The sequence below is a fragment of the Myiozetetes cayanensis genome, unplaced genomic scaffold (assembly GCF_022539395.1).
Source record: "Myiozetetes cayanensis isolate MyiCay16 unplaced genomic scaffold, myiCay2020 scf5-8, whole genome shotgun sequence".
NCBI lineage: Eukaryota > Metazoa > Chordata > Aves > Passeriformes > Tyrannidae > Myiozetetes > Myiozetetes cayanensis.
In genome coordinates this window covers 28,979,349-29,115,247 of record NW_026087742.1, presented here as the reverse complement: position 1 = coordinate 29,115,247, position 135,899 = coordinate 28,979,349, and the positions used below count along the sequence as shown (strand labels likewise).

Here is a 135,899-nt window from a genome sequence, read left to right as displayed (position 1 = left end):
CATTTTACACATGAAATACCTCACTTACTTCTAAAGCATTACCTGAGATATGAAGGAGATCTTGGATTCATACAAGCTTAAATACAACTGGTTGAGCACATGTAAAGCACTAACAGTCAGTCTTAAAAGGATCCAGTATAAATCATTGCACCATTGCAACTGGAAAATGCATTCAGTCTCAGAGTTTCCAGAACATATAGACATTGTTCTGACACCAAGAGAGACAAACATATTACATATTACAAACATATGTTTGGGCTTCAGCAGAAAATGGGAAAGTATTAGAAAATAGTTATTGGGAAAAATATTTTCGTTATCAAAATCATACTTTCCATTACAGCAGAGTGTTGCCTGTTTCATGTTGTGTTGAGCTGGGGAAAACATCAAAAAGGAAAAAACTTCATAGATCATTAATTAGTACAATACCAGCAAAAGTGATGATGCCTTGACACTGGTAATTAGAAACATCACCAAGCACAATAAAAATGGACTATCAGCAAAAGAATCTTAAATTAGAAAAATATGCAGATTACAAAGGAAGACTGTTAATGATATATAAAAATTGCATAATAATGTAATGCTTAACAATTGGTCATCTGAAATCTTATTTTAGACACTTAAGTAATTTTCTTATTTACATAATGGTTGTCTTCTTATTCCTTTCCACAATATTCACTTTCTGATGCACTTTGCCTAGCAAGCGATATAACCAAAATTCAAAAAGGCTTTTCGTATTCATCTTACCCAAGTAGTGCCTTTAAGTGCCCATTAAAGTTGTGATATGAAAGGAGCAGCACTTATAATCCTGGGAGTCAAGAAAATATCCTTGTGTCCACTGCAAATGACAGAAAAACTCTTCCTATTGTCAACAGAGTGGAGTGCTGAATTTTGAACATACATTTTATCCATCAGACCCTGAATGAAAAATAATAATAGCAGGTAAGAGAGAAGACTAATGATAGTCTAGTCATTTAGCTCTTCCCATTTGGTTTCAGCCTTGCAGGAGCTTTTATGTCACTTTTGAATCTAATCATTATGGAGCTCTAATCGCAGATTGTCACTGGCAGGTGTTTTTCTTATATAGAGCTAATCTCTTCCACCTCAGATGTATGGGCTCACATTTTTCAGAAACGTGTTTTAAGTCTACATTTTGGTAGAGGATACTTAAAAAAAAAAAAACACCAAAAAACAACAAAACAAAAAACCCAACCAAAACCACAAAACAAACAAACAGAAAAGCAAAACAAACAACAACAACAAAAACACACACACACACACACACACACACACACACACACACACACACACAAACACAACAAAAAAACCACACCAACCTTGCACCAGTTAGGTCTGTAATCTGAAGACCTTCAGGGGCATCTTATTAAAATCTTTTTTCAGGTCTGGGCTCTGAGTCCTGGTCTGATGATGGTCAGATTAATCCCATCTCCCTCCACCATGCTTAAAGCTGGGCAGCTAATTCAAGTTGTTGATCTATAACCAAGAGAGAGACAGAGGCACCTCCAGCAGAGTCACATCATTAAGAAATGATTTTCCATATTTTCAGGCAGAAAGGGTATTCTTCATATTCTTTTCTCTCTCCATGGCCAATAGTAGAAGAGCAGTTTAAATTAGGTACGTAACTTTTCAGAAGGTGAAATAAACTGTCAGATCCAACCAATCATCAGTTAGTGTGGGATTAAGCCATCACTGTGTGTCCTTTCTACTGAAGTCAATACAGCACCTGTCTTTCCCTTTTATTAGTAGCAGCTCAGACAGAATCTTCCAGAGGAAGTTCCAGGAGTGCTTGATCCACCCTGGGGACCGAATGGGGACTCAGATGACTTCTTCCAGACCCTGGGAGGAGCTGGATTCTGCACCTGGAAGGGGTCAACCCTGGATGTCCGTACAGACTGCGGAATGAGGAGCTGGAAAGCAGTGCCATGAGAAGAGACCTGGGGGTCCTGGTCGACAGCAAGTTGAGTCAGCAGTGCCCTGGCAGCCAGGAGGGCCAATGTCCTGGGGGGGCATCAAGCAAAGCATCACCAGCCACTCAAGGGAGGGGATTGTCCCGCTCTGCTCGGCCCTGGTGCAGCCTCACCTTGAATATTGTGTGCAGTTTTAGGTGCCACAATATAGGAAATATATTAAACTATTGGACAGTATCCAAAGGAGGGCAACAGAGATGGTGAAGGGCATTGAGGGGAAGCCGTATGAGGAGCAACTGAGGTCACTTGGGCTGTTCAGTCTGGAGAAGAGGAGACTGAGGGGACACCTCATCGCAATTACAACTTCATTGTGAGGGGAAGAAGAGGGGTAGGCACTGATCTCTTCTCTGTGGTGACCAGTGACACGACCCAAAGGAAGGGCCTGAAGTTGTCAGGGGGGGTTTGGTTGGATATTAGAAAAAGGTTCTTCACCCAGAGGGTGGTTGGGTGCGGAAACAGACTCCCCAGGGAAGTGGTCACAGCACAAAGCCTGCCAGAGTTCAAGAAGCATTTGGATGATACTCTTGAACACACAGCATGTGGGATGATCCAATGCAGGGCTAAGGGTTGAACTCGATGATGCTTGCGGGTCCAATTCATATTTTGTGATTCTTTGTGATTCTCAGCCTGAATCTCTATAATATTGTATGGAATAAAGACTTATTGCTGGATCACAGTCCTCTACAATCAGTCTCTAAAAGTGCCTCTTCCTGTCCAATGGCAAAAAAGTGAGCTCAGACACAAACATTAACATCACATATGTCTCTATTTAATCTGGCAAATTCCATCAATATGGTTCAAATAGAAAGCAATCTAGTGTGCAATTTAATCTCAAATATTTGCAGAGTTGATAGTATAATTGGGTATCTCTTACTTTCTATCCAAGGAGATATGTCTCCGAAGCCATTGCAATTCATACAATGTTTATTAGAAGTAAAACTTCTCTGATATCTGCTATTGAGTGATAATGTGAGAAGTTGAAAAGCAATCTCACAGTTTATATTTCAGTACACTTTCTGGTTGTCTAGACACCAGATGTTTAAGCAAGAAGATGATTAGCACTGAGTAGGCAGAAGATTCGAGGATGATAATAAAGAATTGAAAATTGCACATTGTCCAGAATCTTATGTGGCTATAAATCAGAGTAGGCTTCTTCAAACCGTACTAGAAGATAAATTCCATGTATATCCTCCACCAAAATGAAAATGTGTAGCAGGAAGAATAGTTATGGTCTGGCTTTGACAAGCAGTAGTTAATAAATTAGTGGGATGAAAGCAAATATATTTGAATTTCAAGGTAGCGTGAACTTAAAAATCAAATCAAGATTACCTTCTACTACATTTTTACAATGAATTTGAAAGGATAAATGAGTGCACTACCTAATAGTCAAAGCAATTCATCGAATCAGTCTTTGAAGAAGTCAAAGATTTCTTCCTGTGTGTACAAAAAAGGAGTTAAAACTCTGACAACCCATTCATCAAAATGCCAAATTAGGGGTTAATACAGTATACTTCTTCTGCCTCTGTCTTCACAGTATTATGTTAAATGGGCCTTTCCAACAGGAGCAGGGATGGGACAGATCAGTCTCATCTGAAAATGAGTGATCAGTTGCACAGTTTCAGGTGCCTGGTGCCTCTCTAATTACAAATGCCAGCCATTTCTAGGAACAACACTCTATATTTTAACATAGTTTCAAAGAAATATAACTCCTATTCCACCTCATTGCTAAGTTTGGTGACACATTCACTTTATCCTACAAGTTGGCAACTTGATATATATTTTTCTAACAAGCTCAAAGCCAAATGCCAGTGGTAAAATTCTGGAATCTGTAGGGGCAAGAGTTTTGATTCAAACGTCACAAAAGTTTTCCCAGTGTTGGAACTCTGGACACTTCCTCCTCAGTCTGGATGGATATTTTTGACCCACCTTTAAAGGTTGTAGAATGAATTCCACCTAGGAGTGGCTGGCTCAAGCCCTCAGTGTCCTCCAGCAGTCCTCCTGCACCACAGCAGCAGCAGCAATGTTACTGGGCAATAGCAAAATGATGTGACAAGAAGAGATTTTCATAGAGACTGGATTCATAGACAACAGATTATTTTCCCTTAAAGATATGAAAGATATAAACAGGATGAGTACTTCCTTCCTGCAGACATTTACATATGTTCTATGCTTCATTTATCAGACCGGGCTAATTGACATCAGACATTTGTGTACATAAATATGTGTGTAAATGTTATCAGCATGGGGGTCGAAAAGTAAGAGAAAGCCCTTAGGCAAACAGTTATATAAAATCAGGTGAGTGGTTAAGAAGTTACAGGTAGTCAGCTTAGCTCTGGTACTTGGCTTGTGCACATTTTTACTTTGCAAGAGCACAAGTCCACTTTGACACAGCCAGTAGAGGAGTGATTTAAGCATGAGCATTTCATGGTGCAGTCGAAGGTAGACTGAGGGCAGGAACAGGCACAGTGGTGGCAGTTCAACAGCAAGCAGTATTTTGGTAAAGGTCAGAAGATATGCGCTGCCAAATCTCTGAACCATCTTTCTTCAAACCCACTTTTCAAAGGTCATTGTTGCAAGCAATAGGAGGGCTTGTGCAGGAGATGAGGAGTGTATTTCCATTTTAGCTTCACTAATCTTGCTGTAGGTTTGAGGAAAGCTCTTGTAAACCCTTAAAAGATAAATCTTTATTCTATCTCAACGCTGTCTCTTTCAAGAAGAAGCAACACTGGAGAACTGAAATGGGGTAACTAATATTATCAATAATTTTAAACACCAGACAAATTATGTTGTTCATCTCTGAACTTATCCCGAATTTTGGCATAATTTGCCATATAGCTTCAGTGGGAAGGTTTAGGGTAGGTGGTGAAGGTAATCTGATCTCAACGTACCCTCCTTCAGCTTAAGATCATTCCCCCTTTTCCTATCACTATTTGCCATTGAGAAAAGTCCCTCTTCAGGCTTCTTTTTACGTACTGCAAGGTGCTATAAGGTCTCCCTGGTGCCTTCTCTTCTCCAGGATGAACAGCCCCAACTCCCTCAGTCTGTCTTTGTAGGGGAGGAGTTCAAGTCCTATGATCATTTTAGTTGTCTCCTCTGGACTTTCCAGCAGGTCTTTCTTATATTGGGGGCCCCAGAGCTGGACATAACACTCCAGGTGGGGTCTCACAAGAGTAGAGTAGAGGGGAAGAATCACTTCCATAAATCTGCTGGCCATGCTGATTTTGATGCAGCCCAGAACATGGTTGGCTTGAAGAAACCAAACTTTGCTCTCCTGAAGTCCAGGGAAGGGAGCTTGCTTTTCGCCCTCATCATTACCCCAAGGATCCTTACACAGCTGTCATCTCTGCTGCTGTCCTATACCAGTGCCAGGCTCCAGCACTCCCTGCAGCCTGAGGACTGGATGGCTGCATATTTTTGCATGACCTGCGTCTGTGTCATCACATCTTTTCTGGTGAGTGCTGAGGACACGTCTTCCTGTAAAGCCCCATACCTGGGCTCCTCCTGAGAGGGCAACAAACACCAATTGTGCTCTGGATCAGTAGGGTGACTGTGCCCTCCCTACACACCCTTCCTCGCAAACTGTCACGCAAACTGTCACACCGTGCCCTGCTGACGCACCAAGTCCTGTTTACCCAACCCGTTTGCCATGCTCCTGGTCAGTCCCACTCCCTGGAGCCATTTAAATTTCCTGCAGTAGCCTTTGGCAATGCTTTCCCCACGTCAGCCTCGTTCGCAAGAGCTGCTGGTTCCTAGCAGGTCTTTGGGCTCTTACTCAGGTTTCTCTGACTCTGAAAACCCCCTGCTCGGCTCAGTCTAGAGCTCAGATGCCAAAAATTACTGTAGGCTGATGTCACTGCTGACGCTGCTTGCCTCGCCATCTGACTGGTGACTGATGATTTGGTAATGTCATAGGTGGCTGAAGACAGGGGTAGAACCTGACTGCTGGCTTGTACAGCTGCTAGTGATCACAGAATCACAGAACTACAGAACATGCTGGGTTGGAAGGGACCCAGAAAATCGAGTTCAACCCCTAGACCTGCACATGACCGTCCCCAATAGTGATGGAGGTGTACCAATTGGGCATGAACAAAAATCCCAGCTTTGACAGGTGTTAGTGGTCTAAGTGGTGGCTCTGTTGCTATTATGCAGGAGCAGGAAACAGGGATCTGCCATTTTGGTGATGTAATAATTGATTTGGCAGATGGCAGGGCAGAAGCAGGCCATAGTCTTGTACAGCTGCCACTGATGTCTTAGTTGGCATAGTAGCTGCTTGGGTATGAATGGAAATCCCAGCTCTGGCTGATGTTTCTGATTTAACTGGCATCTCTGTTGCTATTATGTGGGAGCAGGAAGCAGAGATCTGCAGTTTTGGTGATGTCATAGGAACTGAATAAACGACAGGGCAGAATAAAGCATCATGCTTGTTACAGCTGCCTGTGATGTCCTAGCTAGCAGGGTAGCTGCTTGAATAGGAATGGCTTTGGCAGGTGATGTTGGTGTCACTGGTGTCTCTGTTGGTATTGTGAAGGAGCAGAAATCAGTGATCTGCAGGCTTGGTGATATCATAGGACAGTCAGTAGATGACAGGGCAGAAGCAGGCATCTTTCTTGTACTGCTGACTGTGATACCCTAGCTGGCATAGTAGCTGCTGGTGTACAAATGGAAACCCTGGCTTTGGCAGGTGTCCTTGGTGTCACTAGTGCCTCTGTTGCTATTCTGTTCAGAAAATGCGACTACACAAAATGTGCCAGCCTGAAAGCTGTCACTGGTGTTCATCTTCCCCTTGAAGCCTTTGCAACACAAATACTGACGATATGCGGTTTCCTTCCCACCTAAATGTGCCATCACATTATTTACTTGAGGCAGATTCCAAAATGTACAGCGGCTGCTCCCACGAGACTTCCATGACCGAAAGCTGTTGCTGGCTTTTACCTTTCCCTTGTCGCCATTCAACATAACCAGTAGATGGAGCAAGGCACTTGCCTAACAAACTACATGTACCGCGATGTTCTCAGACCACAGGGGAAGCTTCAAAACTGAAAACATCTGACATTGCTCCCACAAAAAATATCGAGATAGAAAGCAGTTCTGACCTTCACTTTTCCATTGCAGCCTATAAACTGCTCTACCAACACTGGGGCTACGTGCTTTCCTTCCCACCTAAATGTGCTAGCACATTATTTACTGTTAGCATATTCCAGCTCAAAAACATCTAGGGACTGCTCCAAAAAGATTCCTGTACAGAAAGCTGTTACTCACATTCTCGTTCCCTGTACCACCTATAAACTGAACTACCGACACTGGGGCTGGACTCCTTCCTTCCCCCTTAGATGTATTACCATATTCTTTGACTCAAATCAGAGCCCAGTTTATAAAGTGAAAGTGTCAGGCATTGCTCCTGCACAAAAGGTGCCAAGACACAAAGTTGTTGCTGCCCTTCACTTTCTCATTGCAGCATATAAACTGCACTACCAACACCCGAGCTATGCATTTTCCTTCCTATCTAATATTATCATCACTTTCTTTCTACAGAGCCCAGCTGAAAACTGAAAATGTCCGTCAACTGCTGCCACCCAAAGGATACCAGGACTGAAAGCTGTTGCTGGCATTCACATTCCCCTTGCAGCCTATCAATTGCAAGATAGGGGTATGTGCTTTCCTTTCCACATAAATGTACCATCATATTATTTACTCGTGCCAGATTCCAGGTCCAAAATTGAAAATGTCCAGTGCCTATTCCCACACAAAAAGTGCCAGGCCAGAAAGCTGTTGCGTGCTCTTTATTTGCTCATGCAGGCTATAAACTACACCAGCAACACCGGGGCTATGAGTTTTCCTTCTCGCTTAAAGATAAACCCCTATTTTTTTAATAACCAGCAACCAAACTTTGAAACTGAAAAACATCATTGATTGCTCCTACACAAAAGGTTCCAAGGTAAGAAAGCTGTTGCTGGATTTCATTTTCTTATTGCAGCCTGTAAACTGCGCTACCAGCACTGAGGCTACGCATCTTGGTAAACTGCATTACCAACACAGACTAGAAACCCAGGTGAACTCAGCCTGCAGTTGTGTGAAACAGTGAAAAAATGTGATTGTACACTTCAGCTGGGAAAGGCAAGCACATCGCCCCAGTATTGGTGCTGCAGTTTTTAGGCTGCACGAGGAAAAAACAGAAGGCTACAGCAGGAAGGTAAAAGCCAGCAACACCTTTCTGATCTGTCACATATTGTTTTGCAGCAGTCACTGATTATTTTCCACTCAGAGAATATCTGATGTAGGTAGAGTGTGTGATGGTACATTTAGTTCATTAGGCAAATGCATAGGCACAGAGTTGCTGGTGCTGTTGAAAGGCAACAGGGGGAACACAAAGTCAGGCAACAGCTCTCTGTCGCCTTTTGTGTGAAAACTGTTGCTGCACCTTCTCAATTTCAGAGCTGTGCTTTGTATTAGGGTTTGTCATGGTATATTCACTAGGCTGGACATCTGCATAGTCCTATTGCTGGTGGACTTATTGAAAGGTTACAGGGAAAGTGAGCACCAGCAACAGTTTTTTTGTCCCTTTTCCTTTTGCATCAGAATAGATGCTGGACATTTTCAATTTTGGAACTGGGATCTTGCTACAGTGAGAGAATATTATGGTAACTTTCATGACAAGGCAAGCATATAGCCCCAATATTGGCGGTGCTGTTGAAAACCTACAGCACAGAGTTGAAGGTCTGCAAAAGTTTTCCATACTCTCACCTTTTGTGTGGGAGCACTTGCTGGGTGTTTTCATTATTGGAGGTCTATTTCTGGTAGAGTATGATGGTACATTTAGCTGGCTGTGCAAGTTCATATACCTTTCTGGATACACTGTTGAAAGGCTATATGGGGAAGGATAAGGCTAGCAACAGCTTTTTGTCCTGTCGCACTTTGTGTCAGAGCATTCACCAGGCATTTTCAGTTTTAGATCTGCACTTGGGATAGGTTAGAGTGTCATATTGCATTTAGGTATTTCACCTTCCCTTTGTAGCCTTTCAACAGGCTCAGGTGATCATGATGATTAGCTGTTAAAGACAGAGCTCTGGTTGGGGTGGGATTGGAAAACAGGCTGCCAATATAAGCTCTTGGTCAGCAGCACCACCTTTCAGTGCAGGTCACTTCTCTGCGGGGTGCACATCTGGTGGGTTTATATTTTGTTACTGTGCACTAGTGTCAGTCAGAGTTAGCCAGTGGTGCACGATCAGAGTCTCAGTGTTAATGGGGCTTTGATACAGCCTACTAAGTGAAGGTGAGTGGCAGCAATAGTTTTTGGCCCTTGCCTATAGCATGTATGATGAATCTAGCTGTGTGCTCTCCATTTTTGTGCTGGGCTCTGGCAATAGTGATGGTTTTAGAGAAAAGTCAGTCTTGGTTTGGTGTGGGCTGTGAAGGGGCTGCAAATAGAGGTGAGGACCAGCAACAACTCTCAGCTGTAGACACTTCTGTGTTGGAACCCTAACTAGAGGTTGTCTGTTTTCTTGTTGGTGATGACTAGCTGACAGAGCCCTAGTTTTTGTGGCACAGTGAAATGGCCTGCCAAGGGAAGCTAAGCTTGTCTCTGCATCTTGCACCACACCCATGGCCGCCACTCCCGATTCCTGACAGTCCCAGCATGGCTGGGGACATCATTTAGAGACCTGTGCGTGATTGCTGATTAATTACTGGGTAATCATTGCCAGATCATAATGATACTGCTCCTGCACACCTTGTAAGTGTGGTTCATCCTGGTCTGAGAGAGACAGGTGAAGATTTCATGGCTGCAGCATAATCTCCAAACCAGCTCTGCTTTGGACTGTGGTTGGAGGGCCACATGTGCAGGAGATTCCTGAGCTATGTGACTGGACTTGTTCTTGTGTTCCCTCAGGAATTGCCATTTTTATTACATCCTGTAGAGCCTGAACAAGGGTCAGAAGGCTGCAACACAGCAGTGTAATCCAGGATTATAATGAATATATATCTGGCATTGACTGGAGTATGTAGAAACACAGTCCTTATACTGCAGCACTAGTGCCAAAGATGGCTGGTTGGAGACTGGAAGGTGACATAGCCCAGTTCTCAGGATATTCAAATTTGCTAACATTTTTGCCAGAAAGCGTTTGCTTTTAGCATTGATCAAACTGTATTCACTGCTTTGAGAGAGAGATAATTTATTCCTGTCTGATTAAGGTACACAGAAAATTAGAGCAATTACTAACCTAGGTGAAGGGTTTGGGTCTTGTTTATAAGATTAAATGTGCTAAAAGTAAAGATGCATACAATAAAATGTAGGTTTGGGCCACACCTAGACTTATTCTCTTCTTCTAGCTGTTGCTGCAAGAGGTCTGAAGTGTTTCTCAGCTACAAAAAGGTAAAGCCCCTACTTTGCAATATGATGCCTCCAGAGACATGGTTTTCAGTGTAAGGACTCCCTATGTTCAGTCATGTGTTATGTGTGAAGATCTCTAGGGACACAGAACACAAATTATATTTCAAAGCATTTATTTGCTAATTTATTGACCTTTTTTTTGCATCACGGCCTTATTTTTAGGAACTCAGTGGGTAGGAGTGCTAACAAATTTCAAAGATTTTCACCAGTGAATAGAGGGAGACTGGGACACTGGTGCATCTGCTCATTTTTTTTTCCGCTTCGGAAAAGACCTGAATAATGAGTTTACCAAGAAGTAGCTCTCAAATAATGTAATATGCTTTTAAGCTCTGTTGACATCTTCAACATGCTTTCTAGTGAAATAGCTTTCCTAATTAGATAGTAGACAGAGCCCTCTGCTTGTGCTTGAGTCCTTAAATGTGTCTTATAATGGACACAGTGCAAAAGATTCTTAGGGAGGGCTGAATTTGTCAACTCAACAAAGGTGAAATTGCTGTAGCTCCTTGTCTCTACATGCAACCAGCAGCAAGACTGAGCATGTTATTCCCAGTAGGCACGTGCACAGTCACCCCACAGCTACACATACATGCATGGCCACCACACAGATCTACAGAGACACACAGAGCACTCCCATGATCCCAAATGGCATCAACAACTGTCAGGGCTTTGTAGCATCTAAAGTGGTTCTCCTAGAAAATGCAACTTCCTTAAGGGAATGACCTGCAGTGTGATCTTACTGATTGGAAACAGTGAGATGAGCACACAAGGTGATTTAATCTGCAGAGACTTTGATCCCTGGACACTGTAAGGATCACTGGCTCTTCAGACAAAATGGGGAGGAATACAAAAGGCTTGTTTGTGCTGCCTGAGGAGTCACTTTTAAAGGCTTCTCCAGCATCCTATTGCTTACAGATTAGTTCACTGAATGTTGCCCCTTGCAAAATTACAGTGGGTAGCACAGCAGATGCATGTGGCCTGAAGCTGCATGTGGCAGGTGTTTCCTATCACCAGGAAGAAAGCCTATAAGCTTTTGTTAGATGAAATAACACACCTGAAAAATGTTTTGCACTAAATAGAAGTCTTGGAGTTGCGAGGCCTGTCTTGGAGCTATTACTCCTGTATTGTTCAAAAGACTGAGAAAATTAAGTCTTAACATACAAAGAGGGATCACATCACCCTATACAAGATCTCTGCTGTCTTTAAACTATTGATTCCCCTGAGCAACTGATGGAAAATAAGACCATGTTAATTAGTTCTCAGATTATCCTTGAAATCATCTGGGTTTGTAGTGTTTACAGTTTGAAGTTTCTTGGTCAAGATACCTGGCTACGTGCACGTGGGAGTCCCCTTGTCGTTCTGTTTCATAGGACCATGCAGCTGGGGAACCATGGGACCATGCAGCTCATAGGTGCTTGTTCCAACTCAATTCTAGCTGATGCTATAGAGTGAGCAGTAGGACTTTTTCCCGGCTCGTGGACCACCTACAGCTTCAGCCTGAGCTGATCTTGTGAAATGTCTGTTGGAAGGATGATACAATCATTAAGGTTAGAAAAGACCTCTGAGATTATTGAGTCCAACTTTTGACTGATCATCACCTTGTCAACTCTAGACCATGGCACTAAGTGCCCTGTTAAGTCAGTTCTTGAACACCTTCAGGGATGGTGACTCTACCACCTCCCTGGGCAGTTCATTCCAATGTTTAACAACCCTTTCCATGAAGAAATTCCTCCTGATGTCCAACCTGAATCTCCCCTGGCACAACTTGAGGCCATTTCCTCTTGTTATGTCACTTGCTGCCTGCGAGAAAAGGCCAACTCCCACCTTCCTATAACCTCCTTTCAGGCAACTGTAGGAAATGAAAAGGTTTCCCCTGAGCCTCCTTTTCTCCAGGCTAAACAACTCAGCTCTTTCAGCCCTTCCTTATAGAAGTTACACTCTAGATCCTTCACCAGCTTTGCTGTCCTTCTCTGGACATTCTCCAGCACCTCAATGGCTTTCTAGAAGTGAGGGGCCCAAAACTGGATTGTCTTAGAGAAGGAAAAGCAGCAATGTTTGGGGGTATCAATCTCACTCTCCTATGACTGCAAACTAATGCTTTGACTACTAGAGTGTGTGTGTTTACAAAAGGGTAAAATGGGAGGTTTTTAAATTAGCTCGTGTGGGGGCTTGTGTATTGCTGTCAGCAAAAAGCAAAAAGATATGAAACCCAAATGAACTCTTTTAACCACAGGGAGTGGGGGGTTACTCAGAATCTGAATCTGAAGTGAACTGATTCTGATTCATTTTCTTTGTAATAGAATCCAAAATTTGAGATGATAACATTTCAAAAAAGAAGGTCTCAAATATGTTTCTTTGTTTTGTCTCAGTTACTTTCTGACTGTTTTAAGCCTAGGGAGTCAGTCAGCCTATGTCTCCCTAAAGTAGCAGAACAATAAGAATAAAAGAAAAAGAAAAATGTGACAAGAAAATTTTTCCACTGAAGGAGAATTTATTTTTACCCTTTAAAAGGCTAACTGATGCATATTTTTGTCCTTTGTGATCAGGTGAAATAAATGTTCGTGGTTCCTTATGGTGAAGGCCTGTAACAACCAAATCTTAGAATTGAATCAATATATCATTTTTTTCAGGATTTTGAGCTAATTAAAAATGTCAACAACATAATTACTACATAAAAATTGCCTCGTCCATAGATTGATTGCTGGGCATTTCATTTTATGATAAATGAAATTTTTTATCAAGTGGTTAATTTAAATACAGTAATATTTAATACTGTGTAGATTAACTAAAGCAATAAGTAATAATACTGATTGTTTGCACTGCTCCTGCACTGTTCTTGACCTCATCTTCTATTCTTCTTGTTACGTGGCTCTGTGGATTCTCTGGCAGGCTTCCTATTGCTGTTGTTTCTGAAGAAAGACTGATGATAGTTCTGATTGTCTTTGTTAATCTTTTTTAAACTGGTTTTTTTCCTTATCCTGCCTTGCTATGTTTACACCCTCATATTTTCATCACTGAGACACTGCAGGTCTTTCTCAAGGATTTCTTTGTATATTACACTTTATAGAAAAAGAAAAATGGTTGGTATTTCAAGTGTTTCATGACATATGAGGTTGTAATTCTTAATTTATCATGGGCAGGGCTAAAATATGTTCAATAAAGATGATGTTGACAGCATACTAGTTAATTTACTATCAGCCTATCTGTAACAAAGACCTTTCAGGAACTGAATAATGTGTGGCTTGTTCTTCTCAATATAACAGTGTTACCATGTTTAATATTACCTGATCTTTGTTATTAGAGAAAATGAGTAATATCAGAAAAATATTCTGTCCATTCAACATAAAATGATACTTTCACTTGCAAACCTAAAAGCTTGCAGGTAAGGATATGCCTTGGAAGAGTAGAAGTCTATGTCGGCAAATTAATCCAAAATATGTAAACTCCAAGACATACTCAACACTAGTCAGAGATATGTTGGCGTTTTAAAACAAAATGTTTTCTCACAGTGCATTTGACAAATGTGTTTCAGGGAAGAATATCTCAGATTATCAATTCCGGAGAAAATCATAGGATAGTAATTAGCCTGGGACTGTTGTTGAGGGTGTTTGCCTAAGTGAAATGGGAACTGGGGCTCTGCTCCAACATCTACCTGTGTTAGATAATGAAATCAGGCAAGAGAACAGGTATTGTATTGCGTTGGGTGTGGTGGATTGTTTGCACATCATCTCAGGTGAAGTCATGTCTTAGAAAGTACTCACAGTCCTTGCAATGCAGTGTTATGCAAACATAAAATGGAGCCATAGAACAGAAACAAGTAATTGTATATTACTCACTCTTCTGGAAAGTCCAAGGTTTCTGTGCTAAAAACTGCTCGTATTTCTACTGAACTTCCTTCTGACAAAAAAGAAAGCAGGCATGACTTAGATCTGTATTGACCAAGAATTTGAACGTCTTAACTCCACATTCAGACTATGCAGAACTCTGCACTGCAAATGGGTATTCTTTGATGGTTTTATTTTCTAATTTGTGACTAAAATAAGCATCTAGATTGTGCACATACAGCTATACCAGACATTTTGGGATTGTGTAGGGATATTTGAGATGGTCTACACAACCTAATTGGGGTATTGGATGTGGATTAGTCACAACCTCGTGGAAAGCTCTGTTGTTAGAGCAGTGTATGTGATAAACGACTGAAATGCTCACAGAAAGTAAGTTGAATAAATTTTGATGGAAAAACTTCACACTGCCTTGCTGAGTATGTGTGCCCAAAGGATAGAGAAGAAGAGGGCAGGTGCATCTAATATGATAAAATGGATCGGCAAATTCAACTTTATTTGAAAGAAAATTAACTTGTGGAAAAACATGTTTCAGTGCAACTAGAACAATTATCAGTTTGACTCATCCAGAGAAAGAATGGTGGGAAGGAGGGGGGAGTATATAAAATTTATAAATATATAAAATATGTATATAAATTCTTAATAACAGAGAGCTAATGTAGTAACTTTCTGAAGTCTGGACTAAATGGGTTGAGGACATCTTGATTTTCATAGAATCATAGAATCATAGAATAGATAGGGTTGGAAAAGACCTCCAAGATCATCAAGTCCAACCCCTGCTGTCCAAAAAGCATGTGACATGATTCTACTTTGAAAACCAAGTATACATCTGTATTTTTGTTGCTTTGGTCTTGAAGTTGACACTGTTCCTCATTTCATCAAATTTTTAGCCAAACTATGATATCCAATTACATCTCTCCGAATGCCAATACAAAGCAGGAACACCTTAAGGTCCACAGATGAGCTTATGACTTCAAGTATCAAGGTACCTTTGGTGTGTCTTTCTTGTAACCACTGCTCAGTGTGAAGTTTGTTGTCTCTCCATGTTAAATGCTAATCTTTGTGCTTCTAGATGATTAATCCTCTCCAGCTCCTAGCTTCTTAATCATACAACTGAAAGGTTCTTCTTTTTCCCTCCTACCAAAGACAACTGGAATAATTTCCCCTTTGCACTGGGATTTTAAGAGCTATCCCTGACATGGTAGTGATGTGGTTTTGTCACAAAATTGCTACAATACCAAGAGGTCCTCTGGAATCAGTATTTTCACTAAAGTAATGAGTTCAATAGCTTTTTTTTTCCAGAGAAATGTGTACTTTTCAACTGATCTGAACATAATGTCTTCTAAGATTTCAGTTTTTCAAAAGCTTTACCTCTTTCTTCTCTGTGTCTGTTTATCTTTTTCTGTTCCGTTATCAAACAACAAAGCCCTCTTATGTTCATGCTAAAATCACACTGCACTTAAATAAAGGGTGAGCTTCCAGAGCAATTTGCACCAGGACCCTGGAATTGCTTGCTGTTTCCTTCTCCCTCTTTAATTTCTTTTTGGCTATAACTTAGAACCTGTTTAAAGTAAGAGATGGAGTCTGAGGCACTTCAAAGCTGCAAATATAAACAGGTCCATGACGTATTCTTAACTGTCTTCTGACATCATTACAACTAATGCAAGCAGCTTCCTTTGATATGTGACTGCCCTGTTTGCACAACAACCACCAGCCAGCTGAGCATTAGCACTGTAAACTCAGGTTGTTCCGGGAAGCTTTATGCAATATTGCTCATTAGTAACTCAGTGGGAAAAGACTGTAGCTCCAACAGCATCCAGGGCAGGCTTTTTTGTGTCCCAAATTGGTCATCAGAAAGCTTTTGGGAAAGTTGGGTAGGGAAGCTGGTTAGGCATGAGTAGTTTAGCGCTTCACATATGCTGATGGAAAAAATTTTCATATGACTGAATCATTAGCTACACAGTTGCAGGAATGTATTATATCATGAAAAGTGAAATGGATAGAATCTGGCTTTCAACAGGCACACAGTTATTTGTACACCACGTTACTATAGTAGTTCTCATTTCCTTCCCATACCCTTTGCCACTGAAATAACATTGGGACCACTCTGCATTGCCTAATATCTTTTTCAGTGCCCCTAGCACTCTTTCATGTTCCTAATTACTCCTACAGTATACTCAGCTTCCTCTTCCCGTTTATCACCTGTTTGGCTGAGGAAGACAAATGGGAAGTGAAATTGCCTGTTACATCCCTGAGGTTGCAGTTACACACTGCTGTTGATTGGCTGCCTTATTTTGTTTCAGGTTGGCTTTTTTTTTCCATTTCCTTATTAAGAGTGTGAATGCAGTGCCAAATTACCATAGATATTTAGTTGCCTTGGTAGTATTACCAAGATTTTAGCCAGCACATCATGGAAATTGATTCTTCCCCTCTATTTAGCAGATGAAGTTCTGCATCCAGGTTTAGCTCCTCAGTACAAGAAAGGCATTAATAGACCGGAGGGAGTCCAATGGGAGGTCACTGGGATGTTCAGGGACTGGAACAAACCTACAGAAAAAGACAGTCTCATTTAGTTCAGCCTGGAGAAACAAAGGCTTGTGGGGACATGATTTTAGTCTTCCACAGTGTAAAGTGGGATTATAGAGAAGAAGGAAACATTATTGCCAGGATTGCACAGTGAAAGGGCAAGAGAAAATGGACACAGGTTATAATATGCGAAATTCTGAGTTAAGGGAAAAAATCTTCACAGCATGGATGGTTAAGCAGGGGAGCAGATGTCCAGGGATGATGTGGACTCTCCATTCCTGAAGATATTCAAAACATGACTGCTTAGAAGGAGAGATTGGACCACATAATGTCAGAAGGTCCTATTCTGTCTAAATTATTTTGTGATTCTATATCTTGATTATTCTGAAACTTGTTCTCAGTCATATTTACAAAAAATTCACCAACAGACTCACAAGTTGTTTAATGGGGGGAGCAGGAATGAGGGGGAAAAGCAGACTGACAGATGAATAAACAAATGAAGTAATGTTATCAGATTCCTTTCCTTAGAGATATGATTGTCCTGACCACTGGCAAAAATGACAGACAACTAGCCAACACCACTCCTTGCTTAATGTTAGTGTCTGCAGTAAGAAATTGAGATTACATTTAGGAGCTTCCTTTAGTGCCATTCTGAATGCAGGTACAGCTGTGTTCTAATTGATGCTGTATTTTTAATGAGGACCCCATGCAGACACAGAATAGCACTGTGTTATGGTTATTTCTGTTGTATTTGGTTATATGGTTATTGCTGTGATATCTATCTGCTGGAGATTTCTGCAGAATAACGAAACACTTAGGCAATGGCAAATACTGACAAGTTGAAACATTAAGGAACATTCAGCCAGTGGCATGACAATCAAAGAGGTAAGCTTCAATGAAACAATCATATGGGCAGGAACCGGTTTGGCTGGCAATACCTCACAAAGCTATGTGAAATACGAGAGCTTTCCAAAGCTATTGTTTGAGAGTCCAAGGAGTGTGAGAACAGACAGTAGGGAGGAAAATGAACGTATGCAAATTTTATGTAGATGTCTTTTGTGAGAGTGTGATTGAAGCCATGGAGGAGGAGCACTGTTTCAGGCCAATTTAAAAGCCAGAGACAAGCTGTCAACTTGAGATCAGTCTCTCTCCTTTCTTCACAGGTAGAGATGTGGTCAAGGATTTTTCTGGGTATTCTGTCTTTGAACTGGTTTACCATAGTGTCTTCTGAAACGTAAGTGATCATACATTCTGTGTTTTTATGATAACATATTTTATTATATTTCCCACAAGTTTATTTCTTCTGGGACACTGCTATAATAAACAGGGTGTTGAGAACTAGTTGCTTAAATTTGTCTGAAATGGAAGCAGATGACAGTGAAGGACGGTTTGGAATGATGCTCTCCATCATTCTATGAGGGAGACTGCTATGAAATTTAATTTGAATGACAAAAACCTGAAACTGAAGTAGACAAAGTCTGATGTGCATGGGTAAAGTGGGAAGGAGATTCAAGACTAGACTAGCAAGTAATACTAATGATCAGGATTGATATAATCAGCAGCACAGAGGGAGCATGGTGTATGAGGAGGTGCCAGAGGCCAGGTAATGCCTAGTGGTAGAGACTACGTTGAATGGCAATCCTAGTATTATTAGTATCAGTATTTATATTAGCACTGTCAATGTCCTTGTCTTTATACAAACAGAAGATTTCAGCCGCAATTTTCAAAAATGCACCAACATTAGAGCTTAAATCCCCTTCTCAAAAGTTCTAAATGAAAACACTGTGAAAGAGAGCTTAGCTTTCTCAGACACACTGTTAATTTTATTAATTTTACTCTTGGTCTTTGTATTTCATGCAGCTTGAACTAGGCAAGTGAAAATAACAATAAAGGCAATATGAGCTAGCAAAGCTGTGGGAGAGAAAAAAGGAAAGGATCAGATTAGAATGAAAAGATTGTGTGATTCATGTTGTGCTAGAGAAGTTAATTCTGTCATACATTGTTAGGAAAGACCAGTTTGGTGGACAGCAGCAGAACTTTAGACAAGTATAGCAAATATGAAGGAATGCTTTTCAGAGGAAGAAGTCTGGGAAAGAAGGCTCTCTTAATTATAGAGAGCAGTATAAATTAAAAAGTTCAATAGAAGAAAGAAACAAAGGAAAGAACACAGGGAGAAACGTGGAAACAGAGGCATGGAACACAATAGAGCTTACAGGTTAGATTGAGCATTCTCTGGAATATTCTGTGAAATGGAAAAGCTGGATCATTTCTTGTGCATTATGTGGACTGACTTATGTCAGTTCTCATCTGAGAGATATCCAGAGAAAAAGGAATTTAAAAATTGTTGCAGCAGGTAACTAGTATTTTTGTCATTGATTGCAAGAAGAAACTGAATATCACTCCTCCTTATGGGATGTTATAGAGGTTTAAGTACACATGGGAGGATAAATGCAGATATGCTTGTCAGGTGTTTAGTAATCAGAGCTATGTAATTATATGGAATGGAAAGACGCAGTATCATGCTAGATAAGACACTCCATAGAATGATACCAGTCTCTCAGCTCAGAAAGAAATGTGAGGGGTTAAAAAGTTGACATTTGTACTACTTTAGCATATTATTTAAAATTCATCAAAAGAAATGGAGATCCTTCCACCAATTTGAGCAAACTTCGGACCATGTCTTCTTTCACACCTTTCAGTGGTATTTTCCTCACCTGTTTGCTCTGACTTTCCTCCATGACTGCACTCTCTGATTTGGTCTTGTCATCTTACAGACAGTATGTGCTGCTGGTCCCATCAGTTGTGCGGAGCGACTCTCCACAGACTGCTTGTGTGCAGTTCCACAACCTCACTGAGCCTCTCTCCATGAATGTTGTCCTGGAATATGGCGGTATCCAAAAGACTCTCTTTGAGGAATCCGTGACAAAGAATGATTTCTTCAAGTGTGGTGAATTCAAGGTATTTTCTCTTTTGAAACTACTAAAGAAGGTGTAGAAGCTGGAAATACTTCTGATTGTGACTATCCTTGTCAATGAAAGAAAGAATATGAAGTATATAAAAAAATAAACTGCTGTAAAGACTCAGCAAAATAAGCAAAAAAAAAAAAAAAAAAAAAGACATATGGATTGTAGGAGCAAGGTAGGAAAAAACTTTCCATTTTCATTCACAGAGTGAACAGAAAAAAGCTTTAGATTGTATCACAGCTGCATGCTCCATTTGGGACTGTCTAAGTGTCAAGTTGGAGAACCCAGATTGGGTGATGCTCATTCCCTTTCTTGTGACCCTGCAACATCTATGCAGACAAGACAAAAAAGTCCCAAGGTTAGGTCTTTCTGAACACAGCAGGAGAAAACACTTCAAAATTGAAGTATATGGCTGTGAAACACACAGGACAGAGAATAGCTACAAATCTTAGTACCTGGTGACAGATTATGGGACTTCCACAGCAGAAATTATCTCACTGTCCATGATGGGGCTTCTCATGACTCTGTATAAAGTATTTTTGACTCAACTGACTGTCAGTATCTTACTCAATAAGCCTGGGAATTAGGGAACATCAACATATCTTGTTTATCACCTTTTCTCTGGGATTTTGTTCCTCTCCAGGTCCCACCTGCTACTTCTGATCCTCTGGCATTCATTTCCTTCTCTGCCAAAGGCACCACAGTCGACTTAGATGAGAGAAGATCAGTGGCAATTCAGAATGTGGATAATGCTGTCTTCATCCAGACGGACAAACCCATCTACAAACCAGGGCAAACAGGTGGATGATTAGTTTGAGTCAGCTAGAGAAGTGAGAACTTGAGTGCAAGGGCGGGTCTAGGACAACAAAAACTTCCTCTTGAGGAATAAAAGACCTCAACTGATGTTGGCATCACCAGAAGTTAGTGAAAAATAAAACCAGTTTACAAAATTGCCACAAATTAGTAGAGATCATGTATTTTTACTGAGTTAATTTCATTTACAGGATCTTGAGTTCTGTCAGGTTTACTTGAGGCCAGTCACATAAAAAATATCCTTAAAATATAGAAAATAATAGGCTAAGTTTGAAACTAATAAAATTAATATAAAAATTAAGTAAGCACCTAATTTCCTGTCAACAGCTCTTTCTGCTTAACTGCTGATCTATTACAAAGTGCTGATTCTGTCACAGTATTTAAGTGACAGTACTAGCTGTAGTTTAGTTAGCTATCTCTCTAGCATAATTATACTTCAATGCTGCACAGAGTTTACTGGGTAAACTTTGTTTCAGTTGTATATTCAAAGTCATTTATCACTACTGATAAAGCAAATTATGGAAACATCTGGATGTGGCAGCTGGGGATATGGTTTAGGGGTGATTATGGTGGTGCTGGGTTCATGGTGAGACTAGACAACCTTTGAAGTCTCTTCTGACCTTGACAATTCTGTGATCCTTTTTTGTTCTATGTCTTTTTCAGTGTTGTTCCGTGTAGTCACTTTAGATACCCAGTTCAGACCTGTTCAGGAGACAGTAAGTATGACTGATAATCAAGACTTTTCAATCACCCTTTTGAGGTACCTGTTCACTGAGACTCTATCCCTTAGAAACTGAATAAGAAGAGCATGGGATAGGCCTCCTGGTATTTTTTGAGAACAGTTTTAACTTCTTAGCTTCACACTCCATCCTTTCCCTGCCTTCAGAGAGGGCAAAGGGTCTGAAAGCACTTCTGGAAATCTCTCACAGTACACAGGTTTTGTAGTCACTTTACCTGCCCCATGTATGTAGAAAAAAAAATGGATGTTTTTATAGAAAAGATAAATTCCAAACCGGTTATCCTCTTGAAACTACAGACGTGGGTTCCCAGTTATTTCCTGGGCTCAGTCTTCTCTAACCAGAGAAAGCCATTCAGACCCTTCTTTATGTTCTAGTATTTCTCTGTCTCCTCAGTGAATTTCTTGATGTTTTGATAATTTTTTTTTCTCTTCCTTTTTTTCCTCCTCCAGTATCCCAGAATCATCATCGAGGTAAGAAATGCCACTCGTTGCCTTGGAAAGAATGCTTCGTCATTCCCCATGCAGTCAATAACTGAGGGAAGCTCATCCACAGCACTCTGTTGAAAGCCAATGGACTTGGAGTTGAACAGTGGCAGTATCCATTATCAAGCACTACAGGAGAAGAAGTTAGCACAACTGGAGCTGTTAGTCAGAAGCAGCGTGGGACTGTTGTTGTGTCTTTCATTAGAATTCAAACTAGAGCGTTCAGTCCAGTCTTACTTTGGTAGGACTACAGTAAATGGAGTGGTGAAATAGCCTCATTTTCATACAGGCATAAGAATAATGACTTTCTGCCACATTCTGCTAGGAACAGGCTTACAAGGAATCAGTCTTCTGCCACTTTTCACATCACTAGATCTCAAAGTGCTTTCTGAAGGTGACTGGTGTAATATTCCTGTTTCACGGAAGGAGTTGAGTCAGAAAGATTTGTGCCAGAAGAGTCACAAATAAGCAACCTGTGTCCCAATCAGGAAGTATTTCTGGATGATCTGAGATCATCTGTCAGTGTAGCTGATTCCCAGTTAAACCTAGGGTTGTTTAATCCAGAAGTGGAGATGGAAAATTAATGGGAAGTCAGAGCACATGTCATCAGCCCCTAATCACATTCAACCTGTGATGCACTTAGCCAATATATCAGGAGACAACACTTGAACGAAGGCAAGAAGACAAGAAACAGGGTAACAAAGGTTTGGCTACATCTCTTTCTTCTACTCTCCAGGATCCAGAGCAAAACAAGATCTTCCAGTGGTTGGAGGTAGCATCTAAGCAAGGAATTGTCCAGCTCTCCTTTCCACTAATCGCAGAGCCTATTCTGGGGTCTTATGACATCACTGTGGAGACAAAGTCAGGTGAAAAAGAGTATCACTCCTTCAGAGTGGAGGAATATGGTAAGTAAAGGCTTACAAACTACCCTGTGCTAGCAATAAGGCTGACTCTGCCTAAGTCAGACAAGACCTACTAGTGCAAAGTTTAGGCCCTTTGAATTCTCCACTTCGTGTCTGGAAAAGAAAGACATGGAGAGAACTGGGTGGTCAAAGTGAAGGCAGATCGGCATTTCATTTTTAAAAGAAATCTGAGAAAGGCAGTATTTCTCAGTGATTAAATTAAGAAGTCTAATTCTTTTTTGGTCTTGGCACAAAGTTGCTGTGTGACTCCAGGATCCACATCCTATCACTCAGGCCTTACACTCCTCATCTGTTCAGAGGCAAAATGAAAGTCAGGTCTGTCCTCTTTTGTGGAGGCCATCTCTACATGAAGAGCACTATGCAGCAGAAATCTGAAGATATCTAAACATTTTACAGGACAGGTACCAGTTTGTTACTGGGGGAGGCTGGGTAGCCAGTGGAAGTGCAAGATAAAAAGCAGTGGGTAGTGTGGGTGCCAAAGCCCTTATAGTGATCCTGTAATAGACCATATCAGGGAGTTGCCAAATTCACTTTGATCTTACAAGTTTTCTCATCTTACAGTGGCTGGTTTTCCTTAGTAGTCCCCAAAGAAAGCTTGGACAACTCCCAGTTGTGTGGTTTTTTTGTAAGGGCATTAAAGCAGCTATCCTGTTTACCCTCCAGAGTGCTTTCACACCTTCCAGTCTCCTGTGTACAGGTGCAAAAGAAAAGGGCCTTTTCCAGATATATTGTCTAGTATTGCTGGTGCATGGGATAAAAGATAAGCTGAAGAGAGGCAATGTCAGTGATGTGTTTAATGTTCCACTTAATCTGTTGCATTTCTCCTTCACTGGGGCTGGATTGCATAATAACTTTTGTTCTCCAGGGCTTAAGTAGTTTGAGACATCAGCATTACTCCCACCCTTTTCTTTAAGAAAAGAGATTAAAGTGATTTATCACAGTTTTTACTGTGTCTATTATAATTATTAGTATGGTTATTATTTAATTTTAAAGAAGTTACTCCTCTTACCACTGAAGGTTATTTTTTCTACTGTATTTTCAACTGTAATATCCTACAGTTCCTAGTTAGACTCTTCTTTGAACTATTTCCTCTCCCTTTTTGGTGAAAATGTCTTTGGCAACAGTTTTTTTGCTGTCTTACACACACACACACACCTGCCTATGGCATGCAATTGCTGATTAGTCATATTCATATTGCGTTCTCAGTACTGCCAAAATTTAAAGTGACAACAGCTGGGCCAAAGAGGATTTCTTTCTTCGATGAAGAAGTCAGTGTGAACGTTTGTGCTTCGTAAGTATCTGAAGACAATACATTGGTGCACAACAACCTTGAGATAGAGGATAGTGTGCTCTGCTGGGAAACAGATCCTGCTGCCAACTGAGAGCATGGATTAGAGCAATTCCTTTAGCTATGACTGCTGTGATGTAAAATATGATAACTCTTCTCCTGCTACATAGCAGAATTAGAACTGAGTTTGTGTGCATCCAAATCAAACATTACGTACTTGCCAACTGTTGTTTATATTAATACAGAAAAGGAGAGTCTATCATTAAAACTGCTGGCTGAAACTGCCAAAATGCAGGGTGCTATGAGCTAATAGGGTGAATAGGGGTCTTTCTGCAATATGACCTGCTTTGTGTAAGGCATTAGTGAGAAACAGCAAAGCAGCAGGGAATGATATCCCAACCCTGAGTGCAGCACCACATTCCAGCTTCAGACCTTGAAGAATGACTACGCAAAGACAACAGCAAAGCAGGCTTTTTTTAACAAGATGTCAAAAACAGCCTAAAAATAGTGGAAGGGAATTCTGCTAGGGCTAGCAGGTCCTAATTCCCAACTACTCTTCTGTCTGTGGTCCAGGCAATACTGAGGGGTTTAGAATCTGCAGTGCTGTGCAATTTTTGCAGGTTTCATGCTAAATCCACGATTGAATTCTTGTGTCTCATCTTCTCCTAGGTACACTTACGGCCAACCTGTACAAGGGAATGCCCAAATCAATGTGTGCCAGCAGCACTTTTATGGTCCACGGTGTGATCAAAACCAGAAGAAAACCTGTGAAGCTGTTACTGGACTGGTATGATACATGACAAGTCTGTTCTTTCCAGTCAACTTTCCTCCCTAATATGTAGCACAGTATTTCATTTCATTTACAGGGGAACACCAGAGAGACAATCTCAGAAGTGTGTTTTTCCTCATCGCTTCACAGGCAATGCTGAAAGACTATGACTTTGATTTTCCCCTCAGAAAGAGTCAGTAGGAGGGAGGGAAACATGAAACTGTAAATTTGTGATCATTCCTAAAATATTGGAACTGTGTTCTTACCAAATCTAATCAGCAGACCTCTACTAGGAGTCTTTGAGGGCACTTAATGTTAAACAAATTATTAATTTTTCCACTAGCTCAGACTCAAAGTGCTGTGGTCATACAACACAGACATCACACAAGATGGGTTTAACAAGGAACATGAGCATAGAGAAGACATGGGGGATAAGGAGAGAAGTTTCCATGTGCTGGAGTAAATGGTATTGAAACAGTGATCTGGAAAGGGAGATGGGGAGTGAGAAATGTAGGGTAGGAGGGGAGTTCTTTGGAGTCCCACTAACACAGATTCAGGAGCAATTTTCCAAATCTTGAGAAAAATGGTATTTCCCCTTTTGCTACTTTTTCAGCTGGGGAAGGATGGCTGCCTCAACACTGTCATCTCCATCAAAAAATTCCAGCTTTACCGCAGCTATGCCAGGATGTATGCCAGCCTCAACATAGAAAGCATCGTCACTGAAAATGGGACAGGTAACACCAAGTGCAGGTTGGGAGTAGCCGATTAAAGCTAATACATGGAAATTCCTGAAAGGAATCCCCTGGATCACAATCTGTGTGGCAAATAATGAACAATCATAATTTTCTTTATGTAGCTCTCCCTCCTGAGCATCACCACTCCTACAGCTTATCAAAAGGAGCAGCTTTCTTCCCATGACTGATTTCTGTTTCCTCTTCTCTACACTGGGTGTGCCTCACAGGTATCCAGATGAAGGGCTATGACCATGTTACAGTCAATAATGAAAATGACGTAGTGCTCTTCAAGAATATGGATTCCTATTACAAGAGGGGAATTCCATACTATGGTGAGGTGAGTGCCTAAGAGGATACATTTAGACCAAAACCCCCGGAGGTCCAGCATGATGATCTGCATGTGCTCCATGTTGTCCCCTAACTTTGTGCTGTCAGCTTCCCATAATAATGCTGGTAACAAGGACTGCATAGTTCCTTTGTTACATTAAATACTCCTAGAGAAAAAAAATAAAATTATATCATACCTGGAGTGTTAGGGTCCCACTTCTGCCATAGTCAAAGGATGCCTAAAAGGCAATTAAGTGAAAGGTCATATGAATGGGGAAGAGGAGTCTTTAAGAAAATGCTTCTACAATAGCTCTGCTTAAACTGAAGGTAGAATTTACCCTGTGTTGCACCACACAATCCCAGGGATGTTTACTTAAAGCAGTAGAGATATTGGAGCGCATTCTGACTTCTTTGTGACCTACACATGAAGGATAAACCCAGGTACAAAAAGGAAGATGACCTGTACAGCATCATCTGGACATGCATCTCTGGAGACAATGGGTATGCAGAGATGCATAGGAGCTTAAAGATGCTGCTGTGATCCACAGGTTACCTTGGCCATGAAGTCATCTGGTTGCTTTATGTTTGTTAATCAATGTTCTCCAAAGAATATTCCTCCTCCTTCTGTGACATTATTTTGTTCTGCACTGATGGGAATTACCTGCCTTTGCCTGTCAAAGAACTGCTCCCTCAAAATACTGAGGAGTGTTTGCCTCTTCAATACATTTCACTCTTGATTTCTACGACCTGCAATTGTCCTCAGTGCTTAAGTGAGCATCCTCTAGTAAGCAGAGTATTTCTTCGCTGTTGTTGTTAGGTTTGAATTTTTTTCTGAATCCTTTGGGTATTTTTTTTTTGTTCAGGTCACTGTGACAAATATGAAGGGTGAGCCTATTGCCAACAAGACTGTCCTACTGGAGCTCAATGAAGAATATCTGGCCAACTATACCACTAACAAAAATGGCACTGCTGCTTTTTCCATTGACACATCCAACTTCTTTGATCGCAGTTTTAAGCTGGCAGTAAGTAAATACAGGCTACAGTCTAATTCATAAAGAAAATACTTTGTTGAAGAGAGGGATTAGAAGCAATCTGTGTGAAATGAATGTGAGAAAACACCAGAAATACTAGTGTCTGAGAAGAGACTGTCTGTACCCCAGCCATGGTTTTGGGTTGTAGTGATCTTCAGCACCTCCCTGCTTTTCCCTCCCACCAGAAACTCTTTCTGTGTTCATCTCCCTTCTCTTCATTCTCTGAGATAGAGAACCTTCCTCCGAGACTTCACTGCCTTCCCCATCCAGCCTGAATGCACACCATCTTTTTACTGCTGCTGCCTGCTCCCCTGCATTTCTGCTGGCAGAAACTCATGCCTGTTGCCATCACATGGTCTTCTCGTGTTGTCGTGCCTTTGCTCCGGTATGATGGAAAGAGCTGAGAAAAAGCAGATTGTTTGAGAACAGTGCCATTCTAATTCACAGTAAATCCTAGCAGTTCATGCAACTGGTCCCAAGCCTGAAAGAATCTGAAATAGCCTCCCTACTGCAATAGGCTGCTCTGCACTGGTGAAGCACAAATTTTTCACGCCAGCTCTTGCTCTTGGCTTAAAAAGTCCAAAAGAATCAGCTTCCCAACAGAGTATTTTAGAGGAAAGGTGCCTTTGCCTTTCAACCGCCTTGCATTTTTTTTTTTTCCACACTGTCAATTTTCCATGTATGATTCTTCTATTTCACAGGTCAGACAGGCACCAGATGACTGTGCAGACTTTATCTGGGGGAGTTATAGGGAGCCCCAAGCCTCATTCTTGGTCCGGCGTTTCTACTCACGGACCAACAGCTTTTTGAGAATTGAGCCAGTGCCGGAGAAGCTCAGCTGTGGCCAGCAGAGAACAATCAACATTCACTACGTCCTGAACAGAGAGGGCTACGGCAATGCCACGCACACAAACTTCTACTATGTAGTGAGTGCTAATGTGACTTCCAAAACATCTCTTTTCTTTCACCTTCTCTTGATCACCATATGAGGCAGAAATCTCCCAACTAGGCAGTGGTTAGAGATCATGGCTTGATCTCAAGGCCTCTGAGGCTTCTCACAACACTACTCAAAATCAGTGATTTCATTGTGGCAAGGAGAAGGTGCTTTTGATCCAGTTTCATGTGTTGTTTTTTTTTTTTTCCCAGGTGATGACAAAAGGAAAAATTACTCTCAGTGGCCAGAAGCAAGTCAGCATTTCTGGTGGTAAGTCCGAGACTGTATTACTACTCGTACTTCAGAGCATCATTCTGAGCACCAGAACATAATAAGTTTTGTAAGAAGTGATGAAAGCAGAGAACTGTAGATAAATCAGCTACTAGTTCCTAAATCCCATAACCTCTTACCATATGCAGTACCATTTGCATTTGCTGCAGCATCTATCTAAACCCCCATATCATAATCAAATTTATCTTGTTCATTGAAAGATGAAAATTTTATTGTGATCAAACACATGGAATGTAACTTCAATCTGTTTTATTTCTTGCCAAGGAGTATTTATGGTTTCAGAGTTATTCTGTGACATCCTAGCCTTCATCAATTAGAATAATAAAACTTTTTAAAGTTTGAAATAATGGATGTCCCATTTGACAGGGATATTTAGCAGTTAACTCTTGAAATTTATTGCATTTTCAGAAGTCTCCAAATACCCACAAATGACAGTAATCCCGACCTTCATTCTTTCATTGTTTAAAATAACTTTTCTTGCAGAACCTGTCTTATTTCCAGTCTTCAGTAGGTGGCTTAAGTAAGCCTCACTCGTCATATAGGACTTGTTTCATATTTACCATCTTTGGTCTTAAGCTTAATTTCCTTCCATGCATTAGTAGTTTTCACCCATGTAGATAAGAACTTCATATTTCTTAGTGTTAAGAGAACTGCCCTTTAACTCAGGAGACTGGTCTATTTTCTCTGGTGTTGGAAGTTCCAGGTTTGAGACTGAAAGACAATATTGTGCTCTTGTCATAACAATCATGCACAGGTTTCCATGTTCAACCTCTTCTCAGTTCAGACCTCTCTCTGCAAAGCACCTTGCTCTCAGAATCCTCTATATCTGTTGTTTTGCTGATAGGAGCTGTTCCTCAGCCACTGAGAGATGAATCTTCCAATATCCAATTTCCCTGGGTTTTATAGGTGCTAGTAGGTTATGAAGAAATATGTGGTCCTTCCACCAAAGGTGAGGTTTGCATAATCTCTTTTGCTGGCTTGTCTTCCTCTGGTCTGTGTTCCTTCCACAGTTTCCAGAGGTACATTCTCCATCCCGCTGACTGTCACTGAGAAGCTTGCCCCCAGTGCCAGACTGCTGGTCTATACGGTGCATCCCCATGGAGAGGTAGTGGCTGACAGCTCTTGGATACACAGTGATGTATGCTTCAAAAACAAGGTGAAAACCTTCACTTTCCTATTAAGTGGTATATATATATATATATATACACACACATATAAGCTGCCTCTTTGCTGAGAGAACAGTTAGGAAATTACTCCACGAAGAGCCCTGCACAAGGGATGGCCTTTAGGAATGGAAAAGGTGCAGATGGGGCTGGAATCATGAAAAGCTGTCCCTGGAATTGACACATATGGTCAGACTCAGACAAAACAGTGGGGAGAGGGAGGTGGCTAGGGGATTATAGAGGTGGTGAATTTTTACAAACAGGGATTCAGAAGAGCATTCCAGCAGTAGGAGCTTTGCCCCACAGGAAATAGAATGTGTGCTGCTGAAAGGTGAGATTTAGATCTATATGCCAGTCTGATTCTCCTACTTACCATGTGGTTGTCTTGGATTTATTAATTTCCAGGTCCAGCTCAAGTTCTCTGAGAAGCAGGGTCTCCCAGGCTCTAAAGTTGGACTTCACCTTGAAGCTGCTGCCAACTCCTATTGTGCCCTGCAAGCAATTCAAAGCATCCTTCATCAGTCTGGGCAAGAGCTATCTGCTGAAAGTGTAAGCCACATACACAGTCCTGTGTTCTTTTGAACTAGGAACACCCGGAATAACATCCAGAGTTCCCACATGTGATCTCTCTGCTGCTGGCCGTTATTTTTTTTTTCCTTTGGAAACGAAACATCTGCAATGAAAGAAAAGTCTAATGCAGTTGTACATGTCAAAGACAGAAATTGATAGCAGAACATTGATTTTGGAAAGCATGGCAGTGTAACACATATCCCAAGAATATGGCTCATGTAAATCCTTGACAGCATATTTCCTTGCTGTGGAGTGACTATGTCAAAATTGAATTTTTACGGCTCAAATAGGCCTTGGGCTGAGAACAAAAGCCATAGATGCCACCCAGTATCCTGTAAAACTCCAGTCTCCTCTTGGCTTAACTCAAGAGTGTATCTCCATGCTTTTTGCTCAAGATCACTCCACAAAGCCATTTCAGTTCAGAAGGAGGAGGGTACAGTCCAGTCCTTCTTGTGTATCACCAGCCAAATTGCTTATTCCTCTCTAGGTAGGCATCAGTAGGCAAGCACACCAAAATCAACAGGATTGGTCAGGGACCACCACAGGCTTAGAATATATGTGATTTTGCACCTGCCTGAGACCTTCCTTGTGTTTACACTCCTCATTCTCACCTCCTAGGTGTACTACCAACTTAGTGTGCATGATTTATATGGCTATTACTACAATGGGCTCAACCTTGAAGATGTCAAACCAGAGGAGTGTACCCCAACCAAAACCATCTTTTTTGATGGCTTGTACTTTGAACCTGTGAATGTCAGTCGTGATGGCGATGTCTACAGCATTTTCAAGGTGTGTGGTCTCTGTGTCTCTTTAAGTGGGAGGTGTTCCAGAAGAATTTGTGTACATAAGCATTCAACTAATTAGCATTCAGCTTTCTCAGGTTGTAACTGCTAAGAGAAGGCAGCTGATATCTGAAACTGCCTAAGGTCTCGAATCACACAGTTTCTGCTTTCTTATCCCTATTGTTTACTAGAGAGGACTGAAAATCACTACTAGATACATTCACTGGGATCCTGCCTATGCTTCTTAGTAAACATGTTTTAGTAGACATTTCCTAAGCAGGATCATGGCCTTGGCTCACGACCTCAGACACTCCTTGTAAAGATTTGTGTCCGTGATTTAGGCCACTTGGTTCTGATATGCTTGATTCCATTTCCCACTGGTCCCATGGCCTAGGACATAAGGCTGACATCAGACCAATCACTGCTGCCCTTTATAGAACACAAGGTGTCACCGCTCCATAAAAAATACACAGAAGGTTGGAGAGGTAGAGTTATGACACTCAGGGCTGAAAGAATGAGATGGAATGGGATGGGATGTGGGAGGAGAGAGATGAGGTGAGGAAACCAGTGACAAGCACTGGTGGCTAGTGCATGCCCTGACTGACTTGACAAATTCTTTCACATTTAGGATATGGGTCTGAAAGTCTTCACCAACTCTGTGCTACAGAAGCCAGTTCTGTGCAATGAAGAAGTAGATGTAGAAGATTACCCTCACCTTTATGGTGGCCACGTCAATGTCAAGGCCTCAGGTAAAAGAAGGGGTTAATTCTGTGTCTTCATTCTCAGCCTACCTGCTCTTCAGAACTGTTGCCTGTATAAAATAACAGCCAGTATGCTGGGGTTTTTTGGGGGGAATAGGTCTACGTATCCCAGTTTGCATCCGGTAATCTCTTTCTGACAGTCCTTGCAGTAGAGTCAATTCTCTCTCACTTAGGTACACAGTGCATGTAGAAAAGACAGGGAGTACTGGGATGCTGCTTCTTTCATAAACTGATATTAGTTTTCCAGGGTTTTTCAGCTCAGAACCTTTCAGCAAATCATAATTCAATTATGTATTTAAAACAAAATGTCGATTCAGAAACATAATGGCAATTCCCAATGTCAAGACTTCACACAGCACTTAGCCAACTTAGCACATAGTCTCCAAAGCCTTTATAGGTCAGCAAGAATTATGATTATCTTTCTTCAAGTCAGATTGCTCAGAAAAAGAGCAAAAGTAGCAAAGTAGGTTGCCACAAGGGAAAGTTTTATTCAACACTAGGAAAAATTTCTTCCTCATGAGTGTTGTGGTACACTAGAAGGGGTTCTGTACACTAGAAGGGGTTCTACAGGAGGTTCTAGAGTCTCCATCACTGCTAGTCTTAAAAACCGAGCTGGACAAAGCCCTTAAACAACCTGATCTGACTTTGAAGCTAGTTCTACTTCAAGAAGATTGGACTAGAGAACTACAGGGATTGTTCCCAGCCTAGATTTCCTTCAGTGATTCTGTGGTTCTGTGATTGTAGGTCCACCAGAATGAGAAAGTATTGTTATTTCCATGATACAGCTATGAAATCTGAGGTACCTCCATGCTAAATTAGTTTTCAGGCATCACAAGCGAGCCTATGGAAAACTGGAGAGAGGATCTTTGTTCCTAAAATCAGACCTGTAGTATGATTATAAGAACAAAAGTACTTTTCTAATGTACTTGATAGTCAGTTGCAGTTTTAACTACTGAATGGGGTAAAAATTATTAAGTTTTCAGGAAGGTTTGTAAAGCATTATAAGCTTTGATGACAATATTGGCTACTGTTGCCCATTTGCAAATCAGAGAGCTACTGGTAGAGGATGGGGAGCACGCCTTTTTAACTGGATGATGAGACCTTTCAGTATGAAATGAAGTGAAATGTCTTATGAAATAGCTAATTTTTCTAGTTTTTTCCCATAGGAAAAGAGAATAGATAAGAAATTGTTTTTTCCCATACCCTTGATCTGTTAGAATTTTCCTTTTTTGTGGGGAAAAGAATGGAAAAAAGCTCAAACGGAATACTTAGTTTTCATTTTTATGGTGTCAAGTATGTCTGACCGAAGTTTAGATTCTTCTGTCCTGACCTCTCTAATATTGTACTTCTACCACAACCCCGCTTCTAGATGAGTCAAGGATTATTGGTGGGAGTGGTGTTAGCATTGTTCGGAAATTCTTCCCTGAGACCTGGATTTGGGATCTGGTTCACACTGAGTGAGTATGTTCATCTTCACTGCTTTTCTCCTGTGTGAATTTTTCAGTTAATTCATGCAGGTAAAATGGGTTCTGGGAAGAAACCATGGAACATGTGTTTGCTTTGTAGATGTGAGTCTACTTTTCTCATGTTGATCAGTGACCACTGCACTCCCAACCTTGTACAAAGTGACAAACCTGCTTGAACTATGAATGACAAATATTCTGTGCTCCATGCCCCATCTTTCTCTTGGGGAAAAATAAGGGCTAAGAGTAACAGAAAAATATTTGTTAAGGAGAGAGCAGGAGCGAAACTTGTTATTTTTCAACCAATTACTAATTCAGCAGCAGAAAACTCAGGTTATTTTGTTTTTCTTTCAGTCAATCACAGCATCTGAAATGAGAATATCTCTATCTTAACTATACCTACAGGCACTGTTCTAGACCATTAATCTAAATTTATTGGCTTTAATCTATGTGTTTGGGCACTCTGGTTTTTCAACAAATTGTATTTCTAAATTTAAAAAGTTGAGTATTTGAGTGCTTTTTAACATGTAGTTCACCAGCATCTTGATCTATACTTCAAGAATTAGAATTTTTTTAAAAAATATGGAGAAGTATCTTGCAGAAAGTGAGATGAAAACAGAAACATTAACTCCAGCAGAAAGCCCATTATATAATTTGTCTTGAAAAATTCCAAAGATCATTTGCCATCCTGTTCTTTTTTTCTCTCTTCAGTTCCAGAGGAGAGGTCAATACCATTTACACCATTCCTGACACCATCACAGAATGGGAAGCCAGCGCTTTCTGTGTGCATGATGACGCTGGGTTTGGCATCACCTCACCTGTTTCACTGACAGCATTCCAACCATTCTTTGTGGATCTCACCTTGCCATACTCTGTCATTCGAGGGGAAAAATTCAATTTAATAGCCAATGTCTTCAACTACCTCAACAAGTGTGTCCAGGTATATCAAGTTCCTTTTTACTTTCCATATGTTTGCCTGTTTCCCAGAGATCCCAGAATTCCCCTGCATAATACACCAGAAATGCAGATGTGTTTAACTTCCACTATATCCTCTCCCTAGTCCATTCCCTCTGTGGCTGGTTCATGAATAATGAGAACTTGCTCTTTATCTCTACATAACTTAGCTATTCTTTTTGCTCTTGAAGGAGGAACTTGAGCAGAGGGTATGGACATGTGCTTGCAAAACACAATAAATACTGAGTTATGCAACAGTCACTCAATAAGACAACTCAGCTGATGACCACAGACGTCTTATTGTAATTCTGTCAAAACCAGACACTGGCAGTGGGCAGAAAAGAGATGGGTCTGCCACTTCCTCTGAGAAATGTCTCATCCCTCTGTTCTGGTACAATCCCACAGATGTAGATGACAAATAGCTTCTTCAACAAGTCTCCCTTGCTCTGCAGCCTAACTTTAAGGGCAGTCCATTTAATTTGTAGTCTTGCTCCTTCTTTCTTTTCTCTCAGATCAGTGCCATACTGGCGAAGTCAAGTGATTACAAGGCAGAAATCCTTTCACCAGAGGGTAACACAGCAAGGGTGTGTGCCAATGAAAGAAAAACCTATATTTGGGCTGTTAGCCCCCACAAACTTGGTAAGATTGTCTTTTCGTCTTCTTGACATGTCCCTGTTTGATCTTTCTACTTCCACCTTTTAATGCAGCATCAATAATCCACAAGCAGGCTTTACTGGACAACTCCATTAGTTCCTCTACAAATTTAGAACTGGACTTCTGCTAAAGCTCCCTTAGATGCACTGAATGAGCAGTGAATTGTTGCATTATTTTCTCTCTTCTGATTTTTAGTTAGTCCATTCCCTGCCCATTTTAGGACAAACTCTTCACTTGCCAGATGTGTGAAACACTGTCAGTTTTTAATGTGCATATGATTTTTCACCTTACAGTTTTGTATCTAACCAAACATATTTAGTAAGAATAAAATTTGCTTATAATTTTGGACTGGATTCTCAATGGACAAAGAGGATTTTTTGCTCCTATCCAATTCTGCAGCTGTGTTAATTTACACTGCCTTAAAGTCAACATTACCTTTTTTTAAAAAGCAGTTATAATTACTTGCATGTGTAAGTGCTCCAAAAGCTGAAATACAAATGAACTTTTAATTAGCAAAGATTTTCTTAAAATGAACCATGGATGGATCTTTTCTTGAAAAAATTATTTCTAAAACCCTATATGACTGAATTATTTCAAACTCACTGAGAAAGCTGCAAAGTTACAGTGAAATGAAAACTGGATATGCATAATAATAGTGCAGAGCTGAAAAAAAGAAGGCTGCTGTCTCATCGTGGTAACTCTGATAATGACACCTTTTGCTCCAAGTAAAAAGCTCCTTTGGATTTCCAGTATGCCATGATAGCAGGGGTGAGAGAGCAACTCTGCAACTTCAGGGTTGGTCCTCAGTGCTGTTGCAGCACTGAGGCTGCTCCTCAGTGTTGTCCCTCTGTTAATAAATTCCATCTGAGGGAAAGAGGCATAACTAAAGCATAACAGAGCTGTAGCCAAATTATTGCAACACTGCTCTTGGCCAGAAAAAGCTCAGCAAAAGCCTAAGAAGAGGTAGAAACTGCTAGTGAGTACTGTCCATTTTTTGGCCAGGATCACCCCTATTTTGTTCCTCATGTTATGGCCCAGGCGACCTCTCCTTGCCATTAGTGGACAGATGTACATTTCTCAGCAGTTCATCAGCCTAGAAAAGGCAGTGAAGGCTAGGGGTAACTGTAGACATTGAAGATAACTATAACTTCCTTTTCTTGGGCTGGTGGGTGGCTTTCCAGGTGAGGTGAAATTCGTGATTACGGCTGAGGCCAAACTGAATACCAGACGTACTGAAAACAGCACATCTTCAGAAGAGGAAACAATTTACAGGGACACCTTGATTCAAACCCTACTTGTTGAGGTATGGTAGGAAATCTGCATGTGCTTTCTGCCTCTCGGAAACTGCAATTCCTATCTATGGCTGTGGGCTAGAAGCAGTCAGCTAGTGTGAGGAGGCAAGGCATCTGATGCAGATGGGGCTGTGTCCAGTAGGCTTCTCCCTATGAAAATGAGAGTGAAAAATCACAGTGGTGTCATCCACTGTCCTCCTTCCACTGTCTCCTTCTCTGGAACACAAGCACACATACCCCGACAACCCATGGATGTCAGTAGAGATGTTGCCAGAAGGGAGGAAATTCCATACATTACTTTTAAGTGCCTTTGGCCTCTGACTTGCAAACTAGGAAGGGGATTAGAGGGAAGACAAAAAAGACTGCTTTTTAAGAAGGAAGGTGCTCTGGACAGGATGTTGAATAAGAGAGAGAACATGGACCAAGAGATAGTGTAGAGGAGATGGGGTAGGACTGGGTACAAGCAGTGCACTGTTTGCATAGTCACAGTCACATACTGATTCACACCACTGAATTGTCATGATTTCATGGTAATTTTTTATACTTTCCTTCCTCTTCCTGACCACTTCCCTGCAATCAAACAGCCTGAAGGTGTTAAAAAGGAGTTAACTCAGAGCTCCCTCGTCTGTGCAAAAGGTAAGGCAAGTTCATTCATTCATTCAGTTATTTAATTAATTCATTCATTCATTCCAGGGAGTCAGTGGAACTACTTCACTGTCTTTTAGATCTTGTCTCACAAAACCAGAGACCCTTGCAATGGACAAAAGAGGTACTCAGGGTCATGGTGCTAGGCTAAACTTCGGGGTTTTCAGAAATGCCTTTTACTCTTTGGGCAGGTCTCTGCGGCATTTTTGTTACCAAGACTGCAGATTCTAACAGTCACTGTAGTTATGCTTAGAAAGTAAAGACTTCTGGAAAAAACATGGTTTTAACAATTCTTTTTGTTACTCTTTCTCATCAGGCATAAAGATTTCTGAACCAGTGTCTCTGAGCTTGCCAAGAAACCTAGTGCAGGGATCAGCCAGAGCTTATTTCTCTGTCATTGGTAAGTTCAGCACTAAGAATAAAAGTAAATGACACTCTTCCTGTGCTGCACCAAGTGCTATCATGTATACACAGGCAAACTTAATGTAAAGTTGAGGAAGTAATTAATCTTGATTTCAGAGTATAAGTTTTCTTCTTTGCAAAATGGTAGTGAGAGGCAAAAGTTGCTCAAAATTCTCTCATGTCAAGAGAAGACAAAATAGTCAATTATTTCAACTTATATTGCATTTCAGATTATACTGCATTAGCATATCCTGTTTTGTGTAGTAAAACAGCTAATTCAGCTGAAAAGTAACATAAGGCAGACTCCTTTGAAAAAATTATCTTGATTTCTTGGAAAGAAGGCTTCAGAACTTTGCTGACTGCATAACTTCAAATTTATGATTTTGCATAATGAAAAACATTTGTAAGTCAATAAGCTCCCATAAAATAAAAGTTTCAGGTCCCAATCAACTCTACTTATCTGAAAGTCATTATTAAGACTTAGGAGTTCTCTTACATGAATTTTTTCTGAGGCTCTGAACTCAGATTGTTTTCTAAATACAATTGTTTTTCATACCTATGTCTGTGTGAGATGTGCTGATACTGTGCAATACAACCTCTGTAGCCCATCAGCATCTTACCCACACAGCATTCTCACACGTACATGAAAAATAGGAAGCAGGTTGTAAAGGGCAGGGAAATCTAACCCTTTTAAGGATTCATAGCTGTTTTTCAGAAGCCATGCCAGCCAGTATTCATGCTTATTCTTTTTCTCTCAAATTCTCAGTTTCTTCCAGGCGTCCAGCATTCAGATAAGAAATAAAAAAAAGGGCCATTATAATGCTTTTTTTCTATGCTGTGTATTTGTTTACTGTGTTTACTCTATATTGGTCATTACTCTTGGATTCATAGTAATATAAACCAATGTATAATGATATGTAATAAAAGCAAGTTTGAACTGAGCTGACTTCTTATATCTTTCATTCTTCAGGAGACATTTTGGGTACAGCCTTGAGGAACTTAGATAACCTTCTCCATATGCCTTATGGGTGTGGAGAACAGAACATGGCCTTGTTCACACCCAATATCTATGCCCTGGATTATCTGAATAAGACTGAGCAGCTGACCGAAGAGATTAGAGTCAGGGGTACTGGGTATTTATCCACAGGTGAGAGGTTCTCAGATTCTTCCATCTTCTTCCCCACGGAAGTGGACATAGCATCAAGCCTGACAGAGTTTAAGAAGCGTTTGGACAAGAGACTCAGGCATATCAGGTGTGATTCTTGGGGCAGTCCTGTGCAGGGCCAGGAGCTGGACTCAGTGACCCTTGTGGGTCCCTTCTAATTCAGAATATTCTGAGTGATCTAATATTGTGATTGTGTGCACTGAGCTTTTAAGCTCTACAGAGTGAGCACTGATCTCTGAATTCTTGCACTAGTTTATTGTATAGGAGCAGGCAATGAAAGCACCCCAAAGCAACGTGTCCTCCTTCCAGGAGTAAAAGCAGCTAGAATTCACAGTGATTGGCTATGTTCACCAGACATACATTACTTGATATTAAATCCAAAAGTCTTACTGCTTCAGTTGAGCAAACAGCAGAGCTAGTCTTTTTCTGTGATTAGAAAATGTGTCTTCTTTATTATGTTTTCAGGTTACCAAAAACAGCTGTCATACAAACACGGGGATGGATCCTACAGCTCCTTTGGGAGACGAGATAGGGAAGGGAATGTATGGTAAGTGATGATACCTTCTATTTCCCTAACAGTGGATCGTTAGGCTTTGAAAAACAATCAATGTATTCAATGATTCTTATTTTTAATAGTCTAAATGGATATAGCTCAATTAATTTGAATTCCCTAGTAAAGGAGAGATTAATAGACTGGAAAGAGTACAACAAAAGGATGGTATGATGACTGGGAGCTGGAGTACATAATGTTCAAGGGGAAACTGAAGGATCTGGGTTTGTTCAGCATGTAGAAGAGAAAGCTAACGGGAAACCTAGGAAAAGCTTTCTGCTATCTAGATAGGGACTGTGGAAAACACAGAGTCAGACTCTTGCCAGGGGTACACAGAGTAAAGTCAAGAGTATGTCCTTACTCAAATGGCAACAAAAACAACTCTAACTGGGTAGAAGGGAAAAAAATCTTGCCCAGGAGAAGGCTGCAGCATTGAGTCAAATGTCCAGAGAAGATGTGGGTATCTCTATTCCTATAGACTTTCACATGATTGGACAAGACTGAGTAACCTGACAGAACTTTGAACTTCTGACCTAGTTTGTTTCATAATTCTATTAATTAAGCTTAGAAATTAGTAACATCAATCATTGAGCTGTGTCTATACTTTACCCCTGCTCTGAAAAATTCTTTCAGCACTTGTTTTTTTCAGGAGAAATATCAGGTCTGTTTTTAATATCAGGATTTTATCTATGTTATTTATTTAAAACTTAGAAAACACTTGCTTCTTTAACCTCAAACATTATGAAGTTCACTTTATGTCATTTTCTATGCACATCCTATGCACTGGTAAGTCTTCTTGGTCTTGTTCACACCATACCTACTTTCTGTTTCTGGACCACCTGCAGGCTCACTGCCTTTGTGTATAAGTCATTTGCACAGGCCAAACGCTACATCTACATTGATGACAATGTCCAGTCTCAAACTTTGATCTGGCTGGCAAGCAAGCAGAAGTCAGATGGCTGCTTTGAAAATGCTGGTTCGCATTTCAACAATGCTTTGAAGGTAACTGAGTATAGTCCCAAACTTCCAGTCCTGCTGCTAGGATTGATTTGGACAATTTCTGAGATGCAAGCTTGTCACCACACCCTTACTCTTCCTAGTACTGTTCTCTTGTGTCTCTCATATACAAGCAGAGCATGATTCTTATGTCTGCAATTGATGATGAGGTAAAAACAATTAGAACTTTCTGAGTTATAAGTCTCAGGTTTTATTTTCCATTACTGTGTTATGTGCTCAGCTACAGGTTATCATGTGCTTTATCACATGATATGTGATATGCAAAAGTCAAGAAAATGCATTAAATAATTTTAGCTTTATATTAAGTGAGCTTGATCTTCACACAGGGAGACAGAAATTACTTCTGATCTCAAATCTAACTGATATATGAGCTGTGAATTAATTATGTTGTTTCTTTCTAGGATATTTGTACTAACCAATTCTTTGCTTCTTTTTCATCAGGGTGGAGAAGAGGTTGAATACTCACTCACAGCCTACGTGGTGGCAGCATTGCTGGAGGCTGGACACTCTACTGCAGTAGGTATTTGGTGCTGTGTTGGTACAGTCAGGCATTTGTCAAAGAGTGCACAAGTCACAGTCCTCGCATCTGTATTATTTAACAATGTGGAACGCGAATAATGATTGCAGGACAGTAGCAGCCTGTAGACAGTAGTTTCCAGAACTGAAGTAGCCATAAGTATTTGATGAGTGTTACAAATCAGTTATGTATCCAATGCCTTTGGATTAATTTAAAAAACCTCTGCGGAATCCAGTTGTTTTATGTAATAGTAGTCTAAGTAATTGCAAAATCCAGACTGAATTTTCCCACCCCATCCAGAGTCCACTTTAGATTTTTCTCTGAATTTGCCCAGTCCAAAACCTTCAGTCCTACAAAATCACTCTGCACATTTAGCTCCAGGCTGTGTTTCCATTTCCCTATGGAATTGTTAGAGGAAGAAAATGACGAGTTGCTGGTTGGAATACTAGACACAGGGGAATGGCATCCAAGTTCTGTTCTGCATAGTATACTGCCTGCATTTTCTGTTTTTATGTTGACTTTGTTCTTTTATAATGGGGAAGAGGAGAACTGTTCCCAAGCTGACAAATATATTCTAGATGTGCTGATTTATTGCACATTTTTCAGTTACTACAGTATGGGATATCAGTTAAGTACCTGAGACCAGGATGAAAACATTGTGCAGAATCAAATAGTTCTTCAGCAACATTAATTTAGTTTCCAGTATCTTTAGAAAAACCTGGTGCCATATGTTTAAGGAAAGCTGCGTAGACAAGACATGGCAAGTAGTGTGCTGGTAATGTCTGAGATGAAGTAGCTCTTGCAGAGACAGTCTGTAAGGCTGAAAGGTCTGATACACACTGTAGGCCCTTAAATGTGCCATGGATCGTGTATTTCTAGCATGAAAGGTCAGTGATTGCATCTTAAGCGTGATGGAAGTATTTAAAGAGAAGCAGAGACACAAATCCAAGTACCTGACAAGCCTACTGTGTTTTGCATTATCAGCATCCTGTCGTTCGGAGCGGCATGAACTGTTTGGAGACTGCATTTAGCAATGGGGTCCACAACCTGTATAACCAGGCCCTCTTTGCCTATGCTTACGGCTTAGCTGGCATAGAGAAAAGACACCAGTTCTTCCTGGAGAAGCTGGACACGAGAGCTGTCAGAGATGGTAAGGGCAGTATGGCCATGGTACAAGCAATACAGCTGATGGAATAGCCTGTTGTGTGGTGTAAGCTATTCTGATGCACAGTTTTCTCATGTTTGCTTCTCCCTTCCCATTTCATGCCTGCTATGCTACTGAATTTACCTCTGAGTTTTTCTGTCTGTGTGTTTTGGCTTCACAAAAGTTTGAGCTGTGGCCTGATCTTCCTAGAATTATAAAATAATTTAGGTGGAGAGAGAGTCCCCTGCAAGTCTCAGTCCAAGGTACTGGAAGACTGTACCTAATTTCCTGATTAGGTTCCTCTTCTACACGCTGAACAAGCCCAGTTCCCTTGACTATGTTATGTGCTTCTGTCTGTGGCTGCCTTAGCATCCTTTTGCTGCCCTGCCTTCATTTCAGTCTGTCTCTGACTTATACAGCCTCCTTTTATTTATTCCCTTTCCATCCTTTTCTGTTTTCTTTTCCATCCTGGAAGTAAAACTTACCCCATTTGGAACACCAATAGCTTAAAAAATTTCCTGAAGAGAGAGAGAGAGACAGAATTGTATATCTATTTCCTGCAATGATACTGCAATGAGTAAAACAGCAAGTAATTTTTCCATTCTTTTCACACCCCACTTTTCTGTTTTCAGGTGGTTCAGTTTATTGGCAGAGAGAAAATAAGCCACCAGCAGAACATTTCCCTGACTTCCTTTCCCGTGCCCCTTCTGCTGAGGTTGAAATTACCAGCTATGTGCTCCTGGCTTTGCTCAACAGAACCAAATTTGCTCCAGAAGACTTGTCCTACATTTCCCGCATTGTGTACTGGCTTGTCAAACAACAGAACCCATATGGTGGTTTTTCCTCCAGCCAGGTAACAACTGGGTGTGGTAAAAAGAAAGCTTCTGGGAGCAGTCCAGTCTGCAAGCTGAATCTCAGTAGTAAAACAATTCTTCTTGACTGCATATTGATTTGAATAATACTTGATAACTGGTGCTCGCATAGGTTATCTTGCCAGGACACATCATGCTCTTTGTAGGCAGTTTCATACATAATTTAGTTTTAGGCAATGACAATTTACCTGGGTTCCAAGTTAGCAGTAGACAGCAGTCACTGTTGACACAGCATTATTCTGGGTGTTCTGGGGTAATCGAAATTTGTTGCCACAGAATCACAGAATCGGTCCGATTGGAAGGGACCACAGCGGGTCATCTGGTGCAACCTCACTACTCAAGCAGGACTATCCTAGAGCACATTGCACATGATTGCATCCAGATGGTTCTTCAATATCTCCAGTAAGGGAGGCTTAACAACCTCTCTGGGCAATCTGTTCCAGCGCACACTCACCTGCACAGTAAAGAAGTTCTTCCTTGTGTTCAGGTGGAACTTCCTGTGCATCACTTTCTGCCCATTGCCTCTTGTCCTATTGCTTGACACCACTGAGAAGAGCCTGGTTGTATCTTCTTGACAAAATCTTCCCTTCAGATATTTATAAACATTGATGAGGTCCCCTCTCATTCATCTCTTTTTGAGGCTGAACAAGCCCAGCTCCTTCAGCCTTTCCTTAGAAGAGATGCTTTATTCCTTTAATCATCTTTGTCATCCTTCTTTGGATCTGCTCCAGGAGCTCCATGTCTCTCTTTACTGAGGAGCTGAGAACTGGACACAGCACTCCAGATGTGTCTCACTAAAGCTGAGTAGACAGGCAGGATTGGCTCCCTTGACCTGCTGGCAAAGCTCTTCCTAATGTGCCTTGGTTACCAGGACACACTGCTGGCTTAGGCTTAGCTTTTTGTCCACCAGTACAAGTTCTACAAGAAACTTGTATCTTGTCTCCTGAGCTCTTTGCCAAGCCCCTCTCCACTTATGAGCACTGACAAAGTATCAAGGAAATAGGAGCTGCGCTAATCTCATCTTACATTTAGTTATCTAATTAGGGATTGTTCTCTTTTCAGGACACTGTTGTTGCTCTCCAAGCTTTAGCCCAGTACGGATACCTCACCTTCTCAAAAACAAATCTTAACACAGTCAAAGTCCACTCCATGGAGTCCTCCAGTAGGATTTTCCAGGTGAATGACAAGAACCGCTTCTTACTGCAGCAGGCTTCCTTGACCACTATTCCAGGGAATTACAGTGTGGAAGTGAATGGCACTGGCTGTGTTTATCTGCAGGTAAGCAAGCTGGAAACTCAGCACCACCTCTCTGAGATATAAGCAGGGGGTTCTCCATAATTGTTTCCTCTGCATATGTCATGCCAAAGACACAAAACCCTTTTAAGTCTGTGACCATCTCACACTTTCCATCTCTTTTAGACAACCCTGAGATACAACATCCATTTGCCAAATAAAGTTGCAGGATTTTCTCTCTCCATAAGGACAGCAAATGTATCTTGCACAAGCAACTATCCACCCAAGTTTGACCTTGTCCTCTTTGCCAGGTAACTTCCTTTCATTCATCTATCCTCTTGGCATTCACAGTTTTGTAAATCATGCAAGAAAGGATTTAAATATGGGCAGTTAACTGCTACTGTGCAGCTATAGGAAGAAAATCGGGATTATTGGAAACTGAAAATGTCATTCATTGATTTCCTTTCTGTTTGCAGACCAGACTAACAGAACTTTTCTCATTTTAGTTACACAGGAAAGCGTAAAGTCTCCAATATGGCTATTATTGATGTGAAGATGCTCTCAGGTTTTGTTCCTGTAGAATCTTCCCTGAAAAAGGTAAAAAATAAGACCAATGTAAATTATAAACCCGGAAAACCTAGGAAGTTGATAAAAATAGTCTCTGATTAGCAAATTGGAGCCCCATGGGAATACTGTAATGTCCCTGGACATAACCTTCTGTCACATTGTACACTCTATGTCTAAGACTTGTAGCTGTTCATCTGTTGGAGACAAATCTGTTAGGAGTTGCCAAATCCAGTAGCCCAAGAGAGGTGAGACTGCTGCAGCTTCATATCCTCATCCATATCCAACCAACAGCAATGTTCAGTGTGTATTCCCAATAGGTAGGCATGCACACACATACAAGAAGCCTGAACTCTGGGGTCTCTGGCACCCCAAACACACAGTTTCTGTTATCTGTCATTGGTCCCTTCTTCAGTGACAGGCACTGCCTACACATACATCCACATAGAATAGAGAACCCTTCACCCAGGAAAATAGTCAGGAACAGAGACTAATAAGAAGGCAGCAGAGACTGTGGTGCCCAGGTGCAACTGGCCTCTTATCTCATTTTCCACTCTTTTTCATTCCAAATGGACTTTATCCCTCCCTTTGATACTTCTGGTTCTTCCCCTAAACATCCTGTGATATTTTTTATTGAGTCAGCTTGGGCTGCAGAAATTAATTGTAAATTTTTGTTGAAATGAAAGCATTCTTAAGTTAATGATAAAAGTCATAGGCATCAAGTTGACTAGTAAAACTGTGACTGGCTTGCACACATCAGGTTATGAACACAACTTGCATTTCTTTTTTTGGCAACTAGATGGCGGGGTGGCATAAAAGGAGCGCGGCAGCCACTTTAAATGCATTTTTTATGGTATCTGTAAATCTCCTTGGCAAACCTCTGCATTAACATTGCTATCTTTTGCCTTATTTAAAGCTTCAGGATGAGAATTCTGTTGTGGATCGTGTAGACATCAAGAACAATCACATACTCTTCTATCTTCAGAAGGTAAGTTTGGGAGGTTTCCTTTCAGTTTTATTAAACTGGAAGTTTAAAACAGACTCACAGAAGAAAAAATCTTATTAATAGTAGATTAACAATACACTTGCCTTAAAGATGTAAAGGTACTTCACTCAGTCCAATATCATATACATATATATATAGAGAGAGAGTAGTGTCTCCATATATATATATACACACACATATATATATACATATATACATACTCAGTATTGTAGTCTACAGTGAAGAGATATGCGTTTATTACCTTTCTGTGAGCATGTTGTATGATGGAATAGCATTTCACAAATGTAGCAAAGTTGCATTCCATATTGCATACATATTGTCTACCTAATGTTCCTCATATTGCCTACATAATATTCCCATATTGTCTACATAATATTCCTCAGCTTCTTATGTGATGCTTCTCATCAGCTCATCTGGGAGTGTTTCACAGGGAGTTAGTATCATCTCCCTCCCTTTTAGGGAGGTTTCTATATGAAAAGAATCATAGAATCATAGAAAGGCTTGGGTTGGAAGGGGCCTTAAAGATCTAGATCAGGTTGCTCATGGCACCAGCCAGCCTGGCCTTGAACACTTCCAGGGATGGGACATCCACAACTTCTCTGGGCAGCCTGTTCCAGTATCTCACCATCCTTACAGTTAAGAATTTCTTCCTAACATCTAAATCTACCATCTTTTAGTTTGAAACCACTCCCCCAAATAACTAATTGCCCATGCAAAAAGTCACTCTGTCTCTTTTTTATAGGCTCCCTTTAAGTACTGAAAGGCCGCAATGAGGTCTTCCTGGAGCTTTCTCATCTGAACAATCCCAACTCTCTCAGCCTAAAGGGTGCTCCAGGCCTCTTATAGTCTTCATGGCCCTCCTCTCTACATGCTTTAAAAGGTCCATGTCCTTCCTGTACTGATGACCTCAGAGCTGCATACGGTACTCCAGGTGGGGTCTCACAAGAGCAGATTAGAGAGGGAGAATCACCTCCCTTGACCTGCTGGCCAATCCTCTTGTGATGCAGCCCAGGATACATTTGGCTTTCTGGGCTGTGAGCACACAGTATTGGCTCATTTCCAGCTTTTTGTCCACCAAATCCCCTACGTTTTTCTCCACAGAGCTCCTGTCAATGAGTTCTTCTCCTGGTCTGTGCTCATGTCTGGGACTGCCCCAACCCAGGTGCAGCACCTTGCACTTGGAACTGTTGAACTTCATGAGATTCTCATGGGTCCACTTTTCAGGTTCATCCTGGTCCCTCTGTATGTCTTGCCCTTCTGTTGTGTCATCTGTGAACTTCCTGAGGGTGCACTCAGTCTCACTGTCTGTGCCACTGATTGAAGATATTCAAAAGCAGCGGTCCCAAGACAGAGCCCTGAGGGACACCACTCATCACCAACCTCCATCAGGACACAGAGCCATTGACCACAACCCTCTCTCTGTGTCCATCCAGCCAATTCCTTATCCACCAAACAGTCTACCCTTCAAATCCACGTCTCTCCAATTTGAAGACAAGGATACTTCCACTGTCTGTGCATTTCCTTCTTACTCCTTGGTGTCAAGAGCACATCCTTGCTCAGCCATGCCAAAGTCCAGCTCTGCCTTGTCTGATTTCTTACATGTGGACTCTATAAAAAGTGGCCTTAAAGAGTTGCCAGTACCGGTCTAAAACTCTATCCCAAAGAACAGTTTCCAGGGGACCTCATTCACTGACCTCTTAATGAGCTGGAAATTTGCTTTCTCAAAGCTCAGGATCTGGGCTTTGCTCCTCACCAGGCCCATGTTCCTTGAGATAATAAACTCACCCTGAGATCTGTCACAGCCCAGGCTTTCTCCCTGCTTAACCTCCCTAATGAGCTCATCTGCACAGGGGAGCACCAGACCCAGTAATGCCTCTCCTCTTGTTGTTTTGTCCAATACTTGGCTCAGAATTTTTCCTCAATGTACTCCAGGAGTCTCCTGGATTGCCTACAGCCAGCTGTGTTGCTTTCCCAGCAGATGTCCCTGCAGCAGAAATCCCCCACTGGCATGAGAGCTTGTGAGCATGATGCTTCCTGGCCTGTCAACAGGCTCCTCCTGGTCACGTTGCCTGTGGTAGACCCCAACAGCCAAGTGTCCTTTGTTGGTCTCATCCTTGATTTTTATCCACAAGCTCTCAACCTGTTTGTGGCTGTTTCCTCAGAGGCAGCTCTTCACAGAACATCCATTCCTTAATATTGAGGGCAATGTGCCTGCCTGTCCTTCACAGCCTATCTCTTCTGAAAAGCTTGTAGCCCTCCTTGTAAAGAAATGCTTGTAGAGAAAATAATAGTCCTGCTGCATCAATGACACTAATAAAGGGAATGAGAGAAAAATAAACTTCAAATCAGAAGGGATCTTAAAATACAAGAAGGGAAAGAGAGGTGAAGCAAAAAGAAATAATAATCATATAGACCTCTCAAATGGCAATTTTTATTGGTTGGTCTCCAAGGACCTAATAAGGAAGACTGCAGTTAGTGTTCTGTATTCACAGAGAAGCTGAGATGTTGAGATATGAAAAATTTACCCAGAAGGGCACCAGTGATGGAGAAAATTATCCAGAATCCCTGTCCATTGCTCCATTCCTTTGAAAAGGTCAGCAAGATAAAATCACAGACAAATAGAGAAGAGAAGTGTCACCATCCCAGGCAGTGCAAGAGAAAGCTTGAGAAGCAGAGAAAGAGGAACAAGGAGGAAAGTTTGGGACATTTGGCTGTAAGAGTGTGGAATGAGGAACAGAACTACCGGGAGAATGGAGCTATTGAGTTCAAAGTTATTAAAGAGAGAAAAAAGGTACAGAGAAGACTCTTAGGGGTACTGAATGTGATTTTAGCTGGGAAAGGCAAGGAATAAACAAACAGGAACTTTCAATTACAGGATGAATGCTGATGTGATGAAAGACACAGGTACAGGGAATGGTTGAGATACTTTTCAATGGAAATATGAAAAGAAAGAAAGAAAAGAGCACACAATTTTAGCAGCAACAAAACATATTTAGTAACAGCTTTTAAACAATTACCTGATTTGACATCATGTTTACAAACTGGAGAGAACTACAGAATGACGCATTTTGTCACACAGTCTGATAGAGAAATGCATCTATCCAACCTCAGCCTCAGGGATAGTTGTGAAAAGACAAGTTTTGATGCATTTTCTTGTCTTGCCATTTCCAGGTTTCCCAGAAGGAAATCAACTTCTCCTTCAGTGTGGAGCAAAGCCTGCCTGTCTCAGCTATCAAACCAGTGCCTGTACATATGTATGATTACTATGAAACAGGTAGGTGACCTGAGTAGGTGTCAGTAAAAGGCCTTTGAAACCAAAGGAGAGACAAATGGAGACCCACGTAGCAATTCTGCTGCTTTTTGATTGCTAAACTGCAAAGGGTTTGCAGAGCATAGACAATTTCCCCCTCCTGTGTTTTCATTTCTTGCTTCCTTTCAACATAAAGCAGATTAGAAAGTGATACATCAGGAGTTGCTTTCTTACAAACCATAAACAAAAAGAAGTGTGGTTGCACAGTTTGAATCCGATGCTTAAAATCAATAACTAAAAATCAGCAGTGTTGCTGCCTTCTCTGATCTGGATTATCTAATTTTTTTTTGCTTAACATTGCCATAGCAGGCTGCAATCAAAAAGATCTTCCTTAGTGGAATTTAAATGCTTAAGTAGGAATGACAGTGCCCCTGAACTAAAAAAGGAGTTTTAGTAACTAAAAATAGAAAATTAAGTACCTGATCACCTTTCTTGAACTGATCTCAAGGAAGTATGGTTGCGTTAGACATTACCCAGTTGCAGAATTTACGTTATCAAAGCTGTGGCTCGGGTTCCCCCAGGCTTTTCTCAAGCTTTGAACAACCTTTGAGTACTGCATCTTAGCAGATTAGCAGGAGCAGCAGCCAGAGAATTGACCCTGGAGTGCATTTTCTGCCACCTGATCCACATCTGGCATGGTCACAGCAATGATGTGCCCTGACAAACATGGTCAGAGGAGGGCACTGGTCTCTCTATGCACTCCTGCAACTGGGTGCCTTGGCAACTGGAAGACTCTACCACAAAATTTATCATGTTTTCTGGTTCATAATGTGTTAATCACAGGTGCACATAGAGTAGGGTTAGAATGATTTCTCACTCTCATGCAAATGTCTTCTTCCTTTCTTCTTTCCAGATGAATATGCCCTTTCAGAATACAACACACCCTGCTCCCTGCCTTCCAACTGAAATCGGATATGTGCCAGAAGACATAATGATTCAGAAAGTATCAGGCAAGCATTTATAGAGGAAGAACTGGATATTTCGTTGCTTCTGGGAGTGCAATGAAAAGCAGTAGAATAATAAGGAATAAGCAAATCCTATATTGCAGTAGATCAGAATGACCCATTCTGGCCCACACTTGAAAAAGAACTTGGGGTCAGTGTGGATTAGAAACTGCAGATAAAATGTTTTTCCTAACAAAGGAGATACTGTGCAATTGTTAACCCTGACCATCCATATTCTTTGAAACTCATGATATATTGCAGTGGGAGCTTTATGTAAAGGTAAACACCTGAAATGTGTGGTCTTAGCCATAGGTTCCTCTTAAGAAATCCCAATCTCAGAGAATAATCAGCTGTTGCTGCTTCTGTAGATTTTGTTTTGGTCTTTACATTATCCAAAAGAAAAAATCCTCAAGAAATTACTTTGATCTTCACCTTTTCCAGCAATTGAATTGAATAATTTACAGATGTCAGAATTCTAGTCAAAGGACAACAACCTTTATGCAGTTTTTGTCTCTATTTAGAAAGAAATGTTTTCTTCAGATTACCATCTCATATTTTACTGCTCTCTGTAATAAAATATTCTGTTTGGCAATGCTGTTTGTTCCAGTCTCCACTCCTTGTCCCATCTAGAAATAAGTGATGCAAGGTATTTCAGAAGCTAAAACATTCATACCTTGGACAGGTCAATCAGTGACATCCTGATATCAGTGACATCTTGTGGCATAGGCACGATGGGGGGCCCTGGCCAATGTGATGGAAGCTTTCTACCCAAAACCTAATGGTGGGAGAAATGAGAGAGCTGTAATGCAAAAACTCTTTAAAAAGAGGCTAGAGAGGAATGGTGGATCCAATGGAGTCCTTGCAGGGAGAAAAAGGAAATGGTGTGGAGGGGCTGAAAAACAGAGCCACAAGAAGCTTGCGATGGAGGGACAAAGTACAAGAAATTTCCTATTATGCTTTCTTCGTTTAATGAACAGGTACAGCAGACAGCCACACACTGAGGCTACTGTCCCTCACAGCCTGCAGTCACCTGACATGACCTTCATGCCCACCAGATCACAAAAGTGGAAGGAGACAGAAACCGGCTACATATCCATAATAATCTGAGCAGACATTTACCAACTGAATCACATCACTGAGCTGTTTCTTCTTCAGTCGGGGTGTTAAGACAAAGTTACAGTCTTGGAAGAGACTTATTTACCATGAAACTGGTCTGCTCAAAGCAAATTTTGTATCCTACAAACACTTTACTCAACAGCAATGTGCCTGATGTGAGACTGACCACACAACAGCACAGGACACAGCAGGAGAGGAGCAGTCCATTGTGCACCCTGAGAGCACTGTTTAGGAGGGTTGTCAGGCTTGTCCAGAGACGTCTCAGGTGAAACGAATCCTACCTCACTGGGCAGTGCAGGAACTTTTGTGATAAGGGGCAGTCATGACAGAAATCCACAGGCTCAATGTAAACCCAGAAAGATGCAAAAGAGGTTTGGAAGCTGTAGAAGCACATAAATGTTGGTTTGGAAGGGACATCAACTGAAACCTCCAGAACCACCCAGCAGAAACTTAGAATTTCTTCCTAAGATGGCCAGAGGGAATTGGGGTTGTTCAGCATGGAGAATAATCCAGCGACAGTTTAGTGCAGCCCTCCACTACATAAAGGGGGCTTATAAAAAAGGGGGAGTGACTTTTTGCATGGGCAGCTAGTGATAGAACAAAGGGGAATGATTTTAAACTAAGGGAGGGTATCTTTAAATTACATGGTAGGAGCGAATTTTTTGTCCCTGAAAATTCTAGTGGAATTTCTATCCTGTGAAAAGGATATTTTGAGAAAAGGATGTTGTGAGGGGAGCAGCTTTCAATTCTTTCAATTCTGCTCAAAACCTAGAGTTTCTATCCCCAGCATTTCACTTTCCATCAGCAGCAACCCCTGAACACAATCCTTGACCCAAGAAGTCACACTGAAAGCAACGTTTTCATGTTTGCATGAGACCTGTGGTGACTTTTGCTACAGACAGGCACATGCTGAGAAATAAGTTATGACTCTGAAGAAGTTAAAGGGCCACATTGTTTTTCACTGACCCCAAACTCCCCTTTGCTCTCCCATCCCTGTCAGCAAAAAAGATTGTGTGAGCTTCGAGAGAGGTCAATCAGGCTACTTCACCTTCTTCAGCTGTGTAAACTCAGCCTACTGTTAAACAAAAGCCTTTGTTTAATGCCATTCCAATGAATGGCCAACTGCAAGCCTGGTCAGATGGAAACTGATACCAAATGCAGATTCTTTCAAGAGCACAGCATTTAAATTTCGCTACAAATTTCCAAAACACTAGGCTGAGAGGGAGTGGTTGGAACAATGCCAGAAGTACCTAGCAAAATCTGTATTTTGTAGCCTTCTTTTGCCTCTATAATTCTAACAGCACAACTAGTGATTTTTTTTTTTTATTTATGAAGGTTGCATCATGTGAACCTTAGTGCAAGTCAGATAAAAAGATATAACAACTGACAGGAATTGCAGATACTGAGTTTTTAGGATCATGTGCATCAATCATAAAATTGTAAGGGCTGCCTCCCATCTCCAAAAATGCCAAATACAGTACATTTACGCTCAGTTCTTTAGTTAACACAGATACTAGTCTGCTGTGTACTTATATTTTCCTATTAAAACAAGTCCTTGAAATTGCCTAAAAAGAATGATAGTCTGATCCTTTTAGCAGAAACATCTGATTGCCAGGTAAGACAAGAAATGCCTCCAACTCAGTGGCAAGCAGTATGAAACTTTCAGCACCTTGTGGAACCTCTTGATCAGTGCTGCCAGTGGAGGACTCACAAAATAGCTTAAAGAAATATCAGTCTTTTGGTATGTATCATATGAAAAAAAACCTACTGAAAGCCAGAGCGAAAGGGAGCCAGAGAATCAAGAAAACAGCAAAATGCCCAAGAAGCCAGTGAAGTGTTATGCTGAGACATAGCCCTTGCATGCTGGAGGCTTTAAAGGGAGCACATATATGCAATCCTACAGTGCCTAGATGCTACTGCACTTTATTTTTGTTAGATAAAACAAGAAGATTCACCATGACTTTACCTTTTAATCTGCACTGTACCTTTAACAAAGTTAGAGCATTCTGAACTCGGAGCCATTCCTGGGGTATAGCCACAGATGTAGCAGGAGTGTAAATCACACAAACTGTCTATTTGGCACAGCTCCAAGGAGCTGCCTCTCATGGGTTTCAGTGTTGCTTTACCACACATTTCCAAAGTCTGAATCCTACCAAAGCCAGCGTGAATCTTCCTTTCCATTTCCCTGGGTTTTGTCAGGATTCAAAATCTGCTGAGCCCCTGTGCAGAACAGGTAGGACTTATGGCTTTGCTGTCATAGCCAAATGCGCCATCAAGTTTTGTCCCCAGGTGACATGCTCCATCTTAAAAGGTCACCTGCATCAAGTTTTCTTACTCTGCTATAGTTAGAGAGGTACTCGAGAACCCTAAAACTACTGTGAATCAATCTTCCCTTTAATTTTCCGTGTGCAAAAAGGTCATCCATCTGCTCCAGTTCTTTCATCAGTTCCTATGGGACCCATCTGCTGCAGTCCATGGGAGTGTGGCAGAGTAGACTGTGAAGGCTTTGCTGGGGTGTGAGCAACCAGGTGTGAACAGCCAGGACTCTGCCACTGTGTAATAGCAGAGCACTTGTGCTACCCTTGAACTAGCAACTGTGTGTGACATTAGACATGGATGTGACACTCCAGTCATTCCCTCATTTCCACACAGTGCTATCCAGCAGACAGTTTTGCCTAGGATTGCTTGTATGTGAGTTGGTAGTCTTAAAAAAAAAAAAGTTCTTCAAAAGGGAAAACTATGCAATGAGGACTTTCTCTGGCTCCCTGTTTGTCTGAGGCCATCTTGCTTAACCTGCAACAACTTGGAAAACTTTACTGTTTAGAAAGGTAATAAAAGATAATAAAGAATGACAGGTCTTCATCACAGACACATCCTCCAGTCTGTTCTGTACAGTGCTCAGTAGTCCAATATATAGCTGCAGAATATATATTTTACTGGAGACAAAGCAGAAATAGCCTTTATGTGAGGGGAATAAATAAAAAAAAAAAAAAAAAAAAAGAAAGTTTCAGGCTTAAGGTCAGGGGTTGAAGGCACAAACAGGCTCTCCCTGGGGGGCATCCTTAAAGTAGCACAATTAATATATTGGGTAACACAAGAGTATTGTTGTGCTGCCAAGTAGATAATAATAACAGATAAAGGGAGAGAAAGCTGCAGGCTCTGAATAGCATTTGTATGCCTTCCATAATGTGTCTGGAACAAGTTCAATTTCTGGTATGTCATAGTGGAAAGAAAAAGCCTTTGCAACCTCAAAAAATGGATTTAGAAGCTAGATGTTGGTCAATGGCAAAAAGATCAAAGTATTCATAAAGAGACTAAGCATCGAACATTTGGTATTATCAAACAGTTGCAAGAACCTCTTTAGTCCATACTCTTTTTTCACAATAGAGCCCTAGCAATAGCATGTCTACATTGAAGACAGACTTGAAAGAAACAAGAAAAGTTAGCACCTGCTCATTTCTCGGATTCATCTCCTATGAACTCTTGGTTCTGTAAACATCATTTTACAAGCTTGAAGTGAGATCCACACTTCCTCTCTCAGGGCAGTTGGATTAGGCATACAGCATTTCCCCAAAAACTATATGCAAGAAATTTTGTTTGGCCCCCAAAGCTGCACTCATGTAACCTCATCAGAAGAAGTGTATAAAGACATTGCTGCTCAATAGTTGCCTTATCACAGACTGACCAGCACTGCAGACAATTGCTTCGGATCTGCTGTGTTATCAGAGGCTTCAACTCCATGAAAGGACCTTACAGGTCCTTACAGTTACATCAGTAAAGCTCTTGTGGGATCTGTAGTCTGGTGGCTGAAATTCCAAGGGGAAGTGGAACTCCTGTATGACCCCTCTCAAATCACTCCAGAGAAGAAGGGCAACCAGCTACTGCACTGGAAACTACTGGAGGGAAGGAGAGGAAAATAAGAGTGACTTATGGTGCTTTAAACACCTATAAATCTGTAGTTACAATGCATTTATGCGGCATTTCTGCAGAATGAAATTAAAAAACAGGCTTTCCATATAGCAGAGAAAAACCATTGCAATATGAAATCCTCAGAGAGCTACTTCTTTTTACATGTGACTGTCACAAGTTGTTACCAAAATTGAAGCAAATGCTTCTTCCTACAGAAAGCAGACACTACAGGTCTGAAGAGGAAATAGTTGTGTGCAGCTGTGAAATAGAAACAAAGGTTTGGGGGTTTGCTTAGAGGCTAAAGGTCAGAGAATGAGTTGGGCATCCTTCAACATGCTAGAGATGGCCAGTCTCAAGTACCTTCCTGGTAGCCAGGAGAGTAAATACATGGCAACATCATAGAATCAGACAGGTTGGAAAGGACCTCTGAGATCATCAAGTCCAACCCTTGATCCAATACTGCCATGGTTACTAGACCATGGCACTCAGTGCCACATCCAGCCTCACCTTAAAAACCTCCAGGGATGGAGAATCCACCACCTCCCTGGGCAGCCCATTCCAATGTCTGATTACTCTCTGTGTAAAGGATTTCTTCCTAATATCCAACCTAAACCTCCCCTGGCAGAGCTTAAGACCATGTCCTCTTGTCCTACTGCTGGTTACCTGGGAGAAGAGACCAACCCCCACCTGGCTACAACCTCCTTTCAGGTTGTAGAGAGTGATGAGGTCTCCCCTGAGCCTCTTCTTCTCCAGCCTAAAAAACTCCAGCTCCCTCAGCCTCTCCTCACAGGACTTGTGCTCGAGTCCCTTCACCAGCCTTGCTGCTCTTCTCTGGACCTGCTCCAGCACCTCAATGTCCTTCCTGAACTGAGGGGCCCAGAACTGGACAGAGCACTCCAGGGGTGGCCTCACCAAGGCTGAGTACAGGGGCAGAATCACTTCCCTGGTCCCGCTGACCACACTGTTCCTGATCCAGGCTAGGATGCCACTGGCCTTCTTGACCACCTGGGCACACTGCTGGCTCATGTACAGCTTGTGTCAGCTTTTGGTACACAAAATGCTTTCTCAGCACCAGACGTGAGTTGATTGCTAGCATGGGAGAAAAAACCACAGTCAGAGTAGTTGTCCCACTAGAAGAGAGGGCTTAAATAGTTATTATATTTTTTAAATTACATGTCAAATGTTCCCCAGTGTTAACTCATTGTTAAGTATTTTCTTTTCCCCTTTAATAAAAACCTGATTTATATTTACAAGTATGAAGAATGAACTTACTAAATACCAGAAATTTTTGGAGACCTTATTCAGATATTTTATTAGTGACCTCTTCACATTTGAATGGAACTCTTGCTGCTGCCTATCAAGACCACAAAGAAAGGAGGGCTGAATAACCCTTGTTCCTGTCCATGCAAGGACAGTAAAACTGCCAAGCTCTCCCAAAAGAAGTGCAGACTGTTTTAATAGCCTAACTAGAGCACTGCATTTGTACCTTAGCCTGAAAACTGCCAGGTAACCTGCGTATAACTAGGAAAGATAATTTCATTAGCATAACAGTATCCATTCTTAGGCTTATGCAAGTGCAGCAACAGTAGTCAAATTCCAGCTTCACTCGCCTTTGCCTGGCACATATGTCACCAAAACTGCACAGCAAAGACAGTCTTAATAGTTTAGTTCACACAGTTATTCTTGCTCAGACCTCAGCTTCTACACATATGTGGATAAAGGTCTCAGTTTAGAAAACAGGTAATGGATGACCCATCCACACTCACCAGAGTCACTGGCATAACAGAATCCTTGCAACTGGTTGACCTTTTATATGATTGCCTTCTCCAGGACTGAAAACACCACGGACCACTGAAATAAACTACAGTTCTCCCCAACACCACATTTCATTGAAAAAAAAATTCATCACTCATCAAAATCATTATAAACTGTGACTACTCTGTTAGGGATATACTTTTTTTCTTTAATGACCTCACCATCCTTTTAGCTTGCAGAGCTGCTAGAGGACTTTGCCAAGGTTCACATATCTTAGAACAATGAAAGAAATCTTGCATGCTTGACTGGAGACCCTATTGACTAAGCTGGACTTTATCTGTAGTTACCATGTTTCAGCATTGTTCCCCAACCACCTGGGCCAAACCAACCATTTCGACCTTTACTATGCCTAAACATATTGTTACAATCTAATCTACTTAAAGAAGGTTTTATAGGAAGCAGTCATAGTCACATTCACAGATTGCCTCAGTGCTTTTCAACTACTTTTTGTAGCTTTAATGACCGCGTTTCTTTGTGTTGATCCTCTTCTGAATGCAGCAATTAACCCATTCACAAGAAAGGTGACAGTGTCTACACCACAAATATACGGCCACAGTCTTGCAGACACATCCAAATTGGCTTTAGACTGCCAGCTGGGGTGCTGGCAGGAGGGCAATCACGAAACTTCTCATATGGGCTTTGCCAGAGGTCATGCCACTACCCACTGCAATGCTCAGCTGGCCGGTTCAAAGCTGCTCTGCCAGGCTGTGCAAACTCACAAAATTACCACCCCTCCACTGCTGCCATCAAGCACAGATGATGCTTTGGTGACAGTGAAATGCAGGAGTGAGAAGGAGTACCAGAATGAAAAGAAATATGAGCACAAATACTGAAAAAATAGGAAAAAACATGGAGTTTCTAGACAGTACTGGAATTTTCCCAATGCCATTTTATGATTCCCACAGGAAAGAAGTAGAGCTTTTTTCAGTGATTGTGAGCAAAATTTGAGGTCAGGTAATTCCTAGAGACAGAAATCACTGTGACCAGTTCTCTATGAAAAAAAAAAAAAGAAATTGCAGTTGAGTAGTGTTACTATAGTCTTTCACAACAGGACAGATTTTATTTGAAAGATAAGCTTTTACTGGTAGAACATACTTACTGTCCCAAATAAACCAAACCACAACCATAAAGGCACAATTTTTACAGCCTAACTATGCCTGCAGCAGGGCTGTTTCAGTGGCAGAATGCTATCTATACTCAGCTATTGGGTCATTTCTTAACAAAGGTAGCTTAATCAATCAGCTTATTCTGCTATTGCCAAGGCTCTCTCTCATTGCTCTCCATCTACAAACACACAGGTATCTCTGTATGTGCTATTACTAAACAGAGGTACCTGAAGTTATGGCTTTGGTGATACTCAAAGTTAGGCTGGCAAACAACTCATTTTGAGTCAAGAATGCAAGATAATCCATTTTGCATAATCCAAGGTTACTTCACAGTTCCTTCAGCAAGTTCTTCTAAAAATCTTCTGGAAAGGAATCGTAGTATTGCAAACACATCAGCCTTGAGACTTATCTCTAAGAAACGTCAGTGATAGAGGAATGAGGAGAGAATCTTACACGTCTTCTGGGAGGGGGTGTATGTGGTTAGGAGGTTTAGGTTAACTTAGGTGCCAGCCATCTGAATTAATTCTTCTATGAGGAAGAAAACGAACCCCAAAAAGAATGCCTTCCAGTACCTGACTACAAGAAAGATGATGAGAGACTATTTACAAGGGAATTGCAGTGGTAGGACAACAGGGAATGGGTCCAAGCTGAAGGAAGGCAGGTTTGGACTAGATAATAGGAAGAAATTTTTCCCTATGAAGGTGGAGATGCACTGGAATAGGTTACCCAGAGAAGTTGTGGGTGCCCTACCATGGAAAGGTAGGGCCAAGGCAAGGCTGGATGGGGCTCTGAGCAACCAGGTCTAGTGGAAGGTGTTCCTGCCCGTGGCCTGGAAGTTAGAACTAAATGATCTTCAAGGTCCCTTCCAACCCAAACCCTTCTGTGATTCTATGAAATACAGTCTTTTGAGCTGCACATCTAGAGTTAAGTTAAAACAAATGTATTTGAATTTGAATAACAATGAGATGCAGTCAGCAAAATAATAATGATTAAAAAATCATAAAATCCAAATGTCCGTTGTTTTGTAAATATTTGCCCTGAAAACAATCTTTTTTGTTGCATCAAGTGGTATGTTGTTGATTTTTCCTGTGAAAGACAAATTATTATATGTTATAGACAAGAAGATGAGATGACTTCTAGTTTCCTTTGCTGTGATAAGGTACAGTGGCTTTTTCTCACCCAGGGTTTTTGATTGCAATCATAGTAATGGAATAACTTCTCTATTACAGATAATTGCATTTCTTGTTTTTTTATTTCATTACCAGATGCACCTTCTTCATTATGGTTAGTGGAGGGCTTAAACTAGTGCAGTGAATTATCCAGATATAGGATGCACTGGTCTTTTTTGTCCTTCATTTAGTTACTGTTCAGAAGGCATGTGTGCACAGAAGAAACTGTGACTAGTGCCAGTTCTTGGAAATATGAGGGTGAACTTTCTGACCAAAGCCACAGTCCACTCTATATTTGGTGCAAAACTTTTGCTCCTTGTAACAGTAAGTTATACACAACTACCCTCCTCTATCTCTACAACCTTAGAATTTCACCTAGTCCACTTGACCTTTAGATTAAACTTTCAAAAGTAACCTTAGAAAGCTTCTCTCAGCATAAGGATGGGGACTGTGGTGACTTCAAATTGACTTGTTTGGAATGAATGCTTTATTATGTTACAATAAATTCGTAACTACCTAAGAAAGCCACGAAAAGCAAGAACATGCAATGATGATCATATCCTTTTTTCACAATGTCAGCTCAAGTTCAAGCCTTTGTGAGTGAATTTCTCAACAGCTCCTGGTTTGGGTATCCCATTGCAGAGAAAACAAAGCCTGATCCTAAGTGAAGCTCCTTAACTGTAGAATCTGTAGAGATCCTCTTCAACAGAAATGGCAAAGAGGTGGGCTTTCAAAACAGAACATCGGACTGGTTGTCTGTGTTCTGAGCAGCCACAGAATGCCACAGAGAGACCTCTGGAGAACCACCTATTGCTTCTGCCTGTTCCAGTTTCATACGGTTTGATTCGTCTGTGAAAATTTTGAAGGTGTAAGTGAAAAAACATTTCATAGTTGCCCTGTGCCCTATGTTTCTACTGAAGAAAGTTTCAGTGATGCCCAATTCTCTGCATTACACACTAACCAGAAACTAGAAGAGGTAGTCATACAACATACCAGGATATTAGAGAAAATCATGTTCCCATACAGGTACTCTGCCTTTGAAGCCATATCTCTCTGCCCCCAGGTCTACAAAATTTAGCTATTTTGATAACATACAGTGGTGTACTGACCCCAGCCAGCAGCCAAGCAGCCACCCTGTCTTTTACTCACCCTTCCTTTCCAGCATGGAAGTCAAAGAGACCAATGGATTGAGATAACAACAGTTTAATAAGGAAAGCAAAAGATGCACAAGAAAATGAAGTTATAAGAGGGATTTATTCAGTATTTCCAATTGGCAGGCAGATGTCCAGCCACTTACTGAGAAGTAGGGCCTCAGTGCATATAGTGATTGCTTTGGAAGACAAATGCTGTTAACACAAATGTTTTCCCTCTTCCCACTTTCCTCCACCTGTTACTGTTAAGCACGATGTTATATGGTATAGGGTATACTTCCAGTCAGTTTGGGTCATCTCTCCTGCCTGTGGCCCTTCCCAGTCTCTTGCCCACCCCAAGCATACTAGCATTTGACTGGGAGGTGGGGGAGATAGAAAGACTTGATGCTCTGCAAATACTCTTCAGTAGTAGCCAAAACACTGGTGAGTTATAAACACCATTCTGGCCTCAAAAACAAAATACAGCAGGCTAATGTGGAGAAATCTGACTTCCTAACTTCATCCCAGACAGACCCAGAACCAATATTAATGTAAAAAAATAATTACAGTTATCAAGCAACTGCTTTCCAGCATTGTTTTTCTTGTGGGGAGCAGCCTACAAGTGCTTTGTTTTGTCATCACAGCACAAGAGAACAAAAGAAGAAGGCATCTTTCTTTATCCTAAGAGAAGGTCTTGATGGATGAAAGCAGACTGTTTTCTCCCTAATAAAAAATTCCAATTAGCTTCTACAAAGGTGTGAAAATTAGAAATCCAAGGAACTAACAAATTCACATGGACCCATCAGCTGGCTAATTTCAAGCTGAAATGGATTAAACTTCAACAACATTGCCGAGTGCTCAAAGGCTAAGGCAGAAGTAATTAAGACCTTTTGTATCTCTTTCTGTTTCTGACTTCTCTATTATTCCATTTCATCAGTACTCAAAATATCTATGAAGCAAGTTAAAAGGGAGGGCAATATATTATTTTAACCGGAATCTGGTGTCAAAGTATAGAAAATTAGCCTACTTCACCCAGACTGTCAATCCAGATGATAAATTCCAACAACAACATGGAAAACCTTCAAATGCTTATCTGGTTTTATGGATTTACTCTGGTTTAGTTCACTTTGTGCTTTTCTGTACTGTGACAAGTCTCCGCATAAAAACCAAAGCCCTTCCCCTTGAAAACAAGACTACTAAAGACATTTTGTGCAGACATTCAGAGAACTGCAGTGAAGTATTACAGTCTGAAGACAGTGAGTTGCTTTAGGTTGCAATAGAGTTAGGGGAGGTTCTTGCAAGTGGTTGGATAGACTGTGATCTCCACCCCTTTCTGCAGTTATAAAGGCATTAACATCAAAGGAAGGAGACAGGGAGGAGCTGAAGGGCTAACTCCTTTACTCTGAAGCACTGGGGGAAGAATGGTGCAGACCCATAGGCAATGAATTGTTTCTTGGGAAGAGAACTTATCTCTTTCTTCTGTCTCACAGTGAGAAAAATGTGGCTGAAGTTTCTTTTGGCTACTCTTCTCTGGCATGTAACAACTGCAAAGGAACCTGAGCCGTAAGAACTACCATATAATTGCTACTAATATTTATGGAAAAGTTCTAAAGACAGTGCTAATTAGTGCTATTAATTTTGCTTTAAGTATTAAGTACTGCCAGGGACCATCTTTTATATCTTGAGAGTAAAATGGAATGTGGATGGCAAGTGAACCATTCACATTTAATATGGTCAAACCTTCTGCCTGTCGCAGAACTTCCACAGGAGTTGGTGTGTGTTCAGAAAAGACAATAGCATTAATAACAGCAGTGTGCTTTGCTAAAAGCAGATGGGTCCAGGACTCAGACAAAGTGGAAAAGGACAAGAGTTGGGGGCAATATCAGAGCTGTGGTGGGAATCCAGAACTGGGCTATTTGGGAGCTGCAGGACAGGAGTGAGGGGCAGGGGTAGCATGTCCTATATTTAATCTAAACCAATTGGCGGCTACTGATCAATAACAGTGTTTGTTTTATCCTGCTGAGACTGTTTCTCCTTTCTCTATGAATGTGATCACTTTGATGTTTGGATCTCACAGGCAGTACGTCCTGATGGTGCCTGCTGTCCTCCAAAATGACTCTCCAGGTCAGGTTTGCCTGCAGTTCCTTAACCTCAATGAGACAATATCCATCAGAGCAACTCTAGAATACAGCGCTGTTAATATCAGTATTTTTGAGAAAACCGTGACAGGAAACAGTGGCCTACAATGCTTCAATTTCAAGGTAAACTAATTTTAATTTATGTTCCAATGGAAAAGAAATATAAAGAGGGAAAAGAAAATTAGAGCAGAGGGCACAGGACAGGAACAAGCAGGGAATAAAATAAGACTGGTTGAAGGAAAAAGGAAGCATAGAAGAGTAAGATAGTAACAGACAAGTGGGCATTTTTAATAGACATAAAAAGCAAGAAAATGTACAAGAAACGTAATGAAGGTGGTGGAAGCGAGGTGGTATCTCTTTGTAGGAGCCCAGTTCACAGGTATTGCTGTGCAACACATTCTGAGCAAGACTTCAGGATGAACAACCTCACTTTGTTTTATTTTTTCCTCACAGATTCCTCCTGTCCATTCTTTGCCACTGGCTTTCATTTCCTTCTCTGCCAAAGGGCACCACAGTCAGCCTAGAAGAGCGGCGGTCAGTGATGCTCTGGAACACAGACAGCATTGTTCTCGTGCAAACAGACAAACCCATGTACAAGCCAGGACAGAGAGGTGAATATCTGCTTTGTCTATAATATGTGCCTTACGAAGCATTTCTTCAGATAGAATTTCTCAGCCTGGTGTTTTTCAGGCTGAGCTACAATCTAGACAGTCTCTTAAGAGTTTCTGTTAAAACCATTAGAGTTATTTACTGTGGAGCTCAGGGTGTCATCTTCAAAATATCAGGAGGCTGTCATTCCATGGTCTCTATTATTTTCTTTGTCCCTTCCTCCCAGCTGGCAGAAGCTTTCACGGCTGCTGTTTTACTACTGGTGACAGGTCAGGATAGTGGGAATAAGTGATCAGATAACTACCTGGCATGAAACAATGCTTCCACTTGCTGCTGGCCAGCATCAAACAGACTCTAAAAACCAAGAGTTAAATCCTCTACTTAAAATATATATATATATAAGTTGTTAAAGACAAATTCCTGCTATTTACTTTCTGGACTGTGATGGGATTGGACTTTAGATTTTCATGTTGTTGTATTCTGGCACTTACGTTTTTCCCTTATCCAGACCTCATCTGGCCATCAAGCAGAAAACTCTTTGTAGGCAAAGAACCATTTATCTAATCCCTTCCTTAATTAATTTCTAGGTTTTAATGCTTCTAGCACACAGCTAGAATAGTATAGGAAACACTACAAGAAAACTTCTTTCCAGAGATTAGTCAATTAATACAGCTATTAGACTAGATTAGCTATACTTTAATTGGGAATTAGTTCTATCTGCATAGATATGTAAGAGGAAGGAAAGCTTACCAGTCAGAATTTGGTGACACCAAGGTGTCCAGTATGGCCTGTTCACCTAGATAGACTAATATTTGGAACTTTTATGTGTTTGAGGCAATAAACCCTGCTTTAGAGATGGGGAAATGAAGAGGAACAGATTTACCTACATCATGCAGATAACCACTGAAGGAGTTTCAGCCACTGAAGGAGTTATGGCTGTCACCTGAGACTGCCTGACCTGCACAGCAGTTCTTATTTGTTCAGTTGTCCACTTTCTCTGGGGTTAAGTAAATTTTTATGAAAGGGCACAAGAACTCAATGCTGAGGACAACTCCTTTCCTCAAAGTCTGTGTAGGTTTCTTCTGCCTTCAGGTGCATTTTATTATGTGCATCCTGTGCAAGCGGAACTGTTGAAAGACCCTGTGAAACTGGGATTATTAATGGATGCAAAACATCATGCTCAGCCAAACAAACTATGGTTAATGCTAACGTCCTGTTCCTTGCCTTTCCAGTGAGGTTTCGTGTTGTTGCACTGGATTTCAGTTTTAAACCTGTTCAGGAGATGGTGAGTTATCAGTAATATTCCCCTGTATTTAAAATTGCTGAAAGACAGCTTCTTCTCAAATTTTCAATGAAGGATTGATGTAGATAAAATGAGATATTGCAGACACTAAATGCCAAAGAATTAACATGATTTCTTAAGCATGTGCTATAATCCACCCCTACGTTAGAGTCACAGGGAAGAAGGCAAGTGTGTAGCCATTTGAATTCCTGACAAGCCACCTTTTGCTATCACTGGGAAAGGGCTCAAAAAAACCCCTCCACTTTGTTGCTGCAGACATTATTTTAGCTCTGACAAGAAAACCCAGCTTTCTGCTTCTACTGTTCAGCAATTGTTCCTTGCAAGAATCAATAAGTCATCCACTTAGCACTTTGCCTGTTTTAGAAATGGGGGAAATGAAAAAAAAAAAGTTGCTGCCACAATTGTTTACCTCCTCAGAGGCACTCTCTTCATTGCCAGCAATCTCTCTTCATGCTCATAGTACATAAGCCAATAGATGAAAGGTTCTTTACTGTCCTTCTCTCATGTGGCTGTAATGCAGAGGACTCACTCAGATGTTCTGGGACTGCACTAACACCAGTATGATCAGAAACTGTCCCAATGTTCTCATTTCATCTCTCCCCTTTATGTAAGCTTCTTAATGAAGTAAAACTCCTATTAAAATTGTTAAAATAAGAGATTGGGATAATAATGGTATTATACTAACTATTGGTTATATATGTCTCACAGTCCTGAGAAAAAATAGTTTCTGCTTGATCAGACACCTAATCTCTTCTTCCACTTTGTTTATTCCTCTTTCAGTACCCCCTGATTGCAATTGAGGTAAGAATTTTTTTCTTTGTACTACATTATGCATATAAATAATAATAAAATCTAAGGCACATGTGCTTATATAAGTTTATAAATATCTACACGCAGACAAATCTTGCTCCTAAGTACACCACCAGAAATTACCAGAAACATCACAACATCCAAGGATGCTTTTTGAGACAGACTAACATGGAAAGCACACCTATATTTATTTCAGCAGTCAAAAGTTTTAGTGTTCTTGTGTCTGCCTTTGACTCTTCTCTACTTCCTCCAGTTTGCTCAACTTATTTTGGGATATACTTTTTTGTAACTGAAGTTCTGATAAAAGCTATGAACAAATATAGTCTGTGAATACAATTACTATACTATGTTAGTACTGCCATGACATTTTCTGGTGATTTTTAAAGTAACAATTGCAGTCCATGTCTAGATAGCATTCTTACAAGTTTTCATGTCATACCATGAAGTCAGATGACTTTATTTTCTTTGCAGTGAAACATACATATTTTGAGCTCTCCATGTGTTTTTCTTCAAGTTTGTGCTTTAAAGAGTCAAGGAAATGGTGTGAATGTGTTTTCTTTAGTTTAACTAGCCATAATAAATACTGAGAGGCAAATGCTACCCCAGTGACTGCAGAAGAAATGCTCCTGTCCTACTCCCAGCAGCCGCAAAAAAGATATTGGTGTTGCTAAAGGCCAAGATTTGTGTGGGATAAACTTGGCTGAAGAGCATCATATACTAAAGAGCAGGAAAGAGCAGGAAAGACCAGTATTGTACAACTTTCCCTGATAACTGAGACTAATAAGTGAAGTGGTAGAGGATGCCTAAATCTGGGAACAATAGATAAGAATCTAGCTACATTAATAATAACAACATGAATAATCAGAGTACAAAGGCATAATAATCTCCATGCATGGGCATTAAGCAGCTTCTCCAGTGAGTTAAAACAACTTTAATTTGCTTAAGTCCCATTTTCTTCTTTGGTTCTATTTTTGTGTGCTGGTAGCAAAAGATTTCCAAGGCAGACAACCTGTGAGTCTGTACTCTTTTTTTATTCAGGATCCAAGGGGCAACAGGATCTTTCAGTGGCAAAATGTGGCATCAGAGATGAACATTATCCAGAAAGAATTCCTACTAACTGAAGAACCTCTTCTGGGGAACTACAAAATTATCATAGCAAAGAAGTCAGGAGATAGAATAAACCATTCATTCTTTGTGGAGGAATATGGTAAATGCCATCCATTGTTTTTATTCAGTGTAGAAAACAATATTAGAAATGAGCCCATATCAATCAACTGTTTTACTGCTGTAACTTCAAACAACTTCCTGGCAAATGCAGTTTCAATTAGTTGTCATTAAGAACTGTAGAGATAAAAAAGAAAAGAGAACAGTTAAAAAAAAAAAAAGAGAGAGAGAGAAATTACTCATTTTGCACATACTCAGCCAGCAGAATAAAAGTCTGCATAAGAAATCAGTAAGTGGATTGCAAATTTCATTGAGACAAACTAAACTTTTCCCAATCATATCCATGAGCTATCTTGGTCAAAGCTCTGCAAGGTATCTAGACATCACAGGATTCACCTCTGAAGTCATGTCTTCTCTTCAAAGTTTTGTAGAAATACTTTAGTAAGCCTTCACAGACTGGGCCAGTTCTTTATTATCTTGGCACGTCTATTCTGAGGTCCCATTTCATCTGACTAACACTGATGATATATCCTCATTTTTACTTCATCTCAGAAGGGTCTGCAAGCTTACAATGTGCCAGTGTTGGATTTTTTTTCTTTTCATTTTTTGTCTTAGTGTTGCCAAAATTTGATGTCACAGTCACTGCACCAGAAAGCCTTACAGTCCTGGATTCGGAGTTTGCAGTGAAAGTCTGTGGATTGTAAGTACAAGGTGCAGAGTTGTTGGGAAATATGCTGAAGAGGAAGAACTTCCAAGGACTGGGAAAAGAAATGGGGCTTGGAGAAAAAATCAAAATATGTAGGGCCTCAGAAGAGGCTGATTGAGGTTGACTTGGTGGTTGGAGCTTTTACTTACTTGGTTCCTCATCTCATTTTATTGTATGAGGATTCTGTTCCAGGATTCAGTGGATTGGATAAATCTTTTGAGAGGTTCCCTAGCAAAGTAGGATGTGTTAACTACTGATAACCCACTTCAGAAGGAGACCTTCATAAAGCAGAGCATCATTAAATTCTAGCAGGGATGTTAGGGTTGCAGCTGTCTGACTCCCCTCCAAGACTAGTCCTTCAGAAGGACCTTGCTTTAACACCAAGATCTTTTAATTTAGAATCCACAGTTGAAATCCTGGTTCACTTGTAGATATGAGGAGTTTAATTTCAGTGAGTCTAAAACTGCAGTCCAAGGTGAAAAGTAGAGACAACAGTTATAATCTGGTCAGTAGCCATATTTGTTCATCATACTTACAGAGGTATTTACTTTTAAGGTGTGTTTCTTGTTCATGGGTTTAGGCATGAAAAAGAACTCATTTTGATTTCTGAGTTGTATTTTCTAATTTGTAACAGCAGGAGAGTTAGGAAAAAGCCTGTGAAATTATTCCATGGCTTCCCAGCTCACTGCTTGTCCCATATCTATTCCTGCGAATGTTAACTTATGTCTATTTTTCAACCATCAGCTAATGGACCTATTTCCTCTTTTCCTAGGTACACCTATGGCCAGCCTGTTGAAGGGCAAGTCCAGCTCAGTGTGTGCAGGGATTTTGATTCATATGGGAAGTGCAAGAAAAGCCCAGTTTGTCAGTCATTTACCAAAAATGTATGATATATAATTATTATTCCTCTTCATGCTTGTCCTGTCTCCTGTATTTTTGCTTCTCTCTCTTTGCTCATCACACCTTTCTTTCTTCCTCTGATGCTTCGCCTCACTCTATTTGCTTGTATCACAAGCTAGGAGCTCAGGACACCTCATTTCTCTTCTTGGTTTCCTGCCATAGCACTGACATGTTTCTTTCTCATGATGCAATTTCCCATCTGAAAAGCGTAGACAATTATGTCTCTATTAGTCCTGTATAAATCATGTTAAAAGTAGTGGGAAAAGACTTCACCAACTAAAGAAGGGTCCTGTGTATTGTCAAACATCCTTTGAAAGCCATGATCCTTGGAAACAGGATTTGTTTTCTTCCCTTTCCAGCTCAACACAGATGGTTGCCTCTCCCAGGTTTTCAGCTCCAACATCTTTGATCTAAATCGCACTGGTTACATGAGGAATCTTGACGTGAAAGCCATTGTCACAGAGAAAGGAACAGGTAACCCCTTCTAGACAGTCAGAAAGAGCAACAGGGGTGTGGTCAAGAAGGAGAGTATGAGATCTTCAGCCTCTGCTTGCTGACTACAAGGATGTCTTCCTGAGGAAAGGTCCATTTTTAGAAACACAGTGACCATCACCAGACAAATGCTAACTCTGATGAAGCCATATGCAAGACAAAGTATAATCTTCTCTTGACTCTGGACATGTCTTACAGGCCTGCAAACTTACAGCTACTCAGGTAATTTCCGTAACTCGGGTGATGAGCAGCATACAGTTTGAGAACATGGATCACCACTACAGAAGAGGAATTCCTTACTTTGGACAGGTAAGCAAGAGAACAGAGAGCTTGTATTGAAGATGATTGACAGGCAATCACATAACAACAGTGATTGACAGGAACATCTAGGGGACTGTTTGGGGTAGAGATGTTCTTCTCAAACTTTTTTATTACATACAGTGCCCTACTGGTAATTCTGGATACTGAAGAGTTAGTTTATTCTGAGTTTGATTCTGCCAGAAATACTTTGAATCAAAACAATTCATTAACTAGCATTTTTCTAACTTGTATTTTGAGCTTGCTACAAATCACTGCCTCTCCCTTCAGAACTGACTCTCACATTCCAGCCAGAGATGAATAAAAACAGGAATTTAAGACTTACACACAAAAAATAGCAACAGTTTCAGTCTCAAAAAGCTTTTTCATGATTTTATGTTTTATGACAAATCCCACATAACTCTGTCAGTGGTTTAAAGCTTGGGGATAAATCTCTCTCCTTCAGTTCAGCTTTTGTCAATGAGGAAAGGATAGGGGCATCTCTTACCAGTAGCACTGAAGGGACAGAAGATATTGTCTTTCAAGTGGTTTGTTTTTTCCCCTCTGGGAGATGTCTATGTAATTTTCTCCCTTGGTTCCCACTCCCACTCTGTTCGTTTTCTGAAAAAAAATATATAAAAAAAATAAAAAACACTCATTTCCACCAATGGAGAATTTACCTAATGGTGTCTGTTATTTTCCTATTTGTTTGTTTAACACATAAACAGCAGAGATAATGTAGATAGAATCAGAAAAGTGTTCAAAACAAAGATGCGGAGAAAAGGCCTTAAGACACTGAAAGTATCAGCAGCAGACTCTCAAGACTAAGAAAGGAGAAAAGGAAGGGAGGAAAGAGAGTATACTTTTAAACTGAAAATGTGTAGTCAGAAGGGACTGACCAGGAAAGAGATGAGACATGAGAAGTTCTTTCTCTGAAAAAGAACCTTATCAGTGATGTGGCAGATGTTGAGGAGGTTCCTGCTTGAAACCTCATAAGATAGCTGAGATATCTGGCAGAAAGTGATGAGAGACAAATATTTCAGTTCTCAAGTATTGCTTTGGAGAAAGATGAAGAAGCAATTCTGTTGTTTGGAGAGCAAAGGAGTGCAAAACATTAGTAGCTATGTACAGATGTACAATATGCTAAACATATTTCACATTCTCTTGTACAGATTAAGCTGGTGGACAAAGACAACTCTCCTATTTCCAATGAAGCTATTCAGCTATTTGTCAATAACAAGAACACAGACAACTTCACCACTGATGATAATGGTGTTGCAGAGTTTAGCATTGACACATCTGAAATGTTTGATCCTGAGATCAGCCTGAAAGTGAGTACAAAACAAGGCTGAATAGAGACACCGAGAAAGATGGCTACTCTCAAACTGAACCCCAAAAAGATGGGATGAGGTTTGAATTCTGGTAATAAAAATGTCCTTTCTCCATCTTATTTCATGTTCTAGAGCTCTCAAAAATTACCATAAAAAGAGTGAGAAAAACACACAAGTTGTTGCAATGCAATAGCTTTCTGCAAGGCTAGTGATGTATGTTTGTTTTCCTTTCTGTCCCTCTCCCTCTGTAATCAGGCAGTTTATAAAACCAGTGACCACTGCCACTATGAAGGCTGGATAGAGCCTTACTACCCAGAAGCGACTGTGTCCATCCAGCGCTTTTACTCTTGGACTAGCAGTTTTGTGAGGATTGAGCCTTTATGGAAAGATCTGGGCTGTGGGCAGAAGAGGATGATCACTGTGCACTATATCTTAAACATGGAAGGATACGAGAACATCAACGCTACGAACTTCTACTATGTGGTGAGTATAGGGTTGGGGCATGGTTTGCTGAAAGGGCTTGACTGTGCAGCTGTCTGGCAATCCATCCAAGGGATTTACAGCAGTTTGGATTATCAACCAGCACAATGGCAACATCCCAAGGACAGACACAGCACTGAGGTGGTTTGGCAAAACTACTCACTCAGGAAAAATGGCCCCCATTTCTGACCATGTTACCCTAGTTCATAGTAAGAAACCCCTTCTCAGGCCAGGGTTCTTGTCCATTTCCTGCAAGAAACTCTTTATAGTTTTCTCTGCGTCCCTCTTCCCTTCCTTTTCCTTCTCCTTCCTGAGCAGGGACAAGGGCCCCAGCAATAGCAGGTGCAGTGGCAGCATTCAACATGCCCTAAGGCTTATGTTTAAGCCTTTGAGATCATCTCAATGTAGATTGTGCTGTCGATGTACAATGAACTCGATTGCTGCTTTCTCCCTCCAGCTTCTACTAATGCATACATTTCTTGATCTTCTCTGCACAGGGCATGGCAAAAGGCAAGATAGTCCTTACAGGGGAAATTAAAGCCAATATCCAAGTTGGTAAGTTAAGTCGTTAATCCATATTCCTGCATTTAAAAAAAAAAAATGTTGATTCAACCAACCAAGGCAAGGTCTCCTGGATGTATATAGCAGCTATTGGAAAGGTCATATCCCTCTCCGTCCATGCATGTGTGCATGATACTAGCAGTGCCACTAAGATCACTATAAAGTCAGGTTTGGTCCAGCAACTAGTTAATGTGATATTAGTCAAATAGTGTCTTCTAAAGATCTTCCCATAGGATAACATAGGGAATGCAGCGTGTCTGGTGTAGGGGCCTATGTGAATATGGCCACATATTCAAATCTACAGTAAATATGAGCATCTGGATCTAAACCCTAGCCTGTCACCTCCTGGCAAAAAGTTCAGATTGCTCCACTGACTGGTACAGTTACATGCCTGTTGAAGATGGCTACTAGTACAACAGATCTTTGATAACTTTTTCTTATTAGTGCTTTTCTTCCTTCTAACAGGACAAAATGGCACTTTCACCATCCCACTTGTGGTCAATGAGAAAATGGCTCCAACGCTGCGGTTGCTGGTATATACCTTACACCCTGCCAAGGAGCTGGTGGCAGACAGCGTTCGATTTCCAGTTGAAAAGTGTTTCAAAAACAAGGTGAGAGGCACTAACATAGAGCAAGTCTTACCCGCTGTCAGATAAATATAAATTCTTTGTGTATACATTCACAAGAGATTTACAGTTTTATTTCTTGTTTCCATTCACTTGTCTCAATGTTACTGGTTTCATTCTTAATTTTTTCTCCTTGGCCTTATATCTTTCCTCTACCACTACTTCCTGGCCATATTGTCAAAAGGTAATTCTTCTTTAAACATTAAAAACTTTTCAGAAAACCCACAAGAATCCCAAATGATCTTTGCCTCTCTTAAACTCTACTAGTGTTCCATTTAGTTTATAGTTTCTTCTTCAGTAGAGTGAACACATTCTAGCTTTATCCTACTTCACTATTTAATCTAATTTTTTTTACATTTTTGTTGAAAAATGAAGTTTGGGTTTACCAGAACTAAACATACAGAGAAAAGAAAGCAAAAATAGCAGTCCAGGGTTTCAGTTTTTCTTCTGAGGTTTTTTTTCCACTGGTACATTTTCACTTATCATTTTACAATCAGATTCCACCACTAAGATTTTTCTAATCTTTGTTTCCTAAAAGCTATAAAAAGAGTGAAACTTTAGGAGAAAACAAAGAAAGTGAGATTAACAAAGTGTTTCTAGTTATATGTTTCTAGTTATCCCCCCCCGTTTTTCCCTCTTATCAAACACAAATGTGAAATGGATTTCAGTCTTAATAGATTCAAAACAGAATCAGTTTTAAGTATTTGCTAACGAGGACCATGGACCTAATAAAAATATTATTTGCTTACTGTAGTGTTTAGTACATGTAGTCGAGTCATAATAAGATTTTATAAGAATCTTACTTCATTTTAAATCACTTGTGGTATCTTCATTTAAGCTACCACAGGAATCTAAGTGTGCTTATTGCCTAAGTCCTCATTATAACAGTCAAGCGTTGCAGTGGAGACCAGACACCTTTCTCCAGGCAGGCTCTCTGTGCTTTAACAGAAAAGCCCTCTATTCTTCTTTCCCTCCATTCACACACACAGTCAGAGCAACCCCAAGCAATATGGATTAACCATACCAATGCCTGTTTGATAAATTACAGGTCCACTTGCAGTTCTCTGAAGAGCAGATGCATCCAGCTTCTAATGTCAGTTTGGTAATTGAAGCTGCTGCCAACTCCTTCTGTGCTGTGAGGGCCGTGGACCAGAGCATGCTGCTGTTGAAGCCCGAGACAGAGCTGTCCGTGGAAATGGTAAGCTGCCCAAACGCATTGTCCTCTTCCACTGCTTCTTCCTCCTCCATTATACTGTCTCTCCACTTCAATTCATTAGACTGTGTTAGACTTCTACCATGTTTTGCACGTGTTGATCATTAACCATCTATAGTAGGCAATAAACAGGTTTTGTTTCTTGTTTATTGGAAATCCTTTTTCATGTGGGATTTAGTTTAACATGTGACCAGTCTCTGGCAGCACAACCCTCTGGCATTTCTGCCACTCTTCCCAGTTTTGTGTCATCAGCAAACTTGCTGAGGGAACACTCTGCCCCAAGATCCAGAACATCAGTGAAGATGTTGCGCAGACTGGACCAGTATGGACCCCTGCAGTACACCACTAATTACTGACCTCCAACTAGACTTCGTGCCACTGGCTGAATCGCTGCCCTCTAGGTCCAGCCATTCAGCCAGTTCTCTATCCAGGAAACAGAACATGGTTTCAACCAGGCAGACATCTCAGCTCTGGCAATTTGCAGCATATGATGTAATTAGAATTAACACACACAGGTTCTGTGTTTCCTTACCCCTCACAGATTTACAGCCTGCATCCCCTGCAAGACTTTCAAGGCTACATCTTCAATGGGTTCAATCTAGAAGAGGACCGCCAAGACCCTTGTGTCTCATCTGACCACATCTTTCACAAAGGCTTGTATTACACACCTGTAATGTCTGGATTAGGCCCAGATGTGTATGAGTTTCTAAGGGTAAATGTCCTGTACATTACTTAAATCTGTTGAAGTGAGTTTCTGCCTATTAGATAGCTCTGAAAATTACAGTTAGTAAAGCTTATACATGACAGCTCTCATGGACCTTTATTCTACACTGACTGGTGCCTACTGTGACTTTCCAGCATGCACAAAGCTCCCACAAGTCTCTGCATAGGTTTCTCTGGGCACCTCTGTGGTGGAAAGACAGTAATGGGAAAGAGGGAAGAATGGAACAAACCTCAGCTATAGTATAGTTATGGCCAACACTAAAATGCATTTTTTACAGGATATGGGCATGAAATTTTTTACCAACTCAAAGTTTCGACAACCAGTTGTATGTACTAGTGAGACTGTAAGACGTCAACCATATGCAGGAGTCATGCTTCATGCACACCATGTCAAATTACCAGGTAATACGGGGACAGTAAAGAGACTTTATCTTTCTCTGTAAAGACGTGGCATTCATGGGACATGATCTCATTAATGAATGGAACAGTACTCATTAATAACTTTGGTACTGATACTGAATATTGGCCTAGCACAGAATGAGATAGCTTAGGATAATGGCCAATGACCAAAAAAGTCTTTCAGGTCTACATTTCTGATTCATGTTCAGTTTCATGCTGTGAAACGTTGGCAATTAATTACATTAAATAACATTTGTGTGGCATTACTTACAGTCTCAGTTAGAACATTCACTATCCTTCATACTGGCCCATGCATATTCAAACCTGTCCTTTCTGGGAGTTTTCAGTATACAAACCAGGTTTTCCTAAATTCTTATTGTCTCTTACCAGTTGAAGTTGGTAGGGAGGATCGTGAGAAGAGACTCATCCTTGAGACTATTAGGGAGTTTTTCCCTGAAACTTGGATTTGGGATATAGTTCTAATTAAGTGAGTACTGCTTCTTTCATCTCTTTGTCTTGCTTTAAGAGTTACTAACTATATCCCCCATGTCCTGCAATATAGCTATTCCTTGCCACCTCTTCTTACTTTTTGGCCTGGAAGACCTAGCTTTTTCAGTCACCACATGTCCACCTGCCCTTCTCTTTTCTGTGATAAAATGACCAAAGATGTCCCCAAAGACATCTGTTCCCACATGCATGTAAATGCACGTATCATGAGTCATATTCCCTTCCTCAGAAGAAGGACACCTATATTTAAAATATGGGTTTGCAGAACAAGAACTCTGAGTTGTCTTTCCAAACTGAGGGAAATGATGGGCAGAAGAACTTTCAAATGGGCTTTTCTCAGAAGATTTGAGTGATAAATTCTGGGGACTTGTATGTCAGATTTCTGTATCATTTTCAAACCTGTATGATTTTCAAAACCTGTTGTCTCTACTGAGAAGTAAGGTACATGAAACCTACCCTTTCTAAACCTTTCATCTTTTATCCATTCCCACCAGCTCTACTGGAAAAGCCAGCATCTCATACACCATTCCTGACACCATTACCAAATGGAAGGCCAGTGCCTTCTGTGTGGAAGAGTCGGTTGGATTTGGTGTGTCTGTGCCTGCCACCCTAACAGCCTTACAGCCTTTCTTTGTTGACTTAACCTTGCCATACTCTATCATCCGAGGAGAAGATTTCCTGCTCAGAGCCAGTGTCTTCAACTACCTTGAGCAGTGCATTAAGGTGTGTACTTCTGCCCACATTCTTAGACCTTACCCCCCCTCCAAAGAAGCTGCAGCAAATGATCAGTGCAGATAGTTGGATCTGTCCCTTCCTCTTGATTGAAGTACTGCTCATTCTAGCTGATGACAGCTTATCCTGGCTGGATTTATTCTCCTAAACCTCTACGAAGCAGAGGAAGACCTATGTGAGCTGTGACTAGGATGGGTCTATAAAGCAACTGTCTCAAGATCCATAGAGAAAGGAAACAAGTGCTTTGCAGAGTATCCACATCCACATGACCATCTACAGTCATGCAAGCCATCAGTGGTATAAGTGGGGTCTTTTTCTTAGGAATCAGGTGTGCATAGGGTATTTAACATCTCAGTGGAGAAGGTCATGAGAAGCAAAACGGAAAACTGTTCAGGTTACATCTGATAGATGATCTAACACCATCATCCCAGGACTTAAATCTGCTTTACACTGTTGACACTGGGTATAAACAAATAGTATCTCATCGCTCTCTAACAATAAAGCACCATTTGCATATGGTACAAAGTCTTCATCCCATCACACCATTCTTTATATTCTCAGATTAATATTTTGCTGTCAGATTCCCTTGATTATCAAGCCAAACTCATCTCCACAGAGGATGATGGATGTGTATGTGCCAAACAAAGAAAGACCTATGTCTGGAATATTTTCCCCAAAGAAATTGGTAAGTGCTTTGAATTTACTTGGGTTTCTGTTCTGAGATTGATATTAATCATTTTATATCTCACCTGAAAAAACTTAATCCTTGTCCAACCTGGAGAACTTGGTCTACCACTGGTCTTTCTAGTTGTCTAGGCTAAAGAGCTTCTCCACAACTGCAGTGTGTTTATCATTCCCATTTTTAGAGATCAGTTCTCTTCCCATATGTCTCATTTACGGTAACTGACCATTCATTATGTTGCACTACTTAATATTATTCATCAGATGAAATTTCTTACTTTAACCATCATTCTGCATGAAAGAAGTCAATTTTTTTCCTTTTCTGCTACTATTTAAGGTAATGTAGTATTCAGCATTACTGCAGAGACCAATGATGATGAAACCTGTGGAGACCAAGTGCCTAGGAACATCAGTATTCACTACAGGGACACCCAGATCAGAACACTGTTGGTTGAGGTACTGCTGACAGCTCTTATTGTTTGTCCTGTACTCATGAGGAAACTAAACCTCAGTAGAAGTACCAAAAGCAAGTAAAAGTTTTTAGGTTCCTAAAGAACTCCTGGTATGCCTCCACATTCAGCTGGCTGGGATGGGATCTGGCCATTCAATCTTAAGACCAAGTCCACTCCCATCTGTTATCCTCTTCCATGAGAATCAGTGGGTGTTGGTAAGTGCATGTCTCCCTCACACAGAGGAGAAACTGGGAATGAGCAACTCCATCTGATAGGAACTCCCTTTTAGTAGCAGCCACATCAATTAGGAACTTGTATCAATTAGGGACTTGTAAACAGTTGCTTCAGTACACCTGTTTTACAATATAGGAGGCTGGGGAAGGGGGTGGCTTTTCTGTTGCTGCATTTCTTCTGCATGCTTTGTTCTCACCCACTGCATGTTCCTCTTCTTTCCATCTCCATGCAGCCTGAAGGCATCAGAAGGGAAAAGACTCAAAATTCTCTTATCTGTACAGAAGGTAAGGGTCTTAGTCTTACATACAGCTGTCTTGAGAGGAACTGAAAGGAAGGTTGGAGTTTTCACTCTTTCCTTCAGTGCTTGTTGATGTTGCCCCTACTTTCTTCCCCAGAGTTGTCCAAATGACAGCTAGTGTGAGTGTTAGAGTCCATTTCCCTGCTACCAAATTCCTGTTGATGTAGTGCCTCAGTCAGATGTGCTCAGATGCTGAAGGAAGGCTACTATAAAGCTGTCAAAGGGAAATGACCTTTCTGTGCAAATTATGTCCTGTGTTTCATTCACTCATGTTGACTGCTGTCCTCTATTCCAAGGATACCTATAGCTTACAGCTTTCCACCTCTAGTGGGAATGGCAGAGCAAATAGGATGTTCCCTTTCACACTATCACAGTGTTGACAGCAAACAGTTTCCAAAATTTCCTAGATGGCCTAAAAGAGGCACAAAGGCAGTTCTGACCCTCACCAACCAGCTCTCCCCACTGTCTCACTGAAGAAATCCCCAGGGTTCACAGATACTACAACCTGTGAGCACCAACCTTCCCTCTTCTGCTGTTTTCTATTGAGCAATTCCATTTACTGATTTATTTTTCACAAGTTTGATTTTTCTGTGCCTTCTTCTCTCTTCATGTTCTTGGTGACAGCTGTGAGTTTCAGTTTATTGCTGTCTCTTGTGTACAATTTTGTACCGTGCAATTGGTACTAGGAGTATTTCACTGCTATAACTAATATTCCTATACAAATTACCACAATGCACTTCATGTTTTTCTCCACAGATGATGTGGTTATTCAAGATATAGATCTAGATCTACCTACAAATGTTTTGGAAGGATCAGCCAGAGCTTCCTTTTCTGTTGTTGGTAAATATATAAGTAATATAATATAAAAAAATAAAGGAAATGTGAAAATTATAAAATTAAAGCTCTTTCAGGATTCAAAATGTGAGTTTCCATTCCTTATGTGGGAACTTCTGAGAAAAGAGACTGATTCTGATGTTATCCAGCAATGCTCTGCATCAGTAAGAAGTAGTTTAAATATCAGTTACATTACTCCTCACTATTCTGTTTAGATTTATTGCATTTGAATGTTTTGCTCTGAAGTAGCAGCACAGTTCTGAGCTATGACCTCAGCCAAACACAGGCCAGTACAACTTTTTCCACATACACAAACCTGCACGTTTGTATGACCTGCAAATCAGAGATGTCGGTAGAGTCTTTTCAGTCTTTTCAGGATCAGGACTGGGTTACATGACTCAGTCATAAAATCTTTGCTTTTTAATGTGGGTGATTTCAGCCCATTCCAGAAATCTTTTGCTGGGTCTGTGCTACCTTTCCTAAAAATAATGATTTAGAGGTGGCCTATGATACATCTGCATTAACCAATGTCTTTTTTCAGCACTAATTGTTAATTCTGTAATAAATTGTTCAATGCAGTATCTCTGGCTGTTCCCTTCTGTTCTCTGGGAACAGAAGTTTCCTGAAAGCTCTTTTCATATTCAATAAGAAGTATCTGCTTGAAGTGGCACTAAAATAAGTAGTATTTCTGGTATGGGCACTTGAAACTAAGTAAGGAGAGGCAGGGAAGGGATTCTTTGTTGACTGCAAAGCAGAACAGAAAAAAATCACTCAACACTGAGAGTTTCATGCTTGTTGGGAAGGCTTGCCACCCCATCTAGGCTTTTATGCCTCTACCTATGGAATGGAAATTACTGTCTTTTTCAGTGGCCATAAATTGTCTTAATCCTGCCCTCACATCTCCTCTTCCCCAGGTGACATCATGGGCACTGCAACACAGAATGTGCACCAGCTCCTCCAGATGCCCTTTGGCTGTGGAGAGCAGAATATGGTCCTGTTTGCACCCAACATCTACGTCCTGAACTATCTGAACAAGACGGGGCAGCTGAGTGAGGAGGTCAGATCCAAGGCCATTGGATACTTAGTGAGCGGTGAGAGCTTTTCGGTTCCCTTACAGTGTATGCTGAAATTCCTATTGAGGCCCAGTGAGCAGAAGCAGTAGCAGGGTTATCCTAGCAGATGGCACCACTGTTGTAGCACAGCTCAGCAACCCAAGAGTTTGCCCTGATCAAGACGTTTTTTATTTTTACTTTATCTTCTTCTCTCATCCCTTTTTGCTGACATTCAGCTGCCGTGGTTTTGTGTTTCAGTCCCCTTCTCCTTTTCCACTCAGGTCCAGTATGTATCTTAAGTCTGCTGGTTTAGTTGGAGCACTGAGCTGATAGATAGGGCTTATTCTGTGACTCAGTGTTTCTGAGGCACAAAATGTTCCATACTTCCACCTATAGGATCTCGCAGGCTCCCCTCCAACTTTCTAGATACACATTGCCCCTCCACTCTTTTCCACTATGGTTTCAGATAAATATGCTTGCAAACAAGATAGGGTTTTGTTTTTACACCTGAAAACACTTCTATTTACATGTTTTTATAGGCTACCAGAAGCAGCTGTCGTACAAACATCCTGATGGGTCCTACAGCATCTTTGGCACCAGAGATGAAGAAGGGAATACTTGGTGAGTGACTAGGAGCAGAAATGGCTCAGAGCTGCATTTGTATTCAATTCACATGATGCAGGTAAGAGGCAGCTTCACTAGCTAAATCAGATGTACAGAGCTGTCTAGGACCGAGACACAGTAAGTACTAAGAAAAATGTCTCTCCATCTCCTACCAGGCAGGGTGCACAAAGAGTTTATCCCTAAGTTGATCCCTAAAGACCCAGCTGACTTTCTGATTTCACTCCTGCGGTCCCTCATGAAACCCATCGCACTGCAGCGCTCTATAGACAGGACCAGCCTCAGAGTGTGCTGGACATCCTTCCCATGTCCCATCTAGCTACTACTCCTTTAACTGCTCTCTCACAGATGAGCACACAAAGAGAAAGCAAGCCACCAACATTCTGGCTGTAACTCTTCATGATCAGGAACAGCATGAATGGGAGGGCTAACTTTTCCTATTTCTACTTCCAGTGCTCATCTCAGAGCTTCATCTTTCCCTTGCAGGCTCACTGCCTTTGTGTACAGATCATTTGCACAAGCTAGTCACTTCATCTATATTGATGACAATGCCCAGTCTCAAACCTTTATGTGGCTGGCAAGCAAACAGAAGCCAGATGGCTGTTTCCGAAGTGTTGGGACACTCTTCAACAATGCCTTGAAGGTAGCAGAGAATTACTTCTTCATCAAATTTAGACTTTTTCTCTCCCATTACTACCAAATACTGTATTTCACTCCTAATGCCTGCCCTCTTCCAAGGCCTAACTCTCCACATCTTACAATGACTATTTCCAGGTCAGTCAGCTTTCCTACACTATATTTTACATCTTATGAGCACCTGAGATAGGGTTTAAAGCACTGGAAGCTTGAAGGAGTGATGTTTTTTTATTTGATAGCAATGGGCTTCTCTTGATTCATGAGCTATTTAAGAGCTATGCAAATGTTCTCCTTCCTTTTGGACTGTCTCCAGAATTGGCCACACTCGCGCAGCTGGGATGTGGCAATTCATATTTAAAGACTTCTCATTTGTGGCATTCACTGATTATTCCCCTCTCCATGTCCTTTTCAGGGAGGAGTAGATGACGAGCTGTCGCTTTCTGCCTACACCACCATTGCCATGCTAGAAGCCGGGCACTCCAGCTTGGTAAGGAGGCCTTCAGCTTCTGCTATTCAGCTGGACTTTGTCTCCAGCTGTTGCCTTGGCTCCAGCATCTGTCTAAGTAGTAAAGAGAGAGAAAAAGGGTGACAGATCTCCCAGGGTAGCGTGACCGTGCTCTGTATCTGCACTGGTTGCTGTGACAGAGAAGGTCCCTGTCTCTGTACCTCTTAAGCCACCAGTGTTCAACTAGAAATGGTACAAACCAGTGGTATTAGATCTGTTTGGGAGACCCAAAACATTTAGTAACACCTTTTAGTTTCTAATAAAAAAGTTTTACAGTTAGTAAGCTACACATGACAGGTAGCAACCCACACGCTATGGCTTAGCCTCAAACATGGCCAAGTCAAGAAAGTAATTTGTTGCCGGTAAATCCATAAAATCTACAGATGTAACTAAAAGCTACATTGGAAAAACAAAGGTCCAGCAAAAGCTAATTTGTCCTTTTCAAAAAGTTGTTAATACAAAGGAGACTACATAGGAGATGTTAGACTTAAATGTATAAGTTAGCCTCCAATTTGTCATATCTTTTCTGAAGACCTCCTTGATTAGTGCATTAGTGAGGACACAAGGTCAAACTGTGCATTTTTTACCGGATATACATCTAGTTCAACCTCACAATTAAATTAAAGTTACAACAGAATCACTGAGGATAGAAACTACTAGGCTAGATTTGTTCAAGAAAACAAACTCTTGACTACAGAAGTGCAGAGTGAATTATTATCATGAAGGTAAGCAGAAGGAATTAGGTGGGAAAGAAACATAACAGTCTTCTGTTTAGAGACCAACCTCTTCAAGAACATGATTAGCAGTACTTGATTTGTCTGATGTTTCCCATTAAAATCTTCCTTGAAGACTTCTCTGTTCTCTCTCCTGAAGTCATTATACAAGCTGAAGTTCCATTCTCATTGCTGTGATAGCGACAGGATGAAGAACAGTTTTAAAGAAAATAAATTTTTTGACCAGGTGCAAACTACTGTCCTGAATTAGACCCATGTGCTTTTTGGTTTTAAGGATTATGTAATCCGAAATGCCTTTTTTTGTCTGGAGACTGCATCTGAGAAGAGTATCAGTGATGTTTACACTCAGGCACTCATGGCCTATGCTTTCTGCTTAGCTGGCAAGGCAGAAAAATGTGAATCATTCCTTGAAGAGTTACAGAAATCAGCAAAGGAAGTTGGTGAGTTTCAGTCATTTTCAGAGTTTTGGAATCTAACCTTGACAATATTGAGAGTATGGGCACATGAAATAAATTCCGCAAATAATCTATGGAGTTAATCTACAGTACATCCACTGGTCTTCAGAGAGAACTTTTGAGGAAGAGGTTAGGACACAGTTAAGCCTCTGAGGCAGCATAGAGCAGTGGCACCTGTAATCAATTTTGGTTGCTTCTCAGCCTCTCTTTGCTTATTCAGATGGCTCACAGCACTGGGAGCAGGAGGAGAGGTCTCCATCAGAAGAATCTCCCTCCTTCCTTGACCACGCCCCATCAGCTGAAGTTGAGATCACCAGTTACGTGTTGTTGGCATTGTTCTACAAACCCAGCTGGGATAAAGAGGATTTCACAAAGGCCTCGAGGATTGTGCAGTGGATCATAAGGCAGCAGAATCCCTATGGAGGTTTCTCTTCTACGCAGGTGCCAAAATTACTTTCCACTCTCCACCCAGTCCTAGGAATTGGGACACTGTTTCAGGGTTCCAGCAAGGCTTTGACTACCTATTCTTATTTTGCTTCTCCATCTGCCATCTAAAACACACAGAGACCAAACACCTCTCTCTTAGAGAAACCAAACTACTATTTTTCCCTCTCTTCTTAACTATAAAATGGTGAAAGCCATACAAGAGTAATTTGTCTAGCAACAAATACAGATATTTTTAGCAGGGATGAGCCTAGAAAACACCAAGTTCCAGCTGTTATATGACCAACAAGTGCTGTGCAGTTCCCCAGAAAACACAGGATTCACCACTACGAAAAACTCTGGAAGTGTGCTCTAGTGCTCAGATTTTATGTTCTGAAACCTTTGTATGGGGAGAGAGATTTCTTCCACCCTAAAACATATATGACAGAAAGAAATGGCTCCTTTTGTATGGGAACCATGGAACTATGCACAGATTCAGGTTTTCTTTAGCCAGGATGAAGCGACTGGAATTGTGACTTTGATCTCCTCTGCACTGGTCATGCCGCGTAGCTAATTGTCTTTTATTATTTTCTTTTTCTTCAGGACACAGTCATTGCTCTTCAAGCCCTTGCTGCTTATGGTGAGGCCATCTACAACTCTGCTACACAAAACAGAGTGAAGATCACTTCCAAAAAGCCTTTTGAGAAGGTATTTATTGTCAACAATGAGAACAGGCTCCTGCTGCAACAGACTCCCCTTCCTGAGGTCCCTGGGAAATACAGCCTAAAAGTGAATGGCAGTGGATGCGTATTTATGCAGGTAAATGCCTGCTCTTCTCTTCATTGTACCTCGCTTTTTGTATACAATACAGCCACAGTTTTGATGATTTTCTAGCTGACTTCTCTTTATTTTTCCTAATTCCTTAATTTCCCTAAACCATAAAATACTCTTTTCCCCATCCCACATTTTGACTCCTGCAGAGTTATGGCATTGAAAAAGAGTCCTTTCTCTTCAGCATCTAGTTTCTTTCTCAGAGGTGATTCTGCATACAAGCACCTTCATTGTTAAAGAGCAGAAGTCTGATGTGTTCATCATGGATGTAAGCAAGGATCTTCCACATAAAACCAAGTGCAACATTGCCAGAAAAGTTCATAAGTCTGACACTTGTGTTTTTTTAATACAAAGAAAATCCTTGGCATGCTTGAACAAAAGGGTTTTTTCTCTTCCAGACAACACTGAGATACAACATTCACCTTCCAAAGGGGGCCTTTGGATTTCTGCTTTCTGTAGAGACATCAAATGCTTCCTGCCCACCAGATCGACCAGCAAAATTCGATATTGTCCTCACAAGCAGGTAATGCACCAGCAACAAACCAGCTGCACAGATGACAAGATACACAGAGAACATTGCTGTGTGTTTTCAGTTCTGCTTATGAAGTCAAGAAACATGAACCAATCAATATGTTGATGATATCAGCCTGTAAGACACAATATCCCAAAAGACCTCGTGACAGTAACTGATGGTGGTAGCACATACTTGGCCCCTTCACACCGGGGCCTCACCAGTGTCTCCCACCTGAGCCAGTCAGCAAGTGCATGTGATTCACACCATCCTCTCCACGCTGTATGAAGGCAGGAGCAGGGAGCTAAAGTTTGGTTCTCCAAGTATGATCCACACTGACGGATGCCCCTGTTGTTTCAGTTACACAGGGAAGCGCAGCAGCTCCAACATGCTCATTATTGATGTGAAGATGCTCTCTGGCTTTGTTCCTGTTAAGTCTTCCCTGGATAAGGTAAATTAAAGGAACAAGATTAAATTACTCCCTGCAGGGACAGAGGAGAAGGCTGGTCATGACAGAAACAGAGACGTGGTTAAGAATCGCTCAGTCACAAACCCTTCAAGGTGTTTGCATGGCTGCACTGTCTTCATTACTGGGTGGAGGGAATGCCTTACAGGGAGCTTCAAACACACAGACCTTCCCACATGAAAAACTAGGAAGGGTTTCAGCTCAAGACTGATCAGCAGGCAGCTGCAACAGGGAGCTGACACTGCCCAGGTAGCGAAAGGCTGGGAAACCTATCAGACTAGCCCTGAAAAATATATCACACTGGAGTCAGGTAGTATTCCCCAAATGAATTGCAGTGACTTGTGCATTTGGGAAGTGCTCATACACATGGCTAAGTCAAGTGGTAGGTTTTTCTCTATCCTTTCCATCTATTCAATAATGACTCTAAAAACCAGCTACCAGCCCTTGATACTTGGCTAGGAGAAGAATGAATCTCACAGCCATGCAATGATAAAGGCTGAGGTAGTACTTTGTTTTATAATGCTTTATAAATATATTTATCTTCATTTTCGTGTTTTAAAGCTCATTGACAGTAACACAGTGATGCAAGTAGAAAACAAGAAAAATCACGTTCTTCTTTATCTGCAAAATGTAAGTTCTGGTCACTGTCTATCTGATTACCACAAAGAATGGAAACAGCACATAATAGATACAACTACAGTATGGATAAACTCTATAAGATGCATTTGTCACATTGTATTCCTCATCAGTTTTCCCCCATAATCACGAGGCAGATTACTTCTCAAACTGCATGTAACTTTCCAATTTTCCAGCTTTCCAAACAGCTTCAAACTGAGACCTGCCCTAGTAGCAACTAGAAAACAAAGTTAATCAGAAAAAGCACAAAGAAATGAATCAAAACTCTTTCTTCTTTCAGTCAAAAGCTGATAAACAGAAGAAAAGAGGTTCTCTTGTGTGTATGTCTCCTTGGTAGGCTTCTCATAAAGCTCAGTCCTTCCAACAGGACAAAAACCACTGCTTTCATTCTCCTCCAGAAATATTTCCATTACTTCTCTTGCACTAGTTCACTACAAAATTTAACCTGTAATCTAATCCCTGAATCAGAATTTACATTGTAAATGTCAAAGTAAAGTTCCTAACAACTAAAGCCAATATCCCAGTGATGTACACTGTAAATTGATTCCCAGGTTTCTTGGTGGCACATAATGTCCATGTCTGAAATGGGACATGGACATCATCCTGACCATTGGAGAAATCATGGAGAATTAAACTCAATCCCTTTGGACAATTTTTCCTTCTCTGGCAATAGGATCTGTAATAATTACAGAATCAGGTAATACAAGCAGGATAACAAACTTATACCTCTTCAGCTCAGGTTCACTTTGGACTCTCCAAGCATGTTTCAGATAATTTTTGTACCATACTCTATGTGTGGCATCAGTGGGATTTGGAATATGCAATCAGTTACCCCCCTCGTTTGTTCCAGATGGTGGTGTACAAATAAAAAGATTTGTGTGGTCTCTGTCCCTTCATTCCCAGATCTCACAGAAGAAAAGGAAAGAAATCACTTTCTCAGTTGAGCAGGACTTTATAGTGACCCACCCCAAGCCAGCTCCTGTGCAGATCTATGATTACTATGAAACAGGTAGGTCTTTGATTTTAACCAGTGTGAAGTTTGGGGGAGGGACAGTAGAAACACTGTGTGCATTAAGGGAGACTCAGAACCAGCCGTCCTGGAAACAACACCCCTCTGAATTCCCTCAGTTTCTGAATCTAGGGCCAGGGGAGAGATTCATTTCAGTTCAGTGAGTTTGGTTTCATGCCCAAGGTGTCGAGTGAATGTGACTAGAAATTTAAAAAAAAAATGCATGTGTCAGAATGAATGACATTTCAAGGATCTCAAGCTTAAGCATGCGTAAGGTATATCCCCCTCAAGGGAAAGGCACAGAAATCGTCACCAGGCTAACTGGAACATTTATTTCCTTCTTCTCCAGAAGAGTATGCTGTTACTCAGTATACATCACCTTGCAAAGAGGTTGTTGAGGAAATGGACTAATGATTTAAAAAGGTAAGTGAAAGCCAGAAAAAAATCCAAGCAGCTAAGGAAGTGAAGTATAAAGCAGCAAGAGCAGAGGGATTGAAAGGGTGGGTAAAACATAACTGTTCTCAAAGAAATAAGGACTCCATGAGACTTTTCAGGGAGCAGGCAGAGACAGTAGCCAGGTTCTGTACCAAGGCAGTGGGACTCCGAGTTGAGACCATGTTGCTGTTCATGGGAATTGCTTAGCTTCTAGAATGAAAGCCAAAGTGCAGAATAATGGAGAGACTGGGAAATACCTTCTAAGTTTCCTCAAAAGCACGGACGCTTAGCAAGCAACAGTCTACCTGTAGCCATCCTTGAAATTCTCCCCTCTGAAGCCTGTGCTTCAGGGGCACAGGCAAGGTATTTCACATGGACTTCTAGAAACCTTCCCTTGGACAGTTAGCACATTATCTGAGGAGATGATGAGGTGGCATGAACCATGGAGGCAGTGTGTTAAATAGTCAGAGGCATGATACTACCTTGCTGTAGAGTGGGGTCCAGTCTGCAACCTGCTCAGCACAGCAGTTATGCTGGTTGTTATCTGCTGAACAATTTCCAAGGGATACAGGCAGACCTTGGTTCAGCTTCCACAGAAGGAACTGGCAACCCAGTATCTTGAAGTAAAATACCTGTATTTTGTATCCTGCAGCTGTTGGTTTGTTTTCATTGAGGTTATTTTCGTTTGGATTTTCCCCTGCAGGACCATCACAAACATTGAACAAGTGGTCAAGCACCTATTTTCTTCTGTCATGAAGTCCTGGAAAGGGCCATTTCACCTTACAAATCACAGTGGGATTGTACTTCTGTGATCGTTTGAGCTAGTGTCTGATTCTCTGTTTCCTTTCACAGCACATCTCTCCAGATCTGTAGCATAATCATGTATACCTTTCCATCAATAAACTTCCCTTTTACATTGGGCATTGGCCTTTTTTGACAGAACAGATATTTTACTGATAGTCCACGTTATGATTGCTGGCTGGGGGAGGATGAAGAGAGGAATGTAACTGTCCTGCCGGCAGCACTCAGCCTCCTCTTCCAGCTACACCTGATAACACCGGCAACTACCGCAAAATGCAGCATGTTCAGTCCCTCCCACCGCCAGAGGGTGGGACCCAGTGCTCATGGCTGCTAAACAGCCCTTCACCTTTCCCCAGCCCTGAGAGTGTGCTGCCTCTGCCCCTGCAGCGTAAGAGTAGGGGGTTACATATGGACATCATGGAGTGACACTGCATCATGCTTAGTAGAGGAAAGGGTGAAGAAAGGGGCCAGCTGCAGTCCACGCCTGGTGAATGCCTGGTCCCACATGCTGGATCTCAGTGTTCCGGGCCCTCCAGTCCACAAGTCTGGCCAGAGCTTGTCCGAAAGAGTTCACGATGGATCATGATGCCCTGTCCCAGCCACCAGCAACAAGCCTCCCCGTTTTCCTGCACCCCTTGTTAACCCCTGCTTCATTACACTCGGAGTCACGGTGATTTCTGCAAACACAAAGCACTACTGGGCTGCAGCGTGCCAGAGCTGGGGGATGGATGGGAACAGCTTGAGCCAGGCACGGGAGGCACGGCTAAAGACGAGGTAGCAGAGCAGCATCGGGAGGGCTCTGGATAGAAACACGGATGATGCTCCTTTTATCGGGGGCCACCGTGGCGCCAGCAGCACTCGCCCACCCCGCCGAGCTTTCATGGGCGCGGCTCCTCCGTAGCCCGCCAGGCGGAGCCGTCGCTCCGCGCCTCTCGGGAGCAGGGAGGGATGGACCGGGCACGAGTCCGGGAAGAGACGGGGAGGAACCAGGCACGGTTGCGGGGGGAGACGGGGATGGAGCGGGCACGGATGTAGGCGGAGGCGGACCTGCCGTGCAAGGGCCCGAACGAGAATTTCAGCGACGGTGCAAACTGCTCGAGTGCTGAGGACTAGCATGTGTTTTGAAAGGATCCATCTCACCCGGCGATTCGCTAAAGCCACGCGTGGGTTGCCTCCCCCCACCCCCACCCCAGCTAAAATTAATCATCATGTCAACACAGAGTATCCCTCTTCCCGAACCAATTTCTTTTGAAAAACGTACTAAGCAATTTGAGTTCTAGAATTGCGCAGGGCTGGCCACCTAGGATATGCGTGATATTGATGTTATAAAAAGGCATTTTGTTAAGTTCCACAGACTAGGAATTTGTGGGGCATGAAATAGCTGTGGGTAGAGTGCTGGTTTCCATGCTAAGTTCCAAAATTATAATTTCACTTTCAGTAGGAGAAAAACCTTTTTTTTAAAAAGAGGCTGTGAATTTTGCTTTCCTGACACAACCCAAACTGTAGCAACTGACTCGATTTACATGAGGATAAGACCAGACTAGCAACAGAAATCAATAGTTATAGTAACGAGGTTGAAAAAACAAGCAGGCTGAGTGGATGTGGATGCAGGATGTGTATCTTTCTGAGGGATTTAAGGCAAATTAAGCTAAGGCTTCAGCACCGCACATGGAACTCATAAAAAGCCCCTCAGGTCTGGCCAAATGTTATTTTGTTCTGCCAAGCACCATTTTCTGAGAAGAAACAAGGTCCTGGGGAAGAAAAAAAAAAAAAAGGTGTGCATTTTTATCATTCTTTTGGAGCCTTCTCTTCCTGGAAGGCCAAACCTGAATATAAAAACATCGAGCATGCATTTCCCACTGCAATCCCTTCCTCTGCATGCTGAAAATGTAAGGTTTATTACTCATTTTTATCCTCTGACTCAAACAGCTAATTGCTGGTTGCAGTCGGATCTAATAAACATCCCATGCTCATACCATTCCTCCAGATATATGCATGTAGCTCATGCCTCCCTGGCTCCCACTCCCACAGGCAACAGCAATATTCTTAAAAGACATTCCAACACCTCCAAGATTTCTGGAATCTTGGCTCTAGGCTTTGTGCCACACACCTGAATCTGAAGCAAATATATTAATTGTGGATTTAGCAAGACAGGGACACCTACTAGACTGAATGTCATTTTTTTCTTGCTAATCCTGAGTTGTCATATTCAATCTGAGATTGGGGAAGTGCTCTAGGTGTCAGAAGGACAGAACCACTTGAATTTTGGCAAGGCATACAGACTAAGCAAACTGTTGCCCATATGTGAGAAAATTAGGCTCACTGGCCTAAGAGTTGCTACGAGATAGCATACTGCTGCCAACTCAAAGGCACTGAAACTGGTTTACTGTGCTCAGTATTGCACATATAAGTTTAAAAGAGCTGAAATTGTTGTGCAGGTCCTTGAACTGAGTCAGCAACACTGTGAGAAATGGGAAATTCCCAACCTCACTATGGGTGTCCGCCCGTGTCCTCTCACCTGCTCTGCAGCTTCTGGATCTCCTATGGGTCTGTCAGAAGTACATTAAAAGCTATTATGAAATGCAATTCTTATTAATAAAAAGAATTAACAAAGAGTATAGTCACATGATAAATGTCTTTGACTATAATGCTCTCTCAAGCTTACTTCCCTTTGTATTAAATACTTCTTGTAGGGTTTAATTATGTCATGGGAATTGTTTTACTGCTCATGTGGATTTCACACTCAAGGATCTGCAAAGGGCTGATGTCATGGCCTAGTTAAGAAGAAGACTTCTATTGACCACACTTACTTTGGAAAGGGAACATAAGCTGGTTTTTACTGTAGACAGTGAATCTTATCCACAGTGCAGGCAACAGGATACAAAATCAAGTGCAAAAAAAATGGATCTCTCCAGGAAGATGAGCTCCACTGTAGAATCATTCTCTTGCTAAACCCCCTCAATTGCTTAGCTAGCACCTTGTTAGACAAAAGAGTCCTTGGTCCAGGGAATTTAGTTGCTCCATCTTTTGGCTCAAATCTTCTGTGATCCCAGCAATGTCACACGTAATAGTGCCAAGCTATTAAACAGTGGCACAGCAAGACCTCAGCTGAATGACTTCTTTTACTTTACAGATGTTCAGGTCTTCTTCTCACCACCTGTGTCAAATATGAAGTGTGAGTAATGACCAACCAATTCAGTGATCAAAGACTAGAGAGGTGCCAGAGGAACCTTCGGTCAGCAAATGGTGATGTGTCAAATTACTCTGAGGAAACAACTCAGCTTTGTTCTCTGACTATTTCTTTGAGTTCATTTGCAACCTACCTGGTGGACAGTTAGGGGAGGTAGGGCTCTGTTTGCACTCAAATGACCCTCTCCATCTGATTCATCAGGCAGTTAACAGAGAAGCATGGTCACATCTCTGGCACCATTGGCTGTGAAATGCATACCATCAGAGAAGAGTTCCTGAGAACATCACTCATGTATATTTCAACTTTTTATTCAGAGCAACAATTAAAATTTTTCCCACAAATTTTTCAAGTGAAGAAGCAACACTGCGTAAGCTAATCCTGCATGTCAAAGAAATTGAAAGATTCCTTCTGCTCAACCTGCTAAAGGGCCACCTTTTGAGGGTCAAGAAAATCCTAAAAGCAAGGCATTACATTGAATACAGGACCTTATAACCTCCTTCAAGGAAACTTCTCACTCTTCCCCTTTCTGATACTTTTGCGAGCTCAGCACACTCATCTGCTGATGCCTTTTGATCCTGCCCTGGAGTCCTCCGCTCCACATTTCTGCCATACCATGTTCCTGCTGGGCAAACCAGAACCTCCTTTAAGAATGTGATTTCAGCAGGTCTTCTGGCCCCCACGTTGTCAGACTGCATATGTAACCTGACAGTTGGGAAATTTAAAAATTCCTCTTTGAGAAGGGAGGGTAAACTTAAACAAGGTAGTCAGAGGTGGAGGGAATAAAAATCACCATACAGTGTACTGACAGGACTTTCTGTGCATGCTACTAAAGTGCTAACCTTGCACATTTTTTTCAGCCTCCTACTCTTTGGCTCACTACCCAATGGGGAGGTTAAGGCTGGGTTATTACTGGAAGCAATTGCATAACCATGCCACATGTTTTCTACTTCACTTAACTAGAAGTGACTAGCTCTAGGCCCTACTGGTTCCCCTTGCTGTTCTCCCTGTCAAGGCAAGGTGTGTCCACATTTACCCAATAACCCAAGGCCTGTGCCATGGTAAAGCTCATCTGGAAAGTCCTGTGTATTGAGTGTGGGATGCACAGCTGTCTCTCTCTTCAGAGCCCTTGGCTGCTTAGGCAAGGTCTTGTCCTGTTCCCTTCCAACCACTTGTGTCCAGTGCAGGGTACCCCAAAACAGGTGGGAAGTGCAGTGGTGTAATGCCACCAGGGCAGGCTCTGTATCAGGACAGTCTTCAGAGGGGTCCTGATAAATGGTATGTTCTCCAGCTGTGTTGCAGTGTCATGGCTCATATGCCTTTCCCTGACCTGAAAGGTCAAACATGACCAGCTCTGCCCTGCCTAACAAGGTGCAGCAGAACAAAGCAGAGGTGCAGGGGAAAGGATTAAACATGAAAATATCTCACTTCCTTGCCTCATGCTCCATTAGGACTTTCTTGTCTGGCTTTCCTGTAGCATCCTCCATCTCAAACTGAACAAACACAGCAGCTGAATCCCAACTCCTCTCTACATTGGGGAAGGACCCATGTCTTGAGTACCAAATGACATCTGGCTTAGCTGTAGCACAGAGAGAGCCCGATGGACTTGCCCTGTGTTACCCAGCAAGTCATTAACTCAGCTAAGCATAAACTTCAGCTCCTTCAGCTCAGACTGCAGGCTCTGCTCTGAGGCCCCTGCAGGGGGGGACAGCACCCACCTCCAGCACTGCTGAGGAGCGACACCCCTTGCACACCTCTGCAACAAGTGGGTATTATACCAGACAAGTACAGTGTGGTCTGTGCCACTGCTTTCTGGTCCCTTCTTCTAGCAAAGCCATTCAGAGTGGGTTTCACTTTTTTATAGCTGATTTATTCACTGATTTAGAGTTTCACTTTTTTATAGCTATAAGTGAACATCGAATCCAAACAGGAAAGATCTTTGAAATGCCTACAAAATCGAAGTACCTTTTTTTTCTGTGATGGCACTCTTGCTCATGGCATTGTGCTATGAAGTTTGGATGGGCTCTAGGGATGGATATCTCATGACACCTGTGGATACCTACTCTGTTATTATATAATCCTTGGGGGAAGCACTTTTTTCCTTCCATTTGCTCAGCATTTCTCAGTATGCAGCTTGGCTGATTGCCTCTGCTCCTACCACTGTGCATCTCTGAGGAAAGTCTGGCTCCAGTGCCATTCAACCTGATTTGAACATCAACCTCAGGGCCAGAAGGACCTTTATGAGATGCCTATACTACATTTGAGGAGAAAGGGAATCATGTAACAGCTAAAACTAAACATAAACTTTATGTGCATTTAGTATGTCTTTTTATATGGTAAAGCTTTATCTGAAAAGCAGAGTCATATGACTCAAAAAGAGCACAGATAATTGTCCCAAGTGCTGTTCTCAGAGACATTTGTAAATGCTTTGGCTTTTTCTCTCCCCTTCCTTGGCAATAGTATGAGTACTACAAAAGTAAAAATGAAAATAGCTTGTCATTCATTACTACATCGGGGAGTATCTTCATTTCTCTATAATATCCAAAAAATATCTGCGAACATGCAAACAATTTCTTGTTTATGTATTTTAAAATTATTAGATACCTTTCACTAATTGCCTTTAATGGATTTAATAGTGGGATTTCAACAACTGATCCTACTCTGTGTGTGCTGTGCACTGTAAGTATCAGACAGATCTCTCATGCCCAAAGGTTAACAACTTCAGTTATAGCCTTTTTTGCAACATACAGTCTAGGTTTCTTTTGAGAAAAGACCAAGTTTATGGAGTTTGTTGTAATATAACTGAGAAAGGCAGATAAACCCTACTTTGTGTAGGGCTTACCCTACAAATGGGCTACCTTACATCCCGTAAAATGTGGTCACTGGACTATTTAAAAATGCAGCCACTGATCTGCCTTGCAATTTAATCTACAAAGTGCACTAAAATGAGAGTAATTCATTGATGTCCTTGCCATGCCTGAATTTACTCATCTGTTCATATGGCACCACAGAAATATGGGTTATATCTGGCAGCCCAGCTGTCCGCGTCTGGGAAACAGTTCATCTGCCACCAGGCCCTTCTCTCAGGTTAAGATATTCAACAAGCAACTAAAGTGGATCATCTTTATTAGTTCTGGCATTTTCAGTTTCATTTGAAGTTTAGCTGATGAAACCTTTTTATGACATTTCATTTCACTGCATATCTTCCTTTTTCTGCTTGTTGCAATTTGTATAGTGTTCCTATTTCCTGAGGTTTATTGATAAAGGACCTTCTCTTCACTATGGTCTGTGAAATATTTTGTTTCCCACACAATAATAAACCCTTTCTTATGTCTGTGGGTCTTGCTCTTACTTCTGTTGATTTATACAATTACTTCTTCTTGTAATACTTTTTTGTCATTTGAAATAAATTGCTTTGGATTTCTATGCTTTAAATACACAGGCTGGGGAAACCAATATCACCATACAAAGAGGATATAGGTACTAGGGAGAGACATTCCTATTCTACTAGAGCTGCCGGTTTCCAACAGAGGTTCTTAGGTGAAAGGGCATGGACCTCCTTAGGCACAACACCAGTGTGTTCAAGAATCATTTCCTCAGCTTTTTAACACATGCCTGTTCTTCAAAGCCAAAGGCTGAAGTTCAGTTTATTGCTTTGCTTTGGCTTTGAGGGTTCAGTATTGTGCTACAGTCCTTGAGGAGACAGAACAGGAACATACTAAAGACGCAGGTGTCTTTCTTGGGATTATCTACCTTTGGTGACAGTGGTTCCAAAATTGCCTAAGACTTCTGTGGCGGACAAGGATTCCCACATATAATACTGTTGTGATAGTACTGAGAGTATTTACACCCACACACAGACACCTTTTTTTCCTGCAATTGCAGTCACCAGTGAGCCACTCTGTTATTGGACAATTGGCAGTCATCCACGAAGCCAAAGAATAGAAACTGGAAAGAAGTCAGAGAAAGCTATGCCAGAATTGAGTTAAGGTGATTAAAATGACACAGCTTAATATCTTACATTATTTTCAAGGGAAAATGTGCTTTATGTAGTGGTCATAAACTTGGGAGTTTATGGGTCTGGGTTTTAAACTTGGGAGTAGGACACACCAAATTTGTCTGTCATCTTTGCCAGGCAATGCACTGAAGACTGTACAGTTTAGAGGAAACTTTGCAGAATAAAGTGTTCTGTGACTGTAATTTATCAAAATTCATCATGATCTGTACTGACTTATTAATTACCTTTTGCACCAGTCAGTCCAACTCAAAATAATACATTTTTAAGTGCTGATGAAAAGGAACTGTAAATTAAATATTGTGGAAATTTGAATGCTTCAGAAAATAAAAAACAGTTGTAATGGCACACTCAGGAAAAGCAGAAGCGCTTCTGTGGCATCTGTTTCTTATTGACCTGGTGTCTTGCTCCATTTCAATATGATAACATCTGTAGAAGAAATCCAGTGTGTCAGGACATGTAACTTACTGGAATATCACTGTAAACTCTATGAGAATTATCTAGAATTAAACTAATTTTCCCAAGTGTTCTTTGGAACAAAATGAAATTTCAGAATAGTGTTATAGTTTTTTAATTCAGCATTAGAAATATATGTTTCAAAAACCTCCTATGAAACAGTCAAAAGATGTGCTATCTTTAAAAGTGAGAGTAAACATACGTAATAATTTATTTTAAATCAGGAAGAACCAAAATTAATTACTATCACTTAGTATAGAAATCCACTCTACATGAAAGGATATAAGAAACTTGGTTTAGGGATTTTGGTTAGATTTACTGTGATATGTCATAATTTAAATTCCTTGTGATCAATAATTAGGTACAATGATTCACTTGAGTTTTGTATCAGCTTAATCTGGGGACCAGTCACTGAAGATGTTAGACACGTACAGATTTTCTCTTGACCTGCCATGTGCACAGTGACCTCAGACACATATGAAGTATTGTCATAAGGGGAAACATCTTTCCTGTGGTTAAAATTACGACTGACAGGTCATTGAAACCACCACTGTACAGCAAAGATGTTGAGTGCCTTTTTCAGCAGTGATATATATAGAGCCTTGTTGGAAGAAGGAGTCGGTCTTGCAAACCCACAATCTCCCCTTCAGGACTGAGAAAAAACACCCAAAAGCTTTCAAGCTAAGGACAAGTTCAGACCACTTTTTCTGAGCTTTGTGAGAGAGGAGTCAGCTGAAGCACCAACTGCCTGAACTAATAGGGTCGTTAGTGCTTGTGGAGCAAAGTGGGGATTGGGGTGTCAGAGAGCTGGTAAGTGGTTCTCGGGGAACTGAGAAGGTAGTATTTTATACCTTGTGAATGGTAAATTCATGGAGGAAGATGATAGCAAATATCACTTTGAATCACAGGGTTTGATGGTTCTGTAGATCTATGAGTTTTGAATTATTATATACTCACCGTTAAATTGTACTTTGCATATGTCCATTCAGATTGGTTTTTGGTTTCAGTTTTCAGCAGTCTAAATGACAACAGAGAACTTGGCATGAGTCATGTTTTCCAGAAAATGCCCAGGACACTATTTCTTTGGAAACTACTATTTTGCACAAGTTATTTACTAAAGTAAAAGATGGGCGAGGACAAATTTTAGGGGCACTTCTGGAGAAAGATTTGTATGGGTTTTATTACTTGGCAGTTACACAATCCCTTCTTTTTATCAGTATTTCCATCTCTAACTGATAGTCTGCTAAATCTTCTGGTTTGAGTATGCATTCATTCCTTCTCCATATGACATATATTTATAACACTTCCCACCAGCAGACACTGGCTGCCTCCTGACTGTTTTCCTAACTTTTGCAGTTTACAAAAGGTGATAAATTCAATTCTACAAGAGTCTGTGCCTGATTTTTGAACACCATTCCTAAATTTCCTTTTATCTACAGACATTTCTCCTGGTCCTTTGCAGTGCTCTTCCCGGCTTTTTTTCTGGCTACTACATCAGAGTCAAGACATGCTGTTATAGCTAACATTTAGTCTTAACATTCACTTTTTTTCAAAGCTTGATCTTAAGACAAAGAGCAAATAGGGCTGCCTGTGCTGTTGCAGTCTAATAAGCTCTCTTGTGCAGAACAGAGAACCTCTGCTATTAACGTGGTTTCGCAAAGACACATTCAAGGTGGTTTGTGCTGCAGCATTTTCTCTGCCAGGTTAGTTGTACACAATAGAAATCTTCACAGAGATCATGAATCTCCATAAAGAGCGTTACTGAATCCTTTCACTGCACAGCACTGGAAAGCATGCAGATACCACTGTGGCTGCAATTTTAACAGTTTTGCATGGACTGTTGTAAACACCCCACCTAGTTAGGCTGGTCAGGAAGTGCTCATAGTTTGGACTGAATATTTCTGTTTAATGATCTGCTGGAATTTAGCTTTTTTTCTCACTAGATTCAGCTTCTAGATAAGCTCCTACAACCAGAGGTTTGCAGAAAATCAAGTCAAGTGAGCAGAACTGTTTCTGAGTGACCTCTGTTACAACCGTGACTCGGAGCAGCACAGATCTGAACTGGCAATGGGAAGGAGGAGCCTCCTGGAACATTTGCGCTCCAGGTGACACTGAATAATGGAAGATGATCACCATTCTGGGGAGGCAAGGATGTCTCCCAGCATCATTGGGTAATATTTGTACATATCCACAGTGGAAACAGAATATATTTCCATATCTAGAGCAGTGCCCCACCACATTTTGGGTTATATTCCCGACAAATTAATTATCTAACCTATAGCAACCTTGTCAGCTAATTATGGCGGTATTCTGTTAACATGATATGGGCAGTGTTTCTGTCTGTGGGTTTACTTTTGTTCTCAAAATACCTATAAACCTGGCTTTTGGCTTAAAAGATCAGAGCACCCCACATCAGAGTGCTGTGCTTGGATGCTGCTCACAGGGAATATTACCCTATGTTCAACATAGTTTGTATCCCCAACACTGCAGATTTCTGATGGTCTAAGGAAAACAGGGTACAAATATTTCAAAGATTTATAATATAAGCATTATCCAAATAAATACCCTTCCCCCACTTGCAGAGTCTCTGGCCAAATACTGTGCCTCTGTTCCAGCTCCTCCTTACCGCCTCTCCCTGTTTCCGGATGGGCCCTGGCCCCAAGCCTTTATCTCCTCCAGCCCCTGGGCTGTTTGCAGAGAGCAGTTATAAAGAGGCTGACTGAGCAGAGAGTGGAGGAGAATTACAAGGTGCAGGAAAACAGCAGCACCGGACCAGACTGAGTGTCTGCTTCACTCACCACGACCTGCTCTGCACCATGGGGAAGAACAAGCTGCCCAGCAAACCAAACATCTTCCTCCTTCTTCTCTTCTTCCTTCCTGGAAATACCTCTTCCAGCGCAGAACCGTAAGCTGCACAGGCGGAGGGGGGAGGGAAGTCTTAGTGCTCCCCTTTTCCTTCAGTTTTCTTCCTCTATGTTTGCCAGTTCTTCCATTCCTGCCCTGAATCCCACTAATAACCTAATCCCACTAATAAACCAAGCCCTGTGTATCCTGCACAGCTCTGGCAGTGCTCCCTGCTCCCACCCTGTAACCCCCTGGTTGTCCAGCCCTGGACCCCTCCCCACTGCCATCTCTGCCAGTACCCCCTTCCAGCCCCTCCCCTATCCCCCCACCAATGTCTGTCAGTGCCCACAGTCCTGCCCTGCAGCTGCCTGATGGTCCAGACCTGGATCCTCACAACATCTTTGCCTAAGTACGTTAACACCTAAAAACCTCTCAGGGCCTGGGGTTTTGTGGGCATGACAACAGAATCCAGGCACTTACCCTTCCTAGAATATCCTTGTTTCAGTCACTGAGTTACTTCTCCACAATCTCCTGTTGCTTTCAAGCTGGTTTGTTCCCCTTTCTCCTGCCAGTTTGTTTCCCTTGGCAGCATCAGATGTACTTGTTCTCAAAGAGGATCTGTGACCTAGATTCACTTCCTCCGGCACAGAGTCTGGCGCCAGCACTGTCCATTGGACATCCATGCCAGTGCTTTGCAGACCATCAGCACACACTCTGCTGATGGCCCCAAGGAGAGGGGCAGCCTGGGGTGGCACCGGCTGACTGGAGTCTGGTATGCCCACCCCAGCCTCACCTGGCAAAGAGTGTTACTCTCAAGCCTCTAATCTGGGTGGGAGCAGTCTTGATCTTCAGACCCCAGCTGCTGTCACACACTGTTCCTCTTGCTGTGGTGACAGAAGTGCAGCTCTCTCACACACACAGGTCTTGTAATGTTTGCTGCAGAGATTTCATGCCCACGAGCACTGCCATGGTGCTAACAGGTATGGCAGAAGGGGCAGCATTACTGCTGCCACCCACTGTGTGGTCAGAGGTGAAGTGATGACTGGCTCAGCCTCTAAGACCTTTGACTCAGTGTACCATCAACCCCTCATTCATCTGCTCTGTTTGGCTGCTTCTGGGGTAGATCAGCCAGCCAAGTCTGCCTTGGGGTCAGGCAGAGGTCTCTGGTCTCTCTACAGAAATGTGATGTAACTAAGTAATTAAGTAATCTTAATTCATCCTTGCTCAACATCAGGGGAAAAGGGAATAAAACCATACTGTTCAGACTTTGGACAACATAGAATCATAGAACCTGGCCTGGGTTGGAAGGGACCTTAAAGATCATCTGGTCCCTGACATTGACAGGGACACCTTTTGCTAGACCAGGTTGCTCAGAGCTCCATTCAACCTGGCCTTCAACACTTCAGAGATGGAGCATCCACAGCTCCTCTAGGAACCGTGTATCAGTGCCTCACCACCCTCACAGTAAAGAATTTTTTTCCTAATATTTAATCTAAACCTATTGTCTTTCAGTTTTAAGCCATTGTCCTGTCACCATGTGCCTTTGTAAATAGTCTCTCTCCACCTTTCTTGTAGGTTGCTCTTTGTCCTGAATCTGAGCCCCAATTTGGGAGGGAAAAAGGAGGAAAGGCTGAGAGAGGTGGGAGAGACAGGGGTGTTATTGTGTTCCCCAGAAGGAAGATAGGAGCCCAGCAGGGATGCAGTGGAATCTGAGCTATGAATTGCTAGTTAGTATAAGTGGTTTTAAGTGCTGCAGGGTAGATCAGGTGCTGTGTATAACACAGAAGGGAAGCCACCCTTGAACTGAAGTCAAAAAATAACCTTCCAGCTACGACTTGCTTACTGTGCCCTGTGCAAGTAGGGATATCACTTCTTTGGGCAGCAGCAGCTGCTATTTCAGATGTGGCCAGCTGCACAGGAGACACAATTAAGGTTCAGACTACATATTAAAAAAACCTCATTCTCAAAGTTAGTGCAGCACTGGAACAGAGATGGTAGAAACTCCATCTACGGAGTCCTTCACAACAGTGCTGTTCCAGGAGAGAATTTGGGCTTGAGACATCCGGAGGTCCTTTGCAAACAAAACTTTTGTGGTTCTGTAAGATACTGAGCAAGATATGTTTTCTTTGCTTCTTTTTCTTCCATTGCTTTTCTTTCTCTGTGTCGTTCTGGAAGAATGCAACAGAATGTTCTCCTGTTCTGTTATGTGGCTGTGCATGTAAGCTCTTTTACAGCGCAGTGTACATGCTTGGCAATACACTGCATATGGTCATAAATGTGAGGTCATAATGACACTTGAATTGGCAGGTTTGGATTTGGGCTGATGGAGATGATGAAATTCACTGCCTTCTTTGATTAGGTGCTTGTTCTAGTAAGTAGTTGAGATTCAATACACAGACAGACATTATTCCACCTTAAGCTACGGTATTACCTTCTCTGTGTAGAAAAACTCATCATTTTTGCCTCAGCCACTCTCCCTAGGGTCTCCTATTCCTCCTGTGATGCATGCTTCTGTCAGAGCCACTGCCTCTCTTGTCAGAACAGCTTGTTGCATGCAGGGAAGATGCTGAGGTCTCTTTAGGCAGCTTTTTTGTCTGGAATGTCTACACATGGATTTTGTGACCCAAGTTACTTAAAGCCTTCATAGTACTTTAATTCATCTAGCTCTTTTCACCAACACATCCCGAAACACCTAAAGAGAGGTCTATAAACAGCATATTTTATATCTTCATTTCAAAGGCAGGGAAGCCAGTCTAAGGGGAAGTTCTGCAAGTTGGCCAAATTTCAGAAGAACAATGAACAGGAAGAGAAATGAGGCCAAATTCCCCACGAACTAGGTCACACTGTCCCTTCGATAGACTGGACGTTATTGTCAGATTGCCAGTACCACTGACAGGAGACAGGGAAAATGAGATTAGGGGAAACAGGCATGGGACGAATTTGTGGTGAAAAGGCTGTGGAAGAAGGGAAACACTGGAGAACACAGAGAGTTGCAAGTAGTAAGTCACTCCTTGGGTGGCTGGAGTTCCCTCCTTTCACTGCTTCTGAAGCAGCACGGACTGAGCCGAGTTGCAGCCAGGATCTTCACCACACTTCATCCTATTGCCTTGTGGTGAAGGAAATTGAGGTACTGCCTGGGTTCCACTGCCTCCACAGTAGCTTTAGGACTTCCCAAAAAGCCCAGAGCCCAGGCAATAATGTAGCTCTGGATGGACCAAGCTGTATTTGTCCTCTACTCCCTTCTGAACACCTTCCTACACTCCATTTGTTACTTATTATGAATGAGAATTTTCCAATAGTGATCAACAGTGCTCAAGTCTGGGTGGTAATAGCCCACTTAGTGATATTATTTTTCATTTATGAACAGTTCATCTTGCCATTTATGCTACTCAGTCCTACCATATAACAAAACTTTTCCACAAATACATAAGTAAATTTTAGGTATTCTTACCCTGGACAATTATCAGAAAATTTTACTTCCCAGATCATTTAGAAGTGTACTGAAGAACAATGATCCCAACAAAAACCCCTGAGATTTTCATTGGTTCATTACCCTTTCTGTCCTATCTTTAACCAATTAATCCGGGTCAGAATTAATAATTCTCATTTATTAGTAAAATGATCTCTTTTACTGAATGACAGTTGAGTTTAAGGATCTTTTATGAGGGACCTTTGCCAAAAGCTCTTTGGAAGTGAGAGTACACTTGAGTTGAAATAAAACACTACACTCTGAAGCCCTTTGTGTGCTCATCTTAATAAGGTCCCAAACTGTGAGCACTCACATCTTTGCTCAGCATGTGAAAGATTTGGATCCTGGACAGGCAAAGACTGGAGCAGCCAGACAAGTGGGTGGTGTTTTTTTCAACTGTTTTTAGCTATTCCCTTTGAGTCTCAATAGGAGATTGTGGGATATACAAAATTCAATTAACAGCTTGGAACCTTTCAAACCGTCCTTGCTCCCTGCTGTGAAGCCAAACAAAACATCCTTTGTAAAGCACTCTCTATTAGCATAGAAATTGTTCCTTCTACTGCAAGCATTTTCCGGCTTTTAGGCTAATTAGTTAGGCCGTTTAATATGTATAAACCCAAAATAAAATGAACACTCATATTATATGCACTGCAGTTCACAGGGATAGTAATGGATTAGACATACTGATTTGTTAATTTCCTTTCACTTAATACTGTTGCATTAAAACTGTTTCACATTTCTGATCTTTCTTGCTTCCCTCTCATCCTAGGCAGTATATGGTGCTACTTCCCTTTCTGATACACACGGATTCTCATGAGAAAGTCTGTGTTCAGCTGACCCACCTGAATGAGTCTGTGACTCTGAGTGCCACACTCGAGCATCAAGGGGAGAACAGAAGCTTGATTGATGATGTGGTGTCAGAGAGGGACGTGTTCACCTGCATCCCTTTCTCTGTGAGTATCTCATCCTTGTGGGATGATCTCTTATGTTTATTGGCATGATGTAGTAGATCCAAACAGTCCAGAAATGAGAAGTAAGACACACTGCAATCAGTCTTCTAAGCTAAGACAAATGAAAAAATTAATTTGATGTGGATATCCAACTGTGGTTACCTTATGAGGAATAATTTTCCAACATTGTCAAATTCTGTGTCCCTCGTGATATTTCTATGCATGCGTGACTTAGAGAAGTCTTTTTGGAACTTTTTGGAACCGCATTTTTGTTTGATCTATATAAGACTCGGAGGAGAAGTATTGAGGTGGAATCAAAACTGGGGAATGGTTAAAGATAGTGAGGTTCATGAGGTCATTTGTCTCCTTCTGGAACTTATTCACAAATTTTTACTGCAGTGGTTGGTGACTAATGTAAACAACAGGTTTCACCACCTAATTAATGAATCTGGGTTAGTTTTGGTTTTGATAAATCACCGATACAATAGAATAAGATCAGATTCAATATTTCTCAAACAAAAGTGTATGAATGAAGGAAGGGAATCATACTTTTCTCTTGCTTCATGCACTGACTCTTTTTTGTCCCTTTAGGGAACTCTCTGACCCAGCTAATACTCTGTCCTTCAAAGGCTTAGGGCAATGGGGTGAATCTGTAAAGCAGTTTTCCTCTTCATTTTCCTTAGCTTCCAAAATCCAATAGCACATCAGTGGCATTTCTCACTGTGACGGTGAAGGGGGACACACTGCAGTTCAAGAGCCGCAAGTCAGTGCTGGTCAAGAATTCTGAGAGCTTGGTCTTCATCCAGACAGACAAACCCATCTACAAGCCTGGGCAAACAGGTACAGGGAATTGGGTTGGTGTTGACTATGACAGGATAACATCTTAAGGATTTAATTCCCCAGAGGCACTATACTTTAAAAGTTTTCAGATTTCTTCAAGGGGGCAGTTAATGCTCTCTGTAAATCTCGTTTCTGTCAGCTGAGATCTAGGGCATGTGGTACCTTCATCATTTCTGTTTTTCATACTCCAGGCACAGCATCTCAACCAGATATAGACACAAGCTCAGATTCATTCTACTCAACTAGTGGCACAAAACTGGGATGACTTCAAAGCATAGTCTCCCTTGGCTGCACCTGATTCAACAAAGCAGGACAGGCACTCCCAAGGGACAATTAAATTCAGCCAAGACCTGATTATCCTTCTAAATTTATCTGCCCCTCACCATCTGAAAAAGAAAGAACCTGAAGTACTTGCTTCTATTACTGAGAGATCTCAATTCAGAGCCTGTTGGTCCATGGAATGAATCTGAGCTATAAGTTATTGAAACACTGACATTTCCTGATAATGGCTAAAAATTTAACGGTGGAATTTCTTTCTTTTCCGTTACACCCTTCAGTTATGTTTCGGATCGTCTCTCTGGACAAAGACTTCTACCCGCTGAATGAGAAGGTAGAGTCTTAATTACTTGTTGTTAACCAGGAGGTTTAATTCCCAATTAAGACCATTATTGTCATCACCCAGAACCACTGAACACAGCCTTTAAAGCATATGATACTCTCACACCATCCTCCACCCATTTCATATTCTGTCCTGGGACACACTTCACCTATCTCTATTGTCTGAAAAACATGTCCCCTTTTTCAAAAGCATACAGGTGTTTAAAGCCAGATTTGCAAAAACCTGTATGTGGCTAAGCATCTAGGCAGGGATCTCATTACTGAAAATGTGGGTGGGACAAGTTTCCATTGGAAGTGACAGGTGTGCAGTTGTTTCTGGCAGTGGGTGCAACCACATGCTTAGGGACAGAGAGCTGAATGACAAGACCTTGGTTTCAAGGAACTGGTCGGAGGTATAAGTCCACCCTTTTAGCTTATTTGACAATCAGTTCCTCATGAAGACAAGTTCTTTGAAAACTCTTACTTCATCATGTTTTCATACTGTGGTAAGATAAATCAGGGCCCTAAAATATTATAGAATATATTCTCTTAACTGTCAAGAACCAAGGAAAAAGAGCAAGTACAAAAAGGGAAGAACCCAAAGGACTTCTTAGAAGGTTGTTCTTCAGTCCTTCAGTCCAAATCTGGAAATTACTTCCATCCACATGTAACTAATATGTCTAATACTGATTTTCCTTTGCTCTTCCCTCACAGTTTCCATTTGTCTATGTTCAGGTAAGTGGATAATCACGTTATTATTTCATAATAATGTGCAGGCACAGAGGTACTTGACTCCAGTAGTGTATTCAGGCTGAGGTGCAAGGGAAAACATAGGACTCATAAACTTTTTCCTTTGTGTAAAAGAAGGCTGAATAGCTGGAAATCAAAATAAGTTCCAACAATGGTTCTTTGATTGCAGAATGTACTGTAGGAATGAAATAGTTAATCAGTGCAAGCCATGCTGTAAACAGAATTATACTTGCCTAGAGGTTGTATCAGAATGGCTTATTCCTCTTTCCAATCAGAACTAAGATTTTCTATCTGCCAAGAGTGGTTGAAATTGGAGAACTGTGTTAAATAAGCTAAGGACCAAAGGCAAGAATGACAGAAGCGAAGAAAGGTAACAGCCTAAAAGTCAGCACTGCTAAAGAAATAAATGTCAATCAATCCACACCCTTAATGTCACTTAATTTATCTTAGTCAGCCACAGAGGCAGAAGTTAACATGAGCCTACTATTTCTTTAGAAAAAAAGCCTTTCTGGGGTAAAGCAGCCTGGCTTTCAGGCTCTCCCTATAAATACATCACAGCAACAAGTTCACAAGCACAGCTGTAAACATTTTCTTGAGTTCCTCTTCCAAGGAAGCCCAGTGGTATCATTCACATTAAGGTGTGAGCTTTTCATCAGGGTTGAAATATGATAATGAAGAGGGTTTGGTCAGAGCACTGACTGTTCTGTCCTCCCAGGGTGCTTCTTGGGAAGACAGCTCCCACTTCTGCCCCCTGACTCGAATTGGGAGATACCATTCACATCCTGGTTTTCCTTAAGCCCTGAGATAAAATCTCAGTGAAGTAAATGCACGTAGTCACATACCTCGAGTCACATACCTATCTAGAGTAAATAAACTTTTGGTGAAAGACAAGATACAATGCAAAGAGCAGGCAGAAAATGAAAGACTGTAAACATTAACTATACTACTGAGCAGCCTGGAAAGGGTGCATCAAAATACGTAACTCTACTGTACCGTTTCAGTGACTTCCACAAGAAATTTGGAGCTGAATGAATTAATTATTGATAGTTCGTAATGAGCATTACACAACTATACTAGTGGTGAGACTTCAGCTCCAGCATTAGGAGCAGGGAGACACAAGAAGAGTGAGCTCTCAGCTGGATGTCCATATGTGGGGTACAGTTTCCTCTGTTCATGTTCCCACTTCCCCACCCCACCTTCGGACTCTTGCATATGTACATTTCTCAGTCCCATAGATAAATCAGACATCTGATTCCTCATCAGATTGTGTAATGGTACTTCAACAGACTTCACTCCAGGCAGGGAAAAAAACAACCCTTTTTTGCAGGCTGTATAGCCAGTCAAGGAAGCTGAAACTTCCTTCAGGAAGGGAATTTCTAGAACTTCCCTTCTCTGTGTTTCACTTACTTCTGATATCAATCTCTTTGTCTTGCTGCCTTGCCAGTCTGTCTTTGCTAGCTTTCAGGCCCCATCACTCATAAGCATACAGGTACAGCTGAGGGGAAGACAGACAACACAGAACCTCTAGAGTTAAAAAGCTTTCTTGCGTGCTAGTTATGCAGAATTGACAGGTAAGTGCTTACAGATCCTCACACGTTATTGAATAATTACAGACAGGCATATCCCAGCAGGGACATATAAACTGGGCGCTGCACTCTGTCCCAGGAGTCTCCTGTCCTGTGATGTTTTTACCTTCACCTGTAGGATCCCCAGAGGAACCGTGTGTACCAGTGGCAAGGGGTGGAACTAGAGACAGGCCTTACACAGCTCTCCTTCCCCCTCACGTCAGACCCCATCCAGGGCTCCTACAAAATAGTTGTGCAGAAGAGCTTCTCATCCCATGTGGAACACTTCTTCAGTGTGGAGGAATACGGTAAGGAGAGGAGGTATGGGCTGCAAGTGGGGTTGACAGCAACGCCTTTTACTGTGACCTCTCAATTTGTAATTTCCTGGGAACAGCATGGAGAAAAGAGGGACTGAATATACAGGCAGTGGGATTCATAGGGGCTGAGCCAGAAGGTACTGAATGTCAGAAGTGGTTGCTTCCTTTATGGCATCTCTGCAACCTGCCTGAGCTAATAGTGCTCTTGGGAGTACCGGACTTCTGGCTTGTGGCAGCAGTTTCAGCTGACTTTGTTTTAGTTGCTTTCCAGTCCAACAGCTTGTTGCAAGTACCACTAGATGCAAAGTAAGAGATGACAATATTTTGGTGGCACTGTTTCACCTCTCTCATCATCTGCCTGAGTTCTGTTACTCCACTAGTAGTCCTGTCTCTTTTTCCTGTTCTTTGTTTCTACAAAAGCTTAGAAAACACGTCTGATAGAAAACTTGTGACTGAAGAACACTCCACAAAGGTTACAAGTGGACACAAACAGAGTAGTAGTAGAGACTGAGTAAGGAGAAATATGCTGCCACAGAGAGCCTTCTAACTCCAAGTTCCATAATAAAACTTCTCAGGTGTTTGTAGATGTGTATTCTAGGTAGGCTGGGTGCATTTGAGAAGGCTGATTGGCCAGTGCTCCTCGCTCTGAGACTCTCCACCAGCTCCACGTGGAGTGCTAACGACCCAGCACATTGACCAGAACCTGCTGTTTCTGGAATATGCAGGGTGCAACCCAAAAAAGATTGTCTTTGAAGTCCATAGGACTGACTTATTTGGTTCAAAGTCAGGCATGGTGAATAATTTGACCACAAACAAAGTTATAGGTTTCAACATGCCATAGTGACAGATGGTCTGTTCCTCCTGCAAAGATCATTCTGAACACCCCACAAGATCAAAGAAGTATGTCCCTTTTCTAGCCCCACACTAAGATAATTTTTCTTTTATTTTTCTTGAGTCATTTCTGTGAATCTCTTCTATTGCTATTTCTCTTACAGTCTTTTGAGGAAATGCGCTCTGGGGCTGAAACGTAGAGCCATGTCTCCCATCTTAGAGACAAATTTATGTCTAAGCTGTATAACCCAGGATTGTTTTCCGCTTCCTGGGTCTGGATGTGCACCCACCCTGCTGTTATTTCCTTGCACTGTGAAAAATACCTCAGGTGCACCACCTGGAAGCAGGCCACTACATGCTTCAGTCCAGTCCTGGGCATGAGTAGTTGGAGGCTTAGGGTTGAAGGATGCAATATGGGAAGATATCAGTCAATATCTGCTCAGATCACTTAATGAACCCATTGTGAATTCTACCTCCATTCAATGTGGTAAATTACAAAGCCGGTAAATGTGCTGCTCCAAGTCCTAGTTACAAATTATGAATTGTGAACACAGCATACAGGATTAACGTGTCCTTCTGAATGGACATATGTAAGGGATATACACAGCTGTTTGGTGCCAGTGGGATCACTTAAGCGTGTGCTGTAAATAAGAGAAGGTAAGGGCTACAAACTTCTTTAATTCTCTTTGAACCCAAACAATGGTGAAGGCTGAGAAAACCTAGGGAAGGGCTAGGAGATACTTGCTAAAGAACACAGAGAGATTCCTGTTAAGGTGATCCTGGATCTCTGTTTGGGTTACTGTATAGTACACAGCCATCATTCACTCATATCAAACTTTCTCTCTCTCATTTAGTGCTGCCCAAGTTCGAGGTCCTGGTGAAAATGCCCAAGATGATCACTATTAAGGACAACGAGCTTCCAGTGTCTGTCTGTGGTCTGTGAGTTACAGAGCTCCAGTAAATCTCTCTTGCTTATCCTTCACTCCTCCTTTCTGCCAAGGACCAAAAGAAGAGCTGGGGAAGGCTTTTTATACCTTTCCCAGGCATCCAGTGCAAGCTTATTCACTCTGTCAATCCTGAGCCTGTTACTTTGTCTAATCAGTCAAAGTGAAGGGTCTTCTCTGTGTTCCTTAAAAGATGATGTCAAACTGGTCTGCAGCTCTCACTTCCTAGTTCGTTGTATATTTTCTCTTTCTGTCTTTACATTTCTTCAGTTAGAGCTTCTCTGCCAATCCTGAACCCTCAAATACTCAGAGATATCAGATCAGACATCATTTACACTGGCGATGCAAACCCAGTGTTCTCATTTTTAACTCATAAATTGCTCCTTCTGAGCTCCTGGTTGCTTTTCCATTTCTTCACTGAATCCCCAGCAGTTTGTAATACAATAATACAAATTGTAAAATTTATATAAATTTTATATAAAATACAGCCAGTCCTGGCTGAAATAATTTTCTGAAGTCAATCTTTTTCTGCAAAGACCTCTCCCCTAGAACAGGATGGATGTTTCTTCCATGGGTAATGGAAGACTCTTACTACAGAAATGAAGGAAATATAATCACTAGAATCATTAAAATATCAGATTAGTCAGCCCTTAAGAAGTGTTAGGAAATCGTCCACAGAGGTCTCTAAGGAAATTCATTTGAGTGTGATTGTGACTGATTGTCTCTTCATCTGATACATTAACACATTATGATTATAGGTACACCTATGGGAAACCTGTTCCTGGTTTGGTGAACGTCCAAGTGTGCCGTAAATTTTCCCATTCTGCTTCAAGTTGTTATGGAAAAGAGGCAGAGTCTGTGTGTGAAGAATTCACTAGGCAGGTGAGTCCCAAGATTAAAATGTAGTGGTTTGTCTCATGGTTAATGGGCAATGTCGTCTTAAGAGAGGCCCAATCTGTGACTGTTGGGACAGACTAGGACATCAGAGGTAGCACTCTGTCCAGAGAAAAGCAGAGAATCTCAGAGGAAGTCAGGCTTAAGAGAGGGGTCATTAAACTGGAAACAGAACTGATGATGAAAACCCACAACTGGAATTCTGACCCCATTGAGACTAGTGACAAATCTCCAGTTATCAACCATGAGGTCCCTGCTATTGTTCCAAAAACCAAGAAAAGAATCTGTGAAAGAGTTTTGTGACTGTGAGAGAGAGTGTCAGAGAGCGAGGGGCAAAGATGAGGGCAACACAAGAAGGCAGTATAGAGAACAAGGAACAAAGAAGATGCAGTAGTACTGTACATGGGTCAAATACAGAAGAAAGGGCAAAAAGGAAAGGAGTGAAGACAGTGGAAGAAACAGGAAGAAAAACAGAACTAAGGCAGGAGAAAATTAACAGGGAAACCAGTGGGTACCTTGGAGAACTGCATGTCAGGTACCTCACAGAACAGAGAAAACTTACAGATGTAACACTAGGAAACAGGCTGAACACCAGTTCTCATCTTGGAGACAACCCTTGAACATAAGTCTGACATTTCATGGATAAAATTTAAGCATATTGTGTTTGGGGTCTCTATTCAGCTTTGTTCACAGAATTTCAATTTTTCTCTCCAATGCCTTGCTTAGGCAGATGCTCGTGGGTGTGTTTCTGGTCTAGTGAGGACCAAGGTATTTCAACTCCAACGTAGGGGATATGAGATGAGCATTGAGGTACAAGGAAAGATCACAGAAGATGGCACAGGTATGTATCACATGGATATGGCAAAGTGGTGGCAGGACCTAACAGGAGGGCCTGGCAAAGACAAGAAAGATGGACCAACATGACTAGAAATTCATTAATAACCTTTCTTTACTGTGCTCTGTCTCAGGAATAGAAATTACTGGAACAGGCTCCTGTGGTATCACACCCATTATGAGCAAAATCAGCTTTGACCTGCTGGACTCTCAGTACAGACCAGGAATCCCACTCTTTGGGAGGGTAAGGAAGTTCTGAGACCATGGACAGTGAATGGCACCGCAAACACACAAGTGTGTAATCCCATTAGATGGAGGAACAGTGTGTGCAGGTTACATGGCCCACCTTCCTCTGCCTTTGTACAGGCAGATGAACTACTGATAGTTGGGGCACTCTAAGAGGCACATGACCCTGACACTCCTGGCAGTCAGCCCAGTATAGACGAGAAGGCCCAAGACAGGGAGCAACAAACATGGACTATTCCACAAGGTAATGTTATCCAGGTGCAAAGGGTGACTACAACACAGGAATGCGTAGTGACCTCATCAACGAGAGCACAGTCCCAACTACTCAACCAAACTGAGCAGAGCAGGAGAGGTGACAATAACAGGTTCCACCAACAGTGTAGTGACCACCTGACAATGTGAGATGATAGGTCAGGGCTGAGCCCAACCAAGAAAGTCTGCTTAACCTGATGGGAACAGCAGAAGAAAGAGCTAAGTGTAAGTCTACTGGGACAAAGCACAAGCCAGAACACAGAGTTCCTGAACCAAGGGGTGGAGGTCCCAGATGAGACTGGCCAGGGAAATTAAAACTACTGATGAACTTAAGGTCCTGATAGATTATTTCCATGGACCAATGGGCTTGTTTTACTGAGAATTTTCTCAGTTGTTCCCTGAGACAACTCAGGACTCGCCTCACACATTTCCACATTCTTTTCTTTTGTTCTTCTCTGTTACAAAATATCCTGCCTGGAAGGGAGGAAAGAGAGAAGAGGCTTTATTACTTGAGTATTGTTTTCTGTTGCTAGTCTAAAACCTGAAGTTTGTTATTGCTTTGTTAGGTGAAGCTGGTCGATGGCACTGATGATCCAATTGCCAATGAAACCATCATGATTTCTGTGGATGGAGACAAATACAAAGGGAATTACACTACAGATGAGCAGGGACAGTCCTGGTTTTCCATAGACACTACCACCTTCACACAAGCCTCCTTGGAAATCCGAGTGAGTGGCAGAGACAGGGGTAAGCCTCTGTCTTTCTCATCAACAGGGGAAATACCTATCCATGGGCTATCAGTCTCTCTGCCAGTTGGAAAATAAGGCAAGTTTCTTGGCAGGTCACCTCTCTTCTCTGTGTCTTCTGTGCATATTCACTACCATCTTATAAGAATGGGAAATACAGAACACATCCACAGTTTTTCTGTGGACTTCTGTGTGACTTGTTACCTGGTTTAATTTAGCTATGAACTTTTTATTCCTCTTTCTCAGGCAGATCATAAACCTGAACTGAACTGTTACGACAGCAACTGGATCACACCATCATATGAGCATGCCATGCGTCGGATAAGTCGGTTTTACTCCCCCAGTAAGAGCTTCCTCAAAATTGAGCCAAAACCTGAGACATTAAGTTGTGGCTCCCTCGCAGAGGTCCAGGTGCACTATATCTTCACACAGGAGGCCACAGGGGAGCAGAAGAAAATTGTCATTTACTACCTGGTAAGAAGTATTTGTGGTTACTTTGAACTATGCCTGCAGTATGTACTGTGTCCTCTAAAGCTGTGTTCCATGATGAGGAACTACTGCACTGCTATATAACCATTAATGGTAGAGAGGGTTTGAAATGGAAAGTGTGACCTGCCGCAGTTCAATCTAAACACATTTCCATAATGTTTCTCATTTCTCTGTCTTCTGTGAGCAGACATGGCTAGGGTGTACATGTTTTACTAAGAACAGAAGAGAGACAAAATATTTATGAAGAGAACACTGTCTTGGGCACTGCCACCCAAGACTCTCATTTCATGATAATCCACTCCCAGTTTCCCCCATTCCAAATTTTAGTTTACCTATGATCGCTGGTCAGAAACCAGCACCCTACAACAAGAAGATAAAACATGAGAAGGGTAAGTATCTTCTACTCCATTTTGTCCATTGGTAGTCATTTGACTGATGAAACTAAAGCAACACTTCTAACTACACTACATCAGAAAAGCCCAATAAACTTAGAGCTTAGGCAGTCATGGCAAGTTTGGGATACCACAGTAATCAGAACAGACTGTAGCATGCTGGTATTGAGAACTATGAATTTGTTCAGTTTGGAAGTCAGAGAAGAGAGACTAATTGACCTGTAACCAAACAATGATATGTCAGTTTTGCTTGGGAGAACGGGAAGAATCAGGTGAATATTCAAATAGAATGTCTTTCTCCCTTTGCTTTTCTGGTTCTCCCATTTAATGGCACTAGAAGAATGATAAGAGTAGCTTTGGAGAACCAGAAGAAATCAGTGGAACAGACAATTTTGTTCTGATGGATTGTATAGAACATCAGGAGACTTAGGCTGATATTCAAAAAAGAGAATAGAAACCTGTGCTAGAGGTGTCTATTTTCAAGACTGCTAATAGTTAATTGAAGGACAAGATGCCTGTTTATCCTGGTAGCCTGGGAAAGATGGTCTTAAGTATGCACATACAGCAGGTAAACAAACAGTGAGAGACCTTCAATTTTTATAGGAGTGAATCCCACATTTTGAAATTCAAATATGGTGCTATGGAATATATGCTCCCCACGGAAAGTAGTTGGATAAAAGGCATTTTTCAGCTGTGAAAAAGGAATCTTTTTCTAGAAATGAAGAAATTACAGGTAGCATTCAGGCTGTTGCTTACTGCTTGAATTCAAGGACCTTATTCAAGCTCTAATTATTTGCAGCCTGTGCTCTTCTGTCCCAACTCTGTGGAGTTATGAAACTAATACTGATTAAATATTTCTTCAGACTGTTTCACAATGCTACTGAGAGTGGAATTAAGAGAATTTTTGACCCTCAGTCTATTGCAAATTGTTAGAAATGTGTGTAGGATCCCCAAACTTATGTGAGGTCAGAGGCAAAATGCATTCAAACCTGATCTATATATGTAATATGTGCAAAAGCAAGAGAGGTCTGATCAGTGAGCAAATACTGGTTCTCCTAGGAGTGGATATTCATCTCCCAAGACCCAGTGAATGCTAGTCTGGCACTTGCTTAATGCCTTCTTGGTACTGCTCATTGTTGAGATGCTATTTATACTCACAATCTACAGATGACCCAGTGAATGTTCCTTCTTGCTTTCAACAGCAGTAGCAACAATTACAGGAAGGTTTCTCTGTCACACAGGTGATGGCCAAAGGAGGAATAGTATTAGCAGACACCCATGATCTGACTGTGAATGCTGGAGACGGTGAGCAGTACTATGCATTTTTAGTATTTCTGATGATAATTTGGGCGCAGGGGGACATAGATAAATTATTTCAATAAGAACATTTACTTTAATATTCAATTAAAACATTAAATTTAGAGTTTTAATTTTTCTGATGAAGGGGCTTGGATTAGTTTTGTTGTCTCTGAGTTCAGGTGCTATTCTTTTAATGATAAATTATTAGAAAATTCAACAAAAAATAAACATAATGTTTTGGTCATTTCCTAAAACCAGCACTTTCTGATGACCACTCTAGCTATTCTGACTGCTGATGCTTACCAATGTTGTAGGACTCACATGTACAATGAACAGAAAGAAATGTGTCTCTTTTTCTTTCTCTCTTTCCTTCTTTTTTTTGGTATTGTTTCTGCCTTGTAAGCATGCAAACCCACACATACCTATATTCTAACCAATACATTTAATTTTATTCATATAAATGTCCAAGGATTACACATTTCAGTAACTGAGACTGGCTGTAACGCAACTTTAAATGTCTTTGGACAATAAGACTAGGAGACATTCTGTAAGTCTATGAGAAGGAGTTGCTTTGCAGTGGATATAAACAGTATGTGGAAGTAAAAGATCTTGAGTGCTGTATGTTTGTACAAATTCTGCATCCTCTCTAGTAGCAGTTACTAAACTAACACCCTGGCTAATATCAAGAGATGTTTTGTCGCCTTGTCCAGATTGTGACATAAAGTTCAGGCCCCGACAAAAAGAGTTTTGCAGCACAGAGGGTCATTTTCTGTTGTGTCTAGAGCAACAGTTTAGTGTTCCAGCTAAATGCTTGCCTAGCAGTAACTTTGCCAGTTATTCTTTCAGCCACTCTGCAGCCTTGACTGCTGCCTCCCTTTACAACAGTCTGTTACCTTTTTTTCCCCTCATCTGTTTTTGGTAGATCTTGGAGCTTGAGGGAGAAAGTGGTTGGGAACATCAAGAAATTATGCCAGATGTTAACTAGGGAGAATCTAGAAGCTCTCCAAACTCACTTCATTTGGCTATTCATGATCACTCTTTGAATGCAGGTATCTTCAGCAGCAGCCATAGACTTCAATCATATATCAGTATTCCTACCCCTGCTGCCTAAAAGTATTCAGCATGAGTGAGCTTGACTTTTTTATCTAGGAAAGGCAAATGCATATACTAGGACTTCTTGTGTGTTGATTAGCCTTTTTTCCTCTCTGTTAGCTTATGGGACATTTCAGCTGACCCTCTCTGTTGAGGCAGCAATTGCTCCCCTGGCACGGATGCTTGTTTATACCACTTCACCCAATGGGGAAGTCATCGCCAGCTCAGCAGATTTCCAGGTTGAAAGCTGTCTCCCCAATAAAGTGAGTATATGTCACAGTTTACACAACCCATGTTTGTCTTGTGACCAGTAGATCAGTTATGAGTTCCAGAACAGAGGCAGAATTCACAATGGGTTCATTAAGTGATCTGAGCAGATATTGACTGAGGATTGGTGACCAGAATAAGTTACAAAACTATAACTGTAAAAAGTGAACAAGATAGAATAAAAAAGCAAATCACTCATCATTCTTAATTACATTGGTCAAAGATGAATATGTATTACAAGAATTGCAAGACACTAGCAGAGCTTAGTTCACAAGGCTAGAAGCATCAGTATATTAGCATGTAACAGTGTCTGGAAAAGCAGCTGCTTGAACTTCTTTTTGGATTTGCAGGTGAGACTGAATTTTGTACCCAAGGAAGGTCTTCCTGCCTCCAACACACACCTGAAACTCCACACCACACCAAGGTCCCTGTGTGCCCTCCGTGCTGTGGACAAGAGCGTTCTCCTTATGAAGCCTGAAAATGAGCTCTCTCCTAGCTCTGTAAGTCTTGGCTACTTCTGGTAATAAGCAAGTACAAGAACTGACCAAATACCTATTAACACAACTACAGACATGGGGCTATGTAATTTTATAGGTGCATTCACTGCGCTTGTTTTTCAGAAGCTAGCGTTTACCAACCGAGTGTTAGATAGTATCTACTTCTGTAAGTGCTGACCTGCCACATTTTTCCCTGGTTTTTTTTTTTTTTTTTTTTGCATTTACCTAGGTGTATGATCTTCTTCCACTGAAGGAAATCCGAGGTTATAGCTTTCAAAGGCTACTACCTGGAAGAAGACAATGTAAACCCTTGTGTGTCACTTGACAATATGTTACTAAATGGATTTGTCTACATACCCATTTCTCCTGATGGCGAAGGTGATGCCTATGACATTCTCAAAGTAAGCACCAGCCTTGCATTTTTCTTTTTGGTTCCTTTTTGGAATTCAATCTACTTTCCTTTTCTCACCTGTCTTGAAGGACTTTCTAATAAAAACAAAACAAAAAAGCTCATTTGCTGTAAACTTGCTAACTTTTGTATGCAAGAAAATAACCAAGCCCAGGCCCTGCAGTCCATCACTGGTACCTGAGTGTTTCTCTGAACCATTAAAACTTTGAAAGGTCTCCTCATTGCTGATAGAGATACCTGCAAATGGGCTTGAGTAAGGAAACACTCCTGAGAAATTATTCCTAGTGCCATAATATTAGAAAATTTTCCTCATTTTTTCATGTTTTCTCTCTCTGGTTTAAATGGGTTTTTAATGAAGTGTCAGTTACTTTGATAACCCAAGAATCCACCTATACCCATCTAAAGTGTCCTGCACAAGACTTTTTGGGTCCCCTCAATCCCTTGTGTTTCACACATCATTTTCACATAGGCAGCTGTGCCCAGGGTAGACCTATGGCCTTAGTATTCCATCTGATCATGCCAGAATTTAGGCTTATCATAACATGATAGAGCCTCAACATCTGGGTTAAACCTGTCTATCTGGAATTTATATACAAGCCTTTGTTATTCCGATCACTACCAGACTTAAGTACATATATTCTTGACATACTAAATAAAGTTTATATTCAAACCAGGGTTTTTTCATATTTTTTGTTCTTCTTTCTCTTTGTTTATTAGGAATTGGGCTTAAAAGTCTTCACTAGCAGCAAGATCCATAAGCCTGAAGTCTGCCAGCATTACCCAGGACACATGATGGAAAGGAGTTACAGTGGTTCTAGTACCTTCTTGATTTCACCTCCCACACAACTTCCTAAAATTTACTACCCTGCTTCTTTCCTTCCCTTTATATCTTTGAATATTAATTACACCACTCAGATCTGATTCTGTTCAGATATGCTGACCTAATTCAGGCTCAACCCTTTCTGGACTCAGTCCTGAAATATGAAACCCTATGCCTGCGCCTTCCCAGCTAGACAGATGTGTCTGACTAGAACTATGTGTGCTTGGTGACTCCCATGCCAGCCCATACAGGAGGGATCTTGTAGGCACTAAAAGAGTCTTTCAGCACAAAGGAGTGGCTTTTTTTTTTTTTCCATCAGATTTGAGTTCAGCTATGGAAACCTAAAAAAGGAGCATCTACTTCTAGGCAGCCACATTCTAGCAATAGCTGGAGGAACAACTAGGACAGCAGTGGGCCAAGACAAGTGGTTGATATTTTGCCACTGGGGGCTGAGAAATTTGGTTCTGTTCCCAGTTCTCCCCCTCACATGACTAGAAGTGATGCCACATCACTTCTCTGCAGATTCAGTGACTACGAAGATGTAACAATGATATTAATTTTGTTTGTTTGTTTGTTTGTTTTCCCAAATAGTTCTCAGACTAGAAAGGCTATATAAGACTCTCATCTTTGTCACTTCCAGTTACTGACTTTTCCAGTGCAGTATCACAGCTTTGATTAGAAAGATTGGTCCAGTGATAGCTTCTAGCCTTTTATTTATAAGAGATCAGATCTTTGGTTTCAAGATGAAGGATTTGTCATCAGAGTATGGCCCAAGACAGCTGTCTGCTTTGAGAAGATGTAAAATCTTCTAAGGGTAATGGAAAAGCCTTTCAATAAGGCACAAAAGTATGCAGCACTGTGAGAAAGCATCCTCCAGTTTGGTTGCTCAACGCCAGAGATGTAAAGACCCATATTCATCTAAAAGAAATTCTAGATGGAGGGCTAAGTGTGGCTTGTGTTTCTGGTCATGCATAAACTCAATCAATTCTTCAACCATCTTATTAAACTATCTGGCACAGTAATATCTGGAGACAATAAGTTTCATGTTTGATTCTGTATTGCAACAGAAATATACCCTCAAAACATCATCATACGTGGTTCTTTTGGCAATGCTTTGTTTGCTGGTAGTGAGGGAAGAATACTCCACTCCATCTAATCTCTGTAAGAAGAGCAGCAACATTAGGAAAAATTAAATACTGAGGTGGTAACAGAGAAATGCATTTGTTTTCAGTGGCCAAGATTTCAAAACTGTGCTTTCAGTTTTAAAATTTTATCTAAGAATAGCCACTACCTGGAAGGAAAGTATCTTCTGGATTTAGAATGGAATTTGACACATCTTTTCCTTTCTTCCTGTCGTTGAAAAATTTCCTAGTCACTGCAATGAATCTGCTTGAAGATTTGGAGTATGACATGGCAGAAGGTATGGTTGGTGACAATACTGTAGAGACTGTCCGGAAGTACTTCCCTGAGACGTGGATCTGGGACATAGTTTCAGTGAAGTAAGTGTTTAAGGGAATGTAAAGTGTGATCAGTAGGCCAAAACCTTGGTTTTTACCAACCCATATGCTAAAGCCTCAATGGAAGTATTGGTATTTCAGTGAGAGTAGTATTTCTAGTAGACAGAAGGATTTTTTAAGGTCACTAAGTATAGGATCCTTTGGGGGAACATACAAAAGCCAGTGCCCATATCTCAGGTGGTCAGGAGTTTGCTGTCAGTAGACATTATGCAGTAGGCTAAGAAGAACATAGATGATCACCAGAATATAACTGAAATCTTGTTCTCTGTCCCTAACCAGCTCTGAGGGAAATGCTGACCTGGATGTGACCATCCCTGACACCATCACCGAGTGGAAAGCCAATGCATTCTGCACTTCAGCAGACACAGGCTTTGGCCTGTCCCCGACAGTGTCCCTCAGGGCCTTCCAGCCCTTCTTTGTGGAGCTCACCATGCCCTACTCTGTAGTGCGTGGGGAGTCCTTCATGCTGAAAGCCACCATTTTCAACTACCTGACTGCCTGCATCAGGGTAAGAGACTTGCACAACTTTGCTCAGTCTAACAGGTTAGAGAAGACTGCAGTCTGTCACTTATAGCATGGTTTCCCAAGCCAGGTGACTGATCTCTAACTATAATTTCACATAGGTGTACGTATGTAGGAATCCTTGTGGTATTCAGTGAAGAAGGAGTGTTTTCCTGCCAAAGTTTTGAAAGCTGCATTAGATTCAGGACCTAAAGCTCTGCTGCTGAGAACCCCACCCTTGTCATTACAAATTTATGTCACTGTCCTATAGAAATATGAGACTTCGGTTATTCACAGACCACAGCATCACTGCACATGGAAAATCCAGGTTCCCCTTATACCTGGTTCAGCCTTTATCTCATCTTGCAAAATACCACAGCAGATTTGATGGAGTATGCAGACTTCCTTTGATTTGTTGCATCTGTCCCTAAGACACAGAGCAGAGCTATATAGCTGCACTATTCTTGTCTGCATTTTTTCACCAGTGAAAAAGTTGAGAGAATTTGGAAAGTGATTGGTATGAAATCTCAGCCACTTTTGCTCAGTTTTTTATAAACACAGATTTTCATTCTAAAAGGAATGAAGCTGAAACAAGGAGGGGCACTGATCCAGTCATTCCAATGCACTCTCATTTATTTTCCTGTCTTTCCTGTTTTGTTTGCTATTTTCAGGTTCCTTATTCCACTTCTCCTTGTTCCCTTACTTGGTTTCCCACTGCTAGTGTTTTATCTTTTCACCTAACTAGTCATGAGTGAGGTTTTAATTCATGGCGCAAGTGGTCTGTGCTATTAATTTTCCTAGAATTGATTTTCTTTCCAAAGGTCCTGTTCTCTACACTTACCTTATGATTTTACACATCTCAGTCATTTCCCCCTTTATTAGGCAGTTCTTATTCTGCAATACCCGTGAGGTTCTTAGTCTCACAGTATAACTGGCTCCTCTCCCCATTTCCACGTACTGCATTGCCTCCAATAATTCCAGCTTCTCTGCAAGTCCAAACTTCATGTCACCTGTCTGTGCAACCAACAGGTCAGTGTGTCCCTGGCTGAATCTACTCATTTCCTGGCTATACCAGCAGAGAAACAGGAAGAATCCTACTGCATCTGCGTGAATGAGAGAATAACTGTGGCTTGGGCAGTAACACCAAGATCTCTAGGTAAGAAGTTGGACAACAAGAAGACACTGAGATCAGATATCTGTATAGAGCATCAAATCTTTGGTGTGAGGAGCTAGGTAATTCCAAACCTGTTTGGAAGGATCTTCTCTATGTCAGAAAGGAGAAATCCAACCCTGAGGTTGAGACACTACACTGCGTGTAATGTTTCCAGGTCCTAAACCAACCATATAAGTGTTGCAGGCCATTGCTTTCCTAATACATAAATAAAAATCACAAATTCCCTTCACAAATGCATGCAAAGCACTCAGATATTCCAGTTGTGGAGCTAAGAATGTCTTGGTTTGATGTGTCTGGGTCTGAAATTTTTTAATCAAAGCTTGCTTTGATGGTCCCAGAACAAGACCATTTGATTTACAAGACCCGCCCCATCATTACTCTTCTGGCTGATGGACCATCTGCTTGTATGGCCATCTAGAAGGAGGTGGCCTGGCAGGCTGCAGCTGGATCAAGATAAAACACTGTCTCAAATTTAGTTCTCCTCTTGGAAAAGCTCTGTAATGCATCAGGGAGTGCCCAGCACAAACACAAACCCCCATTTCCCTGGCTCTGCCAGGCAGGGCTGACTGAACTGTTTCCTCCAGGGCAGGTGGAGTTCTCGGTGAGCACTGAGGCCCTACAGAACCAGCAACCCTGTGGGAATGCAGCTGTGGAGACCCCTGAGAAAGGGCGGAAGGACACAGTCATCAGACACCTTCTGGTAGAGGTATGTGGGCTGCTACTTTTGGTGGCACAGAAAAGTACCCATAGCAACAGCAACAGCTGCTGTGTGATAAAGGTTTTCTGTTTTAGCCATGAGAGCAGCAATAATGGCTTGTAGGACTCTAATTCTGCAAGCTGGCATAAAAGAAGCATTGACAAATCTAGCCCAGGCCAGTAGAGCCCATAACTCATAATGTTGACATCTCATAGTAAAAGCAAGGTTTTACGTTACGCAGTGGGACAGAAATAATAAGGCAGGCAATAATGACAGGTTTTCTGGGACATCATATCAGAGATAAATAAGAACTCCTCGGTTTTACCTGTAATAAATCACAGGCATAGGCTGTAAATGGAACACTGGCCAGAAACCTCATGCTTCTCCTTCAGCACACAGCTAGTACTCTGAAACATGGAACAGTCACCACAATCTGCAAATATTTCTGAACAAAACTAACATTGCTGTTTCAAACTGGTTTTATTACACTTTTAAGAATGTTCAAAACAGTGTAACTAACCTTTTATTTTTTCATTCTTTTGTATGCTTTTTTTATTAAGCAGTGTTTTGCACTGATAAAAGCATAGCTTTTCACATGATTAATTGCCAGTCATAAAATTAATCCACAGTAGAAGACTCCCTGTGATGCTATTAGCAAACAAAGAGTACTAACTTGTTGTATAATGAAATCTTTATAATAATAACACCTCCTTACATTGCAGACATTCCCGTTTGCAGTAAGGCAGAGCTAGGACTCATGTAACTTCAGAAAATGTTTTGATAACCTGAATGTAATGATGGAACAACAATCCTATCTGCTACTCACTTTTTTTTTTTAATATTTACATATGGATTTGTATGTATAATACATGAATAACTGTTTAACATTTCAGGAAAATTTCCTGATTTCATATATACCTTCAGGAAAAAAGACTGTTTATTTTTTTCTTTGAAGTTACTCGAAGATCAGCACTGTAAAGTCTTCTTTCCCAGATGGCAGGGGAATGAAAATTATGGAATGAGCATTAAAGATGCTTCTGTCAGGGTGTCTGAGAGATTGCTCATCTTATCCTGTTTTTGTAATGTGGTAATTAATCTACAGCAAGTCCTGACTGGATGGAGTCAGAGATTAGCATCCAAGGCTGAACAATTAATTAGCAGGGGTGGATACAGTGAAACACGCTTGGGGTGAAGCTGTATTGTCACGAACATATGGATGACAATATTCCCTACAGTAGGCAGTGCATCCCACAGAGAGAGAAGGGAGCGTGCCAAAGGCCCTGGGGCATACTCTTGCCCCTCCAGAAACCGAGCCTTGCTGAGAGCACTTTGGGAAACAGGATGTTTTTTCACCCAGGAATTTCTCATCTGTAGAGGAAAATCTTTCAAATAATTACAGTGTATGTTTTAATTTCCTGTTGAAATGTTCAAAATCAAACACAACAATGGATTTCTCATTTAGTTGCATATCACAAGGACATACTGAAACAAACATGAAGGTGCCTTTGCAAACAGAATCATTTAGTTCTGTTATAGTTTGTCTGAAAAGCTTTTTCTTTTTCTTTTTTCTCCTACTCTATTAATACTTTTCTGTCTTTTCCTACTGAAGAATGAGAGACAATGAATTTTAACTGTGCGAGAAGGAAAAGACAATAACACCATTGTTTGCATGTTGGAAAAAATTTTCAATGGGCAAAAGTTGGAAAACAGTAATGAAGCAATAGGAACTCTCCTATTTGGAGGTTAAAAAATGATTCAGAGATCTCCCTAAAATAAATTCTGACAAAAAATAATTTATAGTAAACATTTAATTCCTGAGTTTTTTCCAAATTTTTTTCACCTATCTCAACAGAAAAGAGGAATTCTTTTCTGACTTCAAAAAATAGGCTAGGAGTTTTTGAAACAGTGGGATAGAATCACCAGTTGACTATGGCATATATTTAAATTTTTGTTGTTGCAACATGTCACGTGTGGGTGCATTGGAGTGCTTTACCACCTGTAAAAGTTCTTGCATATGTATCCTACCAGTGTCTGCAGCACTCGGCCATCACTGCAGCTATGCTGGGCCACAGTGCGTAGCACTTTAAAAGACAGGGTCCTGTGGCTCTGTTAGCACTGTTGGTAACAGCACCGTGTATGATATCTGCATCATAACTTGTGAATCTGTAGGGCTTCTCTCAATAATAAGAAAGGAAAGAACATGTACTACATTTCATACTTGTGATTAGCTGGTGTGTTATAGTCCTCAATTATCCCTGGTTTAGCATACGGAGGAGAAAAATTTGTAAGTCATTTCCAGAAAGTCCCTTTTAGTTTCCCTTTTGATATGTCTTCCTTTTCTTTGTTGTTGTTGTTGATGTTGTCTCTCATTTTTTGCTTTTTCCTCTTGCTCTTTTCCCCAAGCCGGAAGGGACAGAAGTGGAAACTACGTACAACTCTGTGCTCTGTGCAGCTGGTAAGAGCCGTTTGCTTTCTAAGACTTTCTTTGCTGTGGTAGAGACTAAAGACAAAGAGAGAAGAAAAGGTTTTGAATGCTCCACTCTGAGAAGAGAGGTGTAGGAAAGTGATAAAATTAAACAAACTGGATGTATGTCCAACTGTTAGTGAAATCAATTCTTCCTAGAGGAGGAGAGCTGAGGATGTAATAGTGTCAACAATTATAGAGACAGAAGCTTATCTCTTAGGAACTGAGGCTGACCAGGTCCCTGTGAGAGGATATTGGGGATTTAATAAGGTTATCTCTAATGCCTTTCATTCAACAGGTGTAAAATCACAAACCAGACTTTGCAGTAAGCTGGGTTAGCCCACTAAAGCAGAAAAGGCCAGAAAAATAGGTTGGAAAGTGTATTTGTCCATCAAGGCCAGCTGATAGTGCCATGCAGATGTCCATGACAATCTGTGTGTGAGGATATTGAAGGCCCAACACAAAATTTTCAGGATGGGAAGCTTCATCCACAAAACTACAGATGAATGGATTTCTTGAAGGCAGGAAAACCTTGTTCAGGGGACAGCTGCTACCCATGCATATAGATATATCTGGAATTGTAACCAAATTAATCTGGTTTTTTATCCCAGAGAAGTCAATGCCAGAGACAGTCTCTTTGGTTCTCCCAGAGACTGTGGTGGATGGCTCAGCCAGAGCGTATTTCTCAGTGCTAGGTGAGTGAAGTATCCTTTAAGTGTCACATGCTATTTTAAAACACTGTCACTTCAGGCTGTGCCCAGTCTAATGGCTAATTTACACTATAAATTGTCCCATTCCTCAGGTGACATCATGGGCACTGCTATGCAGAACCTGCACCAACTCCTCCAGATGCCATTTGGCTGTGGAGAGCAGAACATGGTCCTGTTTGCACCCAACATCTATGTCCTGGACTATCTGAACAAGACAGAGCAGCTGAGTGAAGAAGTCAAATCCAAGGCCATTGGATACTTAGTGAGCGGTGAGATGGGACATGGCTTTTGCTTTTCTGTTCATCCCTTCCCTTGGCAACTGGATAAGGACACTATTGTCCACTGGCAGGTATGATCTGTTGGAAGCTGTCTCTAGAAGGGAACATGATACTGGTAGGTGAGATGTATATAATACAGTATCTATAGGAAAGAATCCTGTGTTCAAGTGAAGGTACAGGGTGAGAGAGAACAGCATCCAAACAGGAACACAGGAAAAGTCCAGAACTGGCAATAACTCAAGATTTCTTTCTGAAAGAAAAGAGTTATATGAAATACATAAATCAGACTATACCCATTAATCATGGCTGCTGCTTACGTAGATCTCAAACCCTCCTTAGGACTGAGATTTAGAAAGTATTGCTCACCTTTGACCAGGGCAGAATTTGAACATGTTATCAAGGGCATGTTGACAGACATAGCACTGGTACATATGCACATGATGGGTATATACAACTAGAAAGGGGCTGTTTTGACTCAGTTATTTTTTCAGGAACATTGCACTTCCTCCAATGAAAATTAACCGGTTTTCTGCATCCTTATCCTATGTAAGGCTCACATTTTTTATCAGTTCTCCTCTGGGAACCATTCTCTCCTTTCTCTCAAGTCTGGGATACATTTACCTCTCCTCATCAAGTCTAATGCAGAGATCAGCAATGACCACAGTTACTCAGTTTGAAGGTGTTTTAGGAGAGTGGAAGAGCACAAAAATGGAGATACTCAGAGCTGTGGGTTTGCCTGAACTTCCACTGTAATACCGAGCAACATGGCTCACACTTATGCCATTAGTTAAGGGGGACACTGTGCCCCATGTCTGCTACATTTCCTTTGCGTGGCTCCTTGAAAAGTACGGTGGGAACTCAAATATTTTTTCACTCTCCATTTCAGGGTATCAAAGGCAATTGAAGTACAAACACTGGGATGGTTCTTACAGTACTTTTGGGCCACGTTATGGGCAAGTTGGAAATACCTGGTAAGACTTCAGTACCACTGACTTTTCATTACTGCTTTTCATGCCCTCCCTTTTCTCAGTGTTCTCTAGTGCTTGGGCATTGTGGAGGTTGAAGGGCATTGTGGAGGTTGAAATGGAGTTGGAGTTGTTTTCATGGCGTCATAGAACAACAATGTGAGATAATAGGGCAAGGAAGGATGTTAAGGGAGGTGCCTTTTAGGTTTGCAGTGCTGCACTGATAGCTACTTACCTCCTCTGACACCCTTCTTCAGCTCAGGTGAGGGTGGCCTGCAAGATGATATAGCTAGTTCTTGTTAGCAGAAGATGATGATGAATCCCCACAGTGCCATAGCCCAACTACCTGCAGTCCTCAGGGCTATGAATAGCAGACTCCATTTAGCGTTGGTCTCTACCTCATAGTTTCCAACCAGCCCACTGTGATCAAGTCTTGTAACCTCTACTGGGTAATGCCCATATGGGTCCTATGACCTCTGATGGATACAGGACCTGCTCAGGATGTCTTGGTTCCCTCTATCCCTTTCAGGCTCACAGCCTTTGTCCTCAAGTCTTTTGCCCAGGCCCGGCCTCACATCTTCATAGATGAGAAGCACATCCAGGATGCTTTGATCTGGCTTACTCAAAAGCAGAAAGATAATGGCTGTTTCCGCAGTTCTGGGACACTCCTGAACAATGCCATGAAGGTAATGTGTCTGCCTGGTTGGCTTCATATAGGTTTTGTCAGGCTACAACTTGACCATAAGTCACTCTGGGACCAATGGAGCTATTTTATCACTTGGGGGTTGGGGAGGAGTGGGGAGCTATCACAGAAGCATGAAGAAGGCAGCATCATCTTCTGAAGGGCTTACCATGAGCAGGAGACTAGGAAGGATTTGTCTCTGCAGGATGTAGATATGTTGCATAGAGAGAAGCCAGTGGTGCTGTGTAGGATCAACAACTACTTTTGTGTTTCCCTGCAGGGTGGAGTGAATGACGAGGTCACACTGACAGCCTATATCACTATTGCATTGCTGGAGATTCCTCTGCCTGTAACTGTATGTGTCCGCACCCCAACCTGAGCCACAGATGGTACTAACCTGTCCTACTAGTGTCTCTCCCTGCCAGATTATTAGGTCCCTTTACCTTTTGAAAGAAGAAATCCTGTCTGAATAGTCTTTCTGTTTAAGCCTAGACTAAACTAACACCTTTCCTCCACTTTCCTTCCCTGTCCAATCCTTTCTCCCACACAAACATTTCACTTAACATTCTTCTGAGTTCTTTCGTGGACAATAATTGATTGGTTCCATACAGCTTGGATTAAAAATTAGTTAAATAATATTTAATTCTCTTAAGTGAGCCAAAACGTTTTCTACCCCTTCAAAAATCTCCTTTTATTTCTTGTACTGGTACATTCCTGTTGAACTGCTTTTGTTGTGCAGGCAAAACAGCACAAGCATGTAAAAAGGAGTGGCACACTTAGGGTTCATTCTTATTTTCTCTGCCTCTTCTAGATTGTTTTGTGGGAAATCCCCATCCTTAATGCTTGAAGAATAAGGTATACCTGTAGGAAATAAAGTATACCTATAGAGAATACCATAATGTCACTCTGTGAAAAGCCTGAGGCCTATTTAAGAACAATGAGGGTTTGGTCTTTCTGATCCCCTCACTTTGAGACGAGGCTGTGGTGCAGGTAAAACTGTGGTATGAATTGCAGCAGAAAGACTGCTGAGCCAGGGTGGTTGCCAGGCTGCCGTAATTCCTCTACTCCAAATGTAGTGGGGACTGCTTTGTTTTCTGAGTTTTTTCCTGTGTAGCAAGAACCAACAGAAGGAATTATTTTGTCAGTGAGGTGAAATGGATGGCAATAACTTCACCAGAAAAGTATTCTTTCTTTGTTATGTGTTATGTTTAGAAGAAAAGCTCTCAGGCAGAACTGTATTGGATAAAAAAGATGTTTTTCATCTCCCTGTCTGAGCCTAAAACCACCACTGAATGTGAAGGAAGGGGTTTGTCAGAATTTGAGTGAGATATGGGTGCATTTCAAGTTAAGCTGCATGAAATTCTAAGTTCAACACAGCCCTTAAGTCATTAAGGCCATTGGCAACTACACAGAATATTTCTATAAGTAAAGTAAGCTATATTAAACCCTCATAAAAATCTGATTAGCAGTGTTTTGAGCATGTGCGTCTATTGTCACATCCTATAATTAGACTGAACTCCTCCCCAACACTTACCTTACAAATAGTAGTAAGCATATAAAACTTTAGGTGAGGCATAGACAACCAATTTTGGTTTTATTCTTTGCTTTTTCAAACACAGCTGAATTGCATCTCCAAAAATGATCATGAAAGATTTCATCTTCCAGTAGACACCCAGTGAAGGCAAAGTACAAAGCCACTGAAAAATACATCTTTTACTTCTAGATCACTGATTAAGCTGTAAATGTGCTGTTGGGATTCAGATCATGACATAGCTCTCTCTACAATATTATTGTTTCAATTTTATAACAGTTTTTCCATAACAAATGAGAAATAGTCATGCATCTGGCTGCAAGGTCGTGGGCTCACAGCATCTGTTAGTCCGTTACTTAACACTGTGTGAAGAAGTTACATTTTTTTATGATTGCACTCGCAAACTGTACTTGAGATTCTGTCTTGGGAAAGACACACATTGTTAATGTTAACGTGTCACAAAAAATATTCCAGAAAATACAAAAAAAATTTCTTTCTTATGCAGAGATCGTTTCCTGCCAAACTAGAATCTGCATTATCAGCTTCCAGCAAAATTAAATTTTTTCAGAAGGTCCTAGAAAAGGAGAACTAAACAATAAAAAGAAAAGGACAGAGCAGAGGGTAAAAGCACAGAAGAGTCTCAGGGCGATAACTGAAGGAGGAAAGCAAGTATTCAGGACATCTACAGAAAGGAAGTAATTGGGAAAAAACATTAATGTGACATATTAGAGAAATGTTGATACAAGATAAGGAACAGCCTTTGGCTGCCCATTTGTTCTTGGAATTACTGGGCCTGGAAGGGAAGGGATACACAATAGTACAATATTAGTCAGAGAGGAAAGTGGGGTTGCCAAGGGTCCATAGGTACCATCCAATTACTGATGTTCTAAGATGGGCCTCGCTGTGATCTCTGGCTGCTCCAGCTTAGTGTCTCTCTCTTCCCAGCACTCAGTGGTGAGGAATGCTCTGTTCTGCCTGGAAACAGCAGCAGATCAGAAAGAAAACCACGTATACACCAAGGCACTGCTGGCATATGCATTTGCCCTGGCAGGGAAAATAGACAAGCGGAAGACATTGCTTGACTCACTTGAAAAGGAAGCCGTGAAAGAGGGTGAGTAGTCCTGGTGGGACACCTCTTTCATTGGCCTTACATCTTCCCTTGATAAAATGGCTTTTGTTGATGGGGCAATTGTTAATGTACGGAACTGACTTCTGTGAGTAGGGAAAGATGGAGGGAGAGGAAAGATTTGTGCAAAGGGATTACCCTTCTGAGGACTCCCTCTCAGTCCCAAATCCTGAATCTCTGCTTTGAGGGAGTTTGCTGGGAAGCACCAGGCACCATCCCCTCGGTAATGAGCTACAGAGTATCTCTGCTGGCACCTCTGTCTAGTCCACTCCTCTTGCCACACCAGGCACCACTTAGCAAAGGCTGAATAATGTTAATGGGCACTCCTTCCTTCCACGGCAGGGGCTCAACATAGAACAAAGTTGACTTTGCACAGCATAAGACATGCAAATCACAGAAGTGCTGGATGTACTGAGATAGAAAATGAACCTGAAGGTCACTGTGGAGGCCATAGCATTAGCTCAGACTCTTCTAGGAATTCATGTAACAATTCAGAAGCATTCTAGTTAAATCGGACCAGATAGTGGATTTGCTCAAATGTTGGGTAGCAGGGTTGTGAGGGTTGTGAGGGAAGTATCCCCCACACTTTTTGCCTTCTCCAACTGCAAGTGACTCTCAAGCCCTGGTCACATTCTTTGAGCCATTTTGTCTCACAGATTCTGTCACTGCCTGATCCCAGGATCTCTACTCAAAAAGGGAGAGAGCAACATCCTTCTTAGTTCCCTGAGGTACCCAAGCCCATAAGTGTCTATGTGAATCTGGAGTCTAGAACAAAGTGGTATCTAGGCCTGAGACTCAGCAGTCTCATACAAGTTATTAACTGCAAAATGTGTAAACCTAACCCTTCCCCCTTCATCCTGCATGACAAATGCATCCTGGAGGCTGCATCCTCCCACCTGGAGTTGCAGCAGATCAAGAACTCCACAGCAATAAATAGTAATAATTGCTTGTTGTCTTGTCTCTACACTCCCCACCTCCTGTGAAGATGGGTCTGTTCATTGGCAGCGGCCTGGGAAAGAGCCAGAGGTTGATCTCCCATACTATCACCACCGAGCTCCCTCTGCTGAAGTGGAGATGACAGCCTATGTGCTCCTTGCTTACCTCAGCTCTCAGCCAGCACCTTCCCAGGAGGAGCTGTCATTTGCATCTCGTATTGCAAAGTGGATCAGTGGTCAGCAGAATCCCAATGGAGGCTTCTCCTCCACCCAGGTGAGCTACTTCCCATTCCCTCCTGAGACCTCACACATCAATGTCGGAGGATGGGACATGTGAAAGAGCCAGGTGGGAGCCCATTAAGGTTTACCAGAGGGCAGGAACATTAGACCTGCAGTATATCCATGCAGTATTCCATGCAATACCCACCATGGCTGCCAAGTGCTCAAGAAGCTAAAGGCAAGAATGTCAGGTAGTGCCTCTGGGAAGGGAACAAGAACATGCAAAAGCTGCTCTTTGCCTCTGTCTTTTCTGTGTAACACTGGGGAAAGTGAAGGATGGAGGGGAGGGTGCCAACAGAAAGGCACACTTGAGGGAGGGCAGGCTATGGAAGGGCTGAGTGCACCCCTCTGGGTGCCGGCATCTGTCTCTTTCAGGACACAGTGGTGGCTCTCCAAGCCTTGTCCCTGTACGGAGCTCTCACTTATGCCAAGAGCAGGGCAGCTTCCAAAGTGAGGCTGCAATCTGGAGGGAACTTCCAGCAAGACTTCCAAGTGGATCCCACCAACCGGCTGCTGCTCCAGCGTGTGTCCCTTCCCCGGGTGCCAGGGGAGTACAGCGTGGAGGTGTCTGGTGAAGGATGTGTCTACCTGCAGGTGAGGGAGATAGGGACAGGAGGCATCCTGGGAGGGGAGCCCCTTGCCAGGCAGGAGGCATGGAGAGGGCAGAATCATAAAATCATTGAGGTTGGAAAAGACCCTAAAGATCATCAAGTCCATCTCCCTCTGGAGAAGAAGGGACAGGAGAGAGGGGAGAAGTGGGATGAAAGACTCTGGGTGAAGGGAAGAGGAGAGGAGCAGAGTTATGTGGAAGGGAACGAGTGGGAGGGAAGGAGGGAAAGACCTGCAGTGTGGAGGAGCTGTGAGGATGGGAGAAGTGGGGAGGTTGGGTGGGGGAGAGCATCCCCCCTCTCCAACGTTGGGCATCACGCACCCCTGCTCACACGTGGCTGCTGCCTGTCCCCTAGACAAGCCTGAGGTACAACGTGCAGCCCACGCAGGAGGATGCACCTTTCATGCTTCATGTGTACACCATCCCAGAGACATGTGTGGACTCCAAGGCTCACAAGGTCTTTGACATTGGCATAAATGTCAGGTGAGTCTGTGTTTTGGTCAGACCCTCCTGTCAAGCTGTGGGAGCTGCAGGCGGTCTGGTTGTCCCCATGGCGAGCCAGTCTGGAATCCCTGGAGGTGCAGGGAATTCCTGGGATGGTGGGCGAGCAGCAGCTGGGCTTGATCCTGCAGTGGTGAAGTTGTGAGGGCAGCCTAGAGCTGGGCTAGTGAGAAGCTGCCTAGATGACTAGGAGAACCTGGCCTAGCTGGAGAAGAAGGTGCTGGACTGCCAGGACTTGGTGTGGTGCCAAGTGCTCTGGATAAGCTGGAAGTGTCCCCAGCTTGGCCTTGATGTGCACTGAATCTTTGTTGCTCCATTCCTTAGTTACACTGGGGAGCGCAACAGCTCCAACATGGTGATTGTTGATGTGAAGATGCTGTCGGGATTCATCCCCTTGAAGTCCTCAGTGAGGAAGGTAGGATGACATGTGAAGCATTCTTTGGACTATACCTGTCCTTAATCTGGGGCATCAATTTCCTTAATTAAAAGAGGTTTTAATGCTTTTCCTGGTATATTCATCCCTGTTGGACCTATCCAACTTTTCCTCTAGGTCTTCCTACCCACAGCTGTGAAGTAGGGGTGAATGAGGGATCCCATGTTCATCATTGCCTTCCCACTCCTCGAGCATTTGTGGTAGCTTACAGTTATTCAAATATATGTGGAATTTCGTCCTGAGAATGAGAGCTGGAAGCAGACCATTAGTTTCAGGAACTCAGGAGCCTTTGGAAATAGATGACAGCCATGACAGTGCTGGTCCCTCATTCCATTTTTGTGTCAAGAAGATACAAGAGCTTGAGATGATGGGGACTGGGGGGAGACTTAGTGTGTGGCCTTCATACAATAGTGCTTCACAAGTTCCTTGGGAAGTACTCTCCCTGTGCTTTACTTCTAAGTACCCACCTGGTGAGAGGTGTGAGGAAACTTAGGTGGATTGTCTAACTTCCATCAGATTAGCAACCTTTCCTGTCTCCTCTTTCCAGCTCTCAAACACCTGGTTTCACCAGATCCAGCGGACGGAGGTGAACCCAAATCATGTTTTGCTCTACATAGAACAGGTGAGGAATAATTCAGGGCTGCCATGGTGCACAGAGTGAGCTCTGCAGCACACTGGCAATAACATGAACAGTGATGGAGAGAATCGGTAACCATCTCCAGGCTTGTAAACACGCATAAACCTCTTCATCACCAACCTTGTATGTCTCATAGGAGACAACTCTGTCCCAGCCCTCAGCAAGCTTTCCCTCCACAGATCAGGCCTTGTGATGTCTCCACCAGCAGAGCTTCCCCCAGTGTGGGAAAACGTTTCCCCTTACCCTTCAGCCAGGTCCACAGCCCCTCTGTCCTGTCAGGGCCAAGGCACAGGTGGCAGGGCTACAAGTGATGGCGCCTGGGGCGGTGTGGAGGCAAAGAGGAGCCTGGGACAATGTGGAGCCACTCCTGACCTTCCACTGCTTCCCTTCCCCAGCTGAGCAGTGAGACCCTCAGCTTCTCCTTCACCGTGGAGCGGGACATCCCTGTGCAGGGCCTGAAGCCAGCCCAGGTGAAGGTCTATGACTACTACGAGACAGGTGAGTGGGGGCTGGTAGTGCCCGTGGGAGCAAGGGTGGGCAGTGGGACACGTGGAGTGGCACGGGAGCTCTGCAGACCCACAGCTGCCACTGGCCTGGGCCATCACCTTGATCTCTCTGAGTGAAGAGGGGCCCAGGGTAGAGCCGCGGGTGCTGAAGGTCCAGAGTTCAGGTCTGGCCCCAGAGCACAACCGTGCCTGTGTTTCCAGGCAGACCTGCTACTCCTTGTGTCTCTGCTGTCCTGGCTGCTGTGCCAGGTTGGCAGCAACAGAGTTGTTTGTCCCCACCCCAGTGTGCTGGGAGAAGGTGCCTGAGCAGCCCTTGGGCGCACTGGGGTGGAGACCTGCTGGAACTGCTTGTGAGGGGTGGCTCTGCCTTGCTGCCACTGCCCCCACACAGGGCTGTGACTGGGGCTTCCCCCACTCCAGCTGGGATCAGTGGAGGGAAGCTGGGGATGGTGTCAGCAGCCTGCTGTGGAGCCTGGGAAAAGCATGTCTGGCACCTGTCCCTCTGCCAGCAGTGCCGAGGGTCACGACAGTTCACTCTGTCCTTTCCCTTCTGTTTTCCAGATGAGTTTGCCACACAGGAGTACAGCGCTCCCTGCACCACAGGTAGGGTACCGAGACCCCTTTGCTTCACAGTTCTTTACATCTTCTTCATTGTATTTTCTAGTCTTCCAGGCAGTGCTTTTCTCGTCATGCTTGAATTTGGATTACATTTGCCCAATTTACAGGCACAGATATTGCTTAGATATTGAGAGCATGCAAGTTACACTGTTGTTTCTGAAGAGATGGCAAGTTTACCTTTGGTAGCTACCACCTGGAGCAACAGCTGCTTCCTGCTCAGCTCCCTGCTGCCCTAGCAGGAGGGGTGTCTCTCAGGAGGCAGGTGTGTCTCATGACCCTAGGCAGCCAGCCCACAGTCTTGGCTTGGAGACTGAGCTGGCAGGACAGAGATACTGTGGTCTTTGGGGGGTTCTCTGCAGTGCAAGGCCACCTGTGTTTGGCTTAGGAGCTCAGGTAATGGTGGGAGATTCTGTAAAAGGCCCTGACCAAGGATATTTCTCCTATCTTATATGGAGTCTTCCAATATGAAGAATGGCAGGTCTTGCTTCCCCTCAGTTGCCCACTTTCACGTGTTTGGAATATGGAGGCTTCTGGGAAGCAGAGTTCCTGGGCAGTGGTTTTTCAGAGGGCCTGACTGTGGCATCTGAGGGAAGAGAAAAAATGGTCTGGACTTGGGGAAAGCAAAAGCTTTGTCACTTGCTGGTGGTAAATGGTGAAATTTATCTCCTTTCATGTTCTTATCTGGCATCTTTGAAAAAAGCCTGAACTCCCACACTTTTACTCCATACTGCTTGCTAACCTGGGCTGTGTCCATAGGTATAGATGTGTTCTGTTGATTTTGGACCTATAGCCTCACTTCATGGAAAAAATGTCCATAAGTCCTAAGATAGACATTGAGTGGATAGTAAAGCATTTCCAAAGAATGTATTGGTGTCATGTGGTTATTCAGTCTGAGACTGGTGGGGAGGCTTTAGATTTTAGGCTACTCTTCCCCATTTCTGTTAAAAAGTAGAGTTTTTATCTTCCTTGAAAAGAGTGATGGGAAATTGCTATTTAAGAAGTTCATCCACTGGTCTAGGTGTACAAGGTAGTCTGCACTGACTTAAAAGGCAAATCTTTCTTCCCTGCCCTGAATAGTAAGGCAGTAAAGTGCCATAGGTTCCTTCCACTCTTGGCAGAGAAAGAAATAGAGCGTGTCTCACTTCCACAGAACATCCTTGCCTGTTTGCACTGTGCTCCTGTGTACATCTCAGTTGTGACAAATCCTACTCTGTTTATCTCTCTCGGTGGGTCAGAATGAATTTCAGCCCTCTCTCAACCTCATATAGCCCTGAAGGTGACATGAGTATTGAGTGCCGTGGATGACCATCTACCCTGGCGAAAACAGCAACTCACTTCTCCTGTTCTATGCTTCTCACACAACCTGGCTTCGAAATCCACATCTTACTCTCTCTATCTTTTGTCCTGAGAGGGGAACTGACATATCTCTCTAACTTCTCTCCCCTCCCATCTGCTTTCATCCTTGCAGAAGAAGTAGACCAGGGCAATGCATGAAGAATACTCCCAGATGCTGGAACCCACCTGCCTCACTACCACCCCTATCTATGGAGTGACATGAATAATGCCTGCAAGGAATGGGAAATTAACTTTACAAATAAATTAACTGTACTCACCAATGATTTTTGAACAGTTTATTACCAATTCTGATTTTTTTGTGCTCAGCTTTCAGTCACAGCTTTAATCTCCCTGGCTTCTTAAGTTGAAGAGTATACTATCCAGGAATGCCTGTGTGCAGTGTAGTAAGGCTGACAAGTGAGGAAGAAAAAAAAGAGGACCGAATTATTTAAGTTGGGGTCAGCCTTTCTAATGTATCTCTGTCTGTGCTATGTTCTTTGAACTTGTCACCTGTGATCCTGTATAATCAATGTAGAAGGACAGGTACTTCTTGGGAACAATTTCTCTCCCCTGGCTTAGAAACCATAACCTTGATAGAATTGATCTCTGCTGATGGCTATCCATGTCTCCCACAAGTAGGCAGCCTGAATGACCAGCTAATGTTAAAAGAAATTCAACCTCTGTGATCTTCCCTGTAGGCAGCCCTTCTGGGATTGTTTCTTGTTTGTAGAAGAGTGGAAAGAGGCATAATCTGCCCTCTTCTAAGATTACAGAGTGTATGGTGGCAGAAGGAACGTGTGCATGCATTATGCCTTCAGCTGCTAACTTAGCCTGTTCTCCAGTTGGAGCTTGTGCCTTCTTGTGGAAACTTCCATGCCTTGTGTCTGCTGCTTCTGGGAGATTCCCAAGGAGAAGCTAATGGCATTTGCCTTTAACCTACCTGCCTAAGCCTAGTCTAAATGGCACATTTATTTAAATCATAGAGTTGCTTTGATGAAACTCTCTATAGGCCTCTTAGATTTCTCCAGGAATGCTCCCCTTTCCTTGGTTTTGTCTCATTAATTTGTGTGTTTAACCTTTTGAATGCAGAAAGATCTCACGTGACTGTTTATTCTCATTAAATGCTTATTGCTAGGTATCATGGCATACTGTGTATCCAAAGTATGTTCCATCCAATTTTTTTTAGTGAGCCTGTACAAACAATGTAATTGAGAATAAATAAAATTCTTCATCTATTTTGCTACATATTAATATTATGTCACTTTGTCTTCTGTGGTGTTTGGGATTTACAAACTCAAGACCTTTACACACCTCATATTCAGAGAAGTCTATGGAATGAACCACCTTCAGTGCAAGCTGAACAATATTTCCAGTCCAGCTAATTGCATTTTGTTTTAATTTAGAAATAGTAAAGCCATCTATTTTTTTACCGGGAGGCAATTACTTTTCCAAGTTCTGAAAACAACATAGGCTTTGGCTGCTGAATTAAACTGTTTGAATTTTAGACCACTGTGATTTGTGTTTGAAGCATGCCATGCATGCTCCATGGGGATAGAAATTCAATATTCCAACATTCCTGTACTTCCTTTAGCCTTGCTGAAGTTTCCTAATGGTATACTACGGAGGACATTCAAGAATGTGACTGATGATTAACAGTCTGGTTGAGCAGAGAAACGTCAAACTGCTTCACAGATATGGAATGGCCAGAGAGCTCCAAATGCCAAGTTATGTGGCTGCCCATGGGCAACAGGTGTTGACTAATTTAAGACTAGGCAGCAGCAAAACATGTTAGTGAAACATACTCCAGTAACTTTACAGACTTTTAAATTAAATTGTCATGATGATCACTTTGTTTCATTTGAGGCAGTAAAGATCCAATGCCATAACCACGCAGAGTTCATTTACTTACCAGAAAGTAAACTAAAATGAAGGAGCTGTTGCCATCCATCTACTGTCTGCAGTAGAGGAGGGTCTGTATTTGCAAACCTGTGTGTGAACGCACAAGTTTGCTGACCTGTCACTTCTGAACCTTCTTGCCCCTAACTAATGGTCTCAGCTATATCACTTCAGCACAGTCGGTTTCTTGTGACCCATAGCAAAAGGACAGATATAAAAGGGGCCAGAGCAAATTACATTCCTCACACAGTGAGGAATTCTGGCTCAAGAAGGGGAAAGAGAGTCCTGAGACACCCATGTGGATGATTATAATGCTAATAACATCAGTGTCACTGAAACAAATACAGGTCCTTTGCTGCATCAGTGACTTAAATTTTTGACAGTCTGGGTTTATGTACATGAAAGAAGCTACAAGAGGGACTCCTACAGGTGTGTTTGCTTCAGCTTACGTTGGGAGGGTGAAAGGCACCTCTGCACAGAGAAACATGTAAATAAAATATACACAGGGCTATATGACCTCTTAAACTGAGACTGATTGCTCTTGCATCCCTGTGAGAGACCTAGACCAAAGAAAATGCGATCTTTCAAAAAACTGGCATGCATAATGTTTAACCCAGACTATGAGATGGGAATCCATGGCCTCTACTCTGAATTCTGCTGAAGCACTCTAAGCCTAGTTACGAGGGGGGAAAAAAGTATTAAAATTACTCAAAAAAACCTAGAAGAGAGCAACAGGCTTCCAGTGAGGGGTAGAAGATAAAAGTTCTCATGAAAAATGCAAGTGTTTGGCTCCTAGTGTGGTTCTTGGTTGAAATGCTAAGATTATCTTGAGTGGCATCACTTGTCATATACAGGAGAACCAGGCAACCAGACAGGAAAGGCAGGTCCTCCTTGACCAACCTGTTCTCCTTCTATGACAGGGTGATCCACTTAGTGGATGGGGAAAAGGCGATGGATGTTACCTGGATTTTAGTAAAGCCTTCAACACAATTTCCCACAGCATTCATCTGGAGAAACTGCCTGCCCATGGCTTGGACAGGTACACTTTTCACTGGGTAAAACCTGGCTGGATGGTCAAGCCCAGGGAGTGGTGGTGAATGGTGTTACATCCAGCTGACCTCTGTGTTCAGTGGTGTCCCCCAGGGCTCAGTGTTGGGGCCAGTCCTGTTTAATGCCTTTATTGATGACCTGGATGAGGGGATCAAGTGCACTCTCAAAAGTTTGCAGAAGACACCAGGTTGGGTGGGAGAGTTGACCTGCTGGAGGATAGGAAGGCTCTGCAGCAGGATTTGGACAGCCTGGATCAGTGAGCCTAGGCCAATGATATGAGGCCCTACAGTTGGGTCCTACAGTTGGCCCACAACAACCCCATGCAACCCTACATGATTTAGCAGTGGACTTTGCAGTGCTGAGTTAACTGTAGGACTTGATGACCTTAAAGTTCTTGACCAACCTAAATAATTCTGTGAATGACACTGTTAAGATCCCAGTCCCTCTCTGTTTTCACTTTAGCTGTTTAGAAGCAAGCAGACAATGTCTTCAGTGCTGGAGCAGGAAAGTCCACAGGTCTCCCCTTCACTTTTATCTTGTCTGTTGTGAAAGATCACACTGTC

At 41.8% G+C, this 135,899-nt stretch overlaps 3 protein-coding genes and 2 long non-coding RNA genes across 7 annotated transcripts; 3 read left to right on the top strand and 2 right to left on the bottom strand.

Annotated features, from left to right (window-relative positions):
- The first annotated feature begins 17,905 nt into the window (after positions 1-17,905).
- On the top strand, positions 17,906-49,318 carry LOC126649512 (ovostatin-like). Its single transcript, XM_050333720.1, has 35 exons — positions 17,906-17,970; positions 19,511-19,694; positions 20,343-20,499; positions 21,176-21,228; positions 21,702-21,722; positions 22,471-22,639; positions 23,864-23,948; positions 24,615-24,732; positions 25,328-25,448; positions 25,676-25,785; positions 26,639-26,797; positions 27,508-27,732; positions 27,953-28,010; positions 29,042-29,187; positions 29,600-29,743; positions 30,383-30,553; positions 31,175-31,295; positions 32,677-32,764; positions 33,482-33,710; positions 34,237-34,363; positions 35,560-35,681; positions 36,255-36,306; positions 36,632-36,715; positions 37,688-37,864; positions 38,348-38,429; positions 39,278-39,434; positions 39,891-39,965; positions 40,951-41,116; positions 41,743-41,963; positions 43,045-43,260; positions 43,402-43,526; positions 43,722-43,812; positions 44,696-44,767; positions 47,957-48,059; positions 48,949-49,318. Exons 1-35 carry the CDS (start codon positions 17,906-17,908, stop codon positions 48,999-49,001), a joined length of 4,347 nt encoding a protein of 1,448 aa, XP_050189677.1. The 3' UTR covers positions 49,002-49,318.
- On the bottom strand, positions 19,933-29,686 carry LOC126649518 (uncharacterized). Its single transcript, XR_007631064.1, has 3 exons — positions 29,568-29,686; positions 20,314-20,479; positions 19,933-20,028 (listed from the first exon to the last, which is right to left on the bottom strand). It is a non-coding gene; the product is annotated as an uncharacterized LOC126649518 (long non-coding RNA).
- On the bottom strand, positions 38,304-97,425 carry LOC126649517 (uncharacterized). 3 transcript variants are annotated; one of them, XR_007631063.1, is made up of 7 exons: positions 96,872-97,425; positions 96,346-96,457; positions 94,505-94,565; positions 82,777-82,984; positions 80,372-80,493; positions 68,212-68,324; positions 64,691-65,485 (listed from the first exon to the last, which is right to left on the bottom strand). It is a non-coding gene; the product is annotated as an uncharacterized LOC126649517 (long non-coding RNA). The 3 variants fall into 3 exon arrangements; XR_007631062.1 differs by lacking the exon at positions 64,691-65,485 and adding an exon at positions 38,304-43,803 and having other exon boundaries at positions 80,372-82,984; XR_007631061.1 differs by having other exon boundaries at positions 80,372-82,984.
- LOC126649513 (ovostatin-like) lies at positions 60,726-85,092 on the top strand. The gene is given in 36 exon segments (XM_050333721.1): positions 60,726-60,847; positions 61,362-61,545; positions 61,876-61,923; positions 61,925-62,033; positions 63,264-63,316; positions 64,115-64,135; positions 65,183-65,351; positions 65,924-66,008; positions 66,787-66,898; positions 67,274-67,405; positions 67,605-67,715; positions 68,876-69,034; positions 69,290-69,517; positions 70,012-70,069; positions 70,541-70,686; positions 71,750-71,899; positions 72,456-72,626; positions 72,916-73,039; positions 73,427-73,523; positions 74,038-74,266; positions 74,837-74,960; positions 75,294-75,412; positions 75,875-75,926; positions 76,697-76,780; positions 77,689-77,865; positions 78,366-78,447; positions 78,934-79,090; positions 79,496-79,570; positions 80,597-80,762; positions 80,998-81,218; positions 81,804-82,019; positions 82,430-82,554; positions 82,903-82,993; positions 83,570-83,638; positions 84,548-84,653; positions 85,003-85,092. Coding segments are annotated over 36 exon segments (4,434 nt in total). The 3' UTR covers positions 85,065-85,092.
- On the top strand, positions 96,310-133,641 carry LOC126649511 (alpha-2-macroglobulin-like). Its single transcript, XM_050333719.1, is given in 37 exon segments — positions 96,310-96,452; positions 100,630-100,813; positions 101,494-101,650; positions 102,208-102,260; positions 102,962-102,982; positions 104,702-104,870; positions 106,565-106,649; positions 107,413-107,536; positions 108,275-108,389; positions 108,517-108,626; positions 109,447-109,608; positions 109,873-110,100; positions 111,749-111,812; positions 113,019-113,161; positions 113,516-113,665; positions 113,892-113,930; positions 113,932-114,063; positions 114,789-114,888; positions 116,264-116,390; positions 116,688-116,916; positions 117,939-118,065; positions 118,668-118,789; positions 121,184-121,235; positions 121,856-121,939; positions 122,047-122,223; positions 123,119-123,203; positions 123,727-123,883; positions 124,160-124,234; positions 126,356-126,521; positions 127,522-127,745; positions 128,126-128,344; positions 128,716-128,843; positions 129,186-129,276; positions 129,842-129,916; positions 130,327-130,429; positions 130,999-131,040; positions 132,524-133,641. Coding segments are annotated over 37 exon segments (4,434 nt in total). The 5' UTR covers positions 96,310-96,363; the 3' UTR covers positions 132,550-133,641.
- The last annotated feature ends 2,258 nt before the right edge of the window (positions 133,642-135,899 follow it).

Coding starts and splice junctions, on each gene's coding strand:
- LOC126649512 (XM_050333720.1), top strand. CDS start 17,906: ATGTGGTCAAGGATTTTTCTGGGTATTCTGTCTTTGAACTGGTTTACC. Junction 28,011..29,041: donor GCAAGTCAGCATTTCTGGTG/GTAAGTCCGAGA, acceptor TTCCTTCCACAG/TTTCCAGAGGTACATTCTCC. Junction 30,554..31,174: donor ATGTCTACAGCATTTTCAAG/GTGTGTGGTCTC, acceptor TTTCACATTTAG/GATATGGGTCTGAAAGTCTT.